The sequence below is a fragment of the Oreochromis niloticus genome, linkage group LG20 (genome assembly GCF_001858045.2).
Source record: "Oreochromis niloticus isolate F11D_XX linkage group LG20, O_niloticus_UMD_NMBU, whole genome shotgun sequence".
NCBI classification, from domain to species: domain Eukaryota; kingdom Metazoa; phylum Chordata; class Actinopteri; order Cichliformes; family Cichlidae; genus Oreochromis; species Oreochromis niloticus.
In genome coordinates this window covers 5,785,178-5,913,288 of record NC_031984.2, presented here as the reverse complement: position 1 = coordinate 5,913,288, position 128,111 = coordinate 5,785,178, and the positions used below count along the sequence as shown (strand labels likewise).

The following is a 128,111-nucleotide window of genomic DNA, read 5'->3' as shown; positions in this document are numbered from 1 at the left end:
TAATATTAAATAAATTCTAACAACAGCTGATCAAGCTTAAACGTGCTGCTGTTGTTTAACGCGACATCCGCTGGTTTCCTCTTTCTGGCGCAAAGTGGGCGATAATAAACAAGAGAGAAAAGCCGATCAGCTGATCATTGATCAGTTTCGTGATTGAAGTAGAAACGGGAGAGAATGAGAGAAGAAGAGGCAGCTGTGCAGCTTCAGCTTTGTGTCTTTTTCATTGTAGCTGATGTCCGGGACAAACTGTGTTCCTTTTCACCTCAGTACGAAACGCGTAATATTTTCTCTGAATACCAGACGATTCTGTTTTTTACGGGACGGTTGGCAACTCTAATAATTAACCGTAAGAACAAAATAAAGTTCAACATCAGTAACATAGCACCCACACAGCTGTATAGAAACTCCGTCATGCTAGCTAGCACGCAGTACGAAAATGTCAGCATAACGAAAATAAACTCCACCTAAACTTGGTTTATACACTGTAAAATCTAATTAGTTCCCAGAACTCAAAAAAATTATGGAAACTCGTTGCCTCAAAAAAATTGAGTAAAGCTTAGCTAAAAATGACTAAGTTAGGACAACTTATTTACTTTGAGTACTCTGTACAAGCTCATTTGTTCCCAGAACTCAAAAAAATTGGATCAAGTTTACGTAAGATGACCAAGTTAGGGCAACTTACTCATTTTGAGTACACTGTACAGCCTTGTTAGTTCCCAGTACTTAATACTGCAGACTTGCAGTATTAAGTAGTAAAAATTATGGAAACTCGTTGCCTCAAAAAAACTAAGTAAAGCTTACTTAAGATGACTGTTAGGACAACTTATACATTAGTTGTCCTAACAGACATAATACTGCAGACTTGCAGTATTAACAATAACTTGATATTTCTGACTGTACAATACTAATTGTTTACCTACTGACAAACATGTTAAGTTCAACTAAATGAAAAAACAATTTGTGGTACCATGAATATTTTTAAAAATAATTAACAACAATTTTTGTAATGATGTTAAAATCAGCCCAACTTTTATTTTCAAACACAACAAAGTATAACAGCCAACATACTGGACACTGTTCTGCTGAACAACAAACAATTATATTGCCATCACTGTTATAATCTTACAATGAAACAAAGTCTCAGATTTAATTATTCTGAAACTAAGTTTAGGCCTACCACAAGTTTGTTTTGTACTTACATTACTTATATAATCAAAATAAAATATTTGTTGTTCTGTCACAAGTGCAGTCTCTAATTTAAACAACACATTTGTTTTCCATTCCAACACATGAGCTGGAATGTTGTATTATTTTAAGGATGCTTGTTTCCAGTCCAGGCATTACTGCCTGAATGACTGTCATGGATCGAGGTGATCCAAATGTAAGTGCAGAAGAAAGTCTTTAACTTCCCTTAAGTACAGTGGCAGTGGATGTGGGTTGGAGATGCAATGAGCTTGAACCTGCAGGCGACCATCTTCACTGACCACACCATCTGTGACGGAGGACTCATCTCTCCTGTTGTCCTGCAAGCAAACAATCATATTTTTTGGAACATGAACTTAATTGCTTTCTTAAAACATTTTTTTCTGCATTTGGTATAAAACAGACTCCAATTTAGACAATCTCAGGCTCCCTCCCCACCGGAGAGGTGACATTCAATGTCCCAAATTGTCAGTCTGGATAACCCTGACCACCACCCAACACACAATAATGTCATGAAAGCATCATTTTAAAAAAGGGCTATGCAAACATGGCCTCCCCTCTGTCAGTGCGCCCCAGGGTGGCTGTGGCTACAACGTAGCTTGCCATCACCAGTGTGTGAATGTGTGTATGAATGGGTGAATGACTGGATATGTAAAGCGCTTTGGGGTCCTCAGGGACCAGAAAAGCGCTATATAAATACAGGCCATTTACCAATAACTTTCATTCTAATGATGTGCAAAATGATTTTGGGCACAAAACAGATTTTGCTGTTAGAAAACTTGCAGACTTCACTATATACAGTGTAGACCCTCTAAACTAAGTGATGTGATCTTTCAAGAAATGCAGACCAAACTGTTGTTGTTTGTTTACTTACACAGCATGTCTTGTAGAATTAACTGTGGTCACCAGCAACAGCATAGTGCAGTCATATCTCAAGTCTAACAACAGAAGACAGGAAAAGATCAGTAAAGAAACAACTTCCCCAAACCAAAGCACAAATAAAACAACAAGTAAAACAGGCTGATCTAAAGTATGATTAAAGTTCAGCCTGATTAATATAAATGTCACTGACAGTTGCTAATATATTGGAAAACCAAAATACTTACCACTGAGTTGATGTCTTTCTGTCCAACAACAGCCTCAAAGACAGTAAGAAGCAAGCAGAGGGAGAAAAAACAGAACATTTTTCAGAAACTGATTTGATCCTTAATGGCTGTGCAACCATTGTAACATAGAGTTTGCTTATGTTGTTAAATAAAGGCTAGATTTGACATTAATAGATGCCACAGATGTTCTAAAGCTGCCACAAAGCATGAAAAAAAAAAAAAAAAAAAGACGTCTCCGAAAACGTCGGAGCATTTTTGCAAATATGTGATGTCTTGATAAATCGAGCAGATATTTGAAATTTACACAGCTACATTCTCGCCTGAAAATATCTTAAAAGTTTATTTTGTGACCCAGAAAAAGTAATAAGTTTTTCAGCGGCGCTCCTCCGCCATTGCCGCGCTTACAAGTATGCACAGGCTCCGACAACCGTGGCCGACAAATGCGATCCTCCTTTTCCCCAGACTACCCTTTCTGGGTCACAAAATAACCTTTTAAGATATTTTCAGGCGACAATGTAGCTATGTAATGCTCAAATATCTACTTAATTTATCAAAATATCACATATTTGCAAAAGTGCTTCCACGTTTTCGGAGAGCTCTGTTATCCACCCCCCACCCCCACCCCTAACGGCTGCACCTCCCGAAGAATTTTGTCTGGGCTCTTATCTCACTTATTTATTTCAAACAATCAACAGAAAATTTCACCACATAGTTTTATGTAAGGTTTTTAAGGCTGTGGTGTTAATTTTTAAGTAAGACGAGCCCAGCGGCAGCAGCAACGCTAGGCTAACACTAACTAGCTAGCAAGATTTTAAACCTGGTGCTAAACTAAGAGAAGCCACAAAATCAGTTTGAATAAGAGTAAACATTTACTCACCAAGTCAGTGTATCAGGTAAAGATCCACAGCAATGACAACAATAATATCTTGAGCTGACACTTCTCCAGGTTTGCTCAACATATTCCATAAAAAATGCACCGTGAACATGCGGACTGATCCGCGAGGGAGGAGGACGGTAGTCACGTGGCATTTTCAAAACACATCTTTCATCCTTCCGCACTGAGAAGCAAAACTTCCAGCTTACTTAGTTTTTCTAAGTTAAGACAACTCAAATAAATGGAGTTTATCAGCGTTTTTGCATAAAAAGTACTGGTAACTTATTTAAATTGAGTTCTAATAACAAATTGATAAAAATTGAGTTCAGCCTATTTAATATTTTTAATTAAACACAATATTACATTTTACAGTGTATCTGACCCAGATAGACTGCAGGTCATAACTTCTTACCTGAAGTTCAGTTCACCTGACACGCGGACCGGCGGCCGCTTCGGGTCTCTCCTCTTGCCTCCCTTTTCCTTCATCCACCTGCTGGCCTCCACCACTTGCTAATGTTATTGAATCTGTGGAAGCTCCGCGATATCCACCACACGAAGTAACGAGTAACGAGCCTATCTAAATCCCAGTAACGAGTAACGCGTTCCTGGTTTTGGCATAATAACTAGTTACCGTGCTCGTTACCACAATAATAACGTAGTTACTGTAACGCGTTACTTAATAACGCGTTAGTCCCAACACTGGTTATAACAAAAACTAAACTTAAAACAGAACAGTTATCAATCATGTGTTTCTTCAGTTAATGGTAACATGAGTTATATCAAAAAATGTTTCCCTTTTAGCATTTAGCATTTTATAATGTAATAACATAATCCAACCCCAGTAAATAAAACAAAGATTCCCTCCAAGTAAACATCAGCATCCCCAGAATTAAGTCTTCCACTCCTCCTGTTTGTCAACATTTCATTCATCCCCACCTTGGTCCAGTCACACACTCACTCACATGCATTCACACATCATCTTTCCAATATTCGAGGCTCCCGCACGAATAATCAGATTCTCCACATCAGGAAAATGAGATCATTCATTTGTTTTATTTTGTTTTCTCTTTTTTAGAAAATAGTTCTTTATGCTTTTGTCTGGATTGGCTCGCTACAATCCTTTTAGACAGGGACATTCAATCTGATCAGGTCCCCACAGGTAGCCTTTCCTCCACCCATTGAAATCTGGAAAAGTCACCTCATATTTGTTTGTCCGGAAATTTTGTCAGTGCTGTTAGTTCACTCTCTTCCAGGCCTGCTTAAGAACAAAAATGAGAAAGAAAGAGAGCTGATTATTAGCTCATCAAAGTACAAAACAAAATCACCTGTCAGGTTCTTTAAGTGCACTGTTACAAAACCAATGGGCCCCCTTAGACATGTCCATGTTTAGTAAAACTCCCTCTATTAAAATAAAAAACAACAGCCCCAAAAATCTTAAACAATCTTAAATTCCACCCATTCAACCCACTGAACACCTCGTCAAAGCTGCACCGTTTTACACACAACCATGTCTCCTTAGGCACTTCACCATACTTAGATTCAGCCTAAAATATAAACACGTTATAACAATGTGTCAACACTAAATTATAAATTTCTTGTCCAAATCTGCGCCTCTGAACCGTCTACTTTGCTTCCTTTCCTCAAGGCCTCAATCACACACACACACACAGGAAGCTCCTCTGTCACCGCTCACTTCAGCTAATTTGCATACTGAGTGACATCTCAACAAGTTAACTTGACAAGAGAAATACATGTTTAAAACTTATCACATTATTCAATTATTTTCATTTTCTTTCTATACTAGTCACTTGCTTTGATCAATCAGTGCAAGAGCATCACTGGTCATGATGGTTATGTAAAATAATCCCTGTAATTCCACACATGTAACTGCTGCTTGTCTTGAGCAAGAAACATCATCAGTGACTCCTCATTGCCCCACCATGTATTCTTCTGGCTGCTGGTCTCTGGAAAGAGGTTCTGGAGCATTAGGTGCAGGACCGCTGCACTAGCCTTTCACCCCAGGTCATCAGACTGCTGTACTGCTCATACTGGATACCATATTCTCATATCCTCCTGAGATCTGAGGAAAAAAGGAATCTTCCCATATAACTTCTTTTGTTATTTCCCTTCTTTTTGGAGGTAGAAGAGGCCACCCAAACACATGAGATATTAACGGAAAGCCCAGGATGTCCTCTATTTAGTACACCAGGACTAAGCAGAGTAGCTCAAATAACTCAAAAGATATAGACCAAAAACAAATGTTTATTATGGAGGACATAAATGAATAGGCTGGTTTTCAGGAGGATACCATTGCACTTGGAGTTTTTCATTCTATATATTTTAATGTATTTTAACATAGTGTAGCAGGATGGTTAAAGCTTACTCTCAATGACTGACTCTCAATGAATGTGTTGACCAATTGCCAACAGGGGCGTTGTATATATAAGAAGGCTCTATCACCTCCCTTTCTATGCTTATTGATGGTCGAATTTCCTGATGTCTGTTGTCGCTTACTGTTTTATCGGCTGCATGTAAACAGGTGCATTGACATGAGGTGTTTTGCTGTGGCATCTCCTATTGCTGTTGGGGTGGGAAATTTACCACTCCTTCCGAAGCATGCACAATACAATAGAAAAGAGATCACTTGCATGTTGCATCACCTGTTGCTGCTGGGTTTGATTGCCTAATTGGGGGGTTTGATAATTTTAATGTATATGCATGTGTGTGTCTGAGGTGGGGTTAATTTTGCAGTGTTTATTTGATTAAGCTTTGATTAATTTATGTGTTCAACTTTTGTATCTTTTTTTGTTCCGAATGGTTGTTTAGTTGTTAAAGGATTTTGTGTGTGTGGAGTTCGTCCCCTCGTGTTGACCATCCTCACCTGCTGGTAAACCTAAGTCCTGAACACAAACTCCCTTCCCTGGTATGACTAAATGTGTAGAGTGTTAAAATAATGTTTTTCCTTGTGGAATAAATTTACATTTTGAATTGTGAATTCATGTCTTCGGCCTCATTTTAGTGGAACAAACCTGTGTGTTGGTGTTTCTACTGATTTCCTTGGGTGGAATCCCAAAGGTGGTGTTGTTGGCAACTTTTGGCTGCCCTAGCTATCTTGAGAACAGTGAGTTTAAAGGGCAAAGTACTGAATCACTCTTTTTATACCCTTGTGCTGCCACAATAGTATTTATATTTTCATGTTGTTGTGCAAAGAAAAATTACTGCAACAAAAATTAATTCCTTGTACACTGAATGACAAAGATTGTCTAGGAAACAATCTTGTCCTGTGTGCAAAAGAAAAAATCATTATCATGTTGTGTAAATGTTAGGTAAGCACAACAAGGGTGTTAACACGACACAAAATATAAACTGTAGCTTCGATCCATGTAAAACTTAGCTGAGCCACCCTAATGATAAACAGCAATTGGCTGAAACCAAAGCATAATTGCTCTGAACACATCTGGGATACAGTACTGTTCTGAGCATGCCTCACTTCTTTGTTTAGCTCTATCTGGTCTTAGATAGTAATCTGTATTCTATTCGGGTATTGAAAATTTTCTTTGTAAGCCATGTTTGTTAGTGTGACGTTTTCAGAATTACTAGGTAAAAATAGTGGTGTACAAACATTTGTCAACTTTCTTCTTTTCTACAGGTTTGAACATGGCTGCTTCCACAGAGCAGCATGCATTTTTCATATTCATGTTCAGATTTGACTGTCTATGTATATGTATGTGGATGAACTGGTTTTTATATTGCGCTTTCCTTCTTTACTTGAGCATTCAAGTGCTCTGTGTAAGAAGCCTCATTCACCCATTCATACAAGCTCTTTTTTCTACAGTTAAATGCTTTCTATCTAAAATTTGCACACTCTAATGAATGCACCTTGGGGTTAACTGTGTTGCTCGAGGATACTTGGGCATGCAGATTCGAGACTGGAGCTCTATCTCCTGGGATACCTTGTGTACACACACACATGCACACGCACACACACCTGACCTCACTTCTTCAGTAATGGCTTTTCTCTCCTCTTTGCTCCTTGTCATGTATGTGTAGACAGAAACCAGCTCCATTTTAAACTATGACAACTGCATCTTTCTTCTTCTTCATAGACCTTTTTTCACTCTTTGTTTTTATCCACCACTCTGTATTTATTCATTTGTTATTATTAATTTCTGGCTTTCTTCCACATTGTGTTTCTTGTCCTGTTTTCCTCCCCTCATTCCCAATGGGCCGTGGCTGCCCCTGCTTGAGCCTGGTTCTGTTTGTGGAGGTTTCTACCTGTTAAAATGGAAATTTTCCCTTCCCGCTGTCGCCAAGTGGTTGCTCATGGGTGCGTCGTCTGATTGTTGGGGTTTTCTCTGTGTTATTGCAGGGTCTTGATGTAATGGTGTAATGGTTTAAAATAAATATACAGCGATGGAAAATTTCTGTTTCAACTCTCCTGACCTCTGTGTCTTATTGTTATGTAGTTGTACCTTAAACTGTGTTCAAGGTCATAATGCCTTCATTATTTAGCTGGTACTTTTGTGATGTCGAGAGTTTAACTGACAATTTTCAAATAGGAAAGGCAAATAACAATGCACATAGAACTACTTGGTTTGAAGTCTACTGTCATATCAATTGTTCTTTAAACATCAACACAACCTACTAGAGCCAGTTACTTGGAGTTGACACAGTTGTATTTCCATTGGGTCTATGACTCAATGGAAATACAATGTAAAAAAAAAAGATACTTATTTACAATGTAAATAAGCAGCTGTTCACTAACAACTTTACCAAAAGTGTATGTGTGTGTGCATGTGTGTGTGAGATTTGTTTAAAGAAGGGACCACATCATAAAAGAGAAGTGAAAACGTCCTCATTTGAAAGTGAAAACAGAAGAGAAGCCATCTGAATATCAGTATGTGTCAGAACTTCAGTATGAAAGTCTTCCGTCCTTTGGTCTGTTTCATCTTTCTTGGTGGGTCAATTTATTAATATTTCTTTAATTTTGTTGTTGTCAGTATTATTTGTCTTTGCTTCCTTTTTATTTCTAGTTGATCAGAAAGTTTGAGCTTCTTTTTGAGCAGTTGTAGCGATAAACTGTCTCAGCATTTTTTCATTTTCATCTGCCTCTTACATGTTATTGGTTTCTGTGGTTAAACGCAGAGTTGGACAGAGTCAGTCAAACATGCAGTTCACTGAAAGTTCAGCTCAACATGTAAACCTGTGAAGAACTAAAAACTGCTTTAGCAAAGACAGGAAACCCTTGAAATGATAGGTAAAGCAGTTAAATGTTACCATCATTTTCGAAAGGTACTCAGAGTTGGTTCCTTATTTGCTGTACCATTCTCATCTTTTGTGAAGCGAAACATTACAGAACAAGTGTTGACAACCTGAAAGCTTTAGATGTTAAGCAACAAAAAAGACTATTTTAACCTGTAAACATCCAAAAAGCAGATTAAGATGTTGTCATAAATAAATGTAACTCAAAGTCATTTGTCTATATTTGTTGCAAGTTTTTAACTCGGAGTCTTCCTCAGCAAAAGGTTTGTGTAGATGCCAACAAAAACCAGGAAGTCCATGTTTTGCAAATTCAAATAACTGAGTAAAACATACTGAACATGCTGACTTAATTTGAAAAGTTGTGTTAAAGGAAAGATTTCTCCTTTTTTCATTTTAATAGATCTTATTAGGCTACAAAATTTTACGAGAAGAAAGTAACTAGTGATTGATTATATTTTCAGCAGCACTGCAGGATGCAGGATACTCTGGTTTTGTCAGTGCAGAAACTCCCATCTATACAGAAATGGAGGGCAAAAGCATCACAGCTGAATGCACATTTTCTTTAACTGGAAGAAGGAGACTCTTCTGTACGGGAAAATGTGAAGAAGGAAACATTCTCTTTGAAACAACTGATGACACAGCGCAGAGTGGCAGATACAGAATTAAATATAAAGCAGGATTTTATCCAGTACAAAAGACAGTTCTGAATGTGAGCATCACACAGCTGAGAAGATCTGACTCTGGAATGTACAGATGCTCTTTGGACAGAATTTTGGGAGTGGATTCAAACAAAGAATTTGAGATTGTTGTCACAGACGGTGAGTTGACCAAATTTCATGTTTGTGAAGACATGAAGAGTTTTTTTCTTTCAAGTGACTCATAATATTTACACAAAATTGGTTTTATAAATTCTTCTGTAAATCACAGAATAACCCCAAACTGTTTCTCACATAAACACATACAAACGTCTTTGAGTAGTATTGTTGTGATTGTGGATGTTTCATTTTCACAGCTTCAGTGACCTCAAAACCAAAGTCTACTGTGGAACCTTCGTCAGTTTCAACATTTTTCTCATCAGCCTCCATGACAACAGCAACAGTGACAACATCAGCAAAGACCCCAACATCACAGAGTTTAAATTCCATTTCAGGAAGCACCACACCTTCACCAGCCTCCTCTTCAACCTCCAAACAGACTGAGACACCTCTTCCAAATTTAGGTACATTATATATATGCATGTGCGTAGAGTAGGATGTCATAGGGGCCTGTTAAATTTCAAGTGTGTTTATAACTGAGCCACACGCACGTCCTTTAAACGAGTAAATGGTTGGAATAGTATACACATATCTGTTCTTTTAAGTAAAATGTTCAATAAGTATAAATAAAACAGGTAAAAATACATAAGTATTAAACTAAACTGCACTGAGCAGCTGTAGAAGTTTCAGTCATGCTTGATAAGCAGTTTGTCTGGTGAATGTTTCAATATTTGTGGTAAGTATGCCAGTGCACATGACACTGGGTGTATGCAGTCTTTCTGAAAAGTGAGTAAAGCCTTTAGGCCATATATTTACACTGTTTGACTAAAACAAATATCTTGTGGTAAGTTACTGTAGGTACTCTGCCTGTGGTGGCTCTGATTCTGATCACTGTCTTATCAGTGGCTTTGCTGATTTTCTGCAAGAAGAGGAGGGCCAGTAAAGCTAAAGGTGAGCCTAAAGTAAACATGCACATAAGACAGTGTCTTCATCCTTTCAGAAAACAGGGTATTGACGTCTATCGCCAACCTTAAACAAGCTGTCTTGCAAAAATGTAGTAATATATGCAGCTGGTAATTCTTAAAAGTGCTTCTGATTGCATCACGAACCCTGATTCCTCCCCCAGCTCCCCAATCAAAGCTTGAGGCTTATGAGGGCGACTTATGGCAACTTCCTCACTTTAAAAAACGGTCGCAAGTTGCACAACAGTATCATTGCTCTGCCACAACATTTACCATAAAGTTTCTGTTTAACAGCTTATATTCTTTGACTCCTACTGATGAGACTGTTATACACTATGTTGTTTAACAAACATTTAGAGATCTAAGACTGAGTCAAAGTAAAAATATATATATAGTTTTGAATTGCGAAAAAAACCACAAAGTTTTATCATCGCTTCATGATTACAGAAAAAGGTGATAAAAAATTGATTTTTGGTGAGTGTTTAAAGTTAAAGTCATAAACACAACATCTGATGTGCAGCCAGATGTGGCAGCTTCATGCCTTGTGACTTTGCAGTGGCAGTGAATGCAACTCTAACATCCGTCTATACCTCTCTATTTCTAACCACACGACCAGATATTCATTTAGGATTCAGAACAGTGACTAGTTACAGCAAGTTATTGAGCTCCTGACGGTTGTGAAGTCAGTAATCTTTGCAGTTTCTTATTAGAATAATGAGTGAAAAAAATGTAATCAGGATAATAATCTTTCAGCTCCTTTGGTGTTAATGAATTAGCAACAGGTGGACTGGACAATGACAACAATGACCACCACCACCCTGTGCTTTTCTCAGAGAAGAGCAGGTTCACCCTGAGCATATGTGACAGATATAGGAGGGTCTAAAGAAGCAGAACCAGGCTCAGGGAGGGGGAGCTATCTGCTACATTTAGTTGAGGGTGAGGGAAGGAAGATGCAACAAAAGACACACTATGAAAGAGAACCAGAGATTAATAAATGAGATTAATTGACATCTGATGTGTTTTTAAAGTGTTCCCTTAGGTTTTTTTAAACAGCGTTTGAGCAGCATATAAAAGACAGATGTTTATTTTCTGCATGTTTTTCAGGGCCTCCTGTGGAAACAGACCCTCCTGACATTACAACGGTGAGTTTTAGGAATTACGAGACACCTGATCTTGATTTTAGTTTCATTTGATTTCAATTAACTTTTTTTTGTCCTCCAGGCCAGTCAGCTGTATGAAGAGATCAGAGAGGGGGACAGATTGAGCAATTTACCTCCTGAGGGAGTATTTTCAATTTACACCACTGCCAAATGCCCCCAAGGAAACAGAGTTGAAAGCACAGATGACTACAGCCTTGTCACCTGTCCTCAGAACAAAGTAAGTACTTGATTTTTCAGCTTTCATGCCAGAGTATTTTTAGACTTTATCAGGTAGTGGGAACTGTGAAATCATCCACAAATATAAAGATCATGGTTGCATTTTTTTTTTTCAATGCACCTCTGACAGTCAGGGATTCAGGATGATTTCATAAGAAGCACTTTGTGTTGCTGCAATTTGTTTTTGCATCATTATAGTATCCATTTCTATTATTTCTACCTATTTTCTTTTTTTCTTTTCTTTTTTTAACTATTTTTTATAAACAAGGGAAGGCTGGGTGTAACCCCCCTTTTTTAAATGATGTAATCTGTGAAAAAAGAGATGTGAATTTGTGCTATATAAATTTGAATCTTTGTATCTTTTTAATTTCATTTATTTAGAAAATAGTTTCTAAAAACTGATTTTTATCTTACAGAGTGAAGAGAACTTGAGTAAGATTGCTGCCACCAACGGCGCCCCCTGTGGTCATGCACATGTTTTGTACTCTGCGCCTTGTGTACATTTCAGCACAGCCAACCACACCAAAGATGCCTCACCTCCTCTGTATTCTACCGTTGGAAACCATCAGTAGTAATGTTATTAAAGGCTTATTGCTATGATAGTTGTAGTTTGTTCAGACCAACTGGTAATACAAACTTTCTTCCATTAATCATACCATTGTGATTTTTATGAGTCAGGGAAACAAGCAACTGCTGAAATAATGCATTTTATGGTGGATCAACGGGCATAACTGATTTGTAGCAACCTGATCATAGTCCATTGAATAGTCCACCAATGTATTTAGCTGAGGAGTTTAGAGAAAGTTAGCCTCTAAACTAGCCCCTGTGTTCACAGATGAATATGTAGGGTGACTCGGACAGCTGTCAAGTATCCTTGATCATGTCGATAACTACTTAGTAGTTCACACAATGATGATTGACTCAAGTTCTGTGCTTAATAGTGCTCACAATTATCAAATAATGATTATCAAATAACAAGAAAAACAGTAAAATTATAAATAACATTTCCAGTGAAGTTTATATTAAAGCCTGTTTTCTACATAATCTTCGAGAATTTCTGTATTTTGTTCGACATTTTTTTTCTTGGGCTATTACTTGAAATTGCTACTTGTATACAAATTCAGTTCAATTCATCTTAATGTCATCTCCTGCACATCGTATGTAAGCTGTTATTGCAAAGCAAAACAGCCGATTTCAGTTTGCAAAATGTAAATATGCAGATTAAGGCACAATTTAAGTTTTTTGTTTATGATGGAACTGCAGTCCTTACAGGCAATAAATAAATAATAGGCGGGATTAGTTGTTCTCTAGTGACAGTTTCAGCAGATGCTGAATGCAGTGCTGAAAACAAAACATTAGAAATAAATTGATACTTAATATTTGACTCTGTGACTCTTGTAATCTTTGACTCTTTCTTCACACATTTGTGGTGTTACATTCTCTAATATGTATCTTATATGATTTGCTCTGGGTAAACTGCACAGAATGTACTGAAAAATGCCAAAGACCACCAAAGAAACTGGACATAACTTTAAACTACGGCTGCAACAACTCATCAATTTGAATAATTTAATTTTAAAAAATTCTTGACAAAATTTCTTTTCTTCACTGCTTTGTTTTATGTGCAGCTCTGTGGTGCACCGATGTTTTAAATGATGTAAACTCAAGTGTTTCACCCACATTTGCTACAAAAAACAGACCTGCAATACAAATGTATTTAGGAGCAGCGTAAGAATAAACAGTCTGACAACATTAAGCACACACAGCCTCAGTTTTAAACATAAAAACTGATAACACTGTTGGCAGCAGTAATGATGACGCTGGCACATTTTATTGTGGAGCCGGATTCTGTTTACACACTGGGAAGAGCAAAGAGGCTGAGCTGTTACCAAGATGGTGAGCTCAGGTAGAGTGAAAGAAAACGTGTTCGCTATCATATCGAGACTAGCTCTCTACTCTGTTACGTATTTCATATATACGGGGATTGCTCCCCCCTCCTTGGTCAAGAAGGGGTTTTCAGGGGGTCAGCCCTCAGCTTTCGCATAATACAGGTGAGCAGAGATCAAACTGGTGATTGTTTGATCTCCACATGGTTGCATGCGTGTACTCTGTGTGGTACACTTTGTGGTTTTGGTGGCAGGGTGTGTCTGTTTACCTTCGTGGTTGGGAGCCTGTCTCGACAACCTCCCAGCATTTCTGTTATAAAAAAATTATTAGATTATTAAAAACTTAGAAGCTACAGTGAGACTAGTTGCTGGCGCCCTGTCTCACGGTCTTGAGGTTTGCACACTTGGCGTTCGCCTAGGGTCCTACAGCCGGTCACATCCCCTGGCGTATTGCCCACGGTTTTGTGGATTTACGCAGCCAGTGGGACCTGGCTGTGGCTAACGCGTTAGCTCAGCAAGCAAAAGCTTCTCTGGCCTGCTAGAGGAACCTAGCTTGTTCTCGCATTGCAAGTTTCACTCTCGGGGTTCCAATTTCATAACATGTAACATCAAGCATCTCATTCACACCATAAGGTAAACAATAAGAGCAGTGGTGTGGGGATGCTTCGTGTCTTACCCGTTGAGACATGGGAAACACAGTGTGTATTTTTGTGTGTTGTCTTCTGGTTTCCGTGTTATGGCTGTCTTTGCACCGTGCAAGTATGGCAGCCTGAGTGATGCATGCATCTCTATGCCTCTAGGAGACGGGCATGAAAGATGTATATTGTATTTTGGCATCTCCTCTTTAATGTCCTGGTTCCTGAGGGGCACCCAGCAACTTACAATTCACATACTTGGGTCCTGGCTACCACTTGGTACCTGGACCTGGTCCTCAGCACCTTTCAGTGCCATCTTTCAAACAGCTTGAGGACACTGACCTGAAATGTCTGTCCCCGAAATTGCCTTCTTGCTGGCTATATTATCTACCAAAAAGATTAGTGAACTCCATGCTCTGTAGGTCCACAGGCATTGCTGCAGGTGGTTGCCGGACAGGAAAGAGGTGATCCTCCAGCCCAACCATGCATTCCTGCCGAAGGCTACAAATAACTCCCACTGAGGGCTTGGAGCAGGGCTCAGCGCCAGGCTGCCCTGTGCCCTGTTCGTGTTTTGGAGGTGTATGTCAGGCATACCTGGCCAATTAGGAGGAAAGACCAGCTCTTTGTGAGCTCCCACTTTAGGATCCCGGGCAGACCTCTGTCTAAGTTCCAGATGTCCCGCTGGGTCGTGGAGGCTACTTGGCAGGCATATGTCTCTTCGGGGGTTCCCCTCCCTGCACCGTCTCTTCGTGGGGTGTCTTAAAGAGTTACAGAGTGGAGAGATAGTCTCAATATGATAGAGAATGTATGATTACTTTGTAACCTTGGTTCTTCTATGAGTGAGAGACTCTCCACTCATAGAAGACTCTCCAGCTTCAGGCTGCTCGGAGACACGTCCCGAGCAAACCATCACCAGTTTCACATCTGCACAGCTGTTTTAAATGTAAGCTGAGAAGATTAAAACTGAAAGAATATGAAATACTGTATTAATTAAATTGCATTAATATTTGAAAATATAAAAATACAAGCTTTTTTCAAAAGCCAAAATCAATGTACATAGTCCCATTAGCCATACAGGTTGGACACTGAATTATTATTATTAATAGTAATTAATGTCTACACCATCATAACACCTGTTTTCAGCAGCACAAAAACCTGCCTCCTGTTAACATCAGAAAGCCATCCAAGAAGACAGAGTAAAGGGAATTTTTTATGCCTTAGTTTAAATTGTGTACATATTTTATTTGACTTTGACCTTTGAGACAAAGAACTGTAAGAGCTCTGTTTTTGTTTAAACTTTCTTCCTATTTTTCATATGCTCCTCATCATATTAGTCTAAACATGATCTAATACCTAACACCAGTGTTGGGTGTAACTCACTACTTTGTAACACTTTGTAATAAAATTTTCAGTAATGCAGTAATGAAACATGTTACCAACCAAATTCAGTCATTACATTACAGTTACAATTATGGCATTATTCGTCTTATACTTTGTGTTAAGTTATTGGGGCAGTCTACAGCGGAGATATGGTCATTGCAACTATATATCAACTACATATTTTTAGTAAACTACCTGCCACAAACCTCACGGTAACTCACAGTTTTGTGTCACTATTTGATGCAGCAATAGTGCTGTGCTCTTCATGCAAACTGATCCCAGGTGATTATGATATGTTGGCACTCTGTCTGTGTTTATAAATTAGATGGTGATTAACTGCACACCTTCACCACCAGGATCAGTTGCCTCATGCCAGGTGACTTGTGGAATTGCCTTGCTACCATAGTGGTCACCCAGAGGTTGAGTACGCTGCATGCTCAACCCCTGGGAAGCCAGCTGGTTCCTGCAATTACTAGCTGGGTTACAATCAGTCCCAGATAGCAAAAAGGCCTAAATAAAAATTCTTAATCACTGGCTAGAAACCAAAAGGCAGAGTGGAGGAGGATTGAGCCGAGTATGTGATGCATTTGAAGAAGTGGTCTCATCATTACATGAAGTGAGAAGTTTGCAAGTGAAGAAGGAAGAGAAGCAGCATTAACTCATCAGTCTCAACATGACAGTCTGTCACACTTTGATCTGTTTCATCTTCCTCAATTAGTTTTGTTTTTTAATTTCTCGAATTTGGTGTTCTCTTTGTTCCTTATCATTGTTTGCTGAACGTTGATTGTTGAACTATTTCAGTGTTTCTTTATTTTCACCTACCATGAATTTTTTTCTGTGGTTATGACATACATGATGTTCAGAGTTGGAAATAGGTCACTCGATCATGCAGCTCATTGAACTTACACGTTAGCGCCTCAGCATATTAAGCTGTCCAACAAACATCTACATAAATGTTTCTGTAAATTGCACTTTTATAGTAATTTTCTCTTAGTTTCATCCAAATTTCCTTGTCAAAAATGATCTTTCTCATTTTTGTTGTATCTTTTGTTTTTCTTCCACACATAGCATTGCCAACTATCTCTCCATCACGCAGTAATTACTTTAATGCTATCCATTCACTTTTTGACTAATTGTAATGAACTTCCTGTTCAACATTTCTATAAAATGTATTTATTGAAGCCTTCCTGAGTTTACTTCCTTAGGTTCTATTTAGAGAACATGTTGTAAAGCTACTATTTATTTTCTAACCTGAAATGGCTGGAATGACTTGTGTGGTTACAGGACCTCCTGAGCAAACTCTTTCAGTTTAGTAATGCAGTTCAGTTAGGTACAGCTAATTAAAGAAAGTCCAATGATGAATCCTTTGAAGTTTATAATGTTAAATATATAAATACATATAAAATATATAAATATATTGTTAAAACTGTATTTTGAGAGATGAAAGACAGTATTTTTAAGAGAATGTTTGACCTCATCTTTTTCTTCCAGGCTCAAATTACTTCAAAGTCAGTTGATGATGTCTGCTCCGTGCCACAGATACATGCCAACATTTTCTATCACACCATAGATGCATCGCCTTTTCTGTACTTGACTCTGCACTCTCCTTATTTCTATCTTAATTTTACTTCCTATATTTGAAATTTTACCATGCAGTTAAACATTTAGCTTCAGTTTAAGGCTATTTTTTTTATTACTGCTAATAACAGTTTAACTTATTTAAAACAATAACTAATACTGGGATATTTTCTGTTAATATTACTATAGTGATTTTATAGAATAGATTGAATGAATCCTGTGCGTGCCGTGCATATTGAAAGAACTTGCAGTGTTCCATACTTGTCCATTATTTTGTTTAGGTGTTACGTTTCCAGAAAGCTGATCTGTAAACAGGTATGGGGGTTAAATATACAGGGCTAGCGTCCAGGTAGGCTGTTCTTGGAGGGAAAGTCATAAAGTAGTGAGCAAAATGGGTGCCACATGACATATAGTTATAAGCTGTTTGCCTGTTCTGTTTACTGTCAGACATAAGATATAGTGCAGGATTTTAAAAAGATATATTAGCTCTACTGTGAGTAAACCAAAGGAAGTGTGGTAGGCTGCATGTCAGTGATGGTGTCATGGTGTGCTGAGTGGCGGGAGATTGGACCCAAATGCAGGACTCGCAGGACACAGAGGGATGAACTTAAAACGGCAGTTTTATTGCTGGAAAACCTTCTCATCAGAAATAAACTTCACAAAAACAAACCAAAACCTCGAACATGGAAACTAGAAAACTAAACTGGACTCAAGAAATTAAAAACTAAGAAGCATGGACTAGAAGTTTGCCAGAAACACAAAGAGAAAACATAGTCCAGAGAGGGTACAACATGGCACAGAGCAAGGAAAACACAGAGCTTACCTGTGTTTTCCACCGGAGTAATCAGGGAATGGGAGACAGGAGGGAAACACAGCTGGGATTAATTAGGCATGACGAGACAGCGGGAAACAAAACACACTGACATAGCACACGAGACTGTCAAAGTAAAACAGGAAATACGACACATACGCACAGACACTCAGAGACACGAGCTTCACACAACAACATAACAGACTCGGTAACAGAGGGAACACAGAGACAAGGGTGACTAGATATGAGACGTGGGATCAGGACAAGCTAAGGACAAGATAAACAAACCCAGGAATAACAATCATCAAAGAATTTCTTTTCTTTTTTTTGCCTGTCCTGTTTGATTCTTTAGCCATCAGAATTATTGTCTGAAGCCCAAGAAATATGCCCAACGGATTTACTTTGCCAAGTGGATCATCACGGCCTTGCCATATTGGTCCATTTGATTGACCTTTGTTTTTATTATTTATTTATTTTATTTTATTTTTTTATTTTCAGTTGTTACAGACAGACATGACTGGGGGATAGGAAAGGGAGAAAGAACGAAAGAGAGGGAGGGAAAGAAAAACAGAGGGGAAGAGGGACAATGAGAAAGGGCATTTAAAAAAATCACCTGGATCACCTGTTGAGAGAAGAAAAAAGAAAAAAACAAAGAGAAAAAAAGCAAAAAAAGAGAGCAACATAATAAACACAATACCATCGCAATAATCTAGCTAAGTGTAAATAACAGTAAATACTATTTATTGAATGTTATTGTGCAGCACGCAGGACCGACAGCACACAATGTGCTTTGAGGTAGCAGCCAAGAAAGGTGTAGTTTGTGTCTGTGAACACCCGTGTGTACACCTGTGTGCACACCTGTGTGGATGAGCGCGCTTGTATTCAAAAGGTTTCTCCATGTAACAATCTGCTAGAGGGTGTGGGGAGCAATAGCCCTGCCCCCCAGGGCATGAAGCAGGCATGGAGGTGATCCAGGCCCTAGACATCCAGAGGCCCCAGAGTGAGAGCCCAAGGAGGACCATCAGAGGGGCAACCGTGCCACCCTCCTGGAAAGAGCTGAGGAGAGCACCAGATGAGGGGTCACCCAGCAGCCACGGCGCAGAAGCCAGAGGGGGCTGCTGTGACGTGCCCACAGGCTCTGCCGACAGCCAGCTGCACCAGAGTGGACTGAACCCCATGCCAAGAGGCCAGAGGCCTGAGGGCCCCCCACCTCCCGGAAGGGGCCCGACCGAGCCACGGGCGCCAGGCCCCGCCAAGCAGCCACCGGGAGTGTGCCAGTAGATACCTGAGCGCCCAGCCCTGGACACCAAATATTCATCAAAGAATATTAAACTAGAAACCAAAAAACAGCTACTGGATCGGAGACCCAGTGCCGTGACAGATGGGGTTCATAAAATTGATTTTTATCTACTCTCTGCTGCCACCAGCGTGACAATGTTTGGCTGTTGTCAAGTTGTTGTCAGTCAGACACAGATAGTATTGCATGTTGCATCAAAAACTGACAATATGTTTCTGTGTTCATAATTCCATCAACTGTGACAAGATTCCCAACACCACTGGGTGAAATCAGCCCCCAAACTATTACAGAGCCTCCACTGTATTTGGATGGCTGTACCGCCTCCTTACATATTGAGAATCAAAACTTTCAAATTTGGATTCAATACTCCGTAAGACCTGTTACTGCTTATTTTCAGTCCAGTTCTGGTATAATCTGGCATACCTCAAATAAAGGCAGTTTTCAGTTATCTTCATTTTTGGTCCCTCTGTACAACTGATGATAGAGCATTTAGTGTGTTTTTTATCTCTTTATTGTTACTGTTTAAGTTCAGTATTGTGCATTTGTCAACGCAACACAATCTGAATAAAAACTGAACAGTACACACAACAGAAACATTAATTTAGTAGAGTAAAATCTAAACATTGTGCAATACAAAGAAAATGAATAGCTGTTTAAACACCATCAAACTGGGTAAAAGACATTTCCCAGTGTTTCTATAACTTATTTTGTCACAGAAAAGGGAAACAAGATGTCTCTCGAAACTTCTCACACCACAAGTGCATGGTTCACTTCTTTTTTATGCATACATAATTAGCATATTTTAAACACTTTAAACACACAACTTCTGTTTCCGCCCAGGCTCACTTACTGTTACTGGGTGTATGTACTGTATGTCATCATACCCTAAATACATGTTAAAGCTTCTGCTTTTTTCTTTTAGGCATGCTATTAATTATTTGCAAAGCCAATACATTTTCTTTTGCTTTGCACAGCTGGCTGCATTCACCAATTCACAAGAGGTGAGAGGTTAAGAGGTGACCATTTGTGGGCCAGCTTTAGTAGTGTGGTGAGCTTCAGTAGTGTGCTTTGATTTGTGCTTTGATCGCAGGTGGGTACTACTAGTGAGTAGTTTGTGCCTGCTGTTAGTAGCAGTGTTTTTCTTTGGTCTAAACAAATATGTGCGATGCCATAACCGTGGTGGTTTCCTACCACATGTATTTCTTTGTGGCTTTGATTTAACATCTTCTTACATGACTTTCAGGAAAGCAATGCACCGTGTCACAAAGCAAAAGCTGCCTCAGGCTGGTGCCGTCAACATCTCATAGAACACCTTTAAGATGTGATGAAACTGGAACTGCAGTAACTTGTAAAACATAGGTCATTGTAAACTTTAACAATTTAAACATGGATGCAAAAAAATGCATTAAAAAAGACATTAAACATACTGTCACCAAGAAGTTTGTAGAAAGATTTTAGATGGAAATTCTTGTTACGGCCAGCGGTCTATTTCCTGCAAACGAATCATTTTATGCAAGTTGGGTTTGGCTGCTGAAATCCCATCATTACTGAATATCTGTTGCAGATTTTTCTCTCACTTCATTATATTTTATTCTGTCTCTTGTCTGTGTCTATTGAGACTTCACTTTTTCTATGTGTGTACCAGATTACAGTGTGTACTAGAGCAATTCACTGTATTGGTGATTTCCTCTCACAGACTGTACCCTGTTTGATGCTAAAGAAAAAGAAATGATGATTGACTTTTCATCTATTTGTGACTTTAAAAAAAGTTTCTGACAGTTTCATGTGTATTTCTTTATGGAATTTAACTCCTTGACACTTCTGAAAATGGACCCATACTGTTGGTTCTGTCTCCTGCATCAGAGTATGTAATGAGACTGGGATTTTGTGCAATTCTTGAAAGGTGAATGTAACCAGGTCATAAATTGCATATTGTTATAATTACACAAAATCTGTTCTAAACCCCAAACTGTCCCTGACTACTAGGACCTCCAAGCCTGTGGTCAGCTCTTGCATTGGGTGGGGTGTAGAACCGAGAGTGTGATGCATTTGAAGGCGGAACTACACTGCTGAGAGAAGATAGAAGTTTCTGGTTTGCAAGTGAAGACGGAAAAGAGGCAGCATTAAATATGAAAGTCGGTCACACTTTGAGCTGCTTCATCTTCCTCAGTGAGTAAATTTTCCTATTTCTCTGATTTTCTCAGTGTTGTTTTCTTTTTTATTAGGAATTCATTGGTAAATTTTGCTCATTGTTGAACAGTTTCCATTTATCTCCTGTGCTTAACAATGTTGTTCAGATTCAAAAATACCCTTACACTGCAGTTTACTGAAAACACATTAACTCCTTAATATAAACCTGTGTGGAATTTACACAAGCATCTTTTAGCACAACAGCGGTTTGCAGCTTATTTTTTGTTAGTTTCCTCCCACTTTGCTCCCTAGAAATGATCTTTATAATCCATGAAGATGTTTTTCTTCCATACTATTTAAAAAAGTGCAGTTTAACTTGTACAACCAGTTAAACTGCACCGTTTCTTCATAGCAAAACAGAAAAAAATAGTCTTAGAAGAGACCGAGGCTAAGATATTTATAAGCAGTTAAATGATACCATAATTTTCAAAACTACCCAGAAAGTTGGTTCCTCTTCCTTTTTCTTCCGTTTAGAAAATGTTTACAAAGCAACAATCTTTTTTTGCATACATATTTATTAATATCAAGGGGAATAACATCGCTCAAGTGTTAAACTTAGAACTTGAAGTGCTGACCAACAGTTTAAAAAATGTCATTTGACAAAGAAACATACAAAAAGCAAATTAAGACGTCATCCCAGACCGATAAATAAATCCATTTTCTCTCTTGCCGGATCTTAATCTTCCTCAGCAGATGGTTTGTGTACATGTCAGGAAGAATCAGGAAGTTTGTCTCTTTTGAATTTAACTAACACAAAACATATTGCTGTATATTACAAGAATATAGTGAGTCTATATTATTTATCATTTTCACAGGCCTGCATGGAACCATTGGTCTCGCTAATGCAGAAGGTTCCGTCCATACAGGTAAGTGAAAACATCACAAGAAAATGCAGATTTATAAAGATAAAGATGACCTTTATTAGTCCCACAGGTGGGAAATTTGTTTTGTTACAGCAAAAGTGCAAAGTTATGTAGCAGAAATTGGAAAACACTGGAATGCAATAAAATAAAATAAAATAAAATACTATATACAATAGAATAAAATAGAATACAAATACTATACACAACTGAGTAAGAAAATACAAAAGTACAACTTTGTCAGAGAAAGAATTGCACATATAGCAGTCTTATAATCTCTTGAAGGAGAATGCTCGTGTGTGTATCTTAAGACTCATTGGATTGCCAGATGACGAAGTGTGATTTGTCACTCCAGAGATCACGTTAATGCTCTAGAGTCCTCTGACTCTGTGCATTGTGCTTGGTGATCATGGAAAACCCACACTGTTCTTGAGCTATTCTGAAGTCCACATGAAGTTTGGCGGTCTGTAGCCAATGACTAAACAGAAAGTTGGCAACCTCTGGACACTATGCACCTCATGCTGAGGTGCATAGTGTCCATAAAACTTGAAAGGGATTACATCTAAAGCTCTGGGATAACAAATGAAAAAAACAAACTAACTAAGAAGCATAGGAGGATATTTAATATAAACTAGTGCTGTCAGCATTAATCTCGTTAAAATGACGTTAACGCCATAACCACATCAACGCAGCAAATCTTCGTTAGCGAGTTAACGGGAATCGCCCTGTGAGAGGGCTGCACAGCGTCAACGCGTTGGCACGATTAGCTCGTTAACACGTTCACGGCGTGCAGCCCCCAGTGTGTATGTTAGAAAAGTGCTTGAAGCACAGAATAAAGTGCTGTATGAATATGGGTGAATTTGGCTTTTAGTAAAAAGCCTTTGTCTTTTTTGTCTTTCAGGGATGGACTGCAGTAATGCCCAGTGTGTTGACCCCTGTCATAGCTACACCGTACTGAATGATGACTGGCGTTCAACAAATAACACAGATATTCAGGTCGTACACTGTGATAAAAACATTGATTGGCAAGGCTGGTATCGCCTGTTTCTAGGGGAATCCAGTGCTCATATTCCAGAGAGGTGTCTAGACCCCAACAGGTGTGGAACTCATGCTCCATTGTGGATAACACAACCTCATCCCACACAGTCGGGTGAAATTGTAACTCGCACCGTGTGCAGTTCTTGGGAAGGCAACTGCTGCAAATTTGAGTCACACACCATCCATGTCAAACGCTGCTATGGAAACTACTATGTTTACAAACTCGTGAAGCCAGCCACATGCGAGCTTGCATACTGTGCAGGTATTGCTCTGCTTTAAATAAGATTGCATATTTTTTTTTACCTTGTTCTTAAATTCTACTGTTTATAACAAAAAAGATATCAACACCAACCCAGTACTATCTTTTTATTTCTTGTAAACAGAGATGAACATAACAGATCCTAGAGTTCCTGTTACCACACCTGCTCCAACACCACAGACCTCGTCACCCACTCAGGTCCATATCACCGTTACAACAGCAGTGGATAACAGCACAGCAGTTGAGGGGGAGGTCCGCCTGGTTAATAGAGGTAATGACTCCTGCTCTGGCAGGGTGGAGATCTTCCATGGTGGACAGTGGGGGGCGGTGTGTGATGATGCCTGGAGCCTGGGAGAAGCGCAGGTGGTGTGTAGACAATTGGGCTGTGGCAGGCTCCTCTCCATACCAACAAATGAACAATTTGAACAGGGCACAGGACACATCTGGTTGGATAATGTCACATGCTCAGGCAGCGAATCACAGCTCTCTGAGTGCCATCACTCAGTGTTTGGATCCCACAACTGCAGCCACCATGAGGATGTTGGTGTCATCTGTGAAGGTAAATTTGTGCAGCTGGAGGTCTGTGTTTTACGGTCTGTCTATTATGGTATGTTTAGTCGAGAGGTTTTCAATCACTAACAATTACAGAAATATTATATTTTTGATTTTTACAGTATTATAACCACTTGATTTTAACATAAAATATTTTGTCTTTTCATCATGAATTATTAGAGATAAATTCTATATTTTTAGTGCCCAAAGCCTGACAGTGTCAAACCTAATTTTTCTTTATTTAGTCAATTAATCAACAATCATTTCAATAACTCTTATCTCCGCTTCCGGTGGGGAAACCTCCTGTTCAAGTTCAACTCCAGCACCTCACCTCCTAATGTCTGCCCACCTGTGAATATCACCCTGTTGTCTTGTCCCACAGCACAATTAAAATAATGGCTCCAGAAACATATGAATTTGAAAATAATAATTTTAACATTGCTCAGTAGGATAAAAATGAAATACATAAAAAATGTATTAAGTTATGCAAATTAGTGCTATTAGTATTTAAACAAAAATATTGTGCGAATAGGAAACTAAAAATTTCTTGTAAGTTCAAATAAAGCTTCAAATTAAATCAAGATTTTATTTTCCAGTCCAAAATAACAAGCTTCCAAAGTTTACAGATGATTCAGTTCATGAATTCATGATTGCAGTGGTTGGATTCAGCTTTGTTTTCTGTGAAATGCTTTCACATTTTTTAAAATCTCTTTTTCCATTTTCTTCCGTCCTCCTGGTCGTGCTACGTTCTTCTTTGTTAGTATTGAGTGCAGTCTTTGCAGACGACAGAGGCGATACTGCCCTGTATCTTCCTGTAGTGTATTGCAGTTACAAAAACACATTTATGTACTTTTAGAATATGACGAGTCCACAATAGTGGACACTCTTTGGACTCTTTTGAGATGACGTCCCCAGCTGCTGATAATCACTCTAAAGATGGTCTCTATAATGACTTCAGCCGTCTGAGAGGTGCATGAGCCTCTTTTCAGGACAAATTCTTTTATATGCACTTGCTTAATATTAGTAAGATGGAACAAAACAGAATTTGAAAAAGACCATTACTAATCACAAATTTGGTTGTATATTATAGTTTCTCCCTTGGTCTTCTCTCAATGAGCTTCATGATGTAGTCACCTGAAATGGGTTTCACTTCACAGGTGTTCCTTGTCAGGGTTATTTGTGGAATTTCTTGCCTTCTGAATGTGTTTAGGCCCATCAGTTGTGTTGTGCAGAAGTCAAGTTAAATGTGTCCACAAGTGCAGTCTCAAAAACCATCAAGCACTACGACAAAACTGACTCATGTGAGGACCGCCCCAGGAAAGGATGACAAAGAGTCAAGAGTTATCTGAGTCACCAGCCTCAGAAATCACAAGTTAACAGCACCTCAGATTAGAGCCCAGATAAATGCCACACAGAGTTCCAGCAGGACAATGACCCCAAACACACCTCCAGGCTGTGTAAAGGCTATTTACGGAAGGAGAGTGATGGAGTGCTGCGCCAGATGGCCTGGCCTCCACAGTCACCTGACCTAAACCCAGTCAAGATGGTTTGGGATGAGATGGACCACAAAGTGAAGGCAAAAGGACCAACAAGTGCTCAGCATCTCTGGGAACCCCTTCAAGACTCAATGAAGCTCGTGGAGAGAATGTCAAAAGTGTGCAAAGCAGTAATCAACGCACAGGGTGGCTATTTTGAAGAATCTAAAATATAAAACACATCTTGAGTTATTTGACACCTTTTTGTTTACTACATAATTCCCTATGTGTTCATTCATAGTTTCAATGCCTTCAGTGAGAATCTACAATGCAAATGGTTACGGAAATAAAGAAAAAACACTAAATAAGAAGGTGTGTCCAAACTGTTGACTGCTAGTGTGGCTACTCCTGTTTAATGGTTTACTATCACGTTTCTCTCATTAGCTAACAAAACTGAAATTGTGTTTGCTCAGCAAGCATCATCTATTAGATGTTTCCGACAGGTAAGCTAAGATAAACATTACTGTAGAAACATTAACATAAACATTACTGTACAAATATTAACATACAATTTACTGTAGACACATTAAGATAACCATTACTGTACAAACATTAACATAAACAAGGTATCAATGCAACACACTTCCTAAAACTGATCTATTCAGAGTTGATGTCACAGCTCCAGGGTGCTGCCGTGCACTGCAGTAGTGCCGCCGTGCACTGCAGTAGTGCCGCCGCCGTGCACTGCAGTAGTGCCGCCGTGGGAGGAAAGCTCCACTTTGTACAGTCTGCATTTAACTTTGTTTTCTACGAAACACTTTTACATTTTTTAAAAATGTCTTTTTCCAATTTCTTCTGCCCTCCTGGTCGTGCTACGTTCTTCTTCATTAGTATTGAGTACAGTCTTGGCAGATGAGAGAGGTGATACTGCCCCGTAGCTTCCTGTAGTGTATTACAGTTACAAAAACTCATTGAGGTGGTTTTAAAATATGACGCATCAACAATAAAATTTAACGTCGACGAATTTTTATAGTCAACGTCATTGATTATGTCAACGAATCGTTGGAGCCCTGCCTGTTATGGGTGTAGCCTATTGATCAAGTATTCATACTGATGTAGATGGGACCTTAGTTTCTTTTCTCTTAATACAGTATGTATTGAAAAATCAAGACTATGCAACTTAAATTACACCCAGAAAATCAATCCAAATTGAGAATACTGCTAACAGGACCTATGCATAAACTACTAACACCTTATAGCAATATGCAAATAGTGTTTACTATAAATACACACCGAGTATTTAAACTTAAGAGGGTCAGTTTCCTGATATTACAATGAAAATAAGAAATATACCAAATTAAAGGCATTTTTTGTTCCTCAACTGAAATTTCAATGGATTCTTATCAGTTACCAATAACTATCTTATTATAAGCCAGCAAACCAATATAACAGAAGATAAAAGATGCAGGCCTGAATATGTAGCTGGGGATCGACTTAGCCGTCGCTTTGTGGATTTGGTGGTTGGCAATTTATGGATGTGAGTAATAGTTTGTACCATGACTACTGAAATGTATGTAATTGTTCATTGGGAAGAAGACATTTCAAATTTAAAGTATTTATGCTATTATGACACAGCATGTTGAATATTATTGATTATGCATGTCATATAAACACAGACCAGTTTACAGTTTTGATTATTTCATTTTTTTTCCTCTCTCTCATCCAGGCTCTCACCCAGATTTCTCCCTGCTTTTGGTTGTTGTAATTGTGGTCATGGTAGTACTGATGCTGCTTTCTGTTCTGATGTTGATCTACAAAAGGAGGACCGAGAGCTCCGTTGGTGAGTACACTTCTACCACTATCTGTACCTTTAACGGTTATTCAAATTATTTATCTTCAGACCTTTTATCCAACAGGATAGACACCGACTTTACTCACACTTAGTTTAATCTAATGGTGTAAAATATCAATTTTTGTCTTTTTTCTAGATTTGGACAGAAGGAGAAACTCAGACCACAACCAGACTGAGGTGACTCGTCTGTGTTTGCTTTACTATTACACTTTGAATTTGTAGTTCAGAAAAAGTCAGGCTTTTGCTTTTTATTTAGTAAATACAGACGTTCTCTCACCTAATGGAACAAATGGTTTTCCACAATTAACATTCAAATTCACTTTCCTAATTGGTGATTTATACCAAGACTGTATCAGATGTCTTTGTGTAGTTTGAACATTAACAATCCCTCACAGGCATATGAATGAATGATAAGAGGCAGGTCAAGTTTGGAGGAACAGCATCTACATTTATGACAAAGGATAACAAAATAGAATTTTATCTCTTGAGGACAGACGATGAGCTCCCTACATGAATCCTCCATTACTCTGAGGATTACTCACAATCCTCTGTAATTACAGTATGTCAAGAATGGTTATCTCTCTAAACGCATAGAGTGATCTCTGTGGGAAAAGATGGCATCACATCAGAATTATCTAGCTACAGTGCAAATTATTTGATCCCCTGTTAAATTTGTAAGTTTGTTCACTTCCAAAGAAATGAACAGTTCTCTAAAGTGATTTTATGGTAGTTTCAGTTTATTGAAGAGAAATAATCAACCAAAAATCTAGAAAAAACCCTACAAATTACATAAAATCACATAAATTATAAACGCTTATCAGGATGAATTTTGCCCCACTCCCAGTTGATCCCAGTTGCCTTCAGTTTATTAACAAACTCCTGTGATATCTTTTTAGTTATTATCCTTACCCCATGAGGCAAGATCTTGCATGGAGCTCCAGACTGAGAACAATTAATGGTCATTTTATATTGCTTCCATTTCCAACAGTGCACCAGTTGCACCAACAGTGGTGACCTTCTCACCAAGCTTCTTGCTGATGGTCTTGTAGCCATTCCAGTTGTGTTCAGGTCTACAGTGTTATTTCTGACATCCTTTGGCAGCTCTTTGGTCTTGCCCGTGGTGGTGGAGGGATTGGAATGAACAAAAGCATTAAAAATCCACAAAAGCTATTATTTAACACAGCCAGATGAACTTCTAATTGCATTCATATTTATGTCCATGACATACAGGCACATACCTCTGCGTGAATCCCCTGTTACTCTGAAGATTACCCACAGTCCTTTGCCATTCTTAGTCAATTCAGGGTGACATTTGAGACAGGTGGTAGCATTGTCCCATTAACGTTAATCTTTTTTGTGTAACCATGATACACACGATTCTTTTGTATCTCTTAAAAGGGTCCTACAGCTCTTATAATTTTGTCCTGTTTGGTTTAATGTCTGTGCTTCTGCCACTTCTCAAACTTTACTGCATATTATGGCTTCTGCTACAGTGACTTTTCTTTTCTTTTTTTTTCTATTTGAATATTCTTTAAATAATTTATTTTGCTTTCTTTTTTCCCCAGACTGCCCTCTATGAAAATTTTTGCCCAGTCTCCAGATGTGAAGATTCAATCTACCAGAGCCTCGATCCTGCCAGCAGCGACCAAGACCAAACCTACTGCAGTCTCACGCGCTCAAAATAGCCCGTTTTCAGACATGCATTCAGATCATGTCATATGACACATAAAAGGCTTATTTTTATGTCAGTGCACACGAAGTCTGAAGCCGAAAGCTTGGCTTAACAGAGGAAGTTGATAATGTGATACCCGTTATCTCCAACTGAGGTTTTAGTTTTCATCGAGCCAGCTAATTCAAAGAAAGCCTGTCTGTGTTCATAGTGTACCCCTCTGGTCAGACAAAGCTATACACACACTTAACCTATTGGTATATTTGAAGGATTTTGCTCATTATCAGTTTAAAAGATGTTGGCTATTTTTTTTAAAGTCAGTGTTTACCTTTGTACCTTTTAATGTGCCTGATGTAGTGAGTTTTTCTTGTTCACCTGTAGCTTTGGCAATTCTTGATAACTGAGCCTCAGACAGTGAGATTCACTGAGCAATTCACACAGCAGCAGTAAACCAAAGTTTGCATCTATTTAGTGAAGAAAGCAAAATATCTTCTTTAAGGTTAAAATCAATTATTTTTGCAACAGTAGATATGATAGTAGAGGTTTCATTTTTAAGGAAAAAAAGCTTTGAGCACCTTGATTTGCATTCACACAGGAAGCAAGGCGGCAACTAGTGTCTAAAGAAAGTCAGTAACATTCAGTAACTTCAAGCAAAATACATCCTGGTGATGCAAAATGAGTGGGTCATGAGTCAAACTTCTCATGACAAGCAATTACCACGGAGAGTAGAAATGAAAATATTGATGATTAACCTATGACAGGGCGATATAGATTAGGCAACCAGAAGCTGTAATTTCCACTAGCGGCTGAATGTTAACAGCAAAGTGATGCACAATGTGAGTCACTTCCTGTGTGAATGCCCTTTTACTTGTTTTGTAATCACTGGCTACAACAAACTCACACTTTGAAGCCACCAGGCTTCTGCTGCTCATGTTCTCATGGTAGGAGTCTTCTGTGGTCACTGTTTAAGTACCTCGATAACAAAGCAGTAAAGGTTCTATTGCCACATCCTGTCTGAGTAATTTTCCTGATGATGTGCGTCAGTTTACCAACTTGCAATGTGACTTCCAGGAGAATAAAGCACCATTCAACAAAGCAAAAGTCATCTCAAACTGGTGTCATTAACACTTTGTTAAGCTTCAATCACCAGCACACTTTAAAGATACAGTGAAACAGAAATTTCAGTGTGCAGCTGACAAAATCTGAAGAAATTTGATTGCAGGATTCATATTTTTGGTGATTTTCTCTGTGAGAAACATATTTGCTACTCAGAAAAAAGAAAGGATTGAATTTTTCATGCATTTGTGAATCTTATATACATTATGCCGTGCAAATGGTCCAACCACTGTGTGTCAGTTTGACAGAAACCTTGCAATCTCATCTGTTTTACTGCTTTATGGCAAAAGTTTTGTACGAGAAAAAAACAATTATATTTCTTGTACGCTAATTCAACAACCTGTCTGCGTCAAATTCATTAGCCACATGCAGAGAGAAGCCAGTGCGTACACAAGAGTGTCTGCTTTAAACTTTTGGCATAAACTTAATTTCATAAACACAGCAACTCAGATGAGATGATTTTTAGGCAGAAAATAAAATGAAAATTAGCCTATGACACATTTAGAAGCACGGGAGTACAACAGTGAGTGTACAGTGTGTGTGTGTGTGTGTGTGTGTGTGTGTGTGTGTGTGTGTGTGTGTGTGTGACCTCATCATTGAGAGAAGTTCCTGTTTTGTTAAGAAGGAACAGAAACAGCATTAAACCATCAGAGCCTCAAGATGAAAGTGTGTCACACTCTGGTCTGCTTCATCATCCTTAGTGAGTAAATTCTATTCTTAATTTTCATGTTCTGTTTCTGTTTTTGTTGTTTGCATCTTTATTTTCTGTTTATTAAAAATTAATCACCAGGTTTGTTTGTTTGTTTGTTGGTTTTTCATGTTGAATCACTGATTTCTGTTGAACCACAAACTGTTTCAGTCTTTCTTAATTTTCTTCTCTTACATGTTTGTTTTGTGGTGTTTAGAGCTGGAAACATGTAACTTGAACATGCAGGTCACTGAAAATAGAAGTTTTAAAACAATAAAAGAAAATCACAATAAATAATATTCTTTAAGCTGCATTTTGCTCCTTAGTTCTTGTTAGGTTCATCCTAATCTCATATGCAGAAATGGCCATTCTCATTTTTGTTGTATCTTTTGCGAACGTTGCCCATACTAAAACTCACAGCTGTCTTTTCATGTATAGACAGTCTCACTGTTTTGCCACATACAAATGTATCCAATGAAACTAGTTAGAAATGTATATTTAGACACAACTAAATTCTACGAGCATTTTCAAAACCCCACATGCACCTGGTTCCTCTTTTTAGAACTAATGAGGCATCAGTCAGTTTTTTTTAGGCTCACAAGTAAAACCACAGCATGCATGTTCAAAAAATGAAAATTTTAATGTTGAGCAACAATTCCAAAACCTTTTCCATGATAGAAACAATGAATATTCAATACACTGTAAAAAAAAAAAAAAAATATGGAGATGAATACGTCATTAGAAACAAATGACACTCAAGTAACTCTCAGTCAGCAGATGTTTGTGTAGATGAGATGTCAGAATCAGGAAGTTTGTTTACACTTTTTAAGTTTTTTAAATTTTTGAAATATTTAAACAACAATGTAAAGAATTTAACTGTACACTTAAAGCACATAATGATCTGTCTTTATAGGATGATGGTAACTTATGACTGCTAATCTTTTCAGCAGCACAGCAGGATGGTCGTGTCAATGCAGAAACAGCCAGACACAGAAAAATGGAAGGAGAAGACATCACACTTGAATGCAGGTTCTTTATCCGTGGAAACAGGAGGCTCTTCTGTAAACAAGAATGTGAAAAGGGAAACATTCTGATTAATACAACTGCTGACACATTTCAGAGTGGCAGATACAGCATTGAATATGTCAAAAAAAAAATTAAATATGATATTATGTATGTGAGCATCACACAGCTGAAACAGTCTGACTCAGGACGGTACAAGTGTTTTTTGGACAGTACTTTGAAACCAGATTATTTTGAAATAATTGTCACAGAAGGTGAGTTTCTACAAAAATTGTATTCATATTTCTGAAGATGTGAACATATTCACATCTCATTGGCAACAACATTTCTTTCAATTGATCTGCATTCAGTAGTTTTTTGAATATAAGCTTAGCGTTGCCATAAAACACCTGTTAACCCACATTACTCGCATGCAGACATACAAACTGCTGGTTTGATTTTGTATTGATTGTTTCCTTGTTCACAGCTGTAAAAACTTCAACATCAGGCTCTACTCCAAAAGCTTTTTCATCATCAGCCTTTCTCCTATCAACCTCAACAACAGCAACAACAGCAGCAACAACAACAGCAACAACAGCAGCAACAACAACACAAAGTTTTAACTTCAGTTTAGAAAGCTCTACATCTTCATCCTCCTCCACTGAAATCCTGAACCATCCTGAGACACCTGCAGGTCCAGGTACATAATATATGCACATAGATATGGGTTTGTCTGTGTATTTATCAAAAACCTCAACCACATTCATGAGCAGTAGAAACATCGCTCTGACATATTACTGACTACTAAAGTGTAAAAATAAAGTGTAAACTTTAATTTATTAATGGGTCTTTATCATAACCTTATAATTACTAGTGATACATTTTCATTTATTTGATATTGTAATATGAAGCATAACTGACAAAAGTAAAGTTATCAAACAAATGCAGTGCATAAACAGTGCAAGAGTTAAATGAAGAACTCAGGAACTCCACATGAACAGCTGAGTGAGATCACGTTTGACTTCCTTAAAGCACCATGACATGAGATCTAAATGACAAATGTTATAGACTTCCACTTCTGTGTGGTTACCTGTTACTCTGTGGTCATGTCTCTGTGTTTTAAATGTGGTGCCAGGGGATAGCAAAAGATTCATACATTCTCTCACATCCATTTTTGAACTTTCAGCAATCTTCTTTCAGGACTTTGCTGACATTTGTGACTCCTTATATTGATCCTATGACTATTATGCCGTCAAAAAAGTAGACAAAAATGCAGCGGGGAAAAGACGGCACAGAACTGGCCAATCACAATAGCTGTGGGCTACATCGACCTGACATTACGTTACATTTCTTGCGAGGTGCATGCAAGGTTAACATAAAACATTAAACTTGACAGACATGCACACAGGACAGCCTCATTTGAGGCATGGTTGGTACTGAATGTTTTAACCAGATGGAGGATTCAAATGCAACAGTAGAAACTGAAACCTTATCTGAAAATAAATGAACATTAGGAGGACCTAAAGTAATTTCATACAAATGAAATGTAACTCAGAATATCTGTGTTTTGTTTGTAATTTATTGCCTAATATTACGAGTGTGACAGTAAAAAGAAATGTGTTCCCTTGAGGTGCAGATAAGCCGCTTTATGTGATTCTGATTCTGGTCATCATGATCACCCTCTTATCAGCCACTTTGCTGATTTTCTACAAGAAGAGGAAGGCCATTAAACCTAAAGGTGAGTCTGCAGCACACAGAGAACAGTGTTTTTTATCACTTCAGAGCAATGCAAACTTATTTCCTGCAGATTAACCCCAAAGTTAACCTTAATTAAGTTGTTATACTGCACTGCAAAAATTCAAAAACTTACCAAGTATATTTGTCTAATTTCAAGTCAAAAATATCTCATCACAGTTAAAATAAGACCAAATCAGCTACACAGTAACATTTCAGTGAGATATATGAACTTGTTTTTAGACAGTGCATCTTGCATCTGGAGAATTTTCACTTGTTCCATGGGCAGATTTTTTTCACTTATTTCAAGCAAAAAAAATGTTTCATTGTATTAAGTGAAAAAAATCTGCCCATGGAACAAGTGAAAATTCGGCCGAAGTCAGTGTACAAACTTGATTCAGGTCACAAAGTACAATGTTGGTGTCTACTTTTAGGATCATGTGTAAATGCTTATAGAAAAATAAAATTGTTGTTAAACTGTTTGCTGGCAACAGAAAAACAATCAAAGAATAAAGTTGAGTCTAAGAATCTTTATTGCTGATTCACATCAGGCAAACTCAAAGACTTTCAACACAACTGAAAAACATTAGACTCTTATATTCTCTCTGCAGAGGTCTGAGAGAGAGGCTCCTGGAATAATTACAGTGGTGATGTCAAACCTGTTGATTTCTAATCTGGAAAAATCTGCTGTGACAACATCTGATTGTTTGACTGAAAGGTGTTCAGCACAGAGTCACATTGACCAGTTTTCATACACTGCTAAACAATCGACTTAGGAAAATTCAAACTCATTAAAGGAAAAATGAAAAATGATGCAGTGACAGAGGTTTTAACTTCAGTAGAACTATCCATGTCTGTGACTCTCAGATGCTTCTACACTAGAAGCTAGGAGTACTAGACTGATACCCACTGGGTTGACTTACTAAGATGTTAGAATATATGAAAGCTGACAGATGTCCTGGTAAAGCTGGACATTTCAGAAGCACAACATCTGCACAGCTGGAAAAAAAGATGCAAGATGTAGCAGATTACAATAGGCACGAATTAAGTCAAGTGTGACTTGGCTGTGAATACATCTTTAAGATTAAGTTGAAAGATATTCAGTTTTCATTCTTTATATTGTTCCCAAGTTTAGTTCCTTGGGTTGTAGTCCCTGGAAGGTGTTTAAGCCAGATGTTTGTGTTCTCACCTGCATTTTTCAGGACCTCCTGTAGAAACAGAATACGCCAATATCACACAGGTTAGTTTTGGAAATTATGAGACACGCAAGCTTCATTACCTTTTGATTTTTATCAGTTGGCCAGTATGTTGTCTTTTTTCCAGAATAACCGAGTGTGTGAAGAGATAAGAGACGGCAGTTCACCTCCTGTGGAAGTGTCTTCAGCTGATGCCTATCCCAAAACCTGCCAGCGAGCTGGAGTTGAAAACCTTGAACTTTACAGCCTCATCACCTATTCTCAGAGTAAAGTAAGTAGATGTGCGGTCTGACTGATCAGAAACCAGAGCAAACCTGTTTGAGTAGTGTCATTAGTAATCATTGATGGATATTTTCTTTCTGCCAGCTAATAGTAATAATTAAAAATGTCCAAATTCAGTGAACACGCTGTGGTTCAGGGTTATTAGGCTTGGCTAGTTTTTTTTTGAAGTCCAGGACAAATCCTTTGTTCCTAAACGTTATAATTTTCAGCTTCTGTGAGGTGATGATTGAATGCAATAGCTGAGGTTGTAGGTTGTAGTGATTTGTTTAGTTTTAGTAAAGCAAGTTTAGTAAAGCAAACAAGTATTTTGTTCACTCCTGTTTGCTGGATGGGTTTATTTTTTAAGTACATTTAAAGTTTAACCTCACTTATCTTTCAGGCTGAAAATGACACAGATGAAGTTGATTACACTGAAGTGGATTTTTCCCACATGTCTGTAACCAACAGCGCCCTCTGTGGTAAATCAGGTGATGTTGTCTACTCCACACCTCAGATACATGCTAGCCCCAGGAACCATGTTAAAGATGCTTCACCTCCTCTGTACTCTATAAAACCGAAACTGAAAAACTAAAAAAAAGGGAACACCTGAAGAGTCTTGCACTGTCACTGCAAAGAGAATAGAGGTTGCTGAGGGGCGTAACAAAGTGTTTGAGAAGTGTTTTTTCACAAATGATTCAAAGTTTAACTTGGAAGCCACAGCGAATGCAGTGTGAAACAAAAGACTTCACGTGATGTGATGATGGAAGAGAATATTTATGTTTTATTTACACTTGTATGCAGTAAATTTTATCCGACTGGATGTTTAGTTTTTTGGAACGAAGCCTGTTCACGGTAAAAGCCGTTTGTTTATGTTGTTTTGTACTGACAGTAGCTGAAAGTACTTTATGAATAGTTATTATAGAGTAAACAAGGATGCATTTCTCTTAGCTACTGCATTTGAAAAACGACCTATACTGTCTTCTTTGTTTGATTCTGTATTCTTATTTCACTGTTCTTATTTCATAGGAAACATATTGTACAGTGGGCTGAATTCAAAAGCCAGTTTATCTGATGGATTATGTTCACTGTGTAAAAAATAATGTAAATCTAAAATATGCAGTCATTGTCATCACAATCTTTTTGTTATAAAACCTGTGGTGAGTTATAAATATTTTTGATAATACAGAGTATTGATGTTGACCTTTGTTTCCCTCTGGTGGCTCCTTCTTTTAACCTTGCACAGTACACGGTACTTTAATGAATGTTACACTATGTTCCTGACCTTTTGCCTCCTACTAAAGGCCTCTAGTGCAAAAGAGGATTTCTTGTACTACAAAGTTTCACTTCTTACCAGGGTATATCACCATGGTAACCGGTATTAAACCTAACCTGCCCTGGAGCAGGTTATCTTCTATTGGAGCTGATCAGATATGAAATAATTCCCTAACGACCAGTCAGTTCAACAGATTTTGGTGTCACCGGTGCTGAAAGACCCCTCAGACCTCTGTGTGTGGATATTAAAGAGTGTAAAGTTTACCAGTACACATTTTTAAATATCCTCTTTCCCTAATGACTATGCCTATTTTAATCCCCCCACTGGTTACAAACAATTTTATGTATTTATTTACTTTTTGTTTTTGTGGACTTCAGGAATGTATTGAGAGGTGTCCTTCTTTAAAACAGGAAGCTGATGACTCAGCTAAAGGTTGAGTTATCTGTCATCTCATGTTCTTCTGCATTTCATTTTGAATTCTGTTTTATTTTAATCCTTGCTCTCAGACAGTTGAATACCACCAACACGGCAGCTGAAAAAAATAAAACTATTTGAAATATGAATATATCTAAATACTCAATTATATTCCAATTTTCTAGTCTTTACTTAATCTTTATTTTTGCTGGCTTTCTTTCTATTTCAATTCATTATTTTTGTCCTTTGCGTCTATAAATTCTTTCTTACGTATTCTTTATTAAATATTCTTTGTAAATTAATATCTTCAGTGAGCAAAAAGGTTGAATTCATAATGTTTGTGACTTTCTCTTTTGATTACTGTGTTATTATTTTTTTTGATTCATATCCATCCATATTTATTTCTACAGCAGCGTGTCACGTTCTTGTGTTGAGCTTGCTAGCCATCTGTCTTGCAGCTTTGTTTAGACTCCAAGGATGTAAATCCAGCCTAATGCAGCTTTAGAAGTGATGAGACACATTTTTGAAAAGCTAAACCAACACAGAATCCTTCACTCTGCAGTTCAAGAAGTTAAAGCAAAGAGGAGAAGTGTAGAGCTGTATGACGTGTATCGGGGAGGGAGTCCATCATTAAGAGAAGTGAGAAGTTCCTGGTTTGTAAGACGAGCAATATTATACGATCAGACGGTCAATATGAAGACAGTATGTGGCACTGTGGTCTGTTTCATCTTTCTCAGTGAGTAAATTTTTGTATTATTTCTCCTTCTTACATATCATTGCTTTATGTGGGTAAATATGTTTATTGGCACATGAAGTTTGTTAAAAATATAAGGTAACTTCCCCAAATATAAACCATGCAGGAACCTTTTTTAAGCATGGCTCCATTTTTTTGTTACCTAAGGTTATCTTTTTATTTTTTTTTCAAAAATTCTCCAGATTTTTTTGCATTGTAGTTCAATATTTATTAAAATATCCACATATATACTTTTTTTTTTAAAGAGTAGTGTTATAGTTGAGATTTTTTATGGGGAACCGACAGTTTACAGTATCACTGTTTTGCAACACACTGGGAAAACTAAAAAAACTGGGCTTAACATTTGGACTGTTGGAGCTGTTTTGCACCTTTGATGAACAATTATAAAGTTTAACAGTGTTTCTTTGTCATAGTGTTTGTGGTTAAACATGTTCAGAGTGTAAGTGCCTCTGAACGTACAAGTTAACTTCCCCATTTTTATTTAAACACACTTCAGTTTATTTTGTTTTTCAATAATTTCACTTCAGTTTTCTATAAAGAAATTATCCTGATTTTCTTGTATTGTTGTTGAATATACAGCCAAATATCCACTTTATACTTGTTTTTAGTTTGTTTTATTTTAAGGATGTATTTATAGTTGACAAGTACACACTGTTGTCTCTTCAACCTCACCGCTTTGCAACACAAAGGAAGGAAACAAGGGAAACTGATCTTAACGTTTGTTGTGTGTTATTCTAGTCTGTGCGTGTGTGTGTGTGTGTGTGTGTGTGTGTGTGTGTGTGTGTGTGTGTGTGCGCGCACCTCTGTGTTTCTCCTCCTGCTCCTCACACTTTATCTCAGCTGACAGTCGGGGGTAGGACATAACAAATAAATATATGTAGCTTTGCTCAAGTGGCTCCTAATCAATCAAGATGACAGAAAGATTATCTGTCAGACAACAAGAGTGATTTTTAGAAGAAGGAAGAATTGAAGATGATGAAGAAGAAGAAATCCACCTGAAATCCAGAGTCCAGTCTTTGTTACATGGGACTCTGCTGGACCAGTTATAGCAAGATGGTTTAATCAGAGTCTTACAGCAAGTTTTAAGGTGAGCATGAGACGCTCCAAAACAACCACATCAGTAACTGGCAAATACAGAACTATGTATATGAAATTAAGATAAGATAAAGAACTTTATTGTCATTGTAGTTATACAACGAAATTTGTTTGGTAGCTCACAGAGGCCAGCAGCAATAAAATAAGAAGCAGCATAGTAACATAATAACCATAGTAAACGTAGTAAAAGTATAAAACATGAAGTAAAAAGAAGGCACTTAGCACAGTAAATAAAAAAAATATAATAGTATTTACAATATGATAGTTTGAGCGCAAACAGTATAATATATTATAACAGTATTATAGAGTATTATATCTCTTCCCCGATGGGAGGGGTACAAAAAGTCTGTGACCTGGATGGGTTGGGTCCTTGATGATGCAGCTAGCTCGCTTCTGTAAACGACTAGCATAGACCGTGTTGAGATTCGGGAGTTTGGTTCCAATGATCCCCTGGGCAGTTTTGACGATCCGGGTCAGAGCTCGACGGTTTTCTGCAGTGCAGCTGAAGTACCACGCTGTGATGCAGTGACAGAGGATGCTCTCTATTGTGCTCCTGTAAAAGTTTACTAAGAGCTGGGTTGGCACATTTGCTTTTTTAAGTTTTCTTAGGAAGAAGAGTCTCTGTTGTGCTTTCTTCACTAAGTGGGATGTGTTAATAGTCCATGTGAGATCTTTTGTTATGTGTAGGCCCAGGAATTTAATGTCATTCACCCTCTCAACTTCCTCACCGTTTATGTGGAGGGGTGGTAATGTTGTTTTCTTGGCTCTCCTGTAGTCTACAACCATCTCCTTTGTTTTGGCAGTGTTCAGAACCAGGTCGTTGTTTCCACACCATTTGATTAGATGTTGGACGTCCTCTCTGTAGTGAGACTCGTTGTTGTCTGATATCCTTCCCACTATTGTAGTGTCATCAGCAAACTTCACTATGGTGTTAGAAGAGGAGTGGATGGGTTTACAGTCGTGTGTGAATAGGGTGAAAAGAGCTGGACTAAGAACGCAGCCCTGCGGTACTCCTGTGTTAATGGTGATAGCAGATGATGTAAGGTTGCCCACCATGACCTTCTGTGGTCAGGGTGGGCATCCTTGCTCAAAGAAGGAAGAAACCACTCAGTGTTGCTACAAAGATGGCATAATCAGGGTTACTGTTACTGTTGTGCAGGACATAAAATCTTATTTCTTTTCAACCCAGGTGCCATCTACTGGAAAATGTTCCCTGATCTAAATTTTGTTCCTGATAAAGCAGCAACAAAAAGAAGATCTGCAACATGTGTGTCACAGACACAGGAAGACATAGTTCACTGCCTGCTACATTCAGTCCTTTTCAGTTTGCCTACAGGCCAAACCGACCCACAGACAATGCAATAGTGCTGGCTCTGCACACTGCCCTCTCCCACCTGAACCATAAGAACACATATGTGTGGAAGCTGTTTATTGACTAGAGCTCCACTTTCAACCCTATTATTCCATCCAGGTTCATGATGAAGCTTTGGAATCTGTGGTTCATTATGCGACTGGATCCTGGACTTCCTGAAAGACAGACCACAGGTGGTAGAAATCCGTAGTGCTGCATCATCTACACCAGGGGTGTCGAACTCCAGGCCTCGAGGGCCGGTGTCCTGCAGGTTTTAGATATCACCCTGGGTCAACACACCTGAATCAGATGATTAGTTCATTACCAGGCTTCTGAAGAACTTCAAGACATGTTGAGGAGGTGATTTAGCCAGTTAAATCAGCTGTGTTGAATCTAAAACCTGCAGGACACCGGCCGTCGAGGCCTGGACACCTGTGAGCTACACTGACGTTCAACACCGATGCCCCACCATGGATGTGTGCTCAGCCCCCTGCTATACACCTTGTTCACCTACAACTGTGCGGCCACACGCAGCTCAAACACCATCATTTATATCGAGGGAAGGTGGAGAGATGCTTCAAATTCCTGGGGATTAAAATCAGTGATGATTTGAGCTGATCACATCACGTATATGTGATCACAAAAGCAGCAACACAGCGGCTCCTCTTTCTGCAGTGGTTTGGCATGGACCCCAGAATTCTCACCAACCTCTATCGATGCACCATCGAGAGTGCATGGGTGTTAAAATCATGGGTGGGGTGTGGGGGGGTAGTGCTTGTTAACAGTCTGAATGGCCCACAGGAAGAAGCTGTTTGTGAGTGTGGTGGTGTGGGACCTGATTGCCCTGACCCACTGCCCTTTGGGCATCAAGGGGTCACCTGTGATGGCCCTGGTTTTCGTGAGACAGGAGGAGCTGGCATGGCCTCCAGGAGTGGCAGATGAAAGTTGTTTCTCAGTTATGGCCCCTATGTAGAGCATGCCCTCCAGACGAGCATTACAAGGCCAGCAGCAGTTTCTCGTCCGGGGTTGTTCTTCCTCGGGACACAAAGAAAGTGTAGCCACTGTTGGGCCTTCTTCACCTGAGCATTGGTGTTGTGGGTCCAGGTGAGATCCGCGGAGATGTGGGTTTCCAGAAAGGGGGAGACAGATTCCCCCCGTTCAACATTTATAATCAAAGGGAGTGGACCTGTCTGTGCCTCCTGAAGTCCATTATGAGTTCTTTTGTTTTAAGGATGTTCAGCTTCAGGTTTTTTCTGAGCATCAGCTGGAAAAATTCTCTACCTCCACCCTGTATGCTGTCTCATCTCCATTAGAGATGAGCCTACTCACGGTGGTGTCATCAGCATACTTGAAGATGATGTTCATTGGGTGGATTGATGCACAATTATGTGTGTACATGGAGTAAATTAGGGGGCAGAGAATACAGCCCTGCGGAGATTTGATGCTGAGTGACAGTTGGGCGAAGAGTTGGAGGCAGTCTGACTGACTGAGGAAATCTTTGATTGAGTAGCATTTGGCAAGGGGGACACGAAGGTGGATCAGTTTGGTGGCAAATTATGTTTAACCATTCTTTGTTCAAAGATGATACAACAGCAATGTTATTTTTTCATACTTGTTAAATATGAACCATAAAAGGAACAACACTGTGCTGATATCCTGAAGTCTCTGAATGTTCAGCAACACATCTTCATTTTACGTGTGAAGGTCGGAAAAGCGGATGAAGATGGATTTGAAACAAGTAAAACTCAAGATGATATTCTAGCTTTTACACAAAACTTCAACTCTGAGTCTTCTTCAGCTGATGATTTGTGGATTTAGGAACAAACATGACATTTGCTGTTTGTAAAATTACTTTACTTTGCAAGTAAAGTAAAAATTTAGTGAATTCAACTAAATATTTATGACTGTTCACATGAAGTGAATAAAAGTGAATAAATTCAATTAAATTAAATGTACACAAATATATTTTAACAACATATTACAGGATACATATTAACTATTGACTGTTCATCATTTCTACAGCACTGCACGATGGAAACACTGGTCAGGTCAATAAAGGAATTCCCACCTATAGAAGAATGGAAGGAGAAAGCATCAGAGTCGAATGCAAATTTTCTTACTCTGGAACCAACAAGCTCTTCTGTAAGGGAAAATGTGAAAAACAAAATATCCTAATTGAAACAACAAAGAACTCAGCTAAAAATGGCAGATACAGCATTCAGTATGTAAAAAATAGTTTTCTGTCATCTGATATTCTGTATGTGAGCATCGCACAGCTGAAAAAGTCTGACACAGGACCATACATGTGTCATTCGACCAAAACTTGGGATGGAAATCTGAGCCATGAGTTTTATATTCTTGTCACAGAAGGTGAGTTCCAACAAAAATATTTTTTTTATGTCATTGTTTTACATAAACTTAAAATGTAGTTTTTATAAGTTCTGCTGATGACTACAAACTAAACCTTACATGCAAACACTGAATCTGCTTTAAGCATAATTATTAAGATTTAATCTCATTGTTTCATTGTTCATGTTGTTTGTATACTTCAACTTTAACATTTCTGTCATCAGGCTCAACAACAAAAACAGAAATAGCAACAACATCAACAACATCAACAACAACAACAATACCAACAACAGAGAGTTCAGTCTTCAGTTCAGAAAGTGCTGGAGTTTCATCAGTGTCCCCCGAAACCTCAAAACAGCCCGAGAGATCGCCTGCAAGTTCAGGTACATTATACATTTTTTGTTTAATATGTAATATGTCGATGTAGATATGATCTTGGTTATTCAGACCCTTTTCCATTAGTACCTGCACAGATTGACTTGTTACGGTTCGGGTACCAGGTGCTAAAATAGTACCTGCTCGGCTGGGTTTCCGAGAGATCCGAACTTGGCATCACTCGATGAGTCATGATAGTCGCCTTGTTCACAAAAATCAAAACCACCATTTCTGAAACCCGACATTGAGGGAAATGGCTACAAAAAATGACGCCGTGATCCCCCAACTCTGGTGAAAAGCCACAGACCAAGCAGCAGGTGTGTCGACGTCCAATGTTGCTTCGTGTGGCATAATTACATCATGGGATGCTCGTGTCACGTTGCTATAACGATGACGACGCACATTAGGCAGTACTTGATTGTCATGGAAAACCAGTCAATCTGAGTCAAATTTTGGCGAGACATTTCGAGTCAATCTGAGTAGATAATGAAAAAATCGTTAGACTCTCTGAGTAAAACAAATTTGTTCCTTTAAGCTACTGCAGGTATGCTTCCTTATGTGGGACTGTTTCTGGCCATTATGATCATCCTCTTCTCGGCAGCTTTGCTGATTTTCTGCAAGAACAAGAGGGCCAGTAAACACAAAGGTGCACACACACACGCACACACACACACACACACACACACACACACACACACACACACACACACAGAAAACCTTGTTTTCAAAGGTACCAAAAAACATGAAATGCATTATTTATCTACCTCGGAGATGTCTGTGTGTGGAAGAAAGAAAAACATTTTTAAAAGCAAAAATGAATGAAAATAACAGAGTTTCTGGTTTAATTCTTCAGATGTGGATCATTTTTTGACCTGCATGTTTTTCAGGACCTCCTTTGGAAAATGAAAATGGTGACATCACACAGGTGAGTTACAGGAATTCTGAGATACCTGAGCTTCATTACTACTTGAATTGTATGAATAGGCTGGGTTCTTCTTTCTCTACAGGTGAACCAGCTCTATGAAGAGGTCAGAGAAATGGACAATTTACCTCCCATGGGTATGTCCTCAGTTTACACGTACCCCAAATACTCCCAATCACATGGATTTGAAAACATAGACTTCCACAGCCTCAGCACCCCTCCTCAGAACAAAGTAAGTAAAATTGTGGTCTGATTTTAAGCTTTGAGGTCAGAAATCTGGATCTTTATATTAAATTAGGTAACTGTTTGAGTAAAAAAGTAATGAGGACCTCAGGTTATGGCTGAGCAAGTACAGCGTCAGCAGATTAGAAATATAATTTGATGGGGGGAGGGGCTACACAGGGCCTTGGAAAATCCACAATAAAATCTTCAAGTCAATTCTCAAATTAACAGGTCACCAGTAAAAAGAAGCTAAAACAGGGTTCATGTGTTCTCTATTTTTGTTCTCTATTTTTGGTTTTAATAAGAAGTCTGACTGTTGCATTTAGGATCAGCTGTAGTTTCTGTAAACTTTTTTTTGCCATTTAATGTCTTTAATTGGGTCATTCGCTGCACATAGTTTAGGAATGTCAATGGGAAAGAGATGTGCAGCTGATGAAACCTTCACTGATGAAATTATGTTCACTATTTGTTCAACATGTATTTCGAGAAATACGTAAAATGATGAATCAATTTTACGAAGATTTTAGAGGCAGTAGTTAGTGTTGCTGTTGATTTGTTTTGCATCAGTAAAGTAGCTAGCTTGTTTTGTGCACTCCATTTTTTTATATTCAGCAATGTCGAGAATAACTGAGGATGTTTGAAAGATTTGGGACACAAAATGTGGATTTTTACTAAATTTGTAATCTCTCTGGATATAGCTCTATAAAAAATTATTTTATTAAATGCTTTTAAGAGACTAAAGTTTGTTCTCACTTTTCTTTCAGGCTGAAGAAAACTCAAGTACTCTTCATTACTCTGAAGTCGATTTTTCCCACATTCCTGCCACCAACAACGCTCCACCTCATAATGCAACTGATGTTGTTTACTCCACACCTGTGGTACATACCAGCCCTTCCAACCACACCAAAGATTCTTCATCTCCTCTGTACTCAGCAGTTAAAAAACGGTATTAATGCTGCCGATGGCACCTTCCCTCTCACAAAGATCAACCGGTGATCGTAATTCATACAAAATGAGGTTCTTTTCTGCTTATTTAAGTGAACTGAATGTTCAAACAATTAGCCTCAGATTAATTTATTTAATTATTTAGTTATATCTACTTTAACTTAACAGACAACTAATTGCATGCATACTTTTTGGAAACTGGAGTATTTTTCATTAAGAAATACAGGAAAACCCAACTGACTTGGAACATCCGTGGCTGTATGAGAGCATGCAGTGGTCTCAGGTCAGGCAGCAGGTTGTTCTTGGAGGGACATCCATAAATGGAGTTAGCAAAACGGCTTCTTTCACATGTAGAAATTTACATCAAGCGGTTTCTTTCTTGCCCAAACCTAACAAAACTGAGACTGAAAAGTAAATAATGGCATGAAAATCTGCACAAAACTCAAAAACATTCTGTCAGAAAACCCTAAAGACAAGTTCCACTAGTGACAGTTTCCGTTTTCTTTCTGTTGGCAATGTAAACAAGCAAAAACAAACAAACAAACAAACAAAAAAAAAACCAAGCAAAAAACAAAAAGATGGGTGAATTGATTTAAAATATTATTTTAATGAAGCTTTTGGGATTGCACTCTTCTTGCCCGATTATCCAGTGTTTTCTATCATGCTTGGCTCCCATAATCTCTATAAAACATGGCGCAGTCTTATCGTCCAGGCCTGAGAAGTGAAGCTGATTTGGAAGGTTCAACAAATCCAGCAAAGCCAAACATGTCAGACTTTAATGTGAAGATGCCTAAATCCACAGCAGAAATAAAATGCAACCTGCCATAAAAAACAAATAAATGACCAAAACACCAAATTGAATGATAGGCGCCTAGCTTTGCTCACAAACCTGCTTGTTTGTGTAATTTTGTACTGACACAGACACTGAAAGTACTGTGTTAATTGTTTTTATAATCTTAACAATATCTCAGTTCTGTGGGTTATTTAATTTGCACAAGGATCTTTATGTTCTTATTTTATTTTGCTTCATTGTGCTCAACCTGATTTTTAAATCTTAATTAAAATAAACATGAACATCGACAGTTTTAACTGTATGGTCTTCATTGTTGGCAAAATATTTTTACAAATAAAGGTAAATGGACTGGTTCTTATATTGCAATTTTCTACTCTATTTGAATGCTCAAAGTGCTTTATACAACATGCCTCATTCACCCATTCACAGACATTCATTTGTTTTTCTACATCTAAATGGTTTCCATCCAACATTTACACACATTTATACATATGCATGTTTCTGCTATTAATTCACTGAAATACAAACTATCCTCTAGTGCAAATGTAGTAGTACAGGTCCTGTTTTGCCTGATGATTTTCCCCTCTGCAGCTCTATTGTAACACATGCTGATGTTTTTATTGATATTGTAAACTTATTTATGGGATAACATCTGTGTCTGTGTTAAGTCAGATGGAAGAGGACTGTGCAGTGTTGTACTGCAAGACCTCCCTGTTCTATGTGGTGATGACCCAGCTATAAACCTTACCAGCATCTACAACGCTGGTATTTTTCCCAGTGAGGAAGCACTACATCATAGTCGACTGATCAAAAACTGATCAAGTCAAAGGCACCACCTAGTGGCGATGTAGGAGAACTCAGAAACAGTGGTGTCGTAAAACAAATTTTCACTTCCATCTTTATTCATGAATGGATGCAAACACACCTTTGCTGCATTCACCACAAGTTTCACTGAACGAGACCAGCAAAGTTGGAAAAGAGAATATGTGTTTGGTGCAGGTAATCTAATTTCTAAAATCAAAAAGAGGAGGGAAAAGAATCAAGCTTTCAAATTTGCATAGAAAGAACAAGAGAAAAAAAAGGTTTGCTTTCAAATGTCAAACTACAAACTGCATCACAAAGCCACAGTACTGTCTAATAATAGTACAGACAACAAGACAGTAAAATTATTAAAAACTACTTTGTTTGCAATGACTTTTAACTACTAACTCGCTCTAGCAAGCGTGCTCACATCACTCCTATTTTATGTTCTTTACATTGGCTCCCAATAGATTTTAGAATTCGTTTTAAAATTATTGTTTTAATGTACAGAGCACTAAATGACCAGGCCCCAGATTATTTATCCAAGCTTCTCACAAAATACACTGCTGCTCGCCGTCTCCGCTCACAGACTCAGAGTTTGTTGGTTGCTCCCCGAACACGACTGAAGACGAAAGAGGACAGAGCCTTTCAGTCTGTGGCACCGAGGCTGTGGAACAGTCTACCTCTACAACTACGTTTGGTTGACTCTGTGGAATCTTTTAAAAAAACTTTACTGTTTAAAGAAACTTTCTGTTGACTAATGCTTTTTACAGTTTTACATTTTTAATTTACATTTAACCTCTATATTGTGTATATTGTGCATTTTGCTATTTATCGTACTGTTTATTTTAATCTTTGTGTACAGCGCTTTGTGACTACCTGTCTATGAAAAGCACTTAATAAATAAACTTTACTTACTTACTTACTTACTTTTATACTTGAGTAATTTTGTTCACATAAGTTTGTGACTTTAATATCAGAGAATTTCTTTTTTGTTCCACATATTTTTCCTTTTTCCTTGGAGTAATATTCTTGGAGTAATATTTTCACTTCATGCAAATGTTTAGATGACTGCTTATTTAAACTTCCTACTGGGAATTGTTTTTATGCAACTTTCCTTGTGAAATCCAATGAAAACATAGTTATATCAACATAACAAGAATGTGACAACTCGAAGGCAAATAAGCTGTTTTGATAAAATGGTTACATTTGGTTCAGACTTTTATCAGATTGGATCATGATGTTTTTTATTTTGTTTTTATTTTAAGTAACGCTTCATCTGGTGAACAAAACAAAAGCTTACTGGCACTAAAATAAGTTTCTCTGAAACCCAACGATTAATTAGTGAAGCAGGATTACATCTCACCCAGGTTAGCCCTGGGTTCACTTTTCAGAAAAGCAAATTATTAATGAGAGCTAAGGACTAATCAAAGCTCACTATTGCATTGCTACTTTTTTGTACTACAGCGTAATCAGCTGACTCTGTGCTATTTCCACCTAATCAGGTTTATCTTCACAACCACATCACTCCTTCCTTTGTTAACTTATTTTTCTTTAGAATTTTTAACTTAATAGTTTAATAATTATTCACCATTTACTTTACTACCTTTGTTTTTGTCATTGCACTATTTTTATCTACATTTGACACACAAGCTACCCTGTGTAGTGTCTTTAAATGTCCATGATATTTCCATGAGATGACACATAAGCCAAGGGATGTAACATTGTGCATTGGCCTCAATATACAGAGACAGAGATGTATTTTTGAATAGCACAAAATGCACACAAATGAAGGGTTTGTATTTTTCCTAAAATATCACTGATGACATTTGTTTCCTATGGATATAATTGTCATTATAGTTAAAACAGTAATATGTACTCTGTACTGTGTGATTTTGGATGAGGATAACAAAGTGAGATCTTTTCAGGGGACAGAAAACATGAGATACAATATAAATAAATAAGCAGAAGTGTAGAGCTGAAGAATGGGCCTCATCATTAAGAGAAGTGAAAGGTTTCTGGTTTACAAGTGAAGAAGGAAGACAACAGCATTAAACCATCAGAAGCCTGTCACTTTTTGTTCTGCTTCATCACTGTCTGTGAGTAAATTCATGTCTTGTAATTTTGTGCTTTCTGGGTGTTACTTGTCTTTGTTTTCTTTTAATTAATCATTAAGTTTTGCATAGTTGATGAAACATTTTAATGGTAAACTGTTTTAATATATTTCTTATATAGTTTTAAATATATTGTTATATATTCTGTTTCTTATATATATTGTTATTTTCTGTGGTTGACGTTAAGCCATAAAATATTTTAGTTTCAGCATGACCTTCACCTCAGGTTTACCTCGTTTTTCTGCCGAGAAATGGTCGACTTGTTGTTGAATATCCAATGAAATATCCACCCCTATACTTGGCTTTTCATTTCACTGAAATACACACCTTAGAAACTAGTCTTAAAAACAAGGATTAAACTAGTCTTAAAAACAAGGATTAAAATAGATTTAGAAAATATATTTAAAGAAACTAAATGTGAATGTCATTTGCTCAGTTTGTCAAACCGGTTCCTGCTTGGAGCTGATGCAGCAACAATATTACTTTTTTTAAAAATGTGAATGATAATGAGAGGAATAGCACTGCATGCATGTTGACACACTGAAGTCTCTAAATATTAAGCAACACATCCTCACATGCAAAGCTCTGCTGTAAAACACACATTAACTCCTACTGCTCTCATGTAGACACACAAAGATAATGACAAAGATGATATTTTCTTTGTTCACAGCTTCAATCATTTCGACATCAAACAACACTTCGCAACCTTTTCAACATCAGTATTTCTCTTTTCAGTCTCCACAACAACAACACAGAATTTGAACTTCCATGACTCAACCATGACAGAGAGTAGTTCATCAGGCTCAGGTAATAATAATAATAGATTGCATTTATATAGCGCTTTTCTAGGCACCCAAAGCACTTTACAATTCCACTATTAATTCACTCTCACACACTGGTGCAGGCAAACCACAGTTGTAGCCACAGCTGCCCTGGGGCAGGCTGACAGAAGAAAAGCTGACACATCGCGCCATCGTCCCCTCTGGCCAACACCAGTACGCGGTAGGGTAAAGTGTCTTGCCCAAGGACACAACAATCAGGACAGAGAGAGCTGTGGATCGAACCAGCAACCTTCCGGTTACAGATGAGCTTCCCATCCCCCTGAACCAGGTGTGATGTGAACGTCTATACATTCATGTGTTTATCAAAGCAACTTGTCCCTCTGCTTGTTCAAAGTAAAGTAAGAAGTTGTGAATTCAACTGAACTAATTTGAACAAGTTATGACTTTTCACATGAAGTGAATAAATTCAATTGAATTAAATGTACAAAAATATATTTTAACAACATATTACAGGATACATATTAACTATTGATTGTTCATTATTTCTACAGCACTGCACGATGGAAACACTGGTCAAGTCAATAGAGGAATTCCCACCTATAGAAGAATGGAAGGAGAAAACATCAGAGTTGAATGCAAATTTTCTTACTCTGGAACCAACAAGCTCTTCTGTAAGGGGAAATGTGAAAAACAAAATATCCTAATTGAAACAACAGAGAACGCAGCTAAAAATGGCAGATACAGCATTCAGTATGTAAAAAAAAGTTTTCTGTCATCTGATATTCTGTATGTGAGCATCGCACAGCTGAAAAAGTCTGACACAGGACCATACATGTGTTTGAGTAAAACCTGGCGTGGTGATCTGAGTCATGAGTTTTATATTCTTGTCACAGAAGGTGAGTTCCAACTAAATTGTTGTTTTTACTTTACATGCAAACACTGAGTCTTCTTTAAGCATAATTATTAGTATTCATTCTCATTGTTTCATTGTTCATATAGTTCAAAATCAAAGATGTCTTTGAAATTTTATCATTTTTATCATCAGCCTCAACAACAAAAACAACAAAAACAACAACAACAGAGAGTTCAGTCTTCAATTCAGAAAGTGTCGAAGTTTCATTAGTGTCCCCCGAAACCTCAAAACAGCCCGAAAGATCACCTGCAAGTTCAGGTACATTATACATTTTATGTTTAATATGTAATATGTTGATGTAGATATGATGTGGTTCACGTAATGTTCTGATGTGAACCACACATGAATGACACATTTTCAGCTGTTGGTAGAGACACTTCATTTTTTGTTGAAAAAAAGAATTTGTGTTATTGAAGTAGCAGCACATTCAGGATTACCTGTTTACTTTAAATGTGATATAAACAAATAACAGAAGACATGTTTTATTGGGAACGTGAATTCCCCCAACCACCCAGTTTAGTTTTAAAAATACTTTCTTCTTTCCTACTCTCTGTTTTCTCTCATTGAGGTTGCTCTTTGTGTTTGGGCATTCGTGGAGCTGTGATGGTCTTATTTTTGCTATTTCCTGTTGTTCTACTCATCTGCAAAACAAAGGCTCAAGCCTCCGATGGTGAGTTATCTACAACCTTTTTTACACCTTTGAATATAAATATTTCAGAGCTTGTATTTTGAGATCTTTTAGCTTTTTCTTCCCCCAGCGCACTTTGTTTGAATCTTTATTATATCTTCAGAGTAAGTGGGTAAAGTAAATGTTATAAAGATATAATTTCGACTTCTTCAACGGATTTAAGCAGCAGGAGAAACTCAGACCAAAACTAGGCAGAGTTGACTTTGCATTTGTTTACTCACTGTCATCTTCTGTACTTCTGCACTGTAAAAAAAAAAAAGAAAGTGATTTCATCTTTTACAGTTCATGATATATTCAGGATTTTGAATTTAAATTGTTAAAATTTGACAAGAATTCGCCCGATGCAAAAATTTAACTGGTTTTGAAGTCTATTCCAGCTGCCATAGGTTGAGAGGCAGAGTACACCCCAGGCAGATCACCAGTCTCTAGCTTGGCTAATAAAACAAGTAAAATGGTAAGAAAAGAAAAGTAGTGCTTTAAAACAAATTCTCTAATTTAATATATTCTGTTTTTATTCCATTGTGGCACCTGAATGTTATTCTTCCATGACAATACAAAGACAACACAAATCTACAAATCTCTCAATAACAGAAAAAAATAAGAAAAAGAACCCAAAATTGGGTCATTCCCTTGCAAGGTAAATACATTTCCTGTGTTTCCCCCAGAATAGTCTCCACAGAAACTATGAAAACAGTCCCGCTGTCTCCACAGAGTGAAGACTCTCACCAGCAGGGACGAGGACCACACCTACTCTCTAATCATCATTCAAAAGCTCCTTTTTATACTTGACCTCTTAATCTGAATATGCCAGCTTCATGTTTGAATAAACACAAGGTCAGTTTTCCACAAGCAGTCACAGTGGCACTTCCCTTGCTGTTAATATGTCAGACTTAACACTGATATGTTACTTTCAATATGGCATGCAGGAAAGTTCTCATGCAGAAGTGCCACAGCTGCACGCAGTTAAATCAGATTTTTCTAGCAGAGGTTTCTAAGGGTAAGCCAACACGTGTTGCTTAAAGTTCTGTTAAAAATAAAAGTAGTGTAATTTGCACAGCTCCACAGTGTCGGCCTGTGGCCTGATCTCAGTTGTGGGAAAGTTGGCCTACTTGCTTAAGTCATGGTTTTAATGTCACAGCCTGTCTTAGTATTCTTCTTAACCACATGCATGCCTGTCTGCCTGTAGTGCACCGTGCTGCAAAGCAAGTCATCTCAAACTAGCAATAAGTTTTGCAATAAGGAAATTCATATCTTGGACAAACAAAGAATTTCATTAAAACTATATCAGAGGTATAAATATCAGAATTTTATATCCTACAGCACAGTTCAGGAACTGTGTGTTGAAATCCAGCTGAATACGGCTTTAGAATAACTTTGATTGTAGAGTAAAAACAGATGCTGGGCAGTGTTTGCAGTTGGACGGGTTTGTGTTCATTGTTTGACCCGATGAAACTACAATACTGCCATCCAGTAAATAATACATGTAATTTCATGTAACCCAAACAGCTTGTGTCAGACGAAACTAAACAGAGCTCTGTAACCTGGAAGGATAAATAAATGGATTCTGTAGGACCACTTTTCTTTTTAAATGAAGGAGGGAAGAGTGTGTATCTGTGTGTGATGTGTTTGAAGGAGGAGTGTCATCATTTGAAAAAACCCAAAAAACAGTAGTTCCTGTTTGTGAGTGAAAAAGGAAGAGAAGCAGCATGAACCCACCAAAGCCTCAATATGAAAGTCTGTCAAACTTTGCTGTGTTTCATCTTCCTCAGTGAGTAAATTAACCTCATATTTCTCTCATTTCTCTGTTCTCGCCATGCTGGTCTTTATCTTTGTTTTTAGGTGATCATCGGTAAGTTTTGTTCCTCATAAACAGTTTTGTCTGCATACTGTTTCATCGCTTACACGTTTGTTTCAATGTTTCAACGTGGTGTTTAAAGTTGAAAACATCCACCTTAGAGCCAGAAAAAATGTTTTGGTATTTAGATTTTTTTTTAAAGTAAGTATTGTGTATTACTTTTCAAAAACATTATTAATCTATTTATTTATTATCTTCTGTCCCTTGAAGTGGACATCAGGTCTTGTTTGATCACAGAGTGATATGATGGCTGGTAGAGTCATACTTAAACCTGTCAGGAGATGAAGAGAAGTGTGCTTCAACAGTACAGCAAGAAGTTTAGACGGAGGACATATCAGCTTTTAAGGGGCCTGAGCAGGGGCAAAATGACAAATGCCATTATGAATAACAAGTATTGTGTATATATAAGTATTATATATAAGTATTGCGTAAACTAAGACTCTGAAACTGTGGGCTTTCATTTCTGAACTGCCATACTGCTGTATGGCCATGAAGGGACCCATGAAGGGAAACATCTTTCCAAGGCAGCCTTGTTGCATTCTGTTTCATTTTTCTTCTTGTTATTTGTCTGGACTGTCCAATCTTGAAGAACCTGTCTCAACTCACTGAACTGGATATAAATAGGAACCGGTAGACTCAGATCCTCGTCTCTCTGAGGCCACAGATATGGTGAAGAATGTTATTGTTCCAGAATGTTTTCACTTTTAATGCTAACTTCAGAAATAACCATCTCCCTCTTATTTGCGTACTGATTTTGTTTTCTAAAACCTGGCTGCCTGTTTTCTTTTTGGCGTAATGAGGACCACCTGTTCTGTAGTCGCAGGCAGCTTTGTTCTGTTTTCATATTTCATCCTGAAAATAAGTTCAAGCCAATTTCAGTATCGTTAAAAATTAGGCACACAGTTAAATATAATTTTAGTATATATATTATGGATAATGTAAATCGATTATTAAAATTAAAATAGACTTAAAACAATATTTTTAAATAACTAAATGGTACAATTATTTTTCCAGAACTTCACAGTTTTTGAACCACTCACCATTTACAGCTTATGAAGCCTTAAAAACATTGTTCATGTTTTTTTAAGTCAACGTGTCAACAATTTTTTTAAGCTAAAGACGAACAGCACAGCCTGACAAACTGAAAACTTTACAACATGTGTTAAGCAACAATTTCAAAAACCTCATCTGACAGACAAATACACAAAAAGCAAATATTTTTTATTATTATTATTGTTAATCCTATTTATCCAGGTAAAAAAAATCTCATTGAGATTAAAAATCTCATTTCCAAGAGAGACCTGGCATCACGGCAACAAAAGTCAAAATACACGTACCACATAAGTATATACCATTTAAAACAAATAAAATATCCCATACAAACATGTGAAAAATATACAATAACAGATTAAATTAAGAGCGACATTAAAAACAATCACACTATTTAAAGAAGTCATCACAAACAAAACTTAGCCTGTAACTAAGTCTGATGCTGAGTCCTTCTCAGCAGATGGTTTTTGCCGCTGTCAGGTAGAATCGACTTTTGTTCAGAAATCCAAAAGTAAAAGTATAGAGATTTTAGGTGAAACTGAATTGAAACTAATTTCAGCTATTTTGTTGTAAATAATTACATCTTTTCAATTTAATTTAAAATATTTAATCAGACTGCAGTTGGTAAGAATTGACTGTTCATATTTTCAACAGACCTGCAGGATGGAAACACTGGACTTGCCAACGCTGAAACTCTCGTCTATGGAGTGGAAGGAGGAAACATCACAGTCGAATGTAAATTTTATATCCCCGGAAGAAAGACATTGTTCTGTAAAGATAAATGTGAAAAAGGAAACATTCTCATTGAAACAGCTGATTACACAGCTCAGAGTGGCAGATACAGCATTAAATATGAAAAAAGTTATTTCTCAAAGGATATTGTGCATGTGAGCATCACACAGCTGAAAAAGTCTGATGCAGGATGGTACAGGTGCACACTGGACACAAGTGTTCAACCATGTGATTTTCAGCTTGTCATCACAGGAGGTGAGTCTCTACTGAAAAATCTTCTTCACGTTTCTGAAGATGTGAACCAACATTTACTTCTCAATGGTAGCTAGTTTTCTATTTAAATAATCTCCATATGTCATATTTAAACTGTATGTTCAGTTTAATGAGTTCTGCTGTAAAACTGCCATTAACCTGTATTACTGACATGCACACAAACAAACAAGGAAACAATCTGATTTAAAAAAAAACTTGCGTGTTTACAGCTTCAATCATTTCGACATCAAACGTAACTCCACAACTTTCTTCAACATCAGTGTTTCTCTTTTCAGGCTCCACAAAAACAAGAAAGAATTTGAACTTCCAAGACACAACCATGATGCAGTGAGACTAGTCTAGGATTAAAACAGATTTACAAAATATATTTAAAGAAACTAAATGTAAACATTGTTTTCTCATCATTTTTAAATATCAGAGATAATAAGAGAGCTGCATGGATGTTGACACACTGAAGTCTCTGAATGTTAAGCAACACATCCTCATTTCACAAATAAAACTGAAGTTGTCATTTTCGGCAACTTTGTCAATAATCACATCGATAGCACTCTGGGCCCCTTTTCCTCCTATTGTAAAACACATGTCAAAAACCTCGGTGTCTACCTTGATGGTTCTTTGAAATTGAATAAGCAGGTGAGTGCAGTAGTCCAGTCCTGCTTCTTTCAGTTAAGACAGCTAGCCAAGGTAAAGCCATACCTCCTGGCTAACGTCTTTGAATGTGTTATTCACCTTTTCCTTACTTGCAGATTGGACTACTGCAATTCATTGTATTTTGGTCTCAACCAGGCCTCCATTCGTCGTCTTTAGATGATCCAAAATGCAGCTGCTCGCCTGCTAACTGGTACCAAATGGAGAGAGCATATAACTCCAGTTTTAGCTTCTCTACACTGGCTTCCTGTCTCCTACAGGATCCAATTTAAACTTTTACTTTTTGTTTTTAAGTCGCTTAACGCCCGAGCCCCTTCTTACCTGTCTGAGCTCACAAGGTCTAGCTCAAAATTAATGCTGTCCATCCCACGGACTAATCTCAGATCTCATGGCGATAGAGCCTTCTCTGTGGCAGGTCCCAGACTTTGGAATAGTCTCCTCCTAAATATTAGATCTGCACAAACACTTGATCAATTTAAATCACTATTAAAGACACATTTTTATGCCCTGGCTTTTAACACACTATGACCCAAGCATTTTGGTCTTATTTTAATAGACTTAGTTATTGTTTTAATTCTTTTATTGTCCTATCATTGTTTTACATTGTTATTATTGTTTTACATTGTTTTTTCTTAATGGCATTTTTATATTGTTAAGCACTTTGTGCAGCACCGTCTGTCTGGAAATGTGCTATATAAATACATTTGACCTTGACCTTGACCTTGACATGCAAAGCTCTGCTTTAAAACACACACTAACCCCCATTACTCTCATGCAGACATGCAAAAATCTTCAAGCAGGAATTTGATGGTTCTGATTGTTTGCAGGTTTTATCACTTCACCATCAAACAACACTTAATCACCTTTTTCAACGTCGGTATTTCTCTTTTCAGCCTCCACGACAACAACACAGAATTTTAACTTCCATGACACATTCAGCAGGCTCAGGTACGTCATGTGTGCATGTCTGTGTGAATGTGTGCATCCATCCGTGTGTCTGTCAAAGAACCTCATCCATGTTCATGAATGAAACATCAGCAGCTGTGTAAGCACCGGCCTGATTTATTACTGACTAACAAAGTGCAGAAATACACAGCTTTGTTAGAAGTAACAGAAAACGACAGCATTGGCACTAAAATAGAATTATCAAAGTTAAAATACAATTTATTTCATAAACGGGTACATTATATTTTTGGGATTTTAACTTTAACGTCTGTTAACTGTAAAATGGACTTACTGCTAGTTTTCTAGGATATATCATTGTGGGATTTAATTACATTTTGTAACATTAAGCTGAAACTATAGAAGAAGAAAAGTTATCACATAGATGTAATGAAGTGAACAGCACAACAGTTAAATGAAAGGTTGAGGGACTTTCTCAGGGCATCACTAAATGAGGTCTTGATAAAAGATAAATCTTAATTCTATCTATAATAAATTATACATCTTTCAGTACAACAGGCAAAGGAAAAGCTCATGTGAGATGTAGTTATTACCGAACATCCCAGAATGAGGAGGTTCTTCATGTTTAAAACCAGATTACAACAACAGATACCCATGACAGAAGTCTTGATGGAGATGTATGGTCAGTCAGTATATTTCTGTATTTGTGTGTCAAGTTCCCCCCGGCCAGTACTGTTAAACTGCTGCAGTTTGTGGGTCTGAGTCCTGTCAGGGCTATATGGAACTACAGCTAGAAAATGTGATCTTATTGTTTTGGCAATTTCCATCATGTTTTTGGTGTCGAAACAGTGAGTATACTTCCTTTTTTTTTTTTTTTTTTTTTGTGTATTTTTAAGCATGAACCCAAAAGCAGAAGAGAATTTGTGGCATCATCCTGCTGATAGCACTGCTTCCAAGCACCCCAGCCAACTGCTTCTTATACATACATGAAAATGTATTTTGTAGTTTAGCCACACTTACGTATTTATTTTCTTTTTCTCTTCCTTTGTTTTTTGGAAAAGCTGCCTTCAGAGGAATCGTATGCTCTTAGAAGATTTTCTTTGTAGATAAAACTAAAGGATATATGTGTCATTTTATTTCAGTTCAAAATAAAATAAAATCTGGTCTTTTTTTAAATCTAGAAACTTCTATAAATGAATATTTTAGCTGTTTACATGAATTTACTCCCAGTGAATTTTAGCAGTGGATTATGCTCTGCCTTGAAAATGTTTCTACTGAACTGTGCTCTTCCTTAAAAAGAGTAAAAGGAAAATAAATCATATTCCTCTAACAGAAGCTCTTAACCAAAAAAACACGAGGAAAAGGTGTTCAACAATAAGGCCTTTCACTTCTACCAGTCTGCAACACTGTATGATCAGTATGTACAATTTATTATTTACAAAGACTGTTTATAAGTACATCACAGCTAACAGCAAGGAGAGGGGAGAGGTGACCACCCATCCAGTGCTCCAATCCAACACACACACAAATGCTACACATGTGATCAGGGATGATAATATTTCATTTCATATTTCACCAGGATTTACCAGGAACTGTGCATCTCCGCCTGTCTTGTCTTTCATGCAGGTTTCTCCTTGCATTTGGTTACATGTATAACTGTGGTGGTGGTTCTGCTGCCTGTTGTTCTGCTGCTCATCTACAGAAAAAGGGCTGGTGGCTCTTTCGGTGAGTTACCTTCCAACACTATCTGCACATTTGAGATTCATTAATTCAAAATATTTCTTTTGGCACTGATTGGTTGCTGACACACCCAGGTTACGTCACAGTTTATATCCAACAGGCAAAAGCACTCACATAACTGAAAATGCTGAAAATGTTTTAGACTTTGAAAAACCACATAAGAATTCAGAATTCAGTGAATAAAGTTAACAGTAACTTTCTGTCTTTTCTGCAGGTTTGAACAGCAGCAGAAACTCAGAACAAGGCCAGACTGAGGTGACTTATCTGTTATTTGTTTACTCTCTTTGTCAACTTTTAAAAAACTGTATTATTGAGCAGGAAAGAAACAAAAGTTCAGGATTTCGTATGTATGTTTATATGCTGATCTAATGGGAAACTTTTAAGTAATATTGCACTTCAGCATGTGCCTAAAATCCATTTACATTATCAAATAATGAGTATAAAGGCATCTAAATGTCTTATATGTTATATAGTTATATGCATCTCTTCCAAGTAACATCAAACAAAATCAATTTCAATCAGGGAACACTAAAAAACTGTTTGTCTGTAATTTGAACATTAATAATCCTAAAGAATCATCACCTGATTTTTTAAATCCCACTCAATTTCTCTAAGTCTTTAGTGTCTTTCAGCTTAGTGTTTTAGTTTTATTGATCACGCTGTTTCCATCAACCAAAGAAAGAAATCTGACAGCAAACACAAACTACAAGAAAGTAAAATATTTAGTAGTTTAAGAAGCAGATGTGTTTTTTCTGGATTTGTATAAAACTAAACTCAAGATAAAAACAGAGGAATTAAGACTTCACCGTTTTTCACTGCTTACATTTTTGGTTGTATAAATATTTGACCTCCACAGGGGGCAGCAGTGATCAGCTTTCATTCAAATAGGGACATTTTTTCGGTCTGGTTGGTAAAACAAAAGCAGCGTTTCAATGACTCTGCTGTGCAACAATAAACTAATTTTATGAAGCTGAGCAAACTGAGAAACCGCTAATAAATAAATGAATAACTCCACTTACACGACTTCTCTTTATACTAAGCAAGTATAAAACACACAGTTTCTGTTTCCATCCTGACACTAAAAACCTGTAGTATGTCATCAGCTTTAGGTCTGTTGTGTCACTGCTATTGTTGTGTTTCTGTCTTTTCTTCTCAGTTCAGTTAATTTATTGTTTTTTTTCCCAGATTGGTCTCAGTGAACTCTATCATCCAGTCTCCTCATGTGACGACTCGATCTACCAAAGCCTCAATATAGCCAGCAGAGATCACGACCAAATCTACTCTACTCTCAGACACAATAAGCAGTCTTCAGATGTGAGCTCCTGTCAGACTGAATGACTGCATGAAACATGGCAATAGTACTTCTGTTGTTTACTTTACCAGGCTCCGTCACTGAGCCTGGTAAAGTAAACAATAGAAGTACTATTGCCATGTTTCATGCAGTGACGTGGATTTTGTCGTCAGCTCATTTTCTTTTACGCAGACATCGACATGCCTGCCAACTTTTAACGATGGCAGATATGAGTCATTTGCAGAGGAGAGGAAACTCCTCTACAGTGCACCAACTATGAGTTCAAGGAAATGTATCGCGATAGTGTCAGCGTCTATCTTGGTTTATTTTCATACACTTGATTTATTCCTAGTTTTTAAGGACGTACCTGCAGCCTTACCATGCATTCCAAATGTTTTGTATTTTAAATCTGGATAACCTTCCTCCAGATAGAAAAACATAAACATAATGGACAAATCTGAACCTCAGGGAGTGACTTTATACTCTCTAATATCAAAAAGGACAAAGATGTTGAAAATGAAATATCATAAAATAAAACATGTAATATCATGAAAATGTTGGATGTAATTCATTTGCACCATTTATTGGTTCTGAGATGCTGGAGTCTCGCATCTCCCACAGGGCGAGAGGCGGGTAAAACCTGGACAGGTCACTAGACTGTCTCACGTGAAAGTCTTCTGACTATAATAAAAGTCTTACGAGTCCCACAAAGAGGAACATCTGATCACCCTAACTGTGAAGCTCAGGCTAAGCATTCACTTGATAGACAGTCTTTCTTTTCTTTTCTGTGTATGACATCAGTTAGAGGGGATATTTTAGATGTTGTAATCTTTGACACACAGCTCAGGAAGCTCCACCCACCTGCCATTACAAACTTATGTTTACAAGCCAATCAGGAGAAAGCTGACTTAAATGGAGGCTGGTCTTAATAGAGGGGTGAGCTAAAAGAGGATGGAGGAGGAACTGAGGGAAGCTGTAGTACACTGTCACACAATTATTTAAAATAAATTGTCATTGAAGTCCATACAGTCTGTTTGGGTAGAGACAAAAAGGAGCTCTGAAAACCAAAAGAGTAAAGTTTTGGAGGACAATTTAAATGGAAACAGACACTTATCATGTCTCTGTGGTAGAAAAATTACAGACAGGAGGAGTGTTTATTTTAAGGAAGGGGCACATTAATAAGAGAAGTGACAAGTTCCTAGTTTGTAAATAGAGAAGGAAGAGAATCAGCTTGAACTCTTCAGAGCATCAGTATGAAAGTTTGTCACATTTTGTTCTGCGTCATCTTCCTCTGTAAGTAAATTTTCTCCTTATTTACTGCTTCTTCATATTTCATTTTCTCTCCTCTCAGTGTTTATTTGGTTGCTTTTTTTATAAATGGAAGTGGACCTCTAGGTTTTGTTTCTTGTTGAACCGTTTTAACCACAAACTGTTTCGGTCGTTCTGTGTTCCTGTGGTGAAACATAGTGTAAGATCACTCAAATTTTGTTTCTTCCCACTGCCTTGCCCGGAAATGTTTTATCTCAATTTGTTTCCAGTCAAAAGTTTCTTCTATAATGTCTAAAAAAAAAAAAACTAAAGCTTGACTTTTCTTGTACAGACAGTTAAAATGCAGACTATAGTCTTAGAATAATATATCTGTAAGGAACTAAATAGTGCTGCTTCCTTCTTTCTGAATTATTCAGAGCTTGTAATGCAACAATCATTTTTCCATGATGTTTTTATTAAGCTAGTTAAGAACAACAGGGCAACACTTACGTAGCATCGTCAAAATGCCATGAACTCACAAACAAATAAAAGGTTGGTTTTCAAGAGATTAACTCTGAGTCTTTCTCAGCAGATGGTCTGTGTAAATGTGTACAAATTCTAATGACAAGTAAAAATGTAATTTAACTGATGTACTTTTAAATGTTGCACTCAAATAAAGTGTATAACTATCTGTTTCCAGTTTTATTTATTTCAAATATTTTATCATTAGACGGTAGTATTTTACATGATGGTAAGAATTGATTGTTCCTGTTTTCTACAGACCTGCAGGATGGAAACACTGGACTTGCCAACGCTGAAACTCTTGTCTATGAAGGAGTGGAAGGAGGAAACATCACTGCTGAATGTAAATTTTATATCCCCGGAAGTAAGACATTGTTCTGCAAAGACAAATGTGAAAAAGGAAACGTTCTCATTGAAACAGCTGATAACACAGCTCAGAGGGGCAGATACAGCATTAAATATGAAAAACAAATGTACTGTCAAAGGACGTGCATGTGAGCATCACACAGCTGAACAAGTCTGATGCAGGATTGTACAGCTGCACACTGGACACAAGTTTACAACCATGTGATTTTCAGCTTGTCATCATAGGAGGTGAGTAAAATATATCTTCTTCACATCCCTGAAGATGTGAACTTCTCAATGATCACTGTTACTTTTTTTTTTTCAAATACTACTAAACTTGTAGTGTAAATATGACACATGTAGGTACATGTGTCATATTTACACTACAAGTTTAGTTTCATGAGTTGTGCTGTAAACACACATTAACATGTGTTATTCACATGCAGACAGAAAACCTGCTTCAAGCAGGATTGTTATTATTCTGATTGTTTCTTTGTTCACAGCTTCAAACACTCCAACATCTCATGAACCTTTATCAACATCAACATTTCTCTTATCAGCTTCCACAACAACAACAACAACAACACACTTCAGTTCAGGAAGCTTCACACCTTCATCAACCTCTCCTGAAACACCGTCATCAGGCTCAGGTACATCATATATGCACGTGTGAATGTGTGAGTGTGAATCAGTCTCGTGTTTATCAAAGAACCTTCATCTATGTCCATTAATGACACATCAGCAGGAGTGGAATGAGCACTTTGATTTATTCCTGAAGTATAATTAGAAACAGTCACTATGCAGAAATAAACAACTCTGTTAGAAGTAAAAGAAAAAAAAGGATTCACATTAAAATAGAATTAAAGTACCAAAAGTAAAGTACGAGTCGTTTTATTTCAAACTAAACTTCAAAGTTATCAAATAAAAGTAGTGCAGTATGGCACAACATCTGAATGAAGAACTCAAGAAGTTTAAACCACGGGCATTAAAAGCTGAGTGAGAACATGCCTGACTTCATTAGAGTTTCACTACATGAGTTCTTAATGGCAGACAAAGATGTGGTTGGTCCATCAGTCAGCAGTTTCTCAGATTTCTTTCCATGAATTTATACAAGTATCAGTGCAACAGTCACACATACAGGAAAGCTTCATGTCGGTTTTTTACCAAATATTTTAAAAACAATGAGAAGGCATTCGAGTATTACAAGTGAGTACTACAAAGACCTTTGTTTGTAAAACAAAACACTTCCTATTCTACTTCACATTTTAATGAACTTCAATAACAACATCATAGAGGTAATTTTGCGCAAGCTGAATTTTAGGTCAAAGTGTTTTGTTTAGTTTGTGGGTCTTTAGTTGCATCAGTTAACCTTTATTGCTAAAATGTATTTATTACATATCACATATTAAGAGAGTAATAGTAAAACTCTGTTCTGTTGAGGTGCAGATAAGCTGCTTTACATGATCCTGACTCTGGTTCTTATGATCATCATCTTATCAGCAACTTTGCTGATTTTCTACAAGAACAGGAAGGCCATTAAACCCAAAGGTGAGCCTACAATAGACACACAGCAGTGTTTCATCTTTACAGCGCACATCACACTGATGTACATTAATTTCCTGGAGTTTAACCCGACATTACAGTTAATCTAAGCTTATGCTGCAGACCTAGTCATCAGGTATGAACTCACCACCCACTGATCTCTGCTGCTGACAGAATAAAAACTAAAATTGACTCATGTACATTTTGTTTAAATTCTATTGTCTTAATGAAAAAGCTGTGATATTCAGTAAATTATCTTATAAAGTCAGTAGTTTTCCAGTCTGGCTTTAAACAGGTTAGACTATCAATTACGTTAAATGATGTTTATTTTATGACCAGCATTTTCAGGATCTCCTGTGGAAACAGAGTATGCCAACATTACACGGGTGAGTTTTAGGAACTGTGAGACACCTGAGCTTCATTGTTGCTTTATTTGTATCAACCATCTGGTTTTTTCTCCTTCTGCAGGCCAAGCAAGAAATAAGAGAGGGGGCCCCACAGAGGAAGGTGGAAATGCCTTCAATTTCCACCACTGCCAAAGGCCCCCAACCAGATGGAGCTGAAAACATCGACCTCTACAACCTCACCACCTGTTCTCAGAACAAAGTACATACAACTCTGGTCTAATTTTAAACTCTGATGTCCAAATCCAGGACAAACCAGTCTGAGTAACGAAGTAATTAATCAGTAATCATGGATGGATATTATAGTATTATTATGCCCTGTGGATATACTATTGCATTTCTTTCTGCCAGCTAATAGCAATGACTAGAAATGGCCAAATTCAATGCACAGGATTTGGGTCCAGTTTATTAGGTACAGCTACATAAAAACACTTCTGTTTTATTCACGAGAGATTTGTTTACTTTTTGTTTAGATATAACTTAAAGAGCAATTCAGAAAACATGGCTGAAAATGTGGGTACAACTTATGTGTACAAGACAGAATGATGTCTCAGGCTGTAGCTCCATAAACCTTTTTTTAATTACAAACACATTTTTAAGGGTCTGAAGGTTGATCTCACTTTTCTTTCAGGCTGAAGACGACATGAATAAAGTTAATTATGCTGAAGTGGATTTTTCCCACATTCCTGCCACCAACAGCGCCTCCCTGTGTAAAACGGATGAAGTTGTCTACTCCACACCTCTGGTGCATACCAGCCCTTCCAGCCTCACCACAGATGCTTCACCTCCTCTGTACTCTGCAGTTAAGAAACAGTATTAATGCTGCTGATGGCACTTTCCCTCTCACAAAGATCAACAAGTGATTATAATTCAGACAAAACTGAATGTTCTTTTCTATTTATTGCAACTATTAATGTCCTTTCAATCAGTTGATCTCAGGTTAAAGATGTTTCTTTATGACAGCCGTTGATAGTTTAGTTTAACTTAACAGAAAACTAATCCTGCTATTCCCATTAATATTTCCATTGAAACTTTGTAGGACAGATTCAATTAAACAGTTGCATAAAGCTCTGCAAACTGACTAGTAACACTCCATACCTGTCCCTTGGGTAGTACATTGCATTTAGCTGTTTGATTTCCAGATAGTAATCCTATAACCAAGCATGTGTCTGTAATTATGCAGCATTATTAGAGATCCCTAATTGTAGTTATCAAAAGGCCATTTTTATTGTGGCTAACACTCTGGATAGAGGTTTACCTCAAGACCATTCTACCTCAACTCATGCTCCATAACTTTGGCTAACGGTGTGCATGGTTGATCATTTTAAAAGCATGTATTTTAATCAAATATTAGTTTGTTTGTTTTTTTACCAGACCTGAAAAAAACCTGATACTAAAAAGAAACAAATTAAGGAAGCTGCAAAACAAAACAAAAGACAAAGAAACTGTTATTATATTATGTTATCATTCCAGTTTACTCTTACCAAAGCCATCCTGGTCCTGAACAACTTTTACCTATGTATAAAATCACAGCAGAAATAAACTGTGACCTGCTACAAGCAGGTGGTTAACAAGCTGTCATGGTGGCTACATCCATCTTTCAGATACATTCTTTAACCTCCTAGGACCTGGCGTCCACATATGTGGAAAATACATTTTGGGTTGTCTAGACCAAAATACCCAATTTTGCTCAAGGGCCAGAGATCCACTTACGAGGACATTATACTGCCACTGTTCTATCGAAATTTAAAACGAATGTCCTCTTATGTGGATCTCATTTTTCCCAGAAACAAAAATCAAGTATAAAAAAACAAACAAGAAATCAGGTAATTCTTTGTTTTTACATTCATCAGGTCCCAATCAGTCCACATAAGGCTCACATATCATTCACTCATTCGTGTACTGAGAGTAACTAAATAACTAAATATGTATTACTATATAATCTTAATAATATTACATTATTATTTTTCTGAGATATTGCATTTGCACAAATGTGTTCTTATTTAAAATTGGTTTTATATTTATGTTTTATTGAACAATGTTAATGTATTTTTACAGGGTTGCTGTAAAATAATATTTCCCTGGAAGGATTATACTAAATTGTAAATTATCTTACAAAGTCAGTAGTTTTCCAGTCTGGCTTTAAACAGGTTAGACTATCAATTATGTTAAATGATGTTTATTTTATGACCTGCATTTTCAGGATCTCCTGTGGAAACAGAGTATGCCAACATTACACGGGTGAGTTTTAGGAACTGTGAGACACCTGAGCTTCATTGTTGCTTTATTTGTATCAACCATCTGGTTTATTCTCCTTCTGCAGGCCAAGCAAGAAATAAGAGAGGGGGCCCCACAGAGGAAGGTGGAAATGCCTTCAATTTACACCTCTGCCAAAGGCCCCCTTCCAAGACACAACCATGATGCAGTGAGACTAGTCTTAAAAACGAGGATTAAAAAAGATTTACAAAATATATTTAAAGAAACTAAATGTAAACATTGTTTTCTCATCATTTTTAAATATCAGAGATAATAAGAGAGCTGCATGGATGTTGACACACTGAAGTCTCTGAATGTTAAGCAACACATCCTCATTTCACAAATAAAACTGAAGTTGTCATTTTCGGCAACTTTGTCAATAATCACATCGATAGCACTCTGGGCCCCTTTTCCTCCTATTGTAAAACACATGTCAAAAACCTCGGTGTCTACCTTGATGGTTCTTTGAAATTGAATAAGCAGGTGAGTGCAGTAGTCCAGTCCTGCTTCTTTCAGTTAAGACAGCTAGCCAAGGTAAAGCCATACCTCCTGGCTAACGTCTTTGAATGTGTTATTCACCTTTTCCTTACTTGCAGATTGGACTACTGCAATTCATTGTATTTTGGTCTCAACCAGGCCTCCATTCGTCGTCTTTAGATGATCCAAAATGCAGCTGCTCGCCTGCTAACTGGTACCAAATGGAGAGAGCATATAACTCCAGTTTTAGCTTCTCTACACTGGCTTCCTGTCTCCTACAGGATCCAATTTAAACTTTTACTTTTTGTTTTTAAGTCGCTTAACGCCCGAGCCCCTTCTTACCTGTCTGAGCTCACAAGGTCTAGCTCAAAATTAATGCCGTCCATCCCACGGACTAATCTCAGATCTCATGGCGATAGAGCCTTCTCTGTGACAGGTCCCAGACTTTGGAATAGTCTCCTCCTAAATATTAGATCTGCACAAACACTTGATCAATTTAAATCACTATTAAAGACACATTTTTATGCCCTGGCTTTTAACACACTATGACCCAAGCATTTTGGTCTTATTTTAATAGACTTAGTTATTGTTTTAATTCTTTTATTGTCCTATCATTGTTTTACATTGTTATTATTGTTTTACATTGTTTTTTCTTAATGGCATTTTTATATTGTTAAGCACTTTGTGCAGCACCGTCTGTCTGGAAATGTGCTATATAAATACATTTGACCTTGACCTTGACCTTGACATGCAAAGCTCTGCTTTAAAACACACACTAACCCCCATTACTCTCATGCAGACATGCAAAAATCTTCAAGCAGGAATTTGATGGTTCTGATTGTTTGCAGGTTTTATCACTTCACCATCAAACAACACTTAATCACCTTTTTCAACGTCGGTATTTCTCTTTTCAGTCTCCACGACAACAACACAGAATTTTAACTTCCATGACACATTCAGCAGGCTCAGGTACGTCATGTGTGCATGTCTGTGTGAATGTGTGCATCCATCCGTGTGTCTGTCAAAGAACCTCATCCATGTTCATGAATGAAACATCAGCAGCTGTGTAAGCACCGGCCTGATTTATTACTGACTAACAAAGTGCAGAAATACACAGCTTTGTTAGAAGTAACAGAAAACGACAGTATTGGCACTAAAATAGAATTATCAGAGTTAAAATACAATTTATTTCATAAACGGGTACATTATATTTTGGGATTTTAACTTTAACGTCTGTTAACTGTAAAATGGACTTACTGCTAGTTTTCTAGGATATATCATTGTGGGATTTAATTACATTTTGTAACATTAAGCTGAAACTATAGAAGAAGAAAAGTTATCACATAGATGTAATGAAGTGAACAGCACAACAGTTAAATGAAAGGTTGAGGGACTTTCTCAGGGCATCACTAAATGATGCCCTTTTCTGTGTATGACGTCAGTTAGAGGGGAAATATTAGATGTTGTAATCTTTGACACACAGCTCAGGAAGCTCCACCCACCTGCCATTACAAACTTATGTTTACAAGCCAATCAGGAGAAAGCTGACTTAAATGGAGGCTGGTCTTAATAGAGGGGTGAGCTGAAAGAGGATGGAGGAGGAACTGAGGGAAGCTGTAGTACACTGTAAGACAATTATTTAAAATAAATTGTCATTGAAGTCCATACAGTCTGTTTGGGTAGAGACAAAAAGGAGCTCTGAAAACCAAAAGAGTAAAGTTTTGGAGGACAATTTAAATGGAAACAGACACTTATCATGTCTCTGTGGTAGAAAAACTGCAGACAGGAGGAGTGTTTATTTTAAGGAAGGGGCACATTAATAAGAGAAGTGACAAGTTCCTAGTTTGTAAATAGAGAAGGAAGAGAATCAGCTTGAACTCTTCAGAGCATCAGTATGAAAGTTTGTCACATTTTGTTCTGCGTCATCTTCCTCCGTAAGTAAATTTTCTTCTTATTTTCTGCTTCTTCATATTTCATTTTCTCCCCTCTCAGTGTTACTTGGTTGCTTTCTTATAAATGGAAGTTGGCTTCTAGGTTTTGTTTCTTGTTGAACCGTTTTAACCACAAACTGTTTCGGTCGTTCTGTGTTCCTGTGGTGAAACATAGTGTAAGATCACTCAAATTTTGTTTCTTCCCACTGCCTTGCCCAGAAATGTTTTATCTCAATTTGTTTCCAGTCAAATGTTTCTTCTATAATGTCTAAAAAAAAAATAACTAAAGCTTGACTTTTCTTGTACAGACAGTTAAAATGCAGACTGTAGTCTTAGAATAATATATCTGTAAGGAACTAAATAGTGCTGCTTCCTTCTTTCTGAATTATTCAGAGCTTGTAATGCAACAATCATTTTTCCATGATGTTTTTATTAAGCTAGTTAAGAACAACAGGGCAACACTTACGCAGCATTGTCAAAATGCCATGAACTCACAAACAAATAAAAGGTTGGTTTTCAAGAGATTAACTCTGAGTCTTTCTCAGCAGATGGTCTGTGTAAATGTGTACAAATTCTAATGACAAGTAAAAATGTAATTTAACTGATGTACTTTTAAATGTTGCACTCAAATAAAGTGTATAACTATCTGTTTCCAGTTTTATTTATTTCAAATATTTTATCATTAGACTGTAGTGTTTTACATGATGGTAAGAATTGATTGTTCCTGTTTTCTACAGACCTGCAGGATGGAAACACTGGACTTGCCAACGCTGAAACTCTCGACTATGAAGGAGTGGAAGGAGGAAACATAACATTTGAATGTAAATTTAGGATCCCTGGAAGAAAGACATTGTTCTGCAAAGACAAATGTGAAAAAGGAAACGTTCTCATTGAAACAGCTGATTACACAGCTCAGAGCGGCAGATACAGCATTAAATATGAAAAAAAATTATTTCTCAAAGGATATTGTGTATGTGAGCATCACACAGCTGAAAAAGTCTGATGCAGGATTGTACAGCTGCACACTGGACACAAGTTTTGAACCATGTGATTTTCAGCTTGTCATCACAGGAGGTGAGTAAAATATATCTTCTTCACATCCCTGAAGATGTGAACTTCTCAATGATCACTGTTACTTTTTTTTTTCAAATACTACTAAACTTGTAGTGTAAATATGACACATGTAGGTACATGTGTCATATTTACACTACAAGTTTAGTTTCATGAGTTGTGCTGTAAACACACATTAACATGTGTTACTCACATGCAGACAGAAAACCTGCTTCAAGCAGGATTGTTATTATTCTGATTGTTTCTTTGTTCACAGCTTCAAACACTCCAACATCTCATGAACCTTTATCAACATCAACATTTCTCTTATCAGCTTCCACAACAACAACAACAACAACAACACACTTCAGTTCAGGAAGCTTCACACCTTCATCAACCTCTCCTGAAACACCGTCATCAGGCTCAGGTACATCATATATAGAATAGAATGCCTTTATTGTCATTATACAGCTGTACAATGAGATACAGAGCATCTCCTACTCAGTGTAAACATGTTTGGGGGGGGGTACAGTTCTGCAGCACTATATACATATGGACAGTATTAACATAGGGAAGAAGATGTATATATATATAAAATGTACAATTTACAAACCGTAAACAATATGTAATAAATAGTGTTATGTATGTACAGTTGAGTTATTGCACATGGAATTGGTATAAATAGTGTTATGTATATACAGTTATTGCACATAGAATTGGTATAAATAGTGGTGGTCCATAGAGGAAGTGGGAAGTGGGGGGCTGTGTTATCGGTGCATGTGTGAGTTCAGGGTGGTTATCGCTTTGGGGAAGAAACTGTTTTTGAGTCTGTGGGTTTTAGTGTTGATGCACCTGTAGCGCTTCCCTGAGGGAAGCAGGCTGAACATGTTGAAGCCAGGGTGGGAGCTGTCCTTGATGATGTTTGCTGCTCTGCTGAGGCAGCGGGAGGAATAAATGTCCATCAGGGAGGGGAGAGGGCAGCCGATGATCTTTTGTGCTGTCTTGACCACACTCTGAAGCCTCACTCTATCTGCCTTGGTGCAGCTGCCGTACCATACTGTGATGCAGTAGGTTAGCAGGCTCTCAATGGACGAGCGGTAGAAGGTCAGCAGCAGGTTGGCGTTCAGCTTGTACTTCCTGAGGACTCTCAGGAAGTGCAGCCGCTGTTGGGCCTTCTTGATGACCGCTGAGATGTTTTCCGTCCAGGAGATGTCAGCAGAGATGAGGACACCAAGGAACCGGAAGGTGTGGACCCTCTCCACACACTCCCCGTTGATGTAGAGGGGGGCCAAGTCAGTGCTGTGTCTCCTGAAGTCAACAATGAGCTCTTTGGTTTTCTTGGTGTTCAGTGCCAGGTTGTTTTCTGAACACCATGCTGCCAACTTCAGGACTTCCTCTCTGTACTCTGCCTCGTCTCCCTTCGAGATGAGTCCGACTACCGTGGTGTCATCAGCAAACTTGATGATGAGAGTGTTGTTGTGGGCCGGACTGCAGTCATGGGTGTAGAGAGAATACAGGAGGGGGCTCAGCACACAGCCCTGTGGGGAGCCGGTGCTCAGTGTGCGAGTGGAGGAGAGATGAGGGCCGAGTCTCACAGTCTGGGGCCGGTTTGTGAGGAAATCCTTTATCCAGGCACATGTGAGAGGAGGGAGGCCAAGAGTGACCAGTTTGTTGATGAGGATGTCCGGGATGATTGTATTAAAGGCTGAGCTGTAGTCCACAAAGAGCATTCGGACGTAGCTCTGCCGCTGCTCTAGGTGACTCAGCACAGCGTGGAGGGCTGTGGCGATGGCGTCTTCTGTGGATCTGTTTGCACGGTATGCAAACTGGTGGGGGTCGAATTCTGGGGGGAGGTAATCCTTGATGTGTTGAAGGACTAGTCTCTCAAAGCATTTCATGATTACCGGTGTGAGGGCCACAGGGCGGTAATCATTCAGGCTGGTGATGGGAGACTTCTTCGGCACTGGGATGATTGTGGCTGATTTTAGACAGGATGGGATGGCTGCCTGATCCAGTGATAGGTTGAAGAGTCTGGTGAAGATGAGGGTGAGCTGGTGTGCGCATGCTCTTAGTACCTTGCCAGGTACACACGTGTGAATGTGTGAGTGTGAATCAGTGTCGTGTTTATCAAAGAACCTTCATCCATGTCCATTAATGACACATCAGCAGGAGTGGAATGAGCACTTTGATTTATTCCTGAAGTATAATTAGAAACAGTCACTGTGCAGAAATAAACAACTCTGTTAGAAGTAAAAGAAAAAAAAAGTATTCACATTAAAATAGAATTAAAGTACCAAAAGTAAAGTAGAAGAGTCATTTTATTTCAAGCTAAACTTCAAAGTTATCAAATAAAAGTAGTGCAGTATGGCACAACATCTGAATGAAGAACTCAAGAAGTTTAAACCACGGGCATTAAAAGCTGAGTGAGAACATGCCTGACTTCATTAGAGTTTCACTACATGAGTTCTTAATGGCAGACAAAGATGTGGTTGGTCCATCAGTCAGCAGTTTCTCAGATTTCTTTCCATGAATTTATACAAGTATCAGTGCAACAGTCACACATACAGGAAAGCTTCATGTCGGTTTTTTACCAAATATTTTAAAAACAATGAGAAGGCATTCGAGTATTACAAGTGAGTACTACAAAGACCTTTGTTTCAAAAACAAAACACTTCCTATTCTACTTCACATTTTAATGAACTTCAATAACAACATCATAGAGTTAATTTTGCGCAAACTGAATTTTAGGTCAAAGTGTTTTGTTTAGTTTGTGGGTCTTTAGTTGCATCAGTTAACCTTTATTGCTAAAATGTATTTATTACATATCACATATTAAGAGAGTAACACTAAAACTCTGTTCTGTTGAGGTGCAGATAAGCTGCTTTACATGATTCTGACTCTGGTTCTTATGATCATCATCTTATCAGCAACTTTGCTGATTTTCTACAAGAACAGGAAGGCCATTAAACCCAAAGGTGAGCCTACAATAGACACACAGCAGTGATTCATCTTTACAGCGCACATCATACTGATGTACATTAATTTCCTGGAGTTTAACCCGACATTACAGTTAATCTAAACTTATGCTGCAGACCTAGTCATCAGGTATGAACTTAACACCCACTGATCTCTGCTGCTGAAAGAATAAAAACTAAAATTGACTCATGTACATTTTGTTTAAATTCTATTGTGTCTTAATGAAAAAGCTGTGATATTCAGTAAATTATCTTACAAAGTCAGTAGTTTTCCAGTCTGGCTTTAAACAGGTTAGACTATCAATTATGTTAAATGATGTTTATTTTATGACCTGCATTTTCAGGGCCTCCTGTGGAAACAGAGTATGCCAACATTACACGGGTGAGTTTTAGGAACTGTGAGACACCTGAGCTTCATTGTTGCTTTATTTGTATCAACCATCTGGTTTATTCTCCTTCTGCAGGCCAAGCAAGAAATAAGAGAGGGGGCCCCACAGAGGAAGGTGGAAATGCCTTCAATTTCCACCACTGCCAAAGGCCCCCAACCAGATGGAGCTGAAAACATCGACCTCTACAACCTCACCACCTGTTCTCAGAACAAAGTACATACAACTCTGGTCTAATTTTAAACTCTGATGTCCAAATCCAGGACAAACCAGTCTGAATAACGAAGTAATTCATCAGTAATCATGGATGGATATTATAGTATTATTATGCCCTGTGGATATACTATTGCATTTCTTTCTGCCAGCTAATAGCAATGACTAGAAATGGCCAAATTCAATGCACAGGATTTGGGTCCAGTTTATTAGGTACAGCTACATAAAAACACTTCTGTTTTATTCACGAGAGATTTGTTTACTTTTTGTTTAGATATAACTTAAAGAGCAATTCAGAAAACATGGCTGAAAATGTGGGTACAACTTATGTGTACAAGACAGAATGATGTCTCAGGCTGTAGCTCCATAAACCTTTTTTTAATTACAAACACATTTTTAAGGGTCTGAAGGTTGATCTCACTTTTCTTTCAGGCTGAAGACGACATGAATAAAGTTAATTATGCTGAAGTGGATTTTTCCCACATTCCTGCCACCAACAGCGCCTCCCTGTGTAAAACGGATGAAGTTGTCTACTCCACACCTCTGGTGCATACCAGCCCTTCCAGCCTCACCACAGATGCTTCACCTCGTCTGTACTCTGCAGTTAAGAAACAGTATTAATGCTGCTGATGGCACTTTCCCTCTCACAAAGATCAACAAGTGATTATAATTCAGACAAAACTGAATGTTCTTTTCTATTTATTGCAACTATTAATGTCCTTTCAATCAGTTAATCTCAGGTTAAAGATGTTTCTTTATGACAGCCGTTGATAGTTTAGTTTAACTTAACAGAAAACTAATCCTGCTATTCCCATTAATATTTCCATTGAAACTTTGTAGGACAGATTCAATTAAACAGTTGCATAAAGCTCTGCAAACTGACTAGTAACACTCCATACCTGTCCCTTGGGTAGTACATTGCATTTAGCTGTTGGATTTCCAGATAGTAATCCTATAACCAAGCATGTGTCTGTAATTATGCAGCAGTATTAGAGATCCCTAATTGTAGTTATCAAAAAGGCCATTTTTATTGTGGCTAACACTCTGGATAGAGGTTTACCTCAAGACCATTCTACCTCAACTCATGCTCCATAACTTTGGCTAACGGTGTGCATGGTTGATCATTTTAAAAGCATGTATTTTAATCAAATATTAGTTTGTTTGTTTTTTTACCAGACCTGAAAAAAACCTGATACTAAAAAGAAACAAATTAAGGAAGCTGCAAAACAAAACAAAAGACAAAGAAACTGTTATTATATTATGTTATCATTCCAGTTTACTCTTACCAAAGCCATCCTGGTCCTAAACAACTTTTACCTATGTATAAAATCACAGCAGAAATAAACTGTGACCTGCTACAAGCAGGTGGTTAACAAGCTGTCATGGTGGCTACATCCATCTTTCAGATACATTCTTTAACCTCCTAGGACCTGGCGTTCACATATGTGGAAAATACATTTTGGGTTGTCTAGACCAAAATACCCAATTTTGCTCTACAAGGGCCAGAGATCCACTTACGAGGACATTATACTGCCACTGTTCTATCGAAATTTAAAACGAATGTCCTCTTATGTGGATCTCATTTTTCCCAGAAACAAAAATCAAGTATAAAAAAACAAACAAGAAATCAGGTAATTCTTTGTTTTTACATTCATCAGGTCCCAATCAGTCCACATAAGGCTCACATATCATTCACTCATTCGTGTACTGAGAGTAACTAAATAACTAAATATGTATTACTATATAATCTTAATAATATTACATTATTATTTTTCTGAGATATTGCATTTGCACAAATGTGTTCTTATTTAAAATTGGTTTTATATTTATGTTTTATTGAACAATGTTAATGTATTTTTACAGGGTTGCTGTAAAATAATATTTCCCTGGAAGGATTATACTATTTAAATAAATAAAATGTAAGAATATTTTTGATGTGTTTCAAGGAAATGAACGGTCAAAAGAAGTACATAACATGTGTTTTCTCAATAAAAATACTCCAAGGCTGGAAACACTTGGTGTTTCAGTGTCTTCAGTGTCTGCATTGAAGGGCAATTTATTCTCCAATGTAGCTGTTGGAACTACAGGACCTGTTATCATACTGTAGAACTACAATACAACACAAGTGTGTGTGTGTGTTTATCACATTTGTATGGCATGCAAGTATTGTTTAACCCAACATATTAAATAAAAACTTTGATAAAAAAAAAAAGTTTCTATGTTGATAATAATAATGGATTGCATTTATATAGCGCTTTTCGGGGGCCCTCAAAGCACTGTACAATTCTACTATTCATTCACACACTAGTGGAGGCAAGCTACAGTTGTAGTCACAGCTGCCCTGGAACAGACTGGCAGAAGCGAGACTGCCATATCGCACCATCAGCCTCTCTGGCCATCACCAGTAGGCAACGGGTGAAGTGTCTTGCCCAAGGACACAATAACCAAAACTGTCCTAGCCGGGGCTCGAACCGGCAACCTTCCAGTTACAAGACGAACTGCCAACTCTGAGTCACAATGGCCCCTTCACTTCAGCAGCATCAGTTAATGTTCATGTGTTATAATGACCAATGACCACTCCTGACATTTTGGAGATGTTAGCTCCTTATACAGTGTAGTTACTATAGGATTCAAATAATATCAGGCAGATCCTCTCGCAATTTGCTCCCCCCGTCCAAATCACAGACAAACAGCATCCCACGGTTGTTTATGTTTTTAAACCCATTTTGCACAGAGAGACATCTTTTGAAAAAAGAATTGATAGCAATGTTGAATATAATTATATAGTTAAAAAAAAAAAAAAACAACTACACATACAATAATTACACCATAAAGATGGTTTGTTTTTGTTATTCAAAAGAGACAGAAGTTTACTGTATTGCAATCTGTAATTTATTGCATGTTACTTTTATTTGTTTTATTGTTTAAAAAATGTTTGAGGTGTAAAATAAACTGCAGTGGAGTTTGAAAACAAAATATGGGTGTGTGTGGTTGGAGGATATGTTTCTGCCGGGGGGCGCGAAGATTTTCTTGTAAAACAAAGGGAGGCCTCGCAAAAAAAGTTTGGGAACCACTGCCTTAAAACAACCGAGTAGTAAGTGGTGCTGTTGTGGAACAATCCTAAATTTTAATTGGTCAGATATGATTTAAATCATGTCAGAACCATGCCTTTGATTCTGACTTCATGTTCTAGATCAGCGGTCCCCAACCCCCGGGCCTCGGACCGGTACCGGTCCGTGAGTCGTTTGGTACCGGGCCGCGAGAGTCTAGGCTCAGGTGTGAAATGTATGGTTTTCAGGGTTTTTATCGGATTTCAGCGTTGTTTGGTTATCGTTTTTATCGTTAACTCGGTTTTCCTGGGTCTTTTCACGTGTGTTATGAATAAATCTTCTTTTTTCGGTACCGGCACTAGTTTTATTTTGTTGTATTCATCCGCGACACCTTATTGCCGGTCCATGAAAATAGTGTCGGGCATAAACCGGTCCGTGGCGCAAAAAAGGTTGGGGACTGTTGATCTAGATGAGATAAAAGGATCTTTTGGTGAAGTGTCAAGCAGCAGGTTTAGAAGCTGTAAAACTGCAGGGACTGCAAAAATCAGCAGTGATGATTTTCAGCAAGATGCAACAATATTTCTTTACCAACCTTTATCAACAAAAAGAAAATTGACAATAAAAACCTTCAGTTTAACCCTGCCTGGGCTGGCCTGACCTGCAAAGTTTAAGGTGTGGACTGCACAGCTTTCCCCACAAGGTTGCGCTGGTGAGTCAGATAAGTTCTCATGCAGAAATGGCATTAGAAGAAAAGTGTTTGATTTTCGCTTGCAGCTGATGTTGCACAATGTAGCAAAACACTAGTAGCAGTCTGTAAGCCAACTCATGTTGCTTCAAATTCTCTTATAAAAACTGGAAATTAAAATTAATTTAAAACAGCACATTTTCCATCTAATCACAGCAGAGGTAGTGAAGGTAGAGGAGTTTCAAAACCTTGGATAAATCCTCCAAAACAACACAGTGCAAAAGAGAGGAGGATGCTGGATAGGTTGAGGACGTGTTTCAGGGGTGACAGTAGGATAGCAGGAGTAGTTAAAGGTACTGAAAAGGGTCCAGGCCAAACTGGAGGTGGCAGAGTTAATGATGATAAGATTTTTACTGAGAGGGTCCAGAATGGACAATATTAGAAAGGAGTACATCAGAGAGCCAGCTCAGGCTCTGATGAAGACACTTAGAAAAGCAAAACTAGGATAGTTTGAAGCTTCCAGCCAGGAGGAGAAGAGAAAAACTACAGAGAACATCACAGATGTGGTTAATTGGACTGGACTTGGGGACAAAAATGGAAATGTTTTCCACAATCTGACACTCAGTCTTGGGAAAGAGCCTGAGCTAGTGCAAGAGGTGGAAGGTACCAGCTAGATATAGTTGGCCTCACCTCACCTCAGGCTCTGGAACCAGTCTCCTGGAGAGGGGTTGGACTATGTCCCAGTCTGGAGTTGCCTTTAGTCAGAGACAGCGGGCTGGGGTGGGTATCCCAGTATCCCCTTGGCTTGCTACCTATACATTGGTGTTTCTCCCTGTAGACGAGAGGGTTTGTTCCCTGAAACATCTGGTCGGGTAATGGCCAGGCTTCTTGGAGTCCCAGGGTAACGTGCTCCACCTGGGGACTCCCATCATTCTGGGAGACTTCAGTGCTCATGTAGGCAATAACAACGTGACCTGAAGGGGCACAATTGAGAGGAACAGTGTGTTCTGTTACTGAATTTCTGTGCAAAACACAGTTTATCAATAACAAAGACCATGTTTGATCATAAAGGTGTCCACCCTAGGCCAGAAGGTCGATGATTTTACAATTGTATCAGCAGATCTGCGGCTGTATGTTCTGGACTCTGGTGAAGAGAGAGGCTGAGTGTGAAGTGACGTGAATGAGAATCAGCACCTCCAAGTCTTTGGACACCTCAGTCAGAAGTGGGTGGAGTGCCCACCGTGGGTCAGGAACAAGTTATTGCCCCAAGTGGAGGAGTTTAGGTATCTTGGGATCTTGTTCACAAGTGAAGACAGAGGATAGCAGGACATCCACTGACAGATTGGTGTTGCGGCTGCAGTGATGCCAATGCCATACTGGTTCATCGTGGTGAAGAGAAACCTGAGTGTAAAGACGAAGCTCTTGATCTACATCCCTACCGTCACCTATATGGTCACAAGCTCTGGGTAGTGTATGAAAAAAAGAGATCGCAGATACAAGCAGCAGAAATGAGCTTTCTCCGAAAAGTGGCTGGCATCTCTCTTAGAGATAGGGTGAGGAGCTCGGCTATCGGGAGGGGCTCCAAGTAGAGCCGCTACTGCTCCACATCAAAAGGAGCCAGTTAAGGTGGTTCAGGCATCTGACAAGGATTACTATTATTATATCTTTATTTCAGACATATACAACCTCCTGGGTGAGGTGTTCTTGGCATGTCCCACCGGGAGGAGGCCCCGGGGCAAACCCAGGACGTGCTGGAGAGATTATATCTGTCAGCCTGCCTTGGAACGCCTTGGTGTTCCCCCGTATTGGGGGTAGCTGGGGAGGTCTGGGCTTCCATGCTTAGGCTACTGTCCCCATGACCCAGACCCAGATAAGTGGAATTAGTTTTGCTGTCACTGAAGTTAAGGCCATCCAGGCTTTAATTTCACTGAAACATTCAAACAGAGCCTTTAATGAGCTGCCATCATTTCATTTGTATGTATGACCTCTGTATCTCTGACCTCTGATGGAGGAATCCAGACAGTGAGGTGATTCAAACAGCAACATCAGTTACAATATGTTTCCTCAGTACACTTTAAAATCAAGTGGGTTGTACGAGCCATTTATAAATAAGGGCGTTATGTCTCAAACAAGTGACAATTTTCTTACAGAAAAGATGAACAAAAATGTGCATTTGAACTTTACAAAGCACAGGCTACATAGCTCACTTCTCCTTAATGCACGTTCACTTTCTATATCTTAAATACTCTAAAATACAACTTCTGCTTCTACCCTGAAACTCAAACTTTACAACAGGTCATGGCCGCAAAGTATTCTGTAATTCATTCCCTCATGAAACACCACATTTTTTGACCTGTTCTACTTTTTCTTATTTTCTGTCAGACGCACATTCTTACAATACTCACATTCAATATGGCCAACTGAGAACCTACCTGATTATTTTTGCTGACCATGTCCATCCCTTGATGATCATAATGTACCTTCTGATGGTTCCTTAAAGTAAATAAGGTGCTGTGTCATGAAACTCAAATGACTTCTAACTTGTTTACTGAAGATGAAAGTGAGTTAACTGTACTCAGACGATCTTCACGATCACCCAATCTCAGTACAATTGAGTAATAAAGTGGCAAGTGAGTGAATAGATTTTTGTTTGAAATTTTCTATTTTGATGGCTCGACACTGAGGAACTTCCTCTCGGTCAGTGTCAAAGCTTTTTTAGTAGTCGGGTTGCTTTTAGATGATGCAGTGTTTTCGGTTTCACATGAAACTGGACTACAGCCAGACAGCTAAATTAATATTAATTTGATCAAGTCTGAAAAGTCTGCTTTGTTAGACGCAGGACAGACTACCAGAAACTAAAAGAATCAACTTCTGAAGGACAATTTAAAAGCAACCCATAATTAAATGGACACTTAATCTTTGACTCTGCAGTAGAAAAAGAAACTATCAAAGCAGAGGAGTGTGAATTTGAAGGAGGGACCACGACGATAAGAGAAGTTAGAAGTTCCCTGTTTCCAAACAGAGAAGGAAGAGAAGCAGCATTAAACATTAAGCTGTCAGAACCTCGAGATGAAACTCTGCCACATTTTCTTCTGCTCCATTTTCCTCTGTAAGTAAATTCTTCTTATTTCTTATTTATAAAGATGTTTGCAGGTTTTGCGCTACATCAGAAAGAGTGCTGAAAGCAGAAGCAGAGGTTGTCTGTGAGTGAATGTCCACAGCTGGATGAATCGTTATTGAACCGCGGTCACGACATCCACACTTAAAAATAAAGTTTGTGCACCTTCAGCGTTTTGTACGCTACAATATGGGCTCGCTATTCATGGTGCCTTTAGATGCACCTTGTAAACTCAGCAATCTATACTCCCGAACACAAGAATATTTAAAAGGCTGGTTCACTTTAATTTTGCTTTCTTGGGATAAACATATCTGTAATCACTTTGTTGTTCTTTTTGATGCACTGTTTTATATAATTCAGGCTAACATCATGACTATAAGGAAGCTTTTGAACATTTTTTATGTCAAAACAAGTTCAATTTTTCATCAGCAAATTCTACAAAATGTATTTATCTATTATCTCATTTCTTTATCTGTGGATTTTCAAATACCTCACTACACACAAGTCAGTGGGATAATATTGTGATTTTGATGCAGCAGTAACAGAATTACAGTATGCTTTGTTGGAATGAAGACATACTCCACCACTTCGAGTTTTCCAGGTCACTTCTGGCTTTCAGTAAAGAATAAAAGGTCCTGGTCTTGGCCAGTAAGCCACGTTTCTGTGAAAGCTAAACTGCAGCAATCTAACTGTGGGCAATAACTGGCAAAAGACAACAACGTTATTTGTGCCTTTTTACTAAGTTCAGGAGGAACAGCACAGCTTAAATGTTAACAGACTGAAAACTGAATATTAAGCGACTATTTCAAAAACCTCAAAGCAGATCAAGATCTTATCACAAACAAATAAAAGGTCAGTTTCTAAACTTTTAACTCTGAGCTGAGCTGTTCTTCGGCAGATGCCTCGTGTCGATGTCAGGAGGAAGCAGGATGATTTTAGTTCAAATGAAAAATACAAAGAGTGAATTTAAATGATCTACTTTAAAATGTTGCGCTCAATTACAGTGAAAAATCATCTGTATTAGTTTAATAAAATATCGTCAAACTGCAGTGTTTACAGGAAGTTGGTAATAATTGATTGTTCATATTTTCTACAGACCTGCAGGATGGAAACACTGGACTTAATGATGAAACTCCCGTCTATGAAGGAGTGGAAGGAGGAAACATCACAGTTACATGCAAATTTTATATCCCCGGAAGTAAGACATTGTTCTGCAAAGACCAATGTAAAAAAGGAAACATTCTCATTGAAACACCTGATTACACAGCTCAGAGCGGCAGATACAGCATTGAATATGAAAAAGATAATTTCTTAACTCCTATTGTGCATGTGAGCATCACACAGCTGAGCAACTCGGATTCAGGACGGTACAGCTGCAGACTGGACACAAGTTTTGAACCATGTGATTTTCAGCTTGTCATCACAGGAGGTGAGTAAAAAAAAATCTTATTCATATACCTGAAGATATGAACTTCTCACTGACCACAGTTACATATCTTTTAAATAACGTACATGTGTCATATTCACACTACAAGTTTAGTTCAATGACTTGTGCTGTAAACACACATTAGCCCTTATTACTTACATACAGACAGAAAACCTACAGAAAACATGATTATTATTATTCTGATTGTTTCCTCATTCACAGCTTCAAACACTTCAACACCTCATCAGCCTTTTTCAGTATCAACATTTCTTCTGTCGGCCTCCACACCAGAAGCAGTCTGATTTATTCCTGCACTATAAGTAGAAACAGCCACAGTGTAGAAATACACAGTTTTCATATAAGTAAAAAAAAACAATAAAAGCAAAAAGGTGTTGACATTAAACTAGAGTTAAAGTACAACAGGTGAAATTAATCTGAACTTATAAAAAAAGTGAAGTCATCAAATAAATGTAGTGCTGTAAAGGGCGTCAGTGTCACTACATGAGGTCTTGATGTCAGACAAAGATGTGATCAGTCAATATTTGACTTCAATGGTTTCTCAGATTTCTTCCTATGACTTTATATAAGCATCAGTGTAACAGTCACACAGGAAAGTTGCATGTAGGTTAGTTTTTATTGAATATTTTAAGCAGAATGATGAGGCGTTGAAGTCTTATCCGAAAGCATTACAGCAGATACACATGACAAAAACAATTTTTTTTAAATCACCCACTTCAGATGTTATCAGTTCATGCTATGTCATGTTTTGGTGAATCTCCATGACTTCAATAAAAGAACAAAAATAAATTAAACTTTGAATATGTATGTGTTCAACTTTATTCATAAAATGTATTTATTACATATTTTGATTGTAACAGTTAAATTTGTTCTGTTAATCGGTTTTTCTGATTTTCTTCATGAAGATGAGGCTCATCCAATCCAAATCTTCTGAACTTGCTCTGTCATAATGTTCAGAATCTGTGTGCATGCTTAGTAAGATGTAGCTTATGGGAAAAAAGTCTTTTTTTTTTTTTCAAAGTTTGTGTAAAGTTGCAGAACATTTGAATCTGATGAACTGGATGAGACCACAGATTCTATTCACCGAGTTTTTAATGTCCCAGTGACCATGGAAATGAAAGTGATGGTTCTCTCCTAGTTTGTTTAGATTGGTGGGGATTTAAAATAATTACCTAGATTTGACTCAAGCTGCTGAGCTAAAAGTCTGTCTTCCAGAGGTACTTTGACTGAAGCTCATCTCATGGCAAAACATGAAAAACTGAGAAAAAGCTGTTTGTGTGCACAGAAAACTGCCCTCTGTTTTCATTACAGTCATGTGACTTCAATAATAGCATTTCCACAGGAAGAATAATTCGAGTCCACAAACTTGAAATAATAGATTAAATAAAATTAACATTTCAGGATCTTCTGTGAGACTGTGCTGCAGTTTATGTTTTAAAAATGATTTCCTGTGGTGCATGTCTGTTTCCTAAGAGCCGACTGTTAACCTACACAGATCATACTTTATGTTCACCCACTCTTCACATTTCCAAGACAAGTCCAGCAGCACAGAATGATTCAAGACACTGAGCAGCAGTTTATTTAGTTGACAAATGATCCATACCCAGAACAACAACTATTCCCTCACAAAGAGAAACAAGTTACAATTCTCCAACAAGAGCGAAGCTCAAAACCAACAGACAAAGGAAAAAAGCCTTCAGCACAACAATGAGCCTCTCACTTCTACCAGTCTGCAGTGAGTGTATGATCAGTGTGTACAATTTACTGTTTACAAAGACTGTTCACAAGTAGGTCACAGGTAACAGCAAGGAGAGGGGAGAGGTGTCCGTCCATCCAGTGGTTCAATCCAAAAACACCAACCCCACTGAATTTACCAGTCACCACACTTCATCTGTCTTTTTCTGAGAAACTCGTGAAAAGCAGTATTTGAAGTTTTGTTTCTGTGTGTCTGTCATCCAGGTTTGTCCTTGGAGCTGGTTATACGTTTATCTGTGGTGGTGGTTCTGCTGCCTGTTGTTCTGCTGCTCATCTACAAAATCACGGCCGAGGGCTCTAACAGTGAGTTACCTTCAAATATTATTTAAAACCTTTACGATTAGTTAATTTACAACAGAGTTATTGTACTTTTGTATTTTGATGGCTTGTAGTAGTAATATACCTACATATATATATATATATACCTTTTTTGCCCCCCCCCCACTTCCCTTTTCCCCCACCACTTCCCCTTTCCCTATATACCTATACTTTTTTTTTGCCAGTACTTCAAAGAAAGCTTTCAGTCTCGAGGTTAACTGAGATTCAGTGCATATATCCCACCCATTAAGAGTGCACATGCAGAGGCCATGTCTTCCAGGTCATGCAGAACACCCTAGATGGTTATACCTACATCGGCTGGAGGAGTGCTGGCATCAGCTCTTTTGATGGTGAAGATAGCAAGGGTGATTTGTTCCAGCTCCTTCTGAACAGCTGTAGCTGTAGCTTAGACACAAAAACATAGAAAAATGGCATCCAGTTTAAAAAAAAAAAAAAAAAAGAGCCAAAGCTACCCTTTAATGAAGTAAACACAATATTAGGAACATGCACCCCAGTGCGCTACTATTTTAGACTACAGATTCAACAATAAATATAAATAGTTTGGGTATACAAGAAGATTCCCCAAAACATTTAAACAGGTTCCATGCAAATTACAACAACAACACTACAACATTAGTTATTCAAAATTTGGTTTAATACAGATAAAAAACTAAACTAAAATTACCAACCAATTATTCTTTGAAGAGGATGCTTGGGTCTTCATTCGCGTAAAAAGGTACTGCCCTCCCTCCCCTTTTCAATAGTTTCCTTCTGTAGAGAGTGGCAGAGATACAGGAAGAGAAAACAGAAATACTTTAGGATGACACAAACTCACATTATATGCAAAATGATGACATATTTACTGCAGAGACAGACATGTACACAAGACCAACTAATCATCACATGGACATGAATAGTTAACCTGTTGGGCAGGGTTTCCACCACATTATATATGTCCATAATGGAGGTAAAGACAAACTAATACATCATCTGTTTTGCATTCAAAAACTGATCTTTCACATAAAAACATTCACTTATGGTTTAACCCAAAATTGAGGGATCAGATTTTACTTCTGTTTAGGTAATTTTAATTTTCCACAGTTTTGAGTACCAAACTTTGTCTTGCTTAATAGAAATGTAAGTACACTGTGCAGCTACCACACACTAGCTGTTTAATTTGAAAGTGATCTTATTAGGCATAATATTTTGCTACCAACAGAATAACGCACCTTTGTGGCAGAGGCCAAAATTGGTCTAATTTTCTTCCCTGCAGCGCCTCCTTTTTTCTTGAAGACTTTTATGAGCTGGTCAGTGTATTGGTCAAGTTGTGCAAAAAGCCTTGGAACAAGTGCAGCAGTAGTAATCCTCACAAATTCTGCTTCCACCTGAAAACATGTCAACAAACACAACATACGTTACTGTAAATATATATACTATATGTACACATATACATACTTTATAACAAAAACTAATGTAGAGAGACCTCATTAAGCTATAATTTTAACACAAACATTTACACAAAATGCTAATGGAGCCATTACAGCTTTTATTGTTATTTATCAAGTTCCAAAAAATACTGATCTGAAAAGAATTTCATACCTCAGGCCCTTGAACTGCAACCTTTACAATGGTTCAGATCTGGAGAAGAAATAACAGGGGCATGGGATGGGTCACTAAAGAAAAATTAACTTATAACAGTTCCTATACCACATACAAGCTCAGCAGTACCACATACACCACATCAGTATAGGAGGGAGCAGGTAAAGGCAGGATCTGAAATTTATACAGTAAAACAAGAAATTCATTACTTAATTTCAAGAAGCAAATTATTGATTGAATTACAACTAAATAAAATACTACTCAGAAGAAAAGCAAGAGATTGACACTGCCATGTGCTAACTTTCTATAGAAGCAATTATCACCAGGTCTGTCGACTTCCATTGTCTGCCCACTCATATGTCCTGAATAATTTTATTTAAAAAATTAAGTGTGATTTAACAAACTGTAATTTATAACTATGTAGATATGTATAACTCCGCTAGGAAACATGCTGTATTTATAGACCATTTTTACATAATACAGATTACTGACAGAGCATAACAATGGTGTCACAGTGGCTTTCGCCCTCGACTTTTTGGATTTTAAATGTCACTTTATGCTATCCTTGCTATCCTATTCGATATTTATGAAAATGAAATGAAATGAAAAAATAACCCTGTTGAACCCCGTTAGCTAATCCCTTAATAAAACAAAAAACAATAAAAATGTTTCTTACACAGTCCACAAAATAAGCACGTTAAGCATGTCCAGGACCCAGTAAAACTAATGTAGCACAAGCGCACGCAAACGATATAACATGTCTTGTAAGACAAACGCAAAATATAACCATGCTCGACATGTAGATACTACACAACATAGTCAAAGAAAAAACTGGTCTTACCTCTCAAAGAAACAGCAGCTTGGCGCCAAAACAACGTTTTTGAGTTAAATTTTGCGCATGAGCAGGCCCAAGCTGTGAAACCTTATTGTTCTTCGCGGCTTCATTACAACTGTTTTTGCATTACTGCCACCTTGTGGATATACAAAGTATATCGATTCTAATTGAGTTAAATGTTATGCCATCAAGTAACACATTAGTATTATGTACAGAGAATAATAGACACAATTACCTAGACTTGATTAGAAAAACATATGTTAACTTAACAACATATATTTTAAGTAAAATGAAAATAAATAATTAATATACACTGAACAATCCACCTCATTCATTTTTTTGAGTGTGTCTGAGGCAAGATTTAGGAAAAGTAGTACAGGTATTACAATAAAAACTGTGTTAGCGACACACCTTTGATAGACCTGCCAGGGTGTACCCCGACTCTTGCCCTGTGACAGCTGAGATAGGCTTCAGCATCCCCACAACCCTGATAAGTAGAAGTGGATCTGATTTAAATAAATTACATTTTATTTTTATTCTTTCACATCAATTTTTTAAATGTATTTTAACTGTAATAACCTTTATTCAAAATATTTCTCTCAGCACTGATTGGTTGCTGACATTCTCAGTGTATCACAGGACAGGCACACACACTGGACACAAAACACTACAAAATCTATTACACACGTTCAGAATAAGTGAGTAAAGCTAATGAAACTTATTACCTGTCGTTTCTACAGGTTTGAACTGCAGGAGACACTCAGCATATGACCACACTGAGGTGACTTATCTCTGTTTGTTTTCTCTCTATGTCATCTTTTAAAAATCTGTATGAGGCTGGAAAGAAAAACAAACAAACTGAGATTTCATGGTTAAAAAAAAAGTTCAGGATTCTGAATGTAAATTGGTAAATGCTGACCTAAAATGTTAAAACAATATTTCATTTCAGTTTCAATCATATGATTCATTTTCATTTAAATCTGCACTAGTCTCTGTTTTATATTAAAAGATGCAAGCGGCACTAAAATGAACCAAAATAAAGTTCAAAATCTACTTTTTCACTTCTCTGTGTACTATAAATAGAACACACAGCTTCTGTTTCCATCCTGACACTAAGAACCTGCTGCGCATCATCATCTTGTGCTTTAATATGTGATTGCTGTCATTGTGTTTCTGTCTTTTCTCCTCAGTTCAGTCAATTTATTTTTATTTTCCCAGATTGGTCTCAGTGAAATCGATCGTCCAGTCTCCTCATGTGAAGACTCGACCTACCAAAGTCTCAATACAGCGAGCAGAGATCACGACCAAACCTACTCTACACTCAGACACAATAACCAGTTTTCAGACATGAACTCCTGTTAAGCTGAATGACTGCATGAACAGTCATTTTTCCTTCTGAAGGAAAAATTACTTTTTAAACCAAGTTACCAGGGTCAGTGATGAAGATTTGATCATCAAAGAGCTGTAAAAGCAGGAATGAGATTATGGACCTCTTAGAATCCACAAGTCAATCTCATCAATGTCACCTTCTCCCATTGCTTCATCCTTTTCAACCCAGTATCACGACCAAACATGTAATAGACGCGTTGCTCCACCATGTACATGTCACACTTTGCTCCTTTCAAAACTGAAATGCACACGCATGCAGAAGTTGCAGTAACAGCAGAGGGAGATTTTACTTCAAGCCAACATGAAAACAATTACAGAAAAGCCTTTAAACAGAAGTTATCAACACACACACACACACACACACACACACACACACACATATATATATATAACACCCATCTCGCCCCTGCGGGCGGTTTATCCTTCAAGCTCGGGTCCTCTACCAGAGGCCTGGGAGCTTGAGGGTCCTGTGCAGTATCTTAGCTGTTCCCAGGACTGCGCTCTTCTGGACAGAGATCTCCGATGTTGTTCCCGGGATCTGCTGGAGCCACTCGCCTAGCTTGGGAGTCACCGCACCTAGTGCTCCGATTACCACGGGGACCACCGTTACCTTCACCCTCCACATCTTCTCGAGCTCTTCTCTGAGCCCTTGGTATTTCTCCAGCTTCTCGTGTTCCTTCTTCCTGATATTGCTGTCATTCGGAACCGCTACATCGATCACTACAGCCGTCTTCTTCTGTTTGTCTACCACCACTATGTCCGGTTGGTTAGCTACCACCATTTTGTCTGTCTGTATCTGGAAGTCCCACAGGATCTTAGCTCGGTCATTCTCCTTCACCCTTGGGGGCATCTCCCATTTTGACCTCGGGACTTCCAGGTTATACTCGGCACAGATGTTCCTGTACACTATGCCGGCCACTTGGTTATGGCGCTCCATGTATGCCTTGCCTGCTAGCATCTTGCACTCTGCTGTTATGTGCTGGATTGTCTCTGGGGCATCTTTACACAGCCTGCACCTGGGGTCTTGCCTGGTGTTATAGACCCCAGCCTCTAATGATCTTGTACTCAGAGCTTGTTCTTGTGCTGCCATGATTAGTGCCTCTGTGCTGTCTTTCAGTCCAGCTTTGTCCAGCCACTGGTAGGATTTCTGGATATCAGCCACCTCCTCTATCTGCCAGTGGTACATATATATATATATACATATATATATATATATATATATATATATATATATATATATATATATATATATATATATATATATATATATATATACATACATACATACATACACACACACACACACATACATATATATATATATATCCATAGGTCCCTCATCCTATTCATGTAACCCCCTTCCGCCAGGGTTACCTCAGGCAGCAGAAACCCAAGAAAGAGGAGGGAGACGAGGAACCATCATGGAAGGACAGGCCCCTGCACGGTATGTACCACCGGCAGATAGAGGAGGTGGCTGATATCCAGAAATCCTACCAGTGGCTGGACAAAGGTGGACTGAAAGACAGCACAGAGGCACTAATCATGGCAGCACAAGAACAAGCTCTGAGTACAAGATCCATAGAGGCTGGGGTCTATCACACCAGGCAAGACCCCAGGTGCAGGCTGTGTAAAGATGCCCCTGAGACAATCCAGCACATAACAGCAGGGTGCAAGATGCTAGCAGGCAAGGCATACATGGAACGCCATAACCAAGTGGCCGGCATAGTGTACAGGAACATCTGTGCCGAGTATAACCTGGAAGTCCCGAGGTCAAAATGGGAGATGCCCCCAAGGGTGAAGGAGAATGACCGAGCTAAGATCCTGTGGGACTTCCAAATACAGACGGACAAAATGGTGGTGGCTAACCAACCGGACATAGTGGTGGTAGGCAAACAGGAGAAGACGGCCGTAGTGATCGATGTAGCGGTTCCGAATGACAGCAATATCAGGAAGAAGGAACACGAGAAGCTGGAGAAATACCAAGGGCTCAGAGAAGAGCTCGAGAGGATGTGGAGGGTGAAGGTAATGGTGGTCCCCGTGGTAATCGGAGCACTAGGTGCGGTGACTACCAAGCTAGGCGAGTGGCTCCAGCAGATCCCGGGAACAACATCGGAGATCTCTGTCCAGAAGAGCGCAGTCCTGGGAACAGCTAAGATACTGCGCAGGACCCTCAAGCTCCCAGGCCTCTGGTAGAAGACCTGAGCTTGAAGGATAAACCGCCCGCAGGGGCGAGCTGGGTGTTTTTATATATATATATATATATATATACAGACACACACACACACATATATATATATGTGTGTGTGTGTGTGTGTGTGTGTGTGTGTGTGGTTCCCAAAGTGGGGAATGTACCACATTGCATGGGGGGAGCGGTATGAATTTTGAAAAAAAGAAAGAAAGAATGGTTGGACACTGTTAGTATAATAGACAGGTTTTTTGACAGACCTCCCACACAAATGCAAAGCAGAAGCATCACCAAATATGATTCCAAACCAACTTCCTTCCAAGCCAAACACTAACATATGATGAAGCATATCTTGCCTTTGGCTTCACCTGCACAAAGGCTGTCAATCCAATGGTAGGTGTCCCTGGCAGAATTTGCTTCCCCTGCGTCAGTAGTAGATGCTGGGCTCTCCAAATCACGGACAAACAGTATTCCACATTCTTCATTTTTAGTTCACAAACACTATAACGACTAACTACTCCAGAAACTTTGGAGGTTTTAGCTCTTTATACAGTAAAGTTACAGGAGGATATAAATAATTATCAGGCAAAATGTCCTTCGTTTGTTAGAATAATCCCACATGAGAACAATAAATATATCATTTTCTGCTGTAACCCTCAAATTGAATGGTAATGTAACGACACTCATTTTTTCCTTTTTCATAAAACTAAAACATACTTCCACGTCTAACAGTCTGTAATGGAGGCAAAGTAAACTGGATCCTCACTCCGTGTTGAGCGAATGCTCGCGACACAGGGGGAATAAATTTTGTCGGTGATACCTACCTTGGCACAACACTGACCCTGCCACAATTTGTTCCCCCGGTTCAAATCATGGACAAACAGTATCCCACAGTTGGTTATGTGTTTAAACCCATTTTGCACAGAGAGACATTTTTTGAAGAATGTATTGACAGCAGCGTTGATTGTAAAACAATGAGGGGCCTAGCAAAAAAAGTTGGGGAACCACTGTTTTAGCCACAGTGTAAATGAATGATGTACATGGATGTGCAGTCTGCCCAAGTCACCTATTAGAAGGTCTGTTTTTTAATTAAAATAAAAGTAATTTCGAAGTTTCTAAACTACTTGGAATCACCCGTCTCATTCTTTGTTTAAAAGATGTTGTCATGACACATTTGCGTGTTAGGACGACTGTGGACCCAAATGCAGGACTCAGCAGAAAGACTTAAACTCAAAACACAGCGTTATTAGCTAGTAAATGGCAAACTTAACAACACATACAGCTGAGTAAAACAGGAGTAAACAGACTGAAAACTAACACTGACAGAGAGAAGGGAGAACACACAACATGAGGAGAGGTCACAACAATTGACTGAAGGAAACTAAAGGCTTAAATACACACGAGGTGATCGGGGAGATGAAACTCACGGGAACACAGGTGAACTAAATCTGACTACCAAGACAGAGGATGCAAAACTGAATGTACGGGCAGGAGACAGGGGACTAACAAAATAAAACAGGAAGGAACACACTGAGACTGAGACATGGCATTTGGACTGGGGATAAACAGACATGGAGACATGACAGACTGGGGACACAAAAGGATGAAACACAGCGATGAAGATGGGAACAGGGAAAAACCACAGCCAGACAGACCTGAACACAACTGGGGAGACCAGAGGTAAAACAACACAGAGACATAAGACAGGGACGAAACTAACAGACTGGACACAAAAGGACAAGAAATCAAGAAATATAAATTAGAGATGGACCGATCCGATATTACGTATCGGTATCGGTCCGATACTGACCTAAATTACTGGATCGGATATCGGCGAGAAATAAAAAATGTAATCCGATCCATTAAATATCAAAAAAGCAGCTCACAAAACTTGCGACACGGCGTAACTCGGCTCATAACCGTAGCACGTTGCAGCAGTATGCGTCAAGTGATAGAGCGGCTGTGTGTATTTGTAGCCTCGCTACCAAACCAGCATTTCATCTCCGAGGAAGTTATCCCAGAGAGAAGTAAAGCAAGTGTGTAAGTTCATCTCTGAATGTTTGTAAAGCATTCCCATGTTAAGCTTAACAACCGATATATGGAGCGACTGCCTCTCTCTCCCTCCCTCTGCTGGTGCTACTTCAATCATGAAACTGATCAATGATCAGCTGATCGGCTTTCCTGTCGCGAGTCCGTCTCTCTTGTTTGTTTTTGGCCCACTTTGCACCAGAAAGAGGAAACCAGCTGCGGAACAACAGCAGCACCTTTAAGCTTGATAAGCTGTTGTTAGAATGTATTTAATATTACTTTCTACACCAGGATCCTTTTCTACGCAGCTGACGGCTGGTAACTGTGCAGGGGCGGATCTAGCAAAGTTTAGCCAGGGGGGCCGATAGGGCATTAACAGGGAAAAGGGGGGCACAAAGACATACTTTTCTTTCTTATTCTCATTTAAAATGTCTCGCTTTTAATAAATAATTATCTGAATCTTACACCCAAAGTTTTAATCTGATGTAAAATGCATAGAAGTCCATTACTGTATATAGTAACTATTAAGTCTAATCTAACCTAGTAAGCTATAGTACTTTATCCTTTGGGAAAGTACCATCTGTGAATTCTGCAATTCTGTTGAAGAAAGATGTTGAATCTATTTAATTATTCTTGAAAAATAATTTATTTCTGTGCATTTTTTTTCACCCTGCATCAAATTTAAGTTGATTACATCGATTAAGCATCATGAGGTGGAGAGTGGGGGGTGGTTCCCTATTTTTTGAGGGGGGGAGTTTGCAACCCTATTAGTTAGGTTGCTTAATATTTCTGCTAAGTACTCTTTAAAATACCAGAATAGGGAGGATGGAGCAGGTTTAAGTTTATTAGATTGATCAGTGTTGCTGAACTATGAAATATTTTGGGTGCAGTGTATTTTTTACATGCAGGTATAACAGAATAGCTTTAGTGTTGTTGTTTATTTAAACTTGAGGATGAACTTATACAAAATGCAGCAAGATATTAAAAAAACAGTTTTATTGATTAAAAAACACACTATATCGGATTCATATCGGTATCGGCAGATATCCAAATTTATGATATCGGTATCGGTATCGGACATAAAAAAGTGGTATCGTGCCATCTCTAATATAAATAACAATCTCATAGACAACAGAGTGAAACATAATCAGGAATTAAAAGCTAAATTAACGTATAACTTTAAAAAGACACATAATTACATAATTTTGTCTGTGGCAGGTGAGTGACCACAGTTTTGTATTAAACAGTTTATATTTTGACAGGAAGCCCCTCAGTGTTGAGCTTTCTGTCAGTGTCACTGCTCCTTTAGTAGGTGAGTTGCAGATGGATTCACACGATGAAACTGCAGCCAGTTAAATAAGATTAGTTAACTTCAAACACTCTGTTTTGGAAGACAAAAAAAGGTTACAAGAAAATGTAAAACTAAACCATAAATAAATGGACAAAAAAAAACCCTGTGAAAGCAGAGGAGTGTGGGTTTGAGGGAGGGACCACAACAAGAAGCGAAAGTTAGAAGTTCCTGGTTTGCAAACAGAGAAGAAAGAGAAGCAGCATTAAGCATTACACCGTCAGAACCTCGAGATGAAACTCTGTCACATTTTCTTCTGCTTCAGCTTCCTCTGTGAGTAAATTCTTTTTCTTATTTCTTATTTATAAAGATGTTTGCAGGTTTTGCGCTACATCAGAAATAGTGCTGAAAGCAGAAGCAGAGGTTCTCTGTCAATCGGTGTACATCACTGTTCTCACGGAGCAGGTATCCCCGACAGAATTTGTTTCCCTTACGTCGGAGCATTCGGTGTGGACGGAGAGCGGATCCAATTGACTCCGCCTCCATTACATTACCGTTTAGTTTGTGGGTTACAGGAGAAAATGATGCATTTATGGTTCTCATGGTTCTCTCATGATTTCAATAAACCAAGAACATTTTGACTGATAATTATTTGTATCCTTCTCTCACTGTATAAAGAGCTAAAACCTCCAAAATTTCAGAAATAATATGTCATTATTAGAGGTGTTTGTCAACCGAAAGCCCAGTGCGCGCTCCCGACGCAAATTCTGTCGGGGATACCTACCTTGACTCGTCACCTGGTTAGCAGCTGCTTTCAGACCGACAGCAGCTCGTTTGTGTTCAGAGTGCTGCTTCCTTCTTTTCCAAACCACTAAACCACATTTAGAGCTTGTAAGGAAACAACCTTATCATTAAGTTCAGGAGGAACAGCACAGCTCAAAGCAGATCAAGATCTTATCACAAACAAATAAGAGGTCAGTTTTCAAACTTTTAACTGAGCTGTTCTTGAGCAGATGGCATCGATGTCAGGAAGAACCGGGATGGTTTTTGTTCAAATGAAAAATACAAAGAGCGTGAATTTAAATAAATTTAAATTAAATTTAAATTAAATGTTGTGCTCAGTAACACAGAATAATCTTCTGTTTCAGTTTAATTTAATAAAATATTTTATCATCAAATGTAGTGTTTACAGGAATTTTTGAAGAATTCATGTTTATATTTTCTACAGACCTGCAGGATGGAAACACTGGACTTGCCAACGCTGAAACTCTCGTCTATGAAGGAGTGGAAGGAGGAAACATCACAGTTGAATGTAAATTTGTGATCCCTGGAAGTAAGACATTGTTCTGCAAAGACAAATGTGAAAAAGGAAACGTTCTCATTGAAACAGCTGGTTACACAGCTCAGAGCGGCAGATACAGCATTAAATATGAAAAAAATTATTTCTCAAAGGATATTGTGTATGTGAGCATCACACAGCTGAACAAGTCAGATTCAGGATTGTACAGGAGCACACTGACCACAAGTATGGATCCATGTGATTTTCAGCTTGTCATCACAGGAGGTAAATAAAAACATCATATTCATGTCTTTGAAGATTTGAACTTTTCACTGATTACAGTTGCATTTCTTTCCAATTACCTACATGTGTCATATTTACACTACAAGTTTAGTTTCATGAGTTGTGCTCTAAACACACATTAACCCCTATTACTCACACACAGACAGAAAACCTGCTCCAAACAGCATTGTTATTATGCTGATTGTTTCCTTGTTCACAGCTTCAAACATTTCAACACCAAATCAGCCTTTTTCAGTATCAACATTTCTCCTGTCGGCCTCCACAACAACAACAACACAGCATTTGAACTTCAGTTCAAGAAGCTTCACACCATCATCAGCCTCCTCTGAAGTCTCCAGACAGCCTCAAACCGCTGCAGGTTCAGGTACATTGTATTTGTGTGGATGTGAGTGTGGATCCATCGTTGTGTTTATCCCAAAATAAAAACCTCATTCATGTCTATGAAAGTCACATCAGCAGGTGTGGAAGAAGCGGTGTGATTTATTCCTAAAAGTATAAATAGAAACAGCCACAGTGTAGAAATACACAACTCTGTTAGAAGTAAAAGAGAAAAGTATTTAAATTAAAATAGATTTAAAGTATCAAAAGTGAAATTTCCAGAGTTAGAATAGAATAGAATAGAATAGAATAGAATAGAATAATCCTTTAATTGTCCCACAAGGGGAAATTTGGTTGTATCAGCAGCAAAAAAAACCACACATATACAAAAAGAACAGGACACAGAACAGAAACACATTTTTTACATATTTACATCATGGACAATAATTACCAAAGCAGAGTTCAGTACAGTTGTTAAAATTAGAGTAGAGATAGTGTGCAAACAGAGCAGGATACTCAAAGATATTTATATAGTTAAGAATATTTAGAATAATTAGAAAAGTGCAGATTATGTATTGTACCTGAGTTGCTTCATGATGAGGTATATTATTTTTGTTTTTTTAAACATTATTATTATTATTCCATCTTATTGTACCCTCATTATAGTTTGAACCAAATTTGTATCATTCCTTTTTGAGTATGTTTTGTAAGATTAAGCTAAATAAGTGAAATTATAAAATAAATGTACTGCAGTAAATATCAGACAGAGGAGGCCATTTATGTGAAAAGACCATCTCTGAATCGAGGAGGGGGCCTAAGTGTGCATCTTTCACCATCTTACAGTGCTGTGATTGCAGCGATTCCCCAACTCTCTGTGAATGGTACTCATGGTCATTGACAATTTGCATATTAATGATCAAGGAACTGACCCCACATTGTTCATTCAGTGGTCTTTCACATAATGTTGGACTCACATAACTTTAATATTTACTTCATTAAAATAATTTTATTCAAAAGGAGTATCTCTGGCTTTGTCTGTGGTCAGCTGTATGAGTGAAACTTTATTGTTAAAATGTATTTATTGCATATCACATATTTAGAGTGTAACAGTAAAAAATCTGTTCTATTACGTTGCAGATAAGCTGCTTCATGTGATTCTGATTCTGGTCGCTATGATCACCATCTTATCAGCAGCTTTGCTGATTTTCTACAAGCACAGGAAGAATAAACCAAAAGGTGAGCCTGTAGTAAACAAATTCATCTCTTCAGTCCACAACATGACCGGGATGCACGTTCATTTCCTAGAGATTAACCCTAAACTTAATGTTAAGCCAAACCTTTACAATAAAATTGTGTAATATTTATTATTCAGACTTTTTTTTAATGCACATTGTGTTAAAGCACGTATGCTTTAATAATAAAAGTAACAGGAAAATCTGAAAGGGACAGAAAGCACTGTGACACGGTCATTGGTTGCAGTTTACTTCAAATCAATCATTGTTTAATGCTTTCAGTTCTTTTTCCTCATACTGTTCAGTTCTTGGGTTCTGTTACTGTGTGACTTAATGTGACTTAAATACAGGTGTTTAATTTTTGCATGTTTGCATGTTTTTCAGGACCTCCTGTGAAAACTGAACATGCTGACATCACACAGGTGGGTTTTAGGAGTTATGAGTGACCTGAGCTTCATAACTACTTGATTAGGGTCAATCAGCCAGTTTTTTCTCTTTCTTCAGGCCAACGGGGTTTATGGAAACATCACAGAGGATGAAACTCAGAACAGTGTAACTCCTGTACGGGTGTTTTCAGTTTATGACTACCCCGAAGGCTCGCAACCAGATGGAGTTGAAAACCAAGAGCATTACAGCCTCGTCACCGCTCCTCAGAACACGGTAAATAAAATCATTGTTTGATTTTAAACTCTGACGTCAGAAACAATGATCGGTGCAGCATTTTGGGCAGTAAACTAATTCACTAGTTGTCTGGATGAATCTCTTATACTCTCTCTCATATTATAGTGGTTTACTGTTTGCAAAAAGTTGCTGGTTTGATTCCAGGCAGAAACAGAAACTGCTTCAGGAAGAGCAGCAGATGTAAAACTCTAAATCAAACCATGCAGAGCTGCCAGCTGTGGTGAAACCTTGTGACAAATCAGCAGCAGAAATGACCAATGACAGTTAAAACAGAGCAGTGATTAATCTTTTGTTAAAACAGCAGAGTTGTAGCTCACAGGCCGTAGCTTGTGCTGGTATCAATTTCTTTAGCATAAGTAAAATGGATTTCTATTTTTAATCACTCCTACTTTATCAACAAGATGAGGTTAAGCTTTTTTTTAAGAGTTCACAAAATTAGTCTATTTTTTAACCTACATGTACAAAAAATTATCTTCCTTCTGTGAGTAGCTCTAAATGTTCATGTAATTACAAATTCATTTTAAGATTCTGAAGCTTGATGTCACCATTTTATTTCAGGCTACAGATGACATGAATGATGCTGATTACACTGAAGTGGATTTTTCCCACATTCCTTCCTCCAACAGCGCCCCCTGTGGTAATATATGTGATACTGTCTACTGTATACCTGAGGTTTATGCCAATCACACCAACGTTGGTTCACCTCCTCTGTACTCTACTGTAGAAATACATTAGTTCTAATGCTGTGGATGGCACCTCAGTAGTCAGCAGGTGAACATAATTAGCCTTGGATAAATGCTATTTTTTTATGATAGTTACTCATAGTTTAGCTTTAAAAATAACTATTTTGCTTTTTTTTCAAACTGTAGTATTTCATAATTATGTTATTGTCATAATTCATAGACAATTACATAAAATCATAATGAAATAAACTGCAGCATCCCATAACTGTCTAACTGTCTGTTGGATGGTTAGGCATTGCATTTAGCCTTTTAGTTTTCAGCAGCCTGTTTGGAGCAGCTGTGCAGAGTGATAGATTGACCAGCAAGCAGGCTGTTCATGGAGGGAAGCTGCTAAATTTAGTTAGCAACCAACCAGGTGGCGAATTTCACATGTAATTTTAACTGGTTAGATTTTAACCTAACCAAGTAGTCCTATTTTTCTGAAAGCAAACAAAACTAAAACTGACAACTGAAATAATATGAAAGATTTCAGCACTTTGGCCGACACTTGATGTCTTTTAAATGTGCTATACAAATAAAGCTGACTTGACTTGACTTGAAAACAAATTATTAAGCTTTGGAAAGCTTGAAAAGTTCTAAAGATGCTTACTAATAGCATTAATCTCACTGCAAAGTGAATTTCTTTACCAGCATAGCTAACTAGTGCTAGCTAGCATTAGCCAGTAGGCTACCATTCCAGCCACCTTTTTGTTCAAATATGGCCACTTGTGTTTACCAAAAATAGAATAATGCATTATTAAAGACCTCAAAAAGCTGGTCCAAGTTTCACAGTGGTTATGTCCATCTTTGAGTCCATAACAGAGCGACAGCAGCTACATTAATGGAAAATATAACCTGTGGAAATGAACCAGTAAATTATAAATGTTTTGGTTCAACTTTTTATTTAAAAAATACTCTCTGTGAAGTTTTCTCTCTGTTACTCGATAATCCAGAAATGTTTGCCAACAGTCTATGTTGAGAGGGATTTTCTAACAACTTTACTGAATGCAGTGTGATATGAAACTAAGTCCAGCTCATTTCCTCCAATCTCTTCAGTCAAAGATCATTTTATTGCAGGTTCACACAAAAAATTGACGGATGAATTTAAATGTCATGTTATGTGGTGTTTTTCCACATGTATCCCGTGTATGGATACATGCCAGTGATGGATGTCTCTTATAATAGCAGCAGTAGTTCTGAGAAGATCTCTTTGTATCCTCCCGACCTTTAAGACCTTTAATACAAAATGAAATGAGAGCTGGTTGGAATGAATTTCTACAAACTGTTTAATAGATATTGATCACAAATATAAGGTTCCAACAGTGTAACCATAAAGCTTCTTATTTATGTCATTTTACACTGAAAATCATGAATGTACTGAATTTACTATATTAATTTAACAAATGTTAATTTGTTCACTTAAAAACTATGTTATTATTATATGCATTTAAGCTATTGCATTTACATATATATGTATATATTTTTATATCTGTTATTTATGTTTCACTGTGCTCAGCATTACAGTATTTTTTAGGATGCAGTAAACTGTAAAACAATAATACTGTTTAAATAACTGAACTGTAATAAATCAACTTTGTCTTGTGATCTGAGGTCGACAGAGATTGAAGTCCCCCCTTTACCGCCTCTGATGATCAGGAAACTGTTTCCTGATCATAAAGCATTTCTATTCTTAATCAAAGATAAATCAAAATGTAAGTTTGATCAATACATAAATGAGAAATGCAGTTTGAGTTGTAGAAATTAGTGTTATAATATCTGAGAACTGTGTCACCAACTCTTAAAAAAAGCATTAAGTATTGTCATTGTTAAACACAGAAGCATGATTTATATGTGGTTTTACTGATATGTGGTTTTACTGATAGTAACACAGTCAGATAGAGAGAGGGGATAAGGTGTGGGTGGACCTCGGATAATTAAATGTCAGCACCTTGATTGGATGGCTAAAATGTGAAGATGTGACGTCCAGTGAAGGAAGGGGGAGAAAGGGTGAGCAGGTATAAAAGTGGGATGAAGAAGAGATTCTGAGTTCTTCCCTTTTGTCTTCTGTGAGATGAGCAGTTCAGACGATTGGATCTAAGAGGTTCACAGTTCAAATTCCAGCAGCGATGCTCGAGGGGGAACTGCAGTCCTGTAAATGTGCAAAATTGGTTTTATATTTTTTGGCTTTTCATCTGCTCATTTTTGCCTATTTAGTTAATTCAGAACAATTTAAATTTACATTATACTTCCACTGAATGCCGAGCGGCTTTGTGATTATTATCAACTCAGAACATGAGGATAAGTGCATCTTCAGATCCAGGTGTGCTCATCCTTTCTCCATCCTCTCTTCACCAAAGATAAGAGCACAATCAGCATTAGCTCAGGTGTATTAAGTGAGTAGTAAGATAGTAAAAATCATCAATTAAACTATTAGATTTCTTTTTTGTTCTTGCTAAATTTCTTGAATAAACTTTCCTGCAATTAAAGTCTAAATTGTGGACATTCACTTTCTAACCTTTTATGAAAGAGTAAAGGTAGAAGTTTGAGTATTATTCTTTATTAGCTCACACAGCTCTTACAGGTTACCAGGTCAAGACTTTTTAATCGGAGAACAGAACCAGACTACCTGTATAGAAGTTTTTTGTGGCCATATTCGGCAGTTGGCACCCGACGTGCTGAGTCATTGAACCCAAGACCCTGAAAGGTCGATAGTTGGCACCTGGACAGTCTTGGAAGCTGAATCTGTGACCCTGAAGATCTACATTTGGTTTAGAGAAGAACGTTTTGGACATTGACGATCTTCCTGGGCTCTAACTGATTAACCCATAAAGCTCATACTCAAGAGACGTGTTTTGTTTTTAGTGAAAAAAAACATGAAGATCGGCAGGTTAAACATTCTAGATCTATGCAGTAACTATCATCACAGTAAATATTAGAAATAAAAGACTAAATACAACATGTGACAGGTTTAAAGAAATAATGAGACACTGCAGGTAAACAGAGAGAGGATGAGGAGGATGAAGGTCAGGTGAAAGTATAAATGCTGCACAGAGTCAATATCACACAGAAGATGATTTGTGAAGCCCGTGTGTTGTTTCTACTCTCAAGCCGAGTGTTATTTTCACTTTGCTGAAGTGTTTGAACATTTTTCTGACTCCCTCAGTTCTGCTGTTTGCTGCAAAGCTTTACTTCCTTTCATGTAGATACAGTTTAAATATATGACTCTGCTGAGAAGTGTCTCAGTACAAATTGTTCCTTCTTCACCAAGAACAAGAAAAGAAATTTCCCTCTGAAGCTATAACAGGAAGTTTTCTTTTTTTAATTTATGCACAGACATCACATAAAATACATCTATAAAGAGCAAGACAATGTTTTATTGCTTTATCTGCAAGTTATGAAATTTTTTGCCAATCAAAATGTCGACAGTTTATTAGTGCAGTCAGTCAAAGTGAACATCAGGTCCATTACATGGTACATGGTGCTGTAGGTATAGCCCAGACCAGGGGTGTCAAACTCCAGGCCTCGAGGGCCAGTGTCCTGCAGGTTTTTAGATCCCTAGGTCAACACACCTGAATCAAATGATTAGTTCATTTCCAGGCATCTGGAGAACTACAAGACATGTTGAGGCATTTGGGACATTTACCCATTTAAATCTATCTCTCTCTCTCTCTATATATATATATATACTACTCAAGTACTAGTTTAAATCCTGTATATCGTGCAGAAACAGCTGAGCTCAGTGAGTATGAAGCGTTTCTGCAGCCTCCTGTCATTGAAGGCTATAAAAATAATATACCCACAAGAAATACTCTGCTATAAATCTTCCACTGCTGTGCTGACATCAGACTTTACCACAGTGGCAAAAACCCTGTTTGAGCCTCAGTTTGGTGAAATATCTGTCACTTTGTGATACAGTGAAAACAAAAACATTGAGTGAAATGTCTTTCTAACGTAGGTCATAAGCCGAAACTTTCAGGAGCTGTGATGTTAATAGTGCAGAAAAAGAAAAGAGGAAGTCCGTAGCCACAGCGAGTTTCTTCTGTTAACGTGGGAAATGCGTTTGCGCTTTGTCTAAATGAGATAGTCATGCTTTAGTGCCCAGAAATGAGTCATCACTGGGGTGTGCGAAGTGTTAAAAGTTGAAATGATGACTATTATAGAAGTGTAACTAAAGACAGTATTTTTGTGGTTTAATAATGCAGTCTATAAAGTATCAGAAGCTATTAAAGTCCTGTGTTTAACACCAAATAGCCAAATATTGATATTCATTCTATAAACTGCAGTGTTAGAGCTTCATTTCTGTTCCTGTTATTAACCAGGTCAGTCTGGTCTGTGGTTTGCAGCTTAAGAACAGGCAGAGTTTCCTTTGTAAAAACAGAAAAACTGTCTTCCTTTCTGCGACGACCCTAAAGGGAAAAGAGTGTGTAATTAAAACGACTGCAATAAAACAGGGCTGCATTCCTCAGGGTGAGACGATATTTAACTGCAGAGCATTACATTGTCTTGGGACACAGTGTTGATGTTTCTTAAAGAAGCAAACTAACTGCAGAAGGAAATTAATTTAACTGGATGTCACTGCAGCAGAGACAATCACATCAGTGTGTCTCATCTGCTTTAGAGGGCTCCGTGTACTAACAATAAACCCCATCACAGCTTTGTTCAAGAGGATCTCTGCTCTCTCTGAACAGCATGAAATGAGGGCAGAGAATTCAAAATACAGAAAACGGGTTTGAGCACGATACCTGATGTGACGGGCGAGGCCAATTTTACCACAGTGTGGTGTTTGACTTCCTGTTTCTTTATGTCACCGCTGATCAGCTAATATGAGCTGAAACCAACACCAATAATGTAACATCTGTCTGCTGAGTGACTATTGTTCAAGGTTCAAGGTTCAAGGTTCTTTATTTGTCACATGCATAGTTATACAAGTATAACACACAGTGAAATGTATCCTGACATGCTCCTCGACATGCGCAAAAACATGGGGGGGGGTAGAGGAATAACATTATAAATATATATATATGTATATATAGTATATACATTGGGTGAATGTGCAGTAGAAGCAGCAAGCAGGTGAATTCTGTACATTAATATGAATAGACATCTGACTATTTTACAGAATGGACTGTCACGGTCCGTGGTCCTGTGTCTGTGGAATGTGCGGATAGCCACACCCTCCGGGCTAGGCCATTCTCGGCACACCTGCTCTCCATCTCTGTGATTACAGGAGAAGCTACTTCACCCGGCGCTGACGGATGCTCCATGCCAGTCCGTAATCACATCACAAGTGGTTTCAATTCGGCGTTCAGCGTCTGTCACCTGCCTGTCCTCCTGCTCGACTAGATCTCTCAGTACATCACCTGGCTCTTCCACTAGCTCCACAGGACTTCCTGCACACGGACTGCCACTCTACCCTCCCGAGCTCCCACGGTCCCGCTCTATCCCTCCCACGGTCCCGATTCCGGCTTCCTCGTGTCGTTTCCTCCCCGGGTTTTTCAGTTCCTCGTTTGCTCTCTAGGTTTCCCGGGTCGCCTTTCGTTATTGTAATAAAGTGCCTTTTCTGTTAGCGCTGAGTCTGCACTTGGATCCTTTTGTGCACACGCGCCGTGGCGCATGACAGTACGGACTGGCCAGAATGGATCCAGCAGACCCAGTACGTTCTGCTGTTAATAAGCAGGGTGCCATGCTAGGCCGACACGATCAATTACTTCAATCACTTCAGGACCAGTACCAAGAGCTCAGTGAGAAACAGGGAGAGATACGCACTAGACAACCCGACCCGGCGTACCGTTGCGTGACGTCACCGCCGCCGGAACCCTTCCACGGCGACTTGGACCAGTGTGGGGGGTTCCTTTTTCAGTGTACCCTTTTTTTTAGTCGCTCACCACTCGCCTTCCCCACTGACGCGGCCAAAATTTCTCACTATGTGGGGCTGCTGCGGGGGAGAGCGTTGGCATGGGCTGAAGCCTATCTAACCTCTAACCCGATACAGCGCTGCGACTTCGATGACTTCCTCGACGAATTCAAAGCGACCTTCTCTCCGCCGGTTTGCGAGGATGACGCCGCTCAACAGCTACTGGCGCTCCGCCAGGGCCGGCGTAGCGTGGCGGAGTACCTAGTGGAGTTCCGTACCGTGGCAGCCGCAGTTGGCTGGCCCGATTCGGCCCTACGGGGAATATTCCTGCGCTCTCTGAACGACCAGATGAAAGATCAGCTCGCGTTCCACGAGGCAGCCAAATCGTTCGAGGATCTGGTGTCGCTCGCCCGCAGAATCGATAAGCGTCTGCGGGAGAGGGAGGCCGAACGGCGATCCAAGCCACCGAAACCCGTATTGCACCCAGACCTGCGCGTGTCACCGTCCCTGTTTAGTCCTCCAGCGCCGTGCGCTCGCCCACCGTCGCCTCCTCCGCCGGAGCCGATGCAGATCGGGCGCTCTCGGCTCTCGCCAGAGGAGAGGGAACGCCGTTTTCGGGCCGGGGACTGCTTGTACTGCGGGAAGCCGGGACACCGCATCGCCAGCTGCCCGGTTCGCCCAAACGGACCAGCTCACCGGTAGGTTCGGGGATACGGGTGAGCCACACTTTGAATTATGTGAGACCCCGCTTGGTTTTGTCTGTTGCCATAGTAACCAATAAAAAGACTGTTACGTGCACTGCATTAGTGGATTCTGGGGCGGAACAAAATCTCATAGACGAGCAGCTGGCTAAAGAGCTGGACCTGCCACTCACTCTGTTGGAACCGCCCCTCCCTGCGTCAGCACTGAATAAACAAGTGTTTGCTTACATCACCCATCGGACAGCGCCTGTCATGTTGGTCACTTCCGGGAACCATAACGAGTCACTTTCGTTTCTCACTTTCCCGTCTCCAGACACACCACTCATTTTAGGTTACCCGTGGCTACAGAGACATAATCCCCACATTGACTGGGCAGGGGGCAAGATCGCCGGTTGGAGCGTGTTCTGCCTGGCTAATTGCTTGAGATCGGCAGTTCCCGCTCCACCAGCCAACCCGAACCCACTAGTGGCACAAGCACTGGACCTTTCCTCCGTCCCACCCGAGTACCATGACCTACAGGAAGTGTTTAATAAGGCCAAGGCTAGCTCTCTGCCACCTCACCGCCCCTATGACTGTGCCATTGACCTATTGCCTGGGGTCCCGCTGCCGTCCAGCAGGTTATACAACCTGTCTCGCCCGGAAAGGGAGTCAATGGAAAACTACATTCGAGAATCACTCGCGGCCGGTATCATTCGACCCTCTTCCTCCCCGGTAGCGGCGGGCTTCTTCTTTGTGGGAAAAAAGGACGGTTCGTTGCGACCTTGCATTGATTACAGGGGCTTAAATGACATCACCGTAAAGAATAAATACCCCCTTCCGCTGCTTAACTCTGTTTTTGAACCCCTCCGGGAAGCCACCGTTTTCACAAAACTAGACCTACGAAACGCGTACCATCTGGTCCGAATAAGGAAGGGGGACGAGTGGAACACCGCTTTTAACACACCACTGGGCCACTTTGAGTATTTGGTTATGCCATTCGGCTTAACGAATGCCCCCGCAGTTTTTCAGACTTTAGTGAACGACGTGCTGCGAGACTTCCTGAATGTGTTTGTGTTTGTTTACTTGGATGACATCCTCATTTTTTCCAGGACCATGGAGGAGCACCGCGTTCACGTCCGGAGTGTCCTGCGACGGTTGTTAGAGAACAGACTGTTTGTCAAAGCAGAGAAATGCGAATTCCACACATCGTCAGTTTCCTTCCTGGGCTATGTCCTGGCAGGGGGAAAGGTGAAGACGGACCCGGCTAAAATCACGGCGGTTCTGGAGTGGCCAGTCCCAGATTCGCGGAAGCAGCTACAACGCTTTCTCGGGTTCGTGAACTTCTACCGCCGTTTTATCCGTAACTACAGCCAGGTCGCCGCGCCCCTCACACGCCTCACTTCTTCCAAGGTGCCTTTCACCTGGACCCCGGAGGCCCACACGGCGTTCGCTAAGTTAAAAGAACTGTTCACTACGGCACCCGTTCTGCGTCACCCCGACACCACCCTACAATTTATCGTTGAGGTGGACGCATCCGACACCGGGGTGGGGGCTGTTCTCTCACAGCGGTCTGGGCCTCAAGGCAAGCTCCAGCCGTGTGCCTATTTCTCTCGTCGGCTCTCTCCAGCTGAAAGAAACTATGACGTAGGCGATAGGGAGCTTTTGGCCATAAAACTCGCGCTGGAGGAGTGGCGCCACTGGCTGGAGGGGGCCGAGCAACCTTTTCTCATATGGACGGACCATAGGAACCTGATCTATCTGAGAACCGCTAAGAGACTAAACTCCCGACAAGCCCGCTGGTCTTTGTTTTTTACCCGCTTTAATTTCACTGTCTCCTATCGCCCAGGTTCACGGAACGTCAAGCCAGACACGCTCTCCCGTCAGTATTCTCCGGACACGGACGTCTCGTCACCAACCACCATTCTACCCCCCGCCTGCGTGGTGGGCGCCCTCTCCTGGGATATCGAGGAAACTATCCGCCGGGCCCTCCCAGGGGACCCTGACCCGGGCACCGGACCGCCCGGACGGCGTTTTGTCCCCGCTGCCGCCCGTGGAGCAGTGATACATTGGATCCACACCGCGCGCTTTTCCTGTCACCCTGGCGTGAGTAGAACCATTGGTCTCCTCAAACGTCATTTCTGGTGGAAAACCCTACAGAAAGATGTGAGGGAGTACGTGTCTGCCTGCGCCGTTTGTGCCCGTAACAAATCATCCACTAAGCACCCAGCGGGCCTGCTCCACCCGCTCAGCACGCCTCACCGGCCTTGGTCTCATATCTCCCTAGATTTTGTTACTGGCCTTCCTCGTTCCTCGGGAAAGAGCGTCGTTCTCACCGTTGTGGACCGATTCTCTAAAGCCGCTCACTTCATTCCGCTGGCAAAACTGCCCTCCGCTGCTGACACAGCCCAGACCCTGATTGAACACGTTTTCCGGCTCCATGGAATTCCCCTTGACATCGTCCCGGACCGAGGCCCGCAGTTCACGTCACAAGTGTGGAGGACCTTTTGTTCCATATTGGGCGCGAGAGTCAGCTTAAGCTCGGGCTTCCACCCGCAGTCTAACGGCCAAACGGAGCGGCTTAATCAGGAGCTTGAGGCCGCGCTACGATGCGTAGCGTCCCACAACCCCACCACCTGGGTCTCTTACCTACCCTGGGTAGAATACGCACACAACACACTCACCTCATCTGCCACTGGTTTGTCCCCGTTTGAAGCGTCCCTTGGTTACCAGCCTCCACTGTTCCCTGAAAATGAACTGGACCTCGCCGTCCCCTCCGCACAGCATCATCTCCGGCGCTGCCAGCGGGTCTGGCTCAGGGTCCGCCAAGCTCTCCTGCGGACGAAGGATCGGCACGCCCGTTATGCGGACCGCCACCGCACCCCAGCACCCAGATATCAGCCGGGACAGAAGGTCTGGCTCGCTGCCAAGTACGTTCCGCTGCATGCGTCACCCCGGAAGCTGGCTCCCCGCTTCATCGGCCCGTATGAAATTGGTGCGGTTGTTAACCCAGCCGCGGTTTGGCTCAAGCTCCCTGCTTCTTGGCGCATTCATCCCACGTTTCATGTCTCCCAGGTCAAACCGGTCCGCCTCAGCCCGTTGTGCCCTCCGTCTGGGCCGCCTCCTCCTGCCCGGCTTGTCGGCGGTCACCCGGCCTACGCGGTCCGGCGGATCGTGGATAGGCGCCGGCGTGGGCGGGGTGGCAATATCTAGTGGACTGGGAGGGATACGGTCCTGAAGAGAGCCTCTGGGTCCCGCGGTCTTTCATTCTGGATCCGTCCCTCATCGCTGATTTCCACGCTTCTCTCCGCAGGCCTCCATTCGGTCGGTCGCCAGGGGGCGACCCTTGAGGGGGGGCACTGTCACGGTCCGTGGTCCTATGTCTGTGGAATGTGCGGATAGCCACACCCTCCGGGCTAGGCCATTCTCGGCACACCTGCTCTCCATCGCTGTGATTACAGGAGAAGCTACTTCACCCGGCGCTGACGGATGCTCCATGCCAGTCCGTAATCACATCACAAGTGGTTTCGATTCGGCGTTCAGCGTCTGTCACCTGCCTGTCCTCCTGCTCGACTAGATCTCTCAGTACATCACCTGGCTCTTCCACTAGCTCCACAGGACTTCCTGCACACGGACTGCCACTCTACCCTCCCAAGCTCCCACGGTCCCGCTCTATCCCTCCCACGGTCCCAATTCCGGCTTCCTCGTGTCGTTTCCTCCCCGGGTTTTTCAGTTCCTCGTTTGCTCTCTAGGTTTCCCGGGTCGCCTTTCGTTATTGTAATAAAGTGCCTTTTCTGTTAGCGCTGAGTCTGCACTTGGATCCTTTTGTGCACACGCGCCGTGGCGCATGACATGGACACTATAAACATATTTAAAGTTAAAGGAATTGAGTGTCTGGAGGAGAGTCTCGGGGGGGGGTTGGTTTAGGGTCCGGATGGCTTGAGGATAGAAGCTCTTCTTGAGTCTCTCTGTCCTTGCCCGGATGATGCGGAACCTTCTACCAGATTGTAGAAGTTGGAACAGTTTGTTGCCAGGATGGGACGGGTCCTTCAGTATCTGCGTTGCTCTAGTCCGGCATCTCCTGGTGTAGGTGTCCTGAAGTGGGGGGAGAGCAATCCTGCAGCAGCGTTCTGCTGTACGGATCACTCTCTGGAGAGCTTTTTGGTCCTTCACACAGCTGTTCCCAAACCACGCTGTCATGTTCTGTGTGAGGATACTCTCCACAGCGCCTGTATAGAAGATCCTGAGGATCTTTGGAGAGACCCTGAACTTCCTTAGTTGTCGGAGGTGATACAGGCGCTGCCTAGCCTTCTTGGTCTGGACCTGAATGTGGGCAGCCCATGTCAGGTCTGAGGAGATGTGGACGCCAAGATATTTGAAGGACTGCACCCTCTCCACTGGAGCTCCATTGATGAAAATGGGCTTGTAGTCTCTGTGCTGACTCCTTCTGAAGTCCACCACCAGCTTCTTGGTCTTGCTGACGTTCAGCTGGAGGTAATGTAATTTGTAATTTGGTCACCACAATTTTCTCATAGAGCCTTCGTAAAACAATATATAAAACACTGTGTGTTATAAATGAAAGAATCAGCTGTGATCCACAGAGGTTAGCCGTTTATTGTTTTATATATTGTAGGTTGGTGGTTTAATAATGACCAGCACAAGGTGATAAAACTTGTTGGCTCTGATTTCTAACGTTTCAACCACAGCGAGGGAATATTTTAATAAAACGTTTATCCGCTACAGCTCGAGGATCTTACAAACAGGAAACACAGACTTGATTTTGATGACATTGTGGCATTCATTAGAAAAGAAAAACAGCATTTACCCAAATCTTCTTCCTTATTTTACTACTCACTTAAAAATCACTAAAATAATCTCTTCACACCCCTGGTGCCACCCTCCACCATTTAAAATGGTGCAGCTCATAGCGCAGAGCTGCTTTATTCCTTGTTTTCAATAATGACGGATGCCTGTGATTGTGCCAGAGCACATTATGAATCAACACCATGGACATTTAACATTTCAACACAGTTGGCTGATTGTTCCACTCTGAAAATGGAATTAAGGGGAGTGTTAACCCTCTGGGGTTGACGGACGTCGCATCTCCAAATCACGACTGATATAAGCTGACATAGCAACAGGCCGCTTTCTGAAGCTTGTATTGAAAAGGGTTCATTACGCGGTTTTCAACACAGTGCTCTTTGGTGACATCTGGTGGCCAAAAATATGAAGCGCAGAGCATATTAAAATGAACTGCTTCATTGTGATTGCCCGCTCTACCTGAGCTGATATCGGACTATCGCTGTGGTGCTTTGAACATGTATTTTTGGGGTGTAAAAAAATAATGTTATGTCTATTTGTTTAATAAATAATTTTAATGAATAAACCTGTGACATGATGTGTTCTCGCTTTGCTTGTGACTTCTTGACATTTGTAGACATAATAGATAAAAATACATCATATATAATAATGTGCTACCAGGTGGGAAGTAACAAAGTACAAATACTTTGTTAGTACAATTTTCAGGTATTTTTATTAGCCTACTTTGACTCCCTACATTTTCAAAACAGGTTTTTCACTTTTGGTTTAACACATTTGGGTCAAAGTATTATTTTGTTACTACCAGCTTTCAAAAATCAAATCAATTTGAGCCTGAACAGAAGCACATGAAAGGCAATCTTGTTCGATGTTGCATAAAAAGAGATGACGTGTGCAAAGTCAGGAGTTAAAAGTAGGAAGGTATTTTGTTGTTGTTGTTGTTATTTTTATGTTCTGTTTTTGTTTTGGCCTCAACACTGGAACGACTGTCCAAAGGTTGCGGTTGAGGTATTTCAGCATCTCACTGGCGTAATAGAAGAGGAGCGAGCATAAAGGGAGTGACTTTTTTTTAAGTGTCAGGTCATTTCAAATGCAGCGTTTCTATCAGCTCAACAAACATCAGCAGATGTCACGGGGTGGAAATGGACAAGTTACTTGGGGTTTTTATTGTGCATGTTTTGCTGTGTTTTACCTCCTTTTAATATTTTAATATTGTACAGTGTTTTATTTTTATGAGTTTTATTGCATGTTTTTATGGTATTTATTCGTGACTTGTCCTGGAAAGACTACGCCCCTACCTGATTATGAACTTGATCACACCTGGGAGGTCCCATAGGCCAATAAGAGGGCCTACCAGACTACTGAGAGGAGGCTCGGGGAGGCTTGAGAGACAGGAGCAGGAATGGCAGACTAGGAGTGGCAGGTGACGGCCGCAAGCGGCGGCGGCGCCGGAGTTGGTGTCAGTGCGAGGGCTGGTGGAGGTTGGCGTGTAGCAAGGAAGCGGTCCGGCTGCTGGAATTACTGGGGCCCGATCACGCTTCCGCGGGGAACTAGAGGCAGCGAGACAGTGCTCTACCTCCCGCGGCGAGACTGGCCGGTGCCAATTGGCGTGTTACGGGAAGCGGCGGGCAGAGTTAAGAGCTCTGCCCACCCGGGCGCACCGGAGTGGAGAACACGGACAGGAAGGCGAGGATGCCGCTGGGTTTCCCCCTTCTGCACTGCTCGCCTGGATTTTTAATTTTTAGTGACTTTTATACCGTGGCGGATTCCAATTCCCATTTAATCTTGACATTTTGAGTAGTGTCCTTCCTTGCTTGAAGAAGCACATTATATAGTTTGGAGATTGCCTTTCTCAAGGAACTATCGTATGCTAATTTAACCAACTTAAAAATTTCAGACTCAACCGTATTTGGGTTTGGGATATTGCAATGTTTGTTAAAATAATCCCTCATTTGAACAAACCTGAAGAAGTCTACTTGTCTTAAGCCATTTCTTGTTTGTAAAGACTGGAAACTCTGTAGTGCCCCTTTATGTGTGAAGGAATAGAATGTTGTTAATCCACTCTCTATCCAGGACTGAAATCTATTATCACTTTCATTTGGTTTAAAATCTGTGTCATAAGCACACCATCTAAATACTTTTAGTATTTGTTCACTACCACATATTTTAATCACTTTATTCCATATTTTTAGAGTGTGGCTTATCCATGGTCCTTTATCTTCTAAACGGTCTGCGAATTTTTTATCCGCAATTGAGGCTTGTAGTTGAAGTTTAGGGGTTCTATTAAATTCTATGGATTTCCACTTAGCTGTCAAATTAGGATTACACCATTGCAGCAGGGGGATAACCTGAGATGCGTAATAGTAGTATTGTAAACATGGGAGCATTGCCCCCCCTTTTGCCTTGCTTAACTGTAACGATCTAATTTTAATTCTTGGTTTTTTCCCATGCCAAATAAAACGCGCAATCCATTTGTCCCATTCCCCGAACTGTGTTTGACTTACTTCAACCGGCAAAGTTCTAAATAAATAGAGGAGTCTTGGGAGTACGTTCATTTTCACTGCTAATATCCTTGAATTTAAATTTTAAAAAGGCACCAGATTCCACCTGTCTAAATCAAATTTTATGGCCTGTGACAAGGGACCATAATTTACTTGTGATAGATTAGAAATATTCTTAGTTAAAGTTATTCCCAAGTATTTAAGTGTTTCAGCTTCCCAATTTATATTATATTTATCTCGTAGCATTTTAGATGCTGTATAATTTAGTGTCATTACCTGTGTTTTGTTTAGGTTTAATTTATAACCAGACAGTTCTCCAAAGACAGATAGAGAAGACATCAACTCCTCAAATGATTCTTCAGGTTCCCTCAGAAAAACCAAGACATCATCCGCAAACATTGCAACTTTTTGTTCTTCACCAGCAGCTACAATACCTTTAATTTTGGTATTGTTTCTTATAAACTGACCAAGAGGCTCAATATAAAGTGCAAATAAAAGTGGTGAGATTGGACAACCTTGCCTGGTCCCTCTTTCTAAGGTAAAAGATTCAGATAAATCTCCATTGACTTTCACACGAGCCCTTGGTTTATCGTAAAGGGATTGTATTATTAAGATGAATTTATTATGGAAACCAAAAGTCTTCAATACCTTGTAAAGAAAAAGCCATCTGACTGAATCAAAGGCTTTCTCAGCGTCCAGTCCCACCAACACTGCCTGGACCTTATCTCTGTTTATTTGTTCCATAACATGTAGAGAACGCCTTATGTTGTCTACTGTTTGCCTTTGTTGGATGAAACCACACTGGTCCAGGTCTATTATGTCAGGTAAAATTTTTTCTAATCTCCATGCCAGAATTGCTGTAAATAGTTTATAATCCAAATTTAATACACTAATCGGTCGATAACTGCTACATTCTGTCCTATCTTTACCCTCTTTGGGAATGATGGAAATAACTGCTTCCTTCCACGAAGGGGGTAATTTACCCTTTTGCATAATCGAATTGAATGTTTTCAATAAAATAGGGAGCAAGTCCTCTTTAAGGTTTTTATACCACTCTGCAGTATACCCATCCGAACCCGGACTCTTGCCTACTTTTAATTTGGATATTGCCAGGTGAAGTTCTTTGGTTGTTATTGGTTGGAGTAAACTTTCATTTTGGAAATTTGTTAAAGTTGGTAATTTTAATTTGTTCAAAAAATTATCCACTTTTATTTCATCCGTTGTTTGTGGTTGGGTATATAATTCTTTATAGAACTCTAAGCTCTCTTGAATTTTCTCCAATTGATTTTCAATTATCTTTGTTTGTGGGTTTTTTATTTTAAAAATTGTACTTTCCAATCTCTGTTTACGCAGTTTGTAAGCTAAGACTTTAGAGGATTTGCTTCCTATTTCGTAATATTTCTGCTTTAAAAAAATAATTTTCTTTTGAGTTTCCTGCGTATAAATTTCATCGATTTCAACCTGTATTTTTTTAATTTCATTTTTTATCTCAGAATTACCTTTGTATCCATCTTCCCGTTGTAGTTGTTTTAACTTTACCTGAAGGTTGGCTAATTTTTGCTTCTTTATCTTTTTCAGATGGGAGGTCATTGAAATTATTTTTCCTCTCATTACTGCCTTTAGAGTGTCCCATAATATGATTTGCGACACTTCCCCTGTATCGTTTAATTCAAGAAAATCATTTATTTCTTCTCTTAGCTTTTGTTTTAATATGGGATCGTTTAATATAGTTGAATTCAATTTCCACAGCACCTTCCTTGCTTTCTTCTCTAAACTCAAAGACAGTGAAATGAGGCTATGATCTGAAAGATCTATCGTTTTAATTTTACATTCCTTTACTCTAGTACAATCACTACTAAACATAAAAAAGTAGTCTATTCTAGAATAAGTCCTATGGGGACAGGAGTAGTGGGTATAATCCCTACTTTTAGGATGTAACTCTCTCCAAACATCAATTATCCCCAATTCCTCCATCAATTGATTACATTTTTTTGTAAGAGCATTTGAGCTAATAGATGCTCCAGACACGTCTAGTTTAGGGTTCAATCTGATATTGAAATCACCTCCACAGATTACCAGACCTTGTGAATTCACCATTAAATCAAATATTTGTTTATATATTGTCCAGTTACTTCCCGGAGGAATATACACATTTATAAATGTCATTTCCTGACCTTCAATTTTGCCCGTAATTTTTACAAACCTTCCCTCCCCATCCTGTAGTTCAGATATATGTTCATAATTAATTGCATTTGAAATAAGTATAGCAACCCCTCTCCTATGTCCTCCCTTGTATGAAGACGAAAATACGTTTTTAAAACCTTGTCTTCTCAATTTATCATGTTCAGATTGACTCAGGTGGGTCTCCTGGAGGAAAGCCACCTGTGCCTTTTCCCTTTTTAATTTAGACAGAATCTTACTTCTTTTGACCGGATTTAGAACTCCATTTACATTAAAGGATATTAATTCAATTGGTTCTCCCTGCATTCATACCTTACATTTCCCCCCTTTCTCCCCCACTTCATATGAGCTGCTGCCTCGTTAACACAGTAAAATATAAATTGCCACCAAAAAATTAAATGAAAAATAAATAAACATAAATACATAAAGTTGTGAACACTTAACAGTTCTCGCTCTTCTGACTTCCACCCGCACGGTCCTCTTTCTGACCTGTAACAAGTCCGAGGGAAAGCCTCCAACCCAGAATGAGTTGCAGGGCCCTCTACTGTGGCAACAGTCATGATGGTCCTCTCCCCTTTTGTGTCTTTACTTCGGTCAAATTACTTAACACATTTATGTTAAGTGAGGCTCTTTATCTTGTCTTAACCGTCAATTATCACCACTAAAGTCCGTTGTTGTAGTTGGGATTAAATCTAACCTGTATTGTCTGGTGATGAACGTCTGAACGCTTGTAGTTTATCTTTGAAGCTGCGTGGTTTCGCCACCTCCAAAGTTCGCCTTGCTCGCACAGGCTGCCATGCTCCTTGCTGAATCCTCTCCCAAAGTGACACTGGTTTTTCAATCACTTTTACCGGCAGTCCCCGGCTCGCCATGTCCGCTGTTGCCTCTTCCACCGTGTCATACATTATATTCCCATCTTCATAATGTACTCTCAGACGGGCTGGATACAGTGTTTGGAAACGTATCTTGTTTTCCTTCAGTGCACGCCTGGCTTCAGCATATTCCTTCCGCTTTTTCAAAATTGTTGGAGCGTAGTCGTGGTCGATGCTAATTAAGTGATTATCCATAGTGAAACCTTTTTTCTGCCATGCCAGATGGATCACCTCTTCCTTCATTTTAAAGCTTTGGAATCTAACAAGGATAGATCTAGGCTTCACGTCTGGTGGAGGCTGTGGACCCAGGGTCCGGTGTGCTCTTTCAATGTGCATCTCCGTTGAGGCAGGGATTCCCAAATTTTCCCTAAGGAGTTTCTCGACAAACGCTACCATTGCTTTTGCGTTTCCTTCTGCACCCTCAGGTATTCCGTATATTCTCACATTCTCTCTCCTTGAGCGGCACTCCAGATCTGTTAACTTCTCTTGTAGCTGCTCTTGCGTTCGCAGCATGCTTGTTAACACTTCTTCCAAATCTTGTAGTTTCCTCTCATTTCCCTCGATCCTGCTCTCAGCTTCATCCAATCTAGCGTTTGTCTTTGTAAACTCTGCCTTAATTTCTTGTCGATACTCACGTAGTTCTTTAAGTATTATTTTATTCGTCACTTCTTCCTCCGTATTAACTTCACCAGACGTGTCTTCGCCGGAGCTAACAGTAGCGACATCATGCGTTAGCAAATTTGCCTCTTTTGTAGTTTGCGTAGTGGTCTTCCTACTTTTTTGTTTCGTAGCCATCGTTCCCCTATCCAGAAGTTCACAAAAAATATTTTTGTCGTAGTAAATTGACTTTATGGGGTAATTCCTGAATTTTGATCTGGAGAGTACGGTCTAAGCTTCCATCGCTTGGTTGCCTCCGGAACCGGAAGTCTAATTATTCACAGCCGCGTCTCTCGCCACTGGGTTTTTAATGTTGTCTTATTGATTTTTACTGTGTTGTTCCCTGGCCAGGGTTGTTTTAATTCATTTTATATTTTTAACTCTTTAAATATAATAAATTATATTTTAGTCATACAGTTTTTAATTCGTGTGCATTCCCTTGGCTGCTCCACTGCTCCGTCCGTTTTGAGGAAGGTTTCCCTCCTTTAATAACACTTGTGCTAAAATCACCTTCACTCCGTTACACAAACACACAAGCTGTTTGTGGAGTTTGTCTCACAGTGTGTTGCCGCTAAAGGTCCAGCTGCTGTATTTCACATGTAGAAAAACTAAAGAGCTAACTTCACTCAGAGATGAAGAAAGACAGGAACGGAAGAAGAGAGGTTAGCTTTAAAGGTATGGACTCCTCATTTAAAGCTTACATGTAAGTCCTCAAGTTTTTAAATGTTGGGTCTGTGCAAAATAAACTGAGGTAGATTAACTGTGTTATTTAAAGGCTGCATGAAAATCCTCTGCAGGTTAGAGCAGGATCTGTACTGTGATGGACTTAAAGCACAGGTGTCGAACTTCAAGCCTTGAGGGCCGGTGTCCTGCAGGTTTTAGATGTGTCCTTGATCAAACACAGCTGTTTTAAATGGCTAAATTGCCTCCTCAACATGTCTTAAAGTTCTCCAGAAGCCTGGTAATTAACTAATAATTTGATTCAGGTGTGTTGACCCAGGGGTGATATCTAAAACCTGCAGGACACCGGCCCTCGAGGCCTGGAGTTCAACACCCCTGACTTAAAGTAAAGAACAGTGTGTGACTGGTGCACAGTGGCTGTTGTTTCATGGTCAGAGTAAGGTTGCATCAAGTTTAGCAGAGATGAATTTGAAGTTAAGCTCATGATGCTTAGATTCCTCCACTGAATTCCCCTTCATACAAACTTTACACCATCTAAACAAATGCAGCATAAACAATGTAGAGCAGGGGTGCCCAATCCTAGTCCTCGAGAGCTACCGTCCTACAGCTTTTAGATTCATCCTTGTTCCAACACACCTGAATCAAATGAATGTCTTGTTATCAGGCCTTTGCCAAACTTGATGGCATGCTGAAGAGGTCATCAAACCATTTGATTCAGCTGTGTTGGAGTAGGGATGCATCTAAAAGCTGCAGGACAGTAGCTCTCGAGGACTAGGATTGGGCACCCCTGATGTAGAGGATGCAAATCAGGCAGGACAACTCATGAAACATCTGCTCACATCCACAAAGAGCAGCAGGTCAGCTGATCACAGCCTGTGCACTAAGAAAATCCACTGGAGCTTTTAGTAGAAATGATTGTGAGTTATGATTCTTTTCCTCTCACTGAGCCATTACAACCAATTTTAGGGTTCCCCACCTGCTGAATCCACTTTAACCCCTGACTATATGTAACTGCCCCCAAAGGTTATTTTTTATGTTTGGTGTAGAATAAAGAGCCATGCTCCAGCTGATGTTTAACCAGTAATTTAATCTCATCTTCACCAGCAAACACAGATAAACCAAATTAAATAAAAAATGCCAAATAAGAACGTACACACAAGGTAAAACACACAAGTATACTGCATGTGTCTTTCTACCACACATTCAGGAGCAATTGCAGTCCATGTTGTCCAGTTTTGCTCTTTATCCACAAGATACAGCTGACAATAAAACTAAAAATAAAGCTGACTTTGACTAGCTTGTTTTCTGGCTTGAGTCTTCACTCTCTGGCGACATGTGTGCCTTAATTAAAAATGCGTCCAAATCATCGCACCTGAAAGTGCAATACTCAAGTCCACCAGAAGGTGGTAACAAGACAACATAGGATTTACATTAAATACCCAGTTTTGAACAATATAATCACATCTTACTGTGACAGCTACACATTTTCCTGTTTAGAGGCAAAGTCACGCTCTACAATGAAGGCAACAGAAAATGGATATATAGCCTTTATTTTCCTTCTTTTTCTTCAGATTCAAGCTGAGTATAATTAGAATTTTAAAAAGTTAGACTAAAGTTGTCAGGGGCTTGGTCTGTGACCTGCATTTTGAGTTTATTTTGTATTTTTGATTCCATATGTTTTATTGGAAATATGTTAAGTTCTTGTGTTGTTATTATTAGTTAGGATTTAGTTGAGTTTTATTCTAGTTTTTGTTTCATCTATGTCTCCTGATTTATGAGTCTTTTCCTGTCCTCCATGTTGTCTGTCTTGTCTCAGTGTTTTACTTTCAGTTTTCCCGTGTGTTAGTCTCTCCCCATGTTCCATGTTCTAATTATCAAGCTTGCTGTCATGGCTAAGTCTCTCGTGTTTCCTGTTTTATTTTGAAGAGGATGGTGTTTCCATGTTCAGTGTGTTTTATTTTACTTCAACTTGTGGCATCATGATCATGTGTCAGCTGTGTCTCCCCAGGTGTTTGTACTTCCCCCATTACCCTCCTGTGTATTTCACCTGTCCTTGTCTTCCTGTGGTTGTGTTCTGTTTTTTGTTTTTTGTATCAGCTGTAATAAAGGCTCGCTTTTTGTTTGATCATCAGTTCATTTCTCCTGTGTCTGCTTTTGGGTCTGCCCCACAAACATACTGGTGTTCACCGCCGTGACAAAAGTTTTTATTCCCATCTAGTGATATTATTTTATCATTATGTTATTATAGCACAAGGTTCAGTTAGCTTTGCACCAAAATAGAAACATCCTCCAAAGAGCTTTTAATATATTACTTTTGCTTTACATTTCAGAGCCTGTACTTTTTTTTACTTTTACCCGAGTAAAGAAGTTGAATCAGTACTTCGACTTTTACTGGAGTATTTTTAACAGCAGTATTTGTACTTCTAAGTAAGTACAGAATGTCTGTACTTTTGCCAACCTTGTGTGCAACACACTCTTATAATACACTGGGAGTATGCATGTGCTGTGAGGTCCTTGCCGCCACGTGGTTATGTAAATTGGGCAGTGTACAGGTACATTTTATATGTATATATATATATATATATATATATATATATATAATATATATATATATATATATATATATATAAGCCATTATATATATATATATATATATATATAATGGCTTATATATCTATTTCAGTGGTCCCCAACCTTTTTTGCACCACGGACCGGTTTATGTCCGACAATATTGTCATGGACCGGCCTTTAAGGTGTCGTGAATAAATACAACAAAATAAAACCAGTACCGGTACCAAAACAAAGAAGATTTATTCATAACACAGAGGAAAAGACCCAGGGACACCGAGTTAAGGATAAAAACAAGCCTCAACTCTCACGGCGCGGTACCGCTCCGTGGCCCAGGGGTTGGGGGCTACTGGTCTATTTTTTTTGTATGTTTTTGACCTGGCGGTAGAAATGCTTATAAACGGGTAAAGTAAATATGGAACATATATAAGGCTCTTCTGTTTGGTCAGAGTTTTTTCAGATAGAAACAACATAATATATTAAAAAAAAATTAACTTCAAATAATCTAAAAAGAATAAATAAAAAATAAAAACCTGGTAAATATTTCCCTTTACTGCATTACTGTGTTTAAGTTTGAGTAGAGAATGGATGAATTTTTGAACATTAAAAGATTCAGTTTGTGACACACAACTAAAAATAGAAGTCGTAAATAAATAGACATCTTATTTCTATATAGTCTGATAAATGAAATACTAAAAATTGTTCTGTTTGATCTGATGAAAATTGAGGACTGACAGCATTTTGATATAACTAGTCTAGTCTAGTTATAGAATAGTCTAGTTTATATCCTATAATTGTACTTTAGTAAACTTCATGCAGTCGGTTTCTTAAGAGCCTGAATGAAGCTCTGAAAATCAAAAATCTTTTAGTTATGACAGGAAACAGGAAAATTTAAATAAAGAAACATTATTGCAGTAAAAACAAAAGCCTTTGTGTGTGTGTGTGTGTGTGTGTGTGTGTGTGTGTGTGTGTGTGTGTGTGTGTGTGTGTGTGTGGTTTGAAGGCGTGACCTCATAATTAAGAGAAGTAAGAAGTTCCTGGTTTGCAGTGAAGAAGAAGAGAAGCAGCATTAAACCATCAGAGCTCTGAGATGAAACACACTTTGGTCTGCTTCATCTTCCTCAGTGAGTAAATTCTCTTCTTATTTCTGTCACTTTCTCTGTTCTAAGTCTTATTTGTCTCCATTTTATTGTCATTTGTAGGTAATCAGCTGGCTTTACAACTTGCTTCACTTCTTTGCTATCTCATAAAAATTATTTCTTTCTGTGGTTAAACTGGGTGTTTGGAAAAGAGTCACTCAAACATGCAGCTTATTGAAAGGACACTTTTTAATATTTATAAAAAAGATAAAACCCCGAAATATAAACATGCATAGAATTTAAATGTTTACGCAAACTTCTGCTTTTGCCTGACTGCAGTGTGCAAATCATTTTTAGTTTCACACCACTTTGATCCCCAGAAATCACTCTGGAGTTTTTATTGTACATTAAGCCTGAAATCAAATATTTTTTTCTCTGTCCTTCTGAACAACTTAGTAGAGCTCATGAAGCAACACTGAATTATTCTTTATTTTATATACTGAAGAAAAAAAAACACAGTGACAACCATCTGTCTTTAAATTAATCTATAGTAAGACTGTAACTAATGATTGTTCATCCTTTCAGCAGCACTTCAGGATGGAAACACTGGTTTGGTCAAAGCACAAACTCTCACCCACAGAGCAGAGGAAGGAGGAAACATCACAGTTAAATGCAGCTTTTATTTCTCTGGAAGCAGGAAACTGTTCTGTAAGGAAAAATGTGAAAATGGAAACATTCTTGTTGAAACATCTGATGATGCAGCTCAGAACGGCAGATACAGCATTAAATATGAAATCAAAGGCTTTTTCTCATATACTCTGTATGTGAGCATCACACAGCTGAAACAGTCTGACTCAGGACGGTACAGGTGCTCTTTGGACAGAATTTTTGATACAGGGAAAGATGAGTTTGAGCTGATTGTCACAGCAGGTGAGTTTCTGCTAACAGTCGTGTTTGTCTTTGAAGGTGTGACAGAAGTTTCCCGTCTCAAAGGCAGCTACTTTTCTTTCAAATCACCTACAGATGTTATATTTATCTGAAACATCAAGTTTCATCAGTTCTGCTGTCAAACAGCCCATAACCACGTCAGTCACATGCAGATATATAAACTGCTTCAAGTGGTCTTATTATGACTCTGATGGTTTCATTGTTCACAGCTTCAACCACTTCAACACCAAACGGGACTCTGAGACCTTTTTCAGCTTCAGTGTTTCTCTCATCAGCCTCCACACCACCAACAACACAGAGTTTAAGCTCAACTTCAGGAAGCTCCACACCTTCATCAGCCTCTGCGCCACCAAAAATGGAAACAACACAGAGTTTAAGCTCAACTTCAGGAAGCTCCACACCTTCATCAGCCTCCACTGAAACCAAAGATGCAAGATCAGGTACAATATATTGGGTGGCTGTCACTCAGGAGGTAGAGCATGTCATCTACTAATTGGAAGACCAGTTGTTTGATCCCAAATTCCAGTGTGTTTATCAGAGTGTCACTGTTGGATAGAAAGCACAAGGTGTAGGAAAAAAGTGTTTGTCTAAAAGGATGAATGAGGCAGGTCAGATGAAGCATTTTGAGTGCCCGAGTAGAAAAAGGCTGTGGGTTCATTAATGTGTTTTTATCACAGAACTACAAAAGATTGACACATTAAGAGCTGTGGAAGAAGCACTCCGATCTTTAAGTGTTGTAAATGAGAAGCAATAAAAATTGTTCTGTCATGCTTCGTGAACAGTTTGTCAGGTAATGTTTGAGGAACTGTTTTCAATCTAAAAATACACATTACTCTGTATGTGCACAACTTTACTGCTAAATGAACAGACCTGGAGGCCACATGTTTACACTGTGAGTAAAAGAAATCTTCTCTGTTAAACTCCTGCAGATGTGCTGATTTATGTGGGTCTGATTCTGGTCGTTATGATCGTCGTCTTATCAGCAGCTCTGCTGATTTTCTGCATGAGGAGGAAGACCACTAAACCCAGAGGTGAGGCTATGGGAAACACTTAAAACACAGTTCACCACACTGATCCACATCCATTTCCTTGAGACTAAACCTAATATAAGATTTTCGTTTCTTTTTTAAACTAATATGAAATTTAAAAAGAAGCACTTTTCAACTGCTATAAATGACTTTTTCATGTATGAATTAAATATTCTCTCAAACAATAGAAATGTCAACGTAAGGTAGCTAAACACACCTTTGAAGGGCAGTTCATTTTACCAAAATAGGATTCTATTAAGATTTATATACAAAAGTTAAACAGAAAAAGCTAAACATGCTCAGCTCAGAATGTCTCAGTTTGCATGAATTAAGTCAGGTGTGACGTTTCTGTCACGCTGTTTTCACCTTTGAAGTTCAGTCTGTTTGTAGAAAGAGCACCAAATGTTCATTTATGACTCACAACAGAAACTGATTGTAGCAGATTTGATTGATATGGTTTATTGATATGTTTATTTTCTGACCTGGATGTTTTTCAGGACCTCCTGTGGAAACAGAGTATGCTGACACGCAGGTGAGTTTTAGGAAATGAGACACACATCAGCTTCATTATTGTTTGCTTTGTATCTGTCAGCTGGTTTGTTCTCCTGCTGCAGGCCGACAGGTTGTATGAAGAGATCAGAGAGTGTGACATACCGAGCAGGTCACCTCCTGTCGAAGTGTCTTCAGTTTATGCCACTGCTAACGACCCCCGTTCAGATGGAGTTGAAAATATAGACCTCTACAGCCTTGCAACCTCTCCTCATAACAATGTAAGTAAAACTTTTGAGTAAACCAGGTAACTGTTTGTGTATTGAATTAATTCATCTGTTGTCAAACACAGAGAGCCATGTTCCACTGAAGACTGAAGAAATAAAAGTTCTTCCTCTATGTTTGGAGCAGATAAAATCTGTTAAATTGAGAAAAAGACTCTAAAGAATCCTTTCTATATTGAAATTTGTATTTTTGAATAAATATGAGCTTCATACTCAGTGTGATTTAAAAAAAAAAAAAAAAAAAAACACCTTTCTGGTGGAAAACAAGTCTATCAAAAGTTATGGTTAATCCAGATTAATCTGTGTTTAATACAACTGTAAAACACTGTCCAGTAAAAAAAAAAAAAGCAGTCTAGTAAATCTTGTGTTGGTGAACGTTGTAATGTTCAGATTTTGTTACAAAAGTATTTTAAAAGGTGACTTCAGAGCCTTTATGATAATTAATGTTTTCTTGTTTTTTGCAGCTTTGGGTTTTTGCAACTCAACTATTCAACATTAATTATAACATATTTTTGAAGTCTAATGTTTGATCTCACCTCTTTATCTCTTTAAGGCAGATAACCTCTGCTACGCTGAAGTGGAGTTTTCCCACATTCCTGCCACCAGCAGCGCCCCCTGTGGTGAAGCAACTGATGTTGTCTACTCAGTGCCTCAGGTGGACCTGAGTACTGCCAGCCACACCAAAGATGCTTCACCTCCTGTGTACTCTACTGTTTCCTCACTATGAATTACTTCAGTACTTTTTTTAAACCTTTCCTGTCCAGCAGCTGTAACAAGCGTAATGTCTGAATGCTTTGTTTTGCCAAACATATTTGCTTTCCCAAGAGGGGCACTGTAGGCTCTCTGTAGGCTCCTCTTTTTAGGTTTTTGTTTTATTTATTTAATCCTATTATTCATATTTTTCTGTGTATGGGTGGGGGAAAATCGAGGATGAAGCCAACAGACATGCTGGGTCTCCAACTGCTACATCTGTGACAAAGTACACAAACAATAAGCAACACCTGAAAGACAAAACACAGTGCGTGCGTGCATGCGTGTGTGTGTGTGTGTGTGTGTGTGTGTGTGTGTGTGTGTGTGTGTGTGTGTGTGTGTGTGTGTGTGTGTGTGTGTGTGTGAACCAGAAAGAGAGAAGATGGGAGTGTGTATGATTGTTTGTAATGAAACACATTTGAAAAATGAGGGTGAAGGCCTGGGAAAGACCCAAGAGACCCCAGCTTTCCACAGCTCCCAAGAGACCTGAAGATCTTAATCTCAACAACCATACATTCTATCCTAGCCGAGGGAAGATGGAGGCCGGACGGAGCTCCTATAGCCAGCAGGCAACCAACCCCGCTGGCCACCCCAGCATGAGGCAAAGGCGGGACTCAGTAACTGCCCAACACCCAGCAGAGCCCCCACCGCACAACGAAGAGGCCCAAGCTAGCCCTGGACACACACAGCCATCCCCACACTCTGAAGTGTGGATGGACAGGTGCCTTCCCATAGCCAGCAGTGATCCCGGGACGCAGTCAGCCAGTCCCCCGATCACCAGCCAGACACGACATCAGCCAGGGTGGTGATAATTACATGAGCACTTAAGCTATGGGTGAAACCTCAACTATCCCAGTGGCAACAGCTCAGTACAAATTATACAAAAGTTAGTTTATTTTTCTACTTTTGACATATTTATAACTTCAATGCACAGTCATATAGCCTCAGGTTAAAGCTGTTTTTATTACAGCTGCTTATAATTCAGCTCAACAGATACAAAAAATGTTGCTATTATGATTTTGTAGGATAGATGAAACCGTTGCAGGAAACAGACTGCTATCATTTAAGGACATGTGATATAAGGAAAACAAAAAGTGAAGAGATACAGTAAACTACATGTTTTTAATGAAAATAAATATGAACATTGGCAGTTTTAACAGTGTCTGGTTTTTATTTTCTTTTATAAAATATCTTATAGATATTAAAATATACACATTTCCTTCACTTCTGCAGTGGAAGTATTTAGACTCTTCTTCATACAGAGGATATTGAAAAAGAAATCAACTGGACTTCTTAAACTTTTTGAAGATGCTTCATCCAGGAGGCTTCTTCAGTTCTAAAAACCAAGAGGTGGAGAATCCCAGGTGTTTGAATCTTAGTGGTCATTGGCCCAGTATTGATCATGTGCCTCATCACATGAGCCAAGGTGTGAAAAAACATTTAGGGTGAAACCACTGTGGTATATCATATGACCCACTGAGGTCACCTGAAGCAAGGTGTCTCAAAACTACTTAGTAGGTGGCTGATGGGTGATGTCATAAATCACCCACGGCCGGCCGACAGGACCAGACGTGGGAGGACCAAACAGCGCGCTGACCTCTGACGGAGATGCAGCTGGACTAGACGGCAGCATGGAGGTTGCAAGTGGTTCAGCTGCTGGCGGCATGGCAGCTGTGGATGGTTGAGCTGGTGGTTGAGCTAGCAGCTGAGTAGGCGGTGGCATGAAAGCCATGGGTGGTGGAGTCACAGGTGACGGCGTGACAGCTATGAACGGTTGTGCTGGCAGTTAGATGGACTCTCCTGAGCCACCAGTGAGAACAGGCAGCAGCATGGAAGCCATTGACAGCTGGACGAACTCTCCAGAGCCCCCAGCGGAGGCAGATGACAAATAGACGGATTCCCCAGAGCTTCCAGCAGAGACAGATGACGGCGTGGAAACTGCAGACGGCTGGAGCAGCTCTGCTGAGCCCCCAGCAGGAACAGAAACTTAACCAGATGGTGTGAAAACCTTTGGCGGGACAGAAACATGGCCAGCAGGTGCAGAGACCTCTGGCTAAGGTGAAGCTAGCTGAATCTGTGTGGGACACCAAGCTAGCTCTGGATGTCTCTCCGGCTCCAGCAAAACACAGTTCAAAGCAGGCTGGATGAGCTTGTCTGAGCTCTCAGCGGAGGCTGCTGCAGACAGCTGAGATGGCTCACCTGAGCTCTCATTGGGGACAGGAAGCTGAGGCAGCTCGGTTGAGCTCTCAGGAGAAACAGTCTTTAAATCCTCTGAGCAGGATTTCACAGCCTCTGCAATAAATGTCCCAGGCTCAGAAAGAGCATGGAGGAAACAGTTCTTAAAATCCATTTAATTGGAACAGATTTCCTCGGAATGAACAGTCACTGAGTTGACAGACTCAGGGCTGACTAGAGGAACAGAGGAGGAAAAATCTCTCTTATTCACAGGATTAACATGCAAGTCCTTGAAATGGACAGTGCCCATGGTAATAATCCTTGGCTCGGAAGCACAAGAAAAACGGGCTTCGTTGCTCCCCACACAAAACTGAGTTTGCCCCAGAGCATACAGTCAACTTTTTAGCGGGAGACTAGAAAATGTCTGTGTTACTCACCACAGCCGGCTGTTCAGAAGTCCTGGAATCTGGCTGTGGTGAGGAGCGTCGGCAGCGTGGATCCCACTTCCTCTTCGAAGAGGGAGCAGGGAGACGGAGGAGACTGGTGATGGTGGAGGGCTGGAGACCTACTCCTCATCCCCCAGCCGCATCGCTGCTTTTAAACTTTTCTATCAGTCGTTCACAAAGTTCTATTCTGTCCATCTCTCAGCTGCTGCTGGCTCTTCCTCCTCCTCCTCCTCAGACACTGCTGAGTTTGTCCTGGTGGATCATCAGGGGTGCAAAGCCTCACAGATGATGTGCAGCAGTGGGTCCCTCAGTCTGTCCTCACTCTGGACACTTGCAGTTCTCACACATGGAAATCAAATGTGTGATAAGCTGCAGGATTCAAACACAAGTTTAACTTAAATACATGTTCATACTTTTATTACACAATCAGAGAGAAAGAAAAAGACAGAGAGTGCAGGACAGACAAAAAGGTGACGGTCTCAGATGGTATACACCAGCTGTCTCCAACCCCCGGTAAATGGACCGGTACTGGTCTGTGAGTCGTTTGGTTTCACACCCGAGAGTTGAGGCTGGGGTGTGAAATTTATGGTTTTCAGGGTTTTTATTGGTAATTCGGTTTCCCTGGGTCTTTTCCTGTGTTGGAGTTTTGTAACTTATTTTGAAAGAAATATTTATGCGTTACCATAGCGACCAGAGAGCATTAAGAGGCAGAGAGGAGGATGTTACTCTCAATGTTGTTGGAGCATTTCAGGAGGACGCTGCTAATAAAGTTACACAATTACACAGTGAATTCGCGTTTATTATTATATTTACAAAATACCACAGTTTTTGTTTTGGTTGTATCATTTTATTTTGTTGTATTTATCCGCAACACCTTAAAGGCCGGTCCGTGAAACTACTGTCTGACATTAAACCGGTCCGGGCATTAAAAGCTTGGGGACCGCTGGTTTACACTACTACAAAACAGCAAAACAGGATGAGTATTTTCGGTTTGTGTTATTAGGAGTACTAAATAAGAAGAGTTCCCAGATGGTACAGTGGCCACATGTTTGAATCCTATGAATAAAGCACTTTTTGTTTAGCTTAACGAGTGAACCGTCCGCTCGTTAAAACAAACGTTAAAGTCTGTTTGGCTTTAACTACTAAACAGAGGCAGCAAAATAGCTGAGCTAACATTAACAGTGTAATGAATCCTGCTTGTGTGACTAAGCATGGCAGCCTTCACAGACTATCAGCTTGTTCTGTTTGTGGATATATTACTGAGTTAATTATCCACAAAACTGTCAAATTCTCTGTAACATTAAGGTCAACTATTGAACGGCGTATATCGACGCATAAATAAGTGACATAAAAGTCAGTACTTTTAAAAGTTTACTCTTCGGCCGGGCCGCTTAAGCCGTCTGCCTTTTTTTTTTTTTTTTTAATTACCCACAGCTACCGCTGCGCTATGAATCCTGGGATAGGTTGGACCACGAAGGATACACCCGTTCCAATCCTTCAAATCTGGGGAAAAGGAGGACGCATTTGTGCGCCCCATTTGGAGCTTGGAGCCTTCAAATTGGGACAGCCTTCGTTGCCTGGCTGTGACATAATCGGCCTTCAAATGCGGCCTCTGAAGGATGCGGCCTATGAATTGGGACACAGCTAATGAGAGGATGGGGAACAAGTGGGAAAAAAGCTGACATAAGACAAAGACTATCAAAGTAAAACAGGAAGCCAGAGACTTTCGCAAAGACACAAACTCAGAGACACAGACTTGACACTGAGACATGACTGACTGGATATACAACATGGAACACAAGGAAGACACAGTGACCCAAACTAGGAGCTAGAGCTATAAAGATAATATAAACAGAAAACCACCAAGAAAACCAAATCCATGAATAACAAATAATCAAGGAATGTAACTGAAACACAAAACACTTGGTCACAGACCCAGTACCGTGACACTATGGGTATTAAAGGTACTGTGCTGCACTGGTTTGAATCATATCTAACAGACTCCAGTTTGTTTGTGTAAATAGGAAGTCCTCTTTCAACACAAAGGTTAATTCTGGAGTTCCACAGGGTGCAGCTCTAAAACCCTTAGAAATATGGTGTCTACCCTGAATTGCATTATTTTGGCCTCTCGTAGCAGCATATGTCCTTCAATGTCCACATTCAACAAATATGTAAGCCTGCTTTCTTCCATTTGTGCAATATCTCCAAAATTAGAAGCATCCTGTTTCACAGTGATGTTGAAATATGTTCATGCATGTTGTGATAAAATAAAGTCTGAGGGCTGTGACACTAAAATGCAAAGTGTAAAACAACTGCAGCTCAATAGGAAGTGTTTCTGCAACCTCCTTCCATCAGAGGCTAGAAAAGAAAAATACAAACCTGCAGTACTTCGATCTTCCACTAGTGTCCTGACACAAGACTTCACAGCAGTGTCAAACAGTCTGTTGGAGACCTCAGTTTGGTGAACTATCTGTCCCATTATGATACAATGAGAAAAAAAAAACACAGAATGAAATGTGGTTTGAAGCTGGATCACAAGCAGACATTTCTCTCAGGAACTTTGATGTTAACAACGCAGAAAAAGAAATGAGGAAGTCACAGTGAGTTCCTTCTTTTAACATCTAACTTTATACATGAGTCCAGTCTAGTCTGCGGTATTTTTTTTTTTTTTTTTTTGCTGCTTCTTTCAGTTAATGCAGCCCATGAACATGCAGCATGTCATTTGCAAAAAAGTAAAATAAAAATTAAGAGAAATTGTGTAAAATTGGGGTGGAACCCTCTATGCCTTATCTTGATGTCAGTGACTTCTGTCTCCTACTTTGGGGAGCTCATTATCCACCAGGGTATCTGAAAAAGACGTTGCTAGTCTTGTTACAGATCTGCTAGGGTGTTCAGGCATATGCAGAACAGCGATGGGGAGAGAGCATCTACTTGCTAAATCCTGCACCTAACGGTAACTTGTGCAATTGGCTTGAAGTTGGCTTCTAGTTTTGTTCACTACATCCCCCCTTGAATTCCTGCTGAAAGATCTTATGGTCATGTTGACCTTGAGTAGTTCTAAGTATTCCAGGATCCATGTGTGAAGCAGGATTCTACCAGGAGCCGGTGTTTTGCCCCCTTGTTTTTGCCAACTCCTTTTTCTGGTGTTCCCCACTCACGTGCCTGTTCATCTTGGCTGCTATGATGCCTGACAGGAGCTTCCACATTGTGCTGAGGAAGGTTATT

At 39.2% G+C, this 128,111-nt stretch overlaps 8 protein-coding genes and 1 long non-coding RNA gene across 31 annotated transcripts; 8 read left to right on the top strand and 1 right to left on the bottom strand.

Moving 5' to 3' along the window:
* The first annotated feature begins 8,054 nt into the window (after window positions 1-8,054).
* Window positions 8,055-12,922, top strand: LOC102079544 (uncharacterized). 4 transcript variants are annotated; one of them, XM_013267330.3, is made up of 7 exons: window positions 8,055-8,140; window positions 8,910-9,263; window positions 9,458-9,664; window positions 10,050-10,151; window positions 11,267-11,304; window positions 11,384-11,539; window positions 11,955-12,922. In XM_013267330.3, exons 1-7 carry the CDS (start codon window positions 8,083-8,085, stop codon window positions 12,108-12,110), a joined length of 1,071 nt encoding a protein of 356 aa, XP_013122784.2. In that variant the 5' UTR covers window positions 8,055-8,082; the 3' UTR covers window positions 12,111-12,922. The 4 variants fall into 4 exon arrangements, with proteins under 4 accessions (XP_013122784.2, XP_005465425.2, XP_019204920.1 ...); XM_005465368.4 differs by having other exon boundaries at window positions 8,065-8,140; window positions 8,907-9,263; window positions 10,104-10,151; XM_019349375.2 differs by having other exon boundaries at window positions 8,065-8,140; window positions 8,907-9,263; window positions 10,059-10,151.
* Window positions 12,923-21,136: 8,214 nt separating this feature from the next.
* On the top strand, window positions 21,137-36,853 carry LOC109196116 (scavenger receptor cysteine-rich type 1 protein M130). 5 transcript variants are annotated; one of them, XM_025901442.1, is made up of 13 exons: window positions 21,137-21,294; window positions 22,131-22,181; window positions 23,077-23,475; window positions 23,597-24,031; window positions 27,226-27,339; window positions 27,488-27,528; window positions 28,917-30,836; window positions 31,772-32,101; window positions 32,314-32,526; window positions 33,463-33,564; window positions 34,763-34,800; window positions 34,884-35,027; window positions 35,418-36,217. In XM_025901442.1, the coding sequence occupies exons 1-7, from the start codon at window positions 21,255-21,257 to the stop codon at window positions 29,034-29,036; spliced, it is 1,200 nt and encodes a 399-aa protein (XP_025757227.1). In that variant the 5' UTR covers window positions 21,137-21,254; the 3' UTR covers window positions 29,037-30,836; window positions 31,772-32,101; window positions 32,314-32,526; window positions 33,463-33,564; window positions 34,763-34,800; window positions 34,884-35,027; window positions 35,418-36,217. The 5 variants fall into 5 exon arrangements, with proteins under 5 accessions (XP_025757227.1, XP_025757228.1, XP_013122781.1 ...); XM_025901443.1 differs by lacking the exons at window positions 21,137-21,294; window positions 22,131-22,181; window positions 23,077-23,475; ... (1 more) ...; window positions 27,226-27,339; window positions 27,488-27,528 and having other exon boundaries at window positions 29,042-30,836; window positions 31,775-31,885; window positions 33,457-33,564; window positions 35,418-36,853; XM_013267327.3 differs by lacking the exons at window positions 21,137-21,294; window positions 22,131-22,181; window positions 23,077-23,475; ... (1 more) ...; window positions 27,226-27,339; window positions 27,488-27,528 and having other exon boundaries at window positions 29,042-30,836; window positions 31,775-32,101; window positions 33,457-33,564; window positions 35,418-36,853.
* Window positions 36,854-36,971: 118 nt separating this feature from the next.
* On the top strand, window positions 36,972-45,265 carry LOC106097305 (uncharacterized). 3 transcript variants are annotated; one of them, XM_025901440.1, is made up of 7 exons: window positions 36,972-37,440; window positions 41,927-42,274; window positions 42,478-42,636; window positions 43,164-43,274; window positions 43,516-43,553; window positions 43,636-43,782; window positions 44,537-45,265. In XM_025901440.1, the coding sequence occupies exons 1-7, from the start codon at window positions 37,215-37,217 to the stop codon at window positions 44,723-44,725; spliced, it is 1,218 nt and encodes a 405-aa protein (XP_025757225.1). In that variant the 5' UTR covers window positions 36,972-37,214; the 3' UTR covers window positions 44,726-45,265. The 3 variants fall into 3 exon arrangements, with proteins under 3 accessions (XP_025757225.1, XP_019204944.1, XP_025757226.1); XM_019349399.2 differs by lacking the exon at window positions 36,972-37,440 and adding an exon at window positions 40,665-41,453; XM_025901441.1 differs by lacking the exon at window positions 36,972-37,440 and adding an exon at window positions 41,464-41,642.
* Window positions 45,266-52,323: 7,058 nt separating this feature from the next.
* On the top strand, window positions 52,324-65,038 carry LOC109194262 (uncharacterized). Its single transcript, XM_025901453.1, has 7 exons — window positions 52,324-52,576; window positions 54,368-54,700; window positions 61,976-62,065; window positions 62,862-62,963; window positions 63,297-63,343; window positions 63,426-63,563; window positions 63,993-65,038. The coding sequence occupies exons 1-7, from the start codon at window positions 52,537-52,539 to the stop codon at window positions 64,179-64,181; spliced, it is 939 nt and encodes a 312-aa protein (XP_025757238.1). The 5' UTR covers window positions 52,324-52,536; the 3' UTR covers window positions 64,182-65,038.
* Window positions 65,039-65,768: 730 nt separating this feature from the next.
* LOC102079236 (uncharacterized) lies at window positions 65,769-74,160 on the top strand. 5 transcript variants are annotated; one of them, XM_019349383.2, is made up of 7 exons: window positions 65,769-67,063; window positions 68,763-69,099; window positions 69,353-69,502; window positions 71,943-72,050; window positions 72,395-72,432; window positions 72,515-72,652; window positions 73,082-74,160. In XM_019349383.2, exons 2-7 carry the CDS (start codon window positions 68,964-68,966, stop codon window positions 73,268-73,270), a joined length of 759 nt encoding a protein of 252 aa, XP_019204928.1. In that variant the 5' UTR covers window positions 65,769-67,063; window positions 68,763-68,963; the 3' UTR covers window positions 73,271-74,160. The 5 variants fall into 5 exon arrangements, with proteins under 5 accessions (XP_019204928.1, XP_025757252.1, XP_019204930.1 ...); XM_025901467.1 differs by lacking the exon at window positions 65,769-67,063 and adding an exon at window positions 67,076-68,028 and having other exon boundaries at window positions 69,410-69,502; window positions 71,949-72,050; XM_019349385.2 differs by lacking the exon at window positions 65,769-67,063 and adding an exon at window positions 67,076-68,028 and having other exon boundaries at window positions 69,410-69,502.
* A 5,078-nt stretch (window positions 74,161-79,238) lies between these two features.
* Window positions 79,239-87,271, top strand: LOC106097303 (uncharacterized). Of its 2 annotated transcripts, XM_013267320.3 has the most exons (5): window positions 79,248-79,493; window positions 80,599-80,931; window positions 82,906-83,004; window positions 86,194-86,234; window positions 86,672-87,271. In XM_013267320.3, the coding sequence occupies exons 1-5, from the start codon at window positions 79,454-79,456 to the stop codon at window positions 86,813-86,815; spliced, it is 657 nt and encodes a 218-aa protein (XP_013122774.1). In that variant the 5' UTR covers window positions 79,248-79,453; the 3' UTR covers window positions 86,816-87,271. The 2 variants fall into 2 exon arrangements, with proteins under 2 accessions (XP_025757254.1, XP_013122774.1); XM_025901469.1 differs by lacking the exon at window positions 82,906-83,004 and having other exon boundaries at window positions 79,239-79,493.
* LOC102079390 (uncharacterized) lies at window positions 82,883-85,544 on the bottom strand. Its single transcript, XR_002057583.2, has 7 exons — window positions 85,460-85,544; window positions 84,727-84,792; window positions 84,619-84,657; window positions 84,249-84,404; window positions 83,709-83,790; window positions 83,333-83,424; window positions 82,883-83,013 (listed from the first exon to the last, which is right to left on the bottom strand). It is a non-coding gene; the product is annotated as an uncharacterized LOC102079390 (long non-coding RNA).
* A 5,187-nt stretch (window positions 87,272-92,458) lies between the features above and the next one.
* Window positions 92,459-98,760, top strand: LOC112841615 (uncharacterized). Of its 2 annotated transcripts, none has more exons than XM_025901452.1 (7): window positions 92,459-92,676; window positions 93,572-93,907; window positions 94,125-94,289; window positions 95,381-95,479; window positions 95,860-95,897; window positions 95,980-96,135; window positions 96,301-96,448. In XM_025901452.1, exons 1-7 carry the CDS (start codon window positions 92,637-92,639, stop codon window positions 96,346-96,348), a joined length of 882 nt encoding a protein of 293 aa, XP_025757237.1. In that variant the 5' UTR covers window positions 92,459-92,636; the 3' UTR covers window positions 96,349-96,448. The 2 variants fall into 2 exon arrangements, with proteins under 2 accessions (XP_025757237.1, XP_019204925.1); XM_019349380.2 differs by lacking the exon at window positions 96,301-96,448 and adding an exon at window positions 96,715-98,760 and having other exon boundaries at window positions 92,471-92,676.
* Window positions 98,761-118,631: 19,871 nt separating this feature from the next.
* On the top strand, window positions 118,632-122,268 carry LOC109196117 (CMRF35-like molecule 9). Of its 8 annotated transcripts, none has more exons than XM_025901445.1 (8): window positions 118,634-118,811; window positions 119,352-119,696; window positions 119,924-120,031; window positions 120,104-120,154; window positions 120,641-120,745; window positions 121,240-121,274; window positions 121,357-121,512; window positions 122,069-122,268. In XM_025901445.1, the coding sequence occupies exons 1-8, from the start codon at window positions 118,778-118,780 to the stop codon at window positions 122,240-122,242; spliced, it is 1,008 nt and encodes a 335-aa protein (XP_025757230.1). In that variant the 5' UTR covers window positions 118,634-118,777; the 3' UTR covers window positions 122,243-122,268. The 8 variants fall into 8 exon arrangements, with proteins under 8 accessions (XP_019204919.1, XP_025757230.1, XP_019204918.1 ...); XM_025901446.1 differs by having other exon boundaries at window positions 118,635-118,811; window positions 120,644-120,745; XM_019349373.2 differs by having other exon boundaries at window positions 119,352-119,474; window positions 119,924-120,154.
* The last annotated feature ends 5,843 nt before the right edge of the window (window positions 122,269-128,111 follow it).

What these genes read in the sequence shown, in the direction of transcription:
- LOC112841615 (XM_019349380.2), top strand. Translation starts at nt 92,637, where the DNA reads ATGAAACTCTGTCACATTTTCTTCTGCTTCAGCTTCCTCT. An exon ending in TCAGCTTGTCATCACAGGAG is followed by an intron (nt 93,908 to 94,124) that starts GTAAATAAAAAC and finishes CCTTGTTCACAG; the next exon opens with CTTCAAACATTTCAACACCA. An exon ending in TCAAACCGCTGCAGGTTCAG is followed by an intron (nt 94,290 to 95,380) that starts GTACATTGTATT and finishes ATTACGTTGCAG; the next exon opens with ATAAGCTGCTTCATGTGATT.
- LOC102079544 (XM_013267329.3), top strand. Translation starts at nt 8,083, where the DNA reads ATGTGTCAGAACTTCAGTATGAAAGTCTTCCGTCCTTTGGTCTGTTTC. An exon ending in GAGGGCCAGTAAAGCTAAAG is followed by an intron (nt 10,152 to 11,266) that starts GTGAGCCTAAAG and finishes CATGTTTTTCAG; the next exon opens with GGCCTCCTGTGGAAACAGAC. An exon ending in ACCCTCCTGACATTACAACG is followed by an intron (nt 11,305 to 11,383) that starts GTGAGTTTTAGG and finishes TTTGTCCTCCAG; the next exon opens with GCCAGTCAGCTGTATGAAGA.
- LOC109196117 (XM_019349370.2), top strand. Translation starts at nt 118,778, where the DNA reads ATGAAACACACTTTGGTCTGCTTCATCTTCCTCA. An exon ending in AACCAAAGATGCAAGATCAG is followed by an intron (nt 120,155 to 120,640) that starts GTACAATATATT and finishes GTTAAACTCCTG; the next exon opens with CAGATGTGCTGATTTATGTG. An exon ending in GAAGACCACTAAACCCAGAG is followed by an intron (nt 120,746 to 121,239) that starts GTGAGGCTATGG and finishes GATGTTTTTCAG; the next exon opens with GACCTCCTGTGGAAACAGAG.
- LOC106097303 (XM_013267320.3), top strand. Translation starts at nt 79,454, where the DNA reads ATGAAACTCTGCCACATTTTCTTCTGCTCCATTTTCCTCT. An exon ending in TCAGCTTGTCATCACAGGAG is followed by an intron (nt 80,932 to 82,905) that starts GTGAGTAAAAAA and finishes TCTGTCATCCAG; the next exon opens with GTTTGTCCTTGGAGCTGGTT. An exon ending in CAGCATATGACCACACTGAG is followed by an intron (nt 86,235 to 86,671) that starts GTGACTTATCTC and finishes TTATTTTCCCAG; the next exon opens with ATTGGTCTCAGTGAAATCGA.
- LOC109194262 (XM_025901453.1), top strand. Translation starts at nt 52,537, where the DNA reads ATGAAAGTCTGTCAAACTTTGCTGTGTTTCATCTTCCTCA. An exon ending in GAAGGCCATTAAACCCAAAG is followed by an intron (nt 62,964 to 63,296) that starts GTGAGCCTACAA and finishes TTTTATGACCAG; the next exon opens with CATTTTCAGGATCTCCTGTG. An exon ending in AGTATGCCAACATTACACGG is followed by an intron (nt 63,344 to 63,425) that starts GTGAGTTTTAGG and finishes CTCCTTCTGCAG; the next exon opens with GCCAAGCAAGAAATAAGAGA.
- LOC102079236 (XM_019349383.2), top strand. Translation starts at nt 68,964, where the DNA reads ATGAAAAAAAATTATTTCTCAAAGGATATTGTGTATGTGAGCATCACA. An exon ending in AACACCGTCATCAGGCTCAG is followed by an intron (nt 69,503 to 71,942) that starts GTACATCATATA and finishes TGTTCTGTTGAG; the next exon opens with GTGCAGATAAGCTGCTTTAC. An exon ending in CCACCTGTTCTCAGAACAAA is followed by an intron (nt 72,653 to 73,081) that starts GTACATACAACT and finishes CTTTTCTTTCAG; the next exon opens with GCTGAAGACGACATGAATAA.
- LOC109196116 (XM_025901442.1), top strand. Translation starts at nt 21,255, where the DNA reads ATGAAAGTCGGTCACACTTTGAGCTGCTTCATCTTCCTCA. An exon ending in TGTTGGTGTCATCTGTGAAG is followed by an intron (nt 24,032 to 27,225) that starts GTAAATTTGTGC and finishes TCTCTCATCCAG; the next exon opens with GCTCTCACCCAGATTTCTCC. An exon ending in CAGACCACAACCAGACTGAG is followed by an intron (nt 27,529 to 28,916) that starts GTGACTCGTCTG and finishes TTTTTTCCCCAG; the next exon opens with ACTGCCCTCTATGAAAATTT.
- LOC106097305 (XM_025901440.1), top strand. Translation starts at nt 37,215, where the DNA reads ATGAGACACATTTTTGAAAAGCTAAACCAACACAGAATCCTTCACTCT. An exon ending in TTATATTCTTGTCACAGAAG is followed by an intron (nt 42,275 to 42,477) that starts GTGAGTTCCAAC and finishes TTCTGTCATCAG; the next exon opens with GCTCAACAACAAAAACAGAA. An exon ending in GAGGGCCAGTAAACACAAAG is followed by an intron (nt 43,275 to 43,515) that starts GTGCACACACAC and finishes CATGTTTTTCAG; the next exon opens with GACCTCCTTTGGAAAATGAA.